The sequence below is a fragment of the Melozone crissalis genome, unplaced genomic scaffold, assembly GCF_028551555.1.
Source record: "Melozone crissalis strain CALT ecotype California unplaced genomic scaffold, PUWL_Pcris_2 ptg000023l_1, whole genome shotgun sequence".
Classification (NCBI taxonomy): domain Eukaryota; kingdom Metazoa; phylum Chordata; class Aves; order Passeriformes; family Passerellidae; genus Melozone; species Melozone crissalis.
Window position 1 is genome coordinate 27,399,274 of NW_026535801.1, and position 142,995 is coordinate 27,542,268.

Consider the following 142,995-nt stretch of genomic DNA (forward strand, 5'->3'; position numbering starts at 1 on the left):
GCCTTTCTTGCTCACCTCCTGCATATGTGACCTGGCTGAAATGGCTTACATGGTCACTCAGGTGCATGGCCACTCACAATATGTGGGTCATGCCAGGGGAGTACCTTTTGCAACACACCTGGAGCCCAGCAAATGCTTTGCAGCTTTGGTGCTGATCCAATCAAGTACAGAAATAACTGGGAAATGACTCATGCTGAGAGGTGGATACTTGCTGTTAATCCCAGCTTTTAAAGTGTACACAGTTTGTCATCATTTTTCATTGTGGTGAGTGTGTGTGTCTGGCTGCTTTTGTTTCACGGTTGTCTGATGTTTGTTGTGGACTCTCTTCTCAGCTAATTTGCTTTTCACTTGAAAGGATGTAATCAGACAAAAATCCCCTCAAAACCAGTTCCACTGAAGAAAAGCCTAAGCAGGAGAAGCAAATATATGAGGTAGGGTGGAGAGGAATGTGTTCTGACCCTGAAACATCTGCTCTTTTAAATGTGATGTTACAAATGTTTAACCACATGTGCATCTTTCAACCTTAAAAACTCAGCTAAGGCAGGGGAGGTGAGGGTGAGAGAAAAATTATGGATGATACCCAAGAAGAAAGGTAATATGAAAATAACTAGTAAGGCTGAAATTATGAAAGAAATCAGATGCATTTGGGACAAGAACTATAGAAAATGAGTACTAAATTAATACTAAATGCTAATCATGCAGATAGATGAATACTAGATATAAAACCAGAAAGGAATTGAATAAATTTGCAGTTTGCAATACAGATTGGCATCATGGGTAGTCACACACTATGTCCAGTGTCATTGCACTTTTCTTATGCACAACTGGAACACACGCCCTAGTATTTTATTAAATAGGAATAGTCTATCTACTAACATATTTGAAGTATATCATGGATTTAAACTAGATTCTGAATGAAGGTTTTGTCATTAAAAAAGCCATTAAAAAAGCCACAGGCAAGAAATGCAGAGGCACTGTCTCATGAAGCATTACAAAGAGGTGTTGACAGCTTCTCTGCTCAGAGTTTCTAAGGGCTCTGACAAGACAATTGTTTTTATTTTAATTGGTTTTATTTTTATTTTCTGTTCTGAATGAACAGAAATAGTACTGTAGCAGAGATGGGAAACAATAAATGACATATATGTTGTAAGACCTGGTTTAGCTGTCTTAAGTTATCACCTTCAACATTTATCTGTTGCTTTACATTGCAGTAGCGTGTGCTACACTATTCCCTGTGTGTGAAACTGGAGATAACAGTCTTCATCTGGAAAAATAATGACTGTGTGAAATGCTCTGGGGGCATACAGAGGTTTTGGTCCCATTGTTGAATTAAAATAGATGTTCCCATCTTAAAGGTAAATGCAAGTTTGTTACATATCTCAGTTTTCTGCAGAGCACTGGATTGGTTGGTACTGTGCTGGGTACTGAGTGCACATTGTCCCAAGCTCCACAAAGAGCTGGGATCAGTGTGCAGAAGCAGGAGAGGAAGGAAGGGACCTTCCCCACCACTCACCCAGGCCCTGGTGTGAGGTACTGAGGGAAGCCAGGGGGCCGAGGATTAGGATGTGAATAACAGCACTGAGGTGGCTTCCTGTGTTCCAGGAAGCAGAACTCTGTCCTGACGTGTAAAGGGATAAAGTTTCACAAAAGGTATTTGCCCAGCAGACCTAGCAAAGCAAAACCAAAGCCAGGTGGCCAGAAAGGCTAATGGCACTAGAAATGGCATCAGAAATGGCATCAATGTGGGCACCAGGCCCAGGGCAGTGATCACCTCCCTGTACCTGGCACTGCTGAGGCCACACCCCAAATCCTGTGTTCATTTTCCTGGCCATGCAATTCAGGAAAGACACTGAGGTGCTGGAGGGTGCCCACAGAAGGGGAACAAGGCTGGTGAAAGGTCTGGAGCACAAGTGCCATGAGGAACAGCTGAGGGAGCTGGGAGGACTCAGCCTGGAGGAAAGGAGTCTCAGGGGAGACCTCATGATGTAGGCACACAGTTTGTGGTGATTGGGCACAGCTGTGAGCAGCAGGTGAGCAGCGCTGACAGCAACGAGCTATGGAGTGCCCAGGGACACTGACCAACCACCAAAGGGAACAGAGGGCACTCAGGTGTAAAGCATGTAGGATGAAGAATTTAAAAGGTTGGGCTAAACAACAAGAAGGGTGGATGCTTGGAGCCTCCTGATGAGGTATGGTGTTACTCTGAATGGGTTGAAGCTTTCTGAAATTGGATGGTGATACTCTGTGTATTGTGGCTGTGTCAACTGCAACACCATCACTCTCTGTGCTCACCTGAAAAGAGACTGTGGTAAGGTGGAGGTTGTTCTCTTTCCCCAGGTAACAAGTGACAGAGCTAGCAGAAATAGCCTTATGACGTGCTGTTGGTGGTTTAGATTGGATATTGGGAAACATTTCTTCACTGAAAGGGTGGTCAGGCATTGAAATGTGCTGCCCAGGTAAATGGTGAAATCACCATCCCTGGAAGTGTTCAAAGAGTGGGGGAATGTTACACTTGGGGTATGGTTTAGTGGTGAACACAGCGATGCTGGGGTAATAGTTGGACTCAATTACATGAGAGGTCCTTTCCAACTTTAATAATTCCATAATTAAAGGATGGAATCTTCTGAAATTTCATGTCACCTTTTAAAATCGGGGGTTTGAATTATTTCCAGGTGCCCTTCCTTAAAGAATTAAATTTCTCTTTGTGCTTGTGAATATCCAGGAGTAATTTAGAAAGTACCTTCGTCATGTGAATTTGGACAATCAGTGATAACAATTAGTGGCACAGATCTCTTAAAACAAGAGTGGCGTTTTGCTGCGGGATGAAAGATGCCAGCAAACTCATTTTAGTATCTAATGTGAATCCCTTGCGATGCTTCCCGGACTTTCCCACCCTGCCGCCTTCCCCTGGGCCGGGCAGCGGTGAGGACCCGGAGCAGTCAGTGTGGGGGCGATCCGTGCCGAACCGGCCCCGTGCGTGTCCCTGTAAGGCAGCGCTGTCCCTTTAAAAGGCGGCGGGCGGGCGGCGCGGCGGTGACGGCCGGGGCCATCGCCTGCCCGCCGGGTTTTCCCCCCCTTCCTGCCGGTCCGCCGCTCGCAGCCCGTTAAAAAGAGCAGGCAAGATGGCCGAGCTGGGCAGCAAGGGGGTCACGGCCGGGAAAATCGCCAGCAACGTGCAGAAGAAGCTGACCCGGGCGCAGGAGAAGGTAGCGGGGAAGGGGGGCATCCCCGGGATGCGGGGCTGGGCGCGGGGGCCGCGGGCACCGGGGATGGTGACAGCCCTGCCCGGAGCAGGGATGGGTCTGGCAGTGGGTGCTTGGGAGGGGATGGCAGCTGCGTTCCCTGCCTGCGGAGCCGGGTTCCCGGTGCATCCCGGGGATGCCGGGTGTCCCCGCTGGAGCGCTGCGGGCTCGCCGGCGGAAACATGGCATCGGCTCCGGCCGGCAGCGGGAGCGCCGCTCGCCCGGGCGGGATCCGCGGATGCTTTTTGTTCACCAGGAGGAGACGTTTCCTTGTGGCATTTAGGGTGTGCTTTATGCAGCGTTTTCGGAGCGGTGCTGTGCTTTGCCATAGCGCTAAATGCGTAACACCAAAGATGGTGAGGAAAGGGAGACAGACGGACACTCGCCCCTTATCTCCAGCAGCATCGCTGCTCGCTGTGCTGACCTTGAGCTGCTCGTTTTGGAATGGTGGTTCAGCCACACGGCCTCCAAAGATTGTGCCGATCTGCTGGGGGGGGAGGATTTTTGAATCCCGGGAGCCCTTTCGCTGCTCTCCGCCCACCCCTGTGCCGGCAGAAGGTGCCAGGAATATGCAATGGATACTTTTCCTGTTCATCTCTCTGGCATGCCGCATCTGATGCCAGCTGCCTACTCTGGGCAGGGATTATCGGGCGTTTTACGCAGGGACATTGATCAGCTGCTTTTATTGCGGGCACGCTCGTCTTGGTTTTCAGTGGTTTGCTGTGAGATGACATTGACTGAATAAGGACTGGTGCATCTTGGAGGGAGGGCGGGCGAGCGAGCAGATCTGCCCACTGCTGCTCGTGTTCCCTGCGAGTTATCTTTAGCAGCTAGATTTAATCTAGGAGGGCTGGGATTAAACGCGGTGCTGGCCTGAGCCTTGTACCAATCTCTGACCCTGCTCAACAACGCTGCTGGGTCAGAATGGCAGCCCAAACCACTTTTATTTAATGTTGCCCATGCTGCATCCACTACTTTTAGCTCGCTTGCTGAGACGAGGAGCATCTCTTGAACTTGTCTGACTGCTTGTAAAATTCCCCAATGACTGCCAGATCCAGTATGGAACTGCAGCAACAAGGTCCTGGCCTCGCTCTGTACACAAGAGTGAGCACGGCCACATCTGTGGTTTTCTTTATCCTACTGTTGTTCCAGGGAATCTGGTCCACCTTGAACTCATCACAGATGCTAAACTTCATTCAGTGTTAGCCACCAGATGGCAACCATATTTGTAGTTAACATTAGGGTAGGTGTAGAGCTCCTGGGCCTGCTGATGGAGTTGTTGTATTTAGTGGTGCAGCTTGGAACCAGGCTTGTCCTGCCAAGCCCTGCCCCGTCTCTTATCGAACACACACAGGTTCTTTTCCTAGGGACGATTTTCCACAAATTTCTGTCCGCTGTTGATCTAGCTCACTTCCTTGCTCACTCCCTGGTGGTGTTTGGGGACTGGGAATGACAATAATAATCGAGAGTTAGCTGGGTATTGCAGGTGATTTGCACGATCTGAAAGCAGTTGTTTGTTTCTTTGGGAAGAGAAAAGCACGGCTTGTTTTGCTTTAAGAGAAAAGGAAAACAAGCCCAAAGCACTTGCTAACACAAATTTTAGACCCTTCAGTTGTTGTTACCCTGATGCAAACAGTACAACTTAAATCTCTGGGCTCTCAAAAAAAGAAAAAAAATGGCATTGCTAGCTTCATCATCTGACTTGCCTCTTCATACTGCTGCAGGATTCTCTGCAACAATTCTTCTTTTGTGAAGCATTCAGTATTTTACCCATGAAGGACAGACTTTCAGTGAGGAATATATGTCAGTGTTCACTTTCAGGTTCTGAGGAGAGATACAGCTGAAATTGAAGTGATGTGGAAGCACCAGTGGTTATGACACTCTACACTTGTGGTATTTAGTTATAAACTGAGATACTGTGTTTAGCAGGAAGGGTGAACTGTGGGTCAGGAGATAAGGACCAGGTTTTAAATAATTTAAAAAACGGTAAGCAGAGATGTGCAGAGGTGGATCTGCTAACAACTTAAATATGTGTTAGATTTTTTGTGAATATATTTTGGCTAGGGTCGAACTCTTCCTTTTTGAGGCTTAAACAAGCTGACTGTTCCTTTTCCATATCGTATTTTCATTTGAATTGAGGATAAAAAAGTTCTTCCCTTGAGAATATTTCCCTCTCAACGTGAGCCCTGAGGCTTTGACCTCAGCAGTTTTCTTCCTGGTGAATTTCAGCCTTGTGCTAAGCAAAGAATGATGCCTTTTTGTTCAGTGCAGAATTCACATTGAAACACTGTACACATCCTTTTTTCCCTTCTGAGATGCCTATTATGTAAACTATGTAAGATATTCCCTCAAAAGTGCTGTTTGTTTTGAGCCTTTCAGCAAAACTGTTGGCTATTTTTGGAAGGCACTCGAGCAATCCCACAGGAAATATACGATGGAATGGTCGACTGTGGTTTTTACAAAGGGGATGGACACCCATTTAACCTCCATCTCTACTCAGAGGTAGCCTCAAGCACAATACTGGGCAATAATTTCCCAATTGTCCAGTGAAATGTATCAAATTGATGGTGTTATCCAGAGGAACAGACCTTGCAGAAGGAACCCATGCAACTGTTTCTAACTCATATCACCTTTTTCAACTAATTAGGATATCTAGACTGGAAATCATGATCAATTAATCCGAAATTTAGCTGAATAATTTTCAGACTGAGATGTTGAGCTCTGGACTTTTCATAATTCTAAACTTCTTAAATATGAGTAAAAAATGTAATGCCCCCACTGTCATGGTGTCTTAGAGGGAGCATGGTGTTTCCAGCTCTTTTAAACTCTTCCAGTGAGGCTATGAAGCTTTTTATTCTTTATGCTTGTAATCCATTATCTTGGTTAAAGTTTGTGTTTTATCTTAACACTTTTGAAAATTTTAAAAATCTCCCCAGTTTCCACAATTCCCATTTTCTTCTAATAATGTCCTGTTTCTGAATGTGTCTACCTGCACATGCATGTTTCTGTTTTGAATAAATTCGAACAGCATCTTGATGACTTGATGCCATCCTGGGGTGAGGGTAACTCTGTGGGGTTCCAGCAGGGAGCTGAGCTCAAGGAGCAAAGAGTTGGGTTTAATATCTTGACTGGCAGTGTCCTTGTCACAGGATCAGGCTCTTTGCTTTCCTTCTGCATGTCAGGTGGAGGTTCAGGGTGGAAAGATGTATTGGCTGTATGGGTACCAACTGTTGATTTAAGTTGCATACAGGTTAATAGCTTTGTCTGAGGAGATGAACTGTAAAGTTGACATCACAAAGAAAAAAAAAATTCTCTTGGGAGCTTTTTTTTTTGTGTGGAGAGGAGTAGAAAGGAATGAACTTATTTTTACTTAGACTGAGTGTGGGAAGTTCTTATCCTATAGTAGTGGTGGTCTCTCACTCTCTTTTTGTTACAAAGCTGGGCAAAATGAGGAGTCTGTGTTCCATGACATGAACAGACTGTTGTATTTTGTCACGGATATCTTCTGATGTACCGACAAATCAAGGCATCCCCTTTTCTCTCTCTCCATCCCTAACCAAAGGGGAAGGCTTTGCTTTCCACATGGGACCTGGCAAAGCTTTGTTTGGAAATCCCAACTCCCTTGTGTTTGGGGGTCACATTTATGTCATAGACTGCCGTCTATAGTCACAGACTCTGGCTTGCCTGTTGCCGTGAAATGTCACTTTGTTTTCCTGTTCTCGGCTTTGTTAATTCCACCGATGTTTGCCCATGTGTATTTGAAGTTTTCCTGGTTAAACCATCTGTCAGAGCACAGTTCTGCTCTCCTCTGGCTGCGCAGTCCAAGGAGCCTGGGCTGCAGTCTTGGTCTCACAGGTTGTGGTTTGGGTGGGACTGGGTTTGCAGGAGGCATGGTTTGCATTTTGAGTTTGCCCTGATAAGACATTTTTTGTCCTTCTAAGTCAAGCTCCAATAGGTGGAGCATTGCAGAAGGAAACACCTGGGATAAAATTTCAGCCCTGCTGAAGCAGGTGAGAGTCCATACTAATGAGCAGTGCCCAAGAACTTTAAAGCAAATTTAAATTCAGCTGTTACCAGGATTCACCTGTCAGAGGCTCCCTGCTCTGTAGAAACTCTGCAGGTGGGCAGGGAGCCTTTCTATAAAAAGGGTAGATGTAGAAAGCTCTCTTTTTGGGAAGTAGTAATCCATGTACCTACTTGAGAGAAGTTCCTTATTGATTTTCCTTTGGGATCCTTGGGTCTCTGCAAAGCTTCTATGGTTTTTTCTTGCCTTTGCATAGGGTAGGATGGGTTGGTGGCAGTCTGCCTTGTTGTGCCAGCGAAGAACAAATAGCCTGAAGAGCTACAAGTATTGTTTGCCCACTGATCTTGCAGGAAAATTGATGTTTTGTTTTTTTCTGAGGGACTCCCCAGATGACAAAGATGTGCCTTTTTACTTTGTTAGCTTGCTTTCTTAAGAATGCAGGGCTTAGGGGATGGGTCGAGTCTCAAAGGTACTTTATGCCTAAAGGTTGCTGGAAAACAGGCACTGGATACTGCAGGAAGATCTGAATTAATGCCCCTAACGTTCAGATGATTCCCGTGTGAGCTCAGACTGTATTACTGGTATCAGATAATCTGCATGGCACAGGGAGGAGGTGAAATAGGAAACCAGGTTCCACATGTCTCCTTGCCCATGGAATGGGTTGATTGGCAGAGCACTTACAGTCCTGGGCTGAAGGTGCCCTTCTGTCTGGCTGTTGGCAACAGATTTCTTATGTGAAACAGAATCTCATGGATGGATGAATTTTCTGATTGGAAAAGGCTCAACCCTATTTCTTGTCATTTTATCTTCCCTGTAAGTTCTAGTCTTGCAAACAGTCCTCTTCAGTGCAGTTCTTGTGAGATGAGGTTTATGAAGCAGAGTCTAGAAGATCTCTTTTCTCTGTGGACTTTTAAAGAGGCTCTAGGCCATGCAGAGTGTTACAGACCTCATCTCTCTGGGGGTGACATCAAAGCTTGTCTGGCTATCCCTCCATCCTGCATGCTGTTAGGCAAGGTTTGTATTTCCGACATCATGATTGTTCTTTGCACGTGGCTGTAGCCAAGCCATTGGGGAAAGCTGGGTTCAGCATCTAACTGGACTTAGGGCCTTTAGAAATAACACAAGTTTTCCTTTGTTCATGACTCTAGACAGAGACACAAGACCCTGTTGCTTGGGATCAAATGTATGATAAAGCTCTGGTTTAGAAACATTTGGGATGACAAGAGGGTCCCTTAGGTTAACAGGTATTAGAGTGGTTATTTTTTTCTGTTGTTGCAAGGGTGCCCAGACACCTGAGCTGCCTGTGGTGTGAGTTCTGCAGCTTTGCAAGGATCATCTTACAGCCCTGGCTGCCTACCTGTGCACAGAGGGGTCAGCCTGTCTTCCCAAAGTTTTGTGCTGGCACCCTGTTGTGATCAGACTCAGTTTGCCAAGCAGAGCACGCAGGGCTGTCACCCTGGGCTGGCCCATTCAGGGTGTGCAGACCAGCAGCTTCTAATGGGGTGAGACTGAGTTAATGCTGACCAGGAGACTGTGCATTCTCTACCCCAGAGCAATGAGATGGGAACAAACATTAAATATGAATAAAGCCTCCTTGGAGCACTGCTGGCAAGTAGAATTGTGCAAAAAGGCCCATTGTGTCTTCAGGCTGTTTTAGCCTTCTCTTGAGGGACTGTTTATTTGGGTTTTTCCAGCAACTACAATATTCAATACATGAGTGCCATCTAAACCTGTGCCATTCTGGCATCCCTTCTACTGAGCTAAAAGGGGACATCTTTCACATGAAGAGATTGGGAGAGAGAATAAAGCAATTTCCATTTTCTTGCTAGTCAAAATCAATTTTAAATATGGTATTAGTTGAGTACCCAATACTGTCAGAACAGGAGAGGGGAACCCCTGTAAATTTGCCTCAGCTATTGGCAGTGGCACAGGGGATGAATAAATCTTGTCAGGTGTCTTCTCAGCAGGTGCATCCAAGTGGCTGGAGAACCTCAGACTGTTCAGGTTTCCCTGGGCACTTTCCTAGCCCCTGAAGCCATTTGATCTTCATGAAGCTGGCAAGTGCTGCAGGGTAGGTCCTGTGCCACATTCCTGGAGAGAAACTTGAAATGTATTTCTTGATTGATGAGTATTTTTTTTTGTTTGAATTATATTTTCATCATGCCAACTTGCTTGCATAGTTGTGTTTCTTAGCTGCTGCTCAGAAAGTACCTCTCTGTGAATTTGTAGTTCTCTTTAAATTTGTGATGTGAAGGAACAGAAGGGAATAGAAATTCTTCAACCTGCTGAAGTCGGACAGTTGTTTAATTTATTTTTTCTCCTTTTTTCTCTCCTTTTTTTCCCCCTGGGTTTCTCCTTTGTTATGTTGGGAGCCTGCATTCAGGAAGGGTTTGCCAGAGCAAGGAGTTGCATTTTGTGATGAACTTGGGGCATTCACAGATGTAGACAGAGGTCTTACAGAGTCACTATGAAGTGAGAAATAGGTTCTGTGTTTGTTCAGATCTCTGCTAGTACACATGTGCAGCATTGAATTTTCTACTGTTTGGGCTGGGTTGGAGTGAGCTTTACTCAGACCTGTGGCTGGGAGGTTGAAGTTTCTGAAAGTCAGTGTTTCCACAGAAGTGCTGCTGGGAGAGTCCTGAAAGCCAGACAGTGTTGCCTTTCTTTCTGTCCCATTCTTTACAAGAAAGAAGAAGTCTGGGTGGCAGTGTGTTCTTAATATAGGCTGCCAGGCAGGATGGAGAGTGCAAACTTCACCAATAAGGAGAAAGCAGTGCTTACAGCAACTAATCCCTCTGTGAAAACCATGGACTGTATTTAATCTCTTGATATGCAGGAGTGCTGCCCTCTCTGCAAGGATTTGACAGGCAGTTTCAGAAAGCTGGTAACCTGTTCTCTGAAATTCTTTTTTTTTTTTTTGTAATTCTGTATTGATCGTATTTGGTTTGTTTATTTTAAATAGGTTTAGAAGTTTAAGAAAAACTTTAGGAGATGCATTAGTTTCTCAGTTGTTTCAAAGTTAGCCCTTCAAGAGGGAGATTAGAGGTTGATACAGCTGAAGTGCAAACATTTTTCACTGGGCAATTGCTAATACTCTGCTTTGGAACTGTATTAGACAGAGCTGAATGCTTGTTTGCCAGCAGGGATGGAAAGGGAACTTCAATGGTACAGAAACTACAGTATTTGAAAACACAGCTAAAAGTGTTTACACTTTTGGGGTTTTTTTTCCTTTGTACTACTTGGCTTGATTGCACATTTTATCAGGCCAGGAACAATAATGTGTGACTTAACTGACTCAGAACTGAGTTGGATGGTATTTGCAGAGTGAAACAACAATTCTTCCCATTGGATTTACTTGGAATGGTGCCAGCAACAGATGCAAACTTATACCAAGGAGGTATAAAGACCTGACATTTGAAGAAAATGTAGATATCTGCATCTTTTAATTGAACAGATATGCTACTCTTGTAGCTCTTCAGTACACTTGTAGGTGAAGTTAAGCATTCCTGTAAGTTGTTATAACTATTTAAGTCTTGATCCTGCCAGCTCTGTGAGTCTCGAGTGTGGAAAGACCAACCTTCTTTCCTTATCCCCACTTCTACAGTCATTGAGGGAGAAAAAAAAAAGAGTATGCTTTAAAAAATGCAGGAAATTCCTTTCCTGGCATTTGAATGTTCAGCTCATTAATTTTCAATTTTCAAGCAGTAAAGTGTTGTCCTGGAGAGCTGCTGTCTTTCCCCACTGTGGGTGCAATGTGACCCCTTGGTCCAGGTGTAGAGTTTGACACATGAGGCACAAAAGGGGTTTGAGTTGTTGTACTGAGGGACAGCATATTTCAAAGGTTGCTTGATAATATGTTTTTGGAAAAATTCTTTTGAGAGAGAGGCAGCTTCCATAAGAGGAACAGTGCTCAAGGAGAGTGTCAAATCATTCAGATGGAGAAATACACTTGGGTTCTGACTGAAACACTCCTTAGGTGCAGTTTCCTCAGCAGAGGAGTGAAATGGCCATTCTTCAGTGTATTGAACTGACTTCTGCAGCAGAAGAATACTAAGGATATTTTTTTCTGTTTAGACTGGGCAGCCATTGTGAAAGGCCAAGCTTAATTGTGTGTTAATAAACATGAGCTATTAAAAGGATGTACTTGCTCTGATAATGTTTCCTACATCATGCAAGCAGTCAGTGTGATTATTTGTTAGTATCTGCAGTGTGATTGCATTCTGTATTGCCAAAAAAGGCCATTCCCTATTCTGAAACAATTCCAATGTAAATATTGGACAGTCTCAGTTAAAACAGATGATTCTGGTTTGTTTCAGTAAAAGTTTATTCCAAAAGACGTAAAAGGGTTTTCAGATATTTTTGCAGAAGTTGGATATGGATGGTTTTGTAAGCAAAGGTTCAGGACTGTTTTTGACCAGTAAAATTTTTATGGAAATAGCATAAGAAAGTGGAAAAAGAGATTGTCTTTCTTTGGAGAGGAAGAACAGTTGTTGTGCAGGGCTGGGACACCAGTAGGGCTTGTTCACCTGGCTGTGGTGGAGTCTGAAGGTCAGAGGGGTGATGTGCTCCATCAGTCACAGAGCTCTGGAATGGTGTGCTGCACCCAATTGCTCATGGTCTGGGACTTCTCTTGAATGGATGTCAGAGGCAGTTGCCAGACTAGAGCTTTTTGCCAAGCTCTCCTTATTCCATGACCCTTGGTGGCCATAAATAATTCAGGGAGGAAGTGTGTGTTATCAGGGCTGGATGCCCTTACCATGAGGCTGTGGATGTTGTAGGTTAAAAGAGCTGCTTTGTCATGCTGGGTGAAGGTGACTTGGAGCTGGGGTGTTTTAGCTGGAATGTCTCCTGAGCTGGCAGTCCCGATTCTCCAGCTAAGGCCTTCATTTTTGAGGAGGCTCTTTGGGGAGCACTTTGTGGTGATTTTCCTCTCCAAAACCAGCGTGGCCCAGATTCTTAACAAATGCTTTGGCAAAGAAGCTGATGGACTTAACACTCATTCACAGCCAGAGGACTTGCCCTATCAAGCCTGGCTCTCTAATTTACTGTTCCTTGCCCTTCAGCTGTGCTGAAAGAAAAGCAATCCTCTTGGGAGAAGAGCTGTTCAAGAGCTGCTAGGGAAGGACCAAGAGCTGATCATCTGTTGATCCATACATTCTCACTTTGATGGGACAAACCACATTCTGTAGCTCAGCCTGGCCCTGGAGAGCACTGTTCCTGAATCCCCCATGGCTGATCCCTTGCTGCTATCACCTTCCAGCTCAGGGAATTGCAATGGCTGATCCAGATGCCCATGTCTTTCCTGTGCCCCACTGCGTGTGCCACATGTTCCCAATCTGTCCTGCTCTTGAGAAACTCTCACTGTTGTTCAGCAAGGTGGTTGTGAACCCCTGAAGGAGCTGTACTGGCCTCTAAGGGCTGTGCATCCAGCCTGTCCCTTCTGGAGTCCCCCTCTAGCATTGTTTTGCCTTGTGAGAGCTCTTTGGCCCCTTCCCTCCTAGCATGCACCTGCTCCTCTATCTGTTTCTCCAGCTCAGTCATGGCCTCAAATGCCTTTTATGTTCTCCTGATTTGGTTGCTTCATTCTGCATCAGGGCCTGTGTAAAAATAAAAATACTTCATGCAGAAGTATCAGCATTTAAAATGAGTGTTGCAGAGGAGGAGGCAGAGGAATTGAGACGGGGAATTTGTGCAAACAACACTATTTATACTATCTATTCCTCTTGCTAGTGTTACTGTTGGCTATAGATAGGGTTTAATTAAGCTATGTTAAATGCCTACCCAAGTAATAGATGTTGATGTTGCTGAAGTTGTGTTGCCTGGAATGTCACATTGATGCCAGCTGAATTAAATGATGCCATTTGGTTTTATTAACTACAGAGCTGGGATGTAGCTCCACAGTTGTGCCACTTTTTTTGGTCTCTCTCTGGTGTCTGCTTAGGGCTGGGGCAAACAGAAGGGAGGGTGGAAATTTATCTGCTTTCTTGAGACTGAAATTTCCTCCTTTATTTTCAGGGTATTGATAAATACATATTCTCTCCAGTTTCTGCTTTGTTGAATAGCATGAACTCGGGGGTGCAGTGTTTTTAGCTGCCTGCTTTGAATAAGAGCACACCAAGTAGAAAAAAATTGCCCCCAAAGTTATGAATGAGGAATGCAGCTGTGTGTGGTGAGGATGGCCAGGTGTCACCAGCACACCCAGGGGCTGAGGGGGCAGTGGTCTGTCTCTGGGGCAGTGACAGTGATGGTAGAGTGGTACCTGTGTGCAGTTTGGGCACCCCAGACATGACAGAGCTGTGTCTCCTGGTGGAGCTGCGTTTTCTCAGCACCTCAGGAACTGGGCCATCTGCTTAAGGTGCCAAGATTAAAGCATTCAAAGTCTGAAAACTCTGGCTTAAGCTCTTAATATTCTTAATCTCCCACATCTCTTGAGGCAGGTGCCTGCTTCTGGCATTGGGTTTGTTCTGGTGGGAGAAGTGACCACTTCTATTCAGAAGTTATCATGCTGCCCTGTCTTCTGCTGCTGGAGCACTTTCTTTGTGTCTCCATCTGCCTGCCTTAAATACAGTCTTGTCTTTAAAGACTGAAGTTTAACCTGACCCAGCTACTCTTGCCGGGGCAGCTGTTTCACATCACTCTCAAACCACCTCTACCACTGAGATGTGTCATCTCTGGCTGCACCTTTTCCTCCTCTGTTCTGAATTCTGCTGCTCCATTATCAACCCTCTGGTTGTGCTGCTTTACCTGGTTTTATTTCAAATGTCTCCTCTCATAGGTAGATTTGATGGGAAGTTCTGGATGAGGGACTAGAGGGCAGCAAAAAGTGTGGGAACATGGAAAACACAAACAGTCCACAGGACCACAGGGCAGTGGGATGGTGCCTGAGTTTTGCCTCTGTCCCAGCTCAGCTCAACTAGACCTGTAGCTAGCAACTAACCTCTTAATTTTATGTTCTCTTTAGCTTATGTTTTGACTCTCTGAAACCCCTGACTGAGGGCTATAAAATTGATGAGGAAAAATTGGAAGTGAAGTTTAAATCACATTTGCCACATTTTCATGTCCTTAAATATAAATGGGGGATGTGTGTGAAGAGTAAAGGATAGAAGAGGGAAATATCTATGTTTTCTTTTTAACCGTTAAAATCTCTAAGGAACAAGAAAAGATAAATAAACCCCACTATTTTTTCCTAATAACTTTTATTTAGCAAGGCAAGCTCGTTCATTTATAGAAGGGAGAAAAAGAGTCCACTAAATAATACAGTGAGTTAGACCTGGAGGGAACATGACATATCAGTCAAATATTTGGAGGTGGATGGGGGGAAGAACGTGGATATATTTAAGAAAAAAAAAAAAAAAGAGGTAATAATTCTTTTTTTCAGTTTGTTATATAATGTTGGTTATAACTGAGAACCAACCCCTGAATTCATGCTAGAGTACAAACACAGTGCCTGGGCTGTACCTGCAGGGCAGGCATAATGCAAAATGACCTAAACAGAGAGAGAGAGAGGAGTAACAAGATACATCAACTAATGTAGGAGGAGCCTTGAAAAGGAACCTGCTTTTGAGGGTGCTTGGGTGGCCTGGGGCTAGGCAGACACTGAACTGCATTGCAAGTGTGTGAGTGCAGACACCAAGCATCCTGCCAGGGAGGGAGACAGGGAACTGCTTTTCCATGCTGTCTGTCACAGCCCCTCTCCTGCTGGAGCATCACTTAATTTAGGCTTGACTGACAAATGGAGCTAAACTGCAAAAACTGTGGGTGAAGAGGGGAGGAGAAACAACCTAAAATGTTGAACATAGTGAAGAGACTAAAATCTTCATATAAAAAAATCCTGATATGTCAGGGTTTGTGTCAGTACTAGATGCACATCAGGAGCCCCAGCCAGTTCACCCTCTCGAGGCTTGTCTTGTTTCTAAATGCCCTCTGTGGGAGAGGAGATGCTTGGTTTGAGCCTGTGGTTATGTAGGTAAAAGAACCTTTCATCCTGACTGATTGGCCATTGCACAGAGTGCTTGCAAAACATCCGGAGAGCTGGGGGTTTATTTGTATCTTTCTGTAAACATGCTGTAGATTGCTTTGAGGAAAATAACTCTTGCATCCTGGAGATCTGTTCTTGTGTTTTCCTAAACTGTCAATATGGCTGTTTTCTAGAGAAAAGTGACCCTTACAAAGGCTGATATTAGACATATAGAAGGTACATTAATTTTCTCTTATAACAGTGAGTACAGACTTTTAAGATAGATTTTTACTTCTACTCGGATTTCAGTTTAGGTCAAACAGCTGCTGTTCACCTATTTCCAAGGCTGGCTTTTTGCTGCAGTGCTGTTGGGCCTGTCTTCCACTTGTACTGACCTTTTTGTTGTTGTTGGAGCAGTTTCCGAGGTTAGTGCTGCATCTCAGTCACTTCTGAAAGTCACTTGAGAGTTTTTTATGTAAGAAGCCACATCCTTAATGTTAATGTCATACCCTAATTTGCTTTGTATTTGTTTGTAATATTAAGTGGCAGCAAAAAATCAGGTTTTACTGTTGAATGAAAACTTCGTCTTTATCCTTGTTTGTTGAATTCACTGAGTCTGAGCTCCTCAGCTGGCAGGGATGGGTGAGAATCCTGCCCTCCTTCCAGCCTTTTCATGCATGGGGTGAGCTGACTGTTACTGCACAGAAGGGGGAATGAGGGATGAGGATACAGCTCACTGACTAATGAAATCTAACTGGCTCCTTTCCTGGGACAGAAGAGAGAATTAAATGATGTTACAGTTCCCTGCCACCTTAATTCCAAGGTATTTGATAGGTGCTAACAGCAGCTTTCCATTTCTGCTGGTTCATGGTGCACCAGTTTGGTTTCTCCTGCAATGGGTGCCAAAGCCTTTTTCAGTTCCTGCTTCAAGGTCAGGGAGTCAGAAAAGCAGATTGTTGTGATGGTGAAGAGTCCCAGTGTCTTCTCCTTTGGTGTTCCCATGCACTGGCTTTTTGACAATTCTGTATAGTGTGGATGCTGATGACCTGGACAATTTATGAGAAAAGGAGGGGAAAATCATGCTGCCAGCTCTTCTCAAGATGATTTTCTTTCACACAGACAGAAATGATTCATCCAATGTCACTCTTAAATTAGATGAGATGTTGTCCAGGGTGGTTGGAGGAGGGGAGGGAACACTTTGTTTTAGGACTGCAGTAAGTTGCTGTTTAGCCAGGTGTATTTGAGTATGCCAGGAGACTCAGCAAAAGTGCCTTTTCTGCAGTAGTCATGTCCTCTTCTGGGGACCCTTCTCCATAAATGGATTATTTGGAGGCTCTGGAGCATAATATTCCCAGTCACGTTACCTGCAGGGTCACTGTGCCCTCTAACACAACCTGCAGACAGATAGTGGTTTTGCCCTGTGTTAGGTGTTTAAAGAGCATTACTCTGATTATCCAGGAGGATGGATTAATGGGAGTTAATGGATACTTGAGGAAGGAAGGAAGGGAGAGGTGCTCAGGAGGTGAATATGAGCTGGCAGACTTGTTAGTTGGCAAAACAGCGCAGTCTGCTTGGGAAAAAGTCACCCAAAAAGCAGCTCTGGGGAACTGCTCTGCCCTGAAGAACTTGAGGAGACAGATAGTAAAGTGTTTGTGTGGGAAGCTGTGTCATTAAAACTGTCACCAGTGAGTTGTGGTGGTGTTTGAGGCACCCAGTAAAATCTTCTGGAATAAAACAGGAGAAAAATAAATAGTCCCTTCTGCCCTGCCAAATCTTGGAAACTAAGCTGGAATTGCTCTAAAATGTGTATGTTTCTTAGCTCCAGCCCTCTGCCATGGTGTCAGGAGCAGAGTCCTGCCTGGTGGGACAGCAGGGTGTCAGATGGGAGTTTTGGAGGCTCTGCCATCCCTGGGTGGGCAGGCTCAGTGAGGAGCTGCTGTGTCTTGGTGGGCAGCAGGGGCTGAAGGAGGGACCTGGCCTCAGAAACCTTTTGGTGCTCAGTGTCTGAGAGCAGCACACTGATGGGAGTGGCACAGGCTGCTTGGGGAAGGGAATGGAAATGTTCTCCTTGTCACAGGAGGTCTGATCCTGTAAAAGGAACAAATGTGTTTTAGGGGCTGAATAGAAAAACAGGGTCCAGCTGCAACAGGGATAATGAACAGGAGGAGTGAGGGCTGGAGTGGGGCTTCCAGGGGAGGAAATGGGGCCTTTTGCTTTATGGGAAATGGGACTAGTGCCAGCTCATATGTAGGAAAGTGCTACTTCAGAAGGACAGGAAAGAAAGGGACTGCCAAAGAAATCCCTGGAGTGTGATGGTGTGCCTTGTTTTTCTGCAGGAGGTGTTGTTGGGGGCTGAGTCCTGCTCTGGAACAGGTTCCTAAATCCCCTGCTGCCCTTGGCACAGGCTGCCCGTGCCGTGTGCCCCCGGGCCTGTGCAGCGTGCCCGGGGCCTGTCCTCAGAGCCAGATCTGGGCCCCACAGGCAGCAAGGAGCAGCAGCACAGCTTGGCTGCCTGGATGTGAGTTAGGGTTTCACCATCATGAATGGAGCTGTTAATGAAAGCCAGGATGGGACAGTGGAGTGGCAGGCCTTGGGAGTAAAGCCCTATTTGAGAGCCTGCAGTGATGGCAGTGGGAAGGAAAGGGACAGCTGACTGACCTCTTTGTTGAGGGAGAAGCCATGCAGCACATTCTTGGAGCCCAGGGCCCAAAGCTAGTCATGCTGTAGGTATGGAAGGGTATCAAAAGCCTTGATGGATATTTTTAGCCAGAACGAGTAGGGGCAAGGGTTGAAGGGGCCAGAAAAAAAAAATTATTCCTGTGGTTTTTTCTCTCCTGGTGCTGAGGAGTCAGGTGTCCTTTTTAAGCGATGACTAACTCCTTGTTTCATGGAATGGAGAACAGACAAAAAAGCTTTTTTTTTTTCCTCATCACATGAAACAGGTACTTGTTTTTGGAGGTGAAATTGTCATGTTTGGAACCTGCTTCCTTTGGAGCTCCCTCCTCTGTTCTTCCTTGAGCTGTTGGTGGCTCTGTGGCACTAAGACATGACTGTAACGTAAAAATCAGCTCCCTCCCATGTGGAAAATCAAAAGACTTGAGTAATGTCCCTTTCTTTTTTAGAAAAAGTAGGGGTGGAGTTGGAGGCAAGGCTGTTCAAACATAGAGCATTGTTCATTTGCTCTGGTCTGTTACTGTAGGGGTGGTTATCAGTGATGGGCTGTTCATAATTCCTAAGTCTTTCCTGTTCCCTCCCTGACCTGTTCCCTCTGTTCTTTCCTCCCATCCCTAACATTTTTTCTCTGGTGAAGCTATTGGGGAAGATGCAAAAAGGGGAAACTGGGGTCTGAAAGATTTGCAGATTCCTGCGCCATGCTTCAAGCACTCATCTGTAAGGAGAATCTGGATGATGGGAGATTACAATGTGGAGAAGAGACTGTGTGTTGAGACAACAAACTCTTCTTTAATTTCTTCCTCCTGCTGCTGCCTCCCTTAGTTTTCTGACCATAGTAGCCTTCTGATGATGCTTTTACTCACAGGATATTTTCTCAAGTAGTGATGGTAGCGCTGCTACCATAACCCCATGTACTCATACCAACCCAGACAGATTTTTAGTGTTATCCTGAAACTGGCCAGGATAAGCAGGGATGTTAACAAGTGGTTGGAAACATGACGAAAACATATGAAAACAGAATCTGTTTTTGTGGTGACAGGCTGAGAGATGAAAATTCGCGTGTAGTGCTTTCTGCTGCCTTTGGTGTCTGGCTCTACAGCTTCCTTACTAAAACCCATTGATCTGCTTTATGTTTGTTGCTGTCATTCTCTCTAGTGTTCCTTCTGGTCATCAGTCATGCTTGGATTGATTTTGCCATTTTTGTAAAGAAAAGAAAGGTACAAGTCAGGATATCCTTTGTTCAATCAACTGTGAGTGCTCTGGGAGGCTTTGTAGGGGAGAAGAGGAGGAGGAGATGATGTGAGGTCAGTCAGTTCCCCTGTCCTTGTGCTTTGTCCTTGGGGCATGTTGCACCAGTGCAGCTCATTTCTTTGGGCTTCAGAAATAGTTCTTGCTAGGAACATGTGGGCGCAGGAAAAAAAGAGAAGTTTTGGAGTAGCTGTGTTTATTTACCTGTGTTAGTATATCTTGGGACCAATATCTGTGCAGCCTGGATGCTTCACTCCTGTCTTGCCTAAGGAGGAAATCTCAATTTGAGAATGACCACTTGGGAATGTTCTTTTGGACACTTTAAACTGGTTTTCACTTTTTTCTTTTTTTTTTTTACTTGATGTCATTGCTTTTTAGAAGGAAATCCCCTGTGTGGCTGAGATGTAGCCCATGCAAAGCTGACTCAAGGTTGCAGAAGTAAACAGTTTTTTTGTTCCTCCCTCACTATTACCCAGTGTTTAAAACCCAGAAGGCTGAAGGAGAGCCAGGAGCATAATCAGCATCTTTATCTCCTTCAGCAGTAGCTGAAGAAGCCAGCTGGACTTGTCTACCTGACAGAAATCTTATCTTGCAAGAACTAGTGCTGCCATACACAATGGCCCCAGCAGTGGTAAGGGAAAATGCTTGGAATTCTTAAATTAAGCACCTGATTTTTTAATATCAATTATTTTGTTCTTCCTCAGAGGCTGTGTGAGAATACTCACCCCACTGTGACAGAAAGGAAAGGTAATGATGCAGAAGGGCATCATGGTTTGTACAAAACTGAACAGTGCCTCTGTGACTGAGGCAGTTTTCCAGTGCAGATTTTCCTGGGTTTGAAGGGAACTGTGACAGTTTCTCCATTCCTTCTATAATAAACATTATTGTTTATTATTGACTTACATGTACTTTAGGGTTATTTTGTAGCAGTGTTGAGTACTCCTTGTACAGCTATGGATGAGTTACTTGTTCTCTAGAGGTCTCATTCTGAAATCTTCAAATAATGAAGAGGAAGTGGTTCAGTGTTGGGGTGAAAAAGTCTTTGAGCACATGTGTGTGATGACCAAGCCTTTGCACGTAGCCTGCTCTCCTCCTGGCAGTGCTCTGGGTGAGACTGCCCTGCTCTCTGCTGCAGAAGTGTTCTGGGTTTGTGTTGTGTGTGCTGGTAAAGATTGGCAGAGACAGACAGCTTGCTTTCAGCCAGCATCTTTGGTTTATTTGTGTCCCTGCTCTGAAGTCAGAGATGAGAAAGAAAGTATTTTGTGCTTGCACTGGGGCAGTACCAGTGCTGCTGTGTGATGTGCTTGTTTCTTTTGATACAGAAGAAGGTTCTGTGTTTGTTTCAGAGGAAGATGTCCAAGCATTTTGCACTTGCCTGCAGGTGCATGTGGAAAAAATAGCTGCAGCTGGATGCTCCCCTTCACAAGAAACTGGTGATCAGCTCTGATTGTGCATTTATTTCTTCCTTTCATCTGCTTAGCAAAGCACCTAAGGCCTAGATAGCATCAGCTGTGCATCGTTGGAGTTCCTGCTTCCAATCCCACCTTCCTTCCAATCCCCCCTGGTAATCCCCAGCCATCTCCAGGGGTGGCAGGCAGCCAAGTGCTTAAGGAGGGGATACCCTCCTCAGCTACTGAGAAGGGCTTTCCCCAGAGAGCTCCAAGGGAAGCTCTGGGAGCCTGTCTGTGCTCCCAGCTCCCTTTTGGTGTCAGAAAGTGTGCCCCTGCTTTGACTGTGTTTTCCTGCTCTTGGAAAACCTGAAGCTGTCACCTCAAACAACTCCTCAAAGCTTTCTGTCCTCTAATCCTAGACCAGCCAAAACACAGGTGACCCTTCCTCTTCCCGGTTAAGACTTCTGTCTCAGGATCTGCGGTGTTCCACAGTAACATCTATTTAGTTGTTGATCTATATTCTCATTGTTCTATTTTTTCTTTCTCTTCCCATCATCTTTAACCTTTGTCTGTGGCAGCTCTGCAATCAGACCAGAATCCAGATGGGGCTGCCTCTTTGATCCTAGCCTGCATTTAATATTGGGCTCTGGTTCTTACAGAGGAAATGACATTACAAGGTGCATTGGGTCTTCTTTCATTCAAAATTTTAATTAGTGATTTGGGCAGTATACAGTCATTTTATTTTAATTGCTTTCCAAAGTTCATCCTGAGACTAGCTGCACACATCCTGAGAGTAGCCACAATTGCAGAGTGGCCTCATCAGCCTGAGAAACTGTCTCAAAAGGCTACATAATTTTAAAACCAGTTTAGATATGAAAATAGTTTTGTAGTAGTTGAAATGGTATTGCTTTAAAAATCTGACAGTAATGAAGTCTCAGAAACCCAGCACTCAGTTTCTTGGGAGATTTGTCTTGAGTGGACAGCAAAACCTACCCCAGAAGTTACATGAACTGTGAAGATATGTGGTAAAGTTGGTTTGGAGCTTTGCCATTGCAGTTTTATCTCCATAATATTGGTTCATACTCTGTGTTGCTTAGAACAGTAGATTCACACTTTTTTTTTTTTTTTGAAACAATTGAATCTCAGTGAGAACTTCAAGTGTTATAGAAGGTATGTAAATATTCAAGTTTGGAAATTACTCTTGGTGAGCAAAGCCAGAGTTTTCAGTCAATAAACTGGTTCCTAAACCACTGAATTTGAATGGGTTTGTCTCAAATTGTGTCTGACTTATCTGCATCTCCCTTGTATAATTAAGAGTTTAAAACAATTTGAAATGCTGAGACTGGAATTCAACATCTTATCTTGAAAAACAAAAAAGGCTTGGCAGTGATTCTCCTCTTTAGGAATGGGTGGGAATTTTTTAGTGTTGAAATACAAGTTTATACAAGTTTAGCAAGTCTCAAGCTTGGTGTTTTCCAGAGGGCTAGAAACAGGGGACATTCTGCTGAAACAGCCCAGCCTTTCTAGTCCTTTAGCCCAGAATCCACCCTCACTGGTGTGACTTAGTGAAAACAATGGCCCAGCAATTTACAGGAGGGCATAAGTGCAGCAGTGCTGCTTGGAAATTCAATTCCACCCCTTGTGAGCCAGGCTGGGACATTGAAACCGGTGGTTACTTTCAGCCCAACCCGTGTTGCTATTTGGAGTTGAGGTTTGCTTGTCAGTCCTGTTTCAGCATTTAGCCCTTGCATTCTTGGGGAAGCACAAGGAGGGACAGTGATCCAGAGGCAGGAGAGAGAGTGGGAAATGAGGCTTTTTCAGTGGCCTTCTTGGGAAAACTTTTAAGTATTCATGAAACTGTGGCCTCTGCAAAGACTCCCCTGTGCTTTGGGAATGTCTCCAGTCCAAAACAGATTTTTCTCTCTATCCCCTGAGTAGGATAGATCCATTCTGGAAATGAGGGTGGAGGGGATGCTGTATCCATCTGTGCTGGAAAGTGTACTTCAAAGGAAGGTCCTATTGTTTCTTGCAGGAGATGAATTAAAGCAGAACTTTGACTCTGGAAACTGCTACCTGGAAGTGATTAGGTGGCTGTACTTTTGAATGATTTGTGTATTTGAGCTGTCTACAGAAGATGGATCCTGTGTTTTGTATCAAGCACCTGAAGGTTTTTAGGATGGTACAGTTCTTAAGAGCCAGGTTCCTTTGATATGCAGCCCCCCCCCAGTGCAAGTCAGAGGTGAGCAGAAGGTAGGAGCAGCCCAGCCTATTTTTTCCTGCCCCATCCTGTTTCCTAGTGCTGCTGGAATCGATCCCTGTTGATTCTGGCACAGTCCTGCAAAAGCCACCGGGGGACAAAGGCTCCTTTTGTTGGGAGCTGCAGCCCGGGGCATGGACGTGCTTCCCAGCACTTGCCTCTCGCTGGGGCATCCCGCAGGGATTCCAGAGCCTCCTGGGGAGGGTGTGTGTGTGTCAGCTTGGAGTCACCACACTGACCAGAGGGTGCTTCCTATTGTCATTCTGGGAGAGGAGAAAAGGCATGAGTGAGGTCGAGATTTGCACAGGAGGAAGCTCAATATTGGGTGAATGTGACCCTTTGTGGCCAGGTGCAGGTAACAAACAGGGAATGGACAGTGACAAACACATTGTTCCCTGTTCTCTGCTACCTTCACTCTTAAAGATACTTTATGCAGCTAATCTCAGTCGTGTGTTTGGTTTTGTTTTTCCTAAACCCTGCCTGTGTTCAGTAGTAGCGTTAAACACCATTGAAACTCTGCAGGCTGCACATCATTGAAACTAAAGTGTTGTGGTTGGTGGGGAGAGGTGTTGGAGGAGCAGGTTGGGACTTGGGGAATGAGCTGGGGAACATCCACCTGCTGAGAGAAGTTCTCCTCCCTTCTCAGGTTTCTGTTCCCCTCCATGGGAGCACTCCAGTTCCTGTGCTTGCCTGGCTGTTGTCACGCAGAGCTGTTTAAGGACTGGGAAGTGAAACTGTGGCAGGATAGGATCCAGCAGGGAGGTTTTGTAACAGTGTCCCGTGCCCATCAGGTATCTGCAGCATTGTCTAGTGTGGTGGGGAATGGATGGAGCAGCTGCTGACAGCAGCCTCAATGCCCACCCTCATTCTTGCAGGTGCCAGAAGAAGTATTCAGGTGATGGCACCTGCCTTGTGGGAAGGCAGGCAGAGAGATGTGTGCACATGCCGTTTTTGTTTTCCTGAGCTACCCGTGTGGGTAGCCGCAGCCATGGAACGCTTGCTGGTTGCTGTCATGACTCATTAAAACCATGCTGAGCCAAAATTAGTGTGTAGGAGCTGCCCAGGAGGCTGTGTGAGTGTGCTGGAAGGACACCCATGTGAGCCAGCACGCCTGCAGCACCCGGGGCTGAGGGGCAGTGACCATGGCCATGACACTGGTGTGGCTGCATGTCCTGGGCAGCAACCTTGCTTGGATCCATGACTTGGGCAGCTGTACTGGCAGGTCTGGCATGGCTCTATGTTTAAAGACCAAGAAAGAGATATTACTTAGTTCCCCTTACTTCTGCTTGAGAATTACAGAAAACAGAGAAGCCTTTATAAGGTTTGTATAGAGAAATCTTATCACTATGGTTATTTTGTTTCATACCCCACTCATTCCAGGTTTAAATCTTTATTCATAATGGGTGCAGATTGTGTTGTGTTAGTCTTAATGAGGTGCTTGTTCTTTTTCCAGACACGCCAGGTACTGGCTCCCCATAGCTGAGTTGTATGTGAATGTGTCAGTGGTATTGAAGGAGGTTCCCTTAAAACCAGGAGAGGAATGTACCTCATGAAAAAAAGTCTCATCCATGTTCTAGATGAACTAGAGGAGGGCTTCAAACCTTTTCTTGGGTCATGGGGCCTTAATTTTCTTTTCCAGGGATTTGGCCTTCTCTGTAAATGCCAGATATACAACTCACTTTCCATAGTTGGTCTTCATTGCCCTTGGAGTCTGCAGACCACATGCTGAAAATCACGCGACATTCTTTTGTGTTTATTGCCAGATCTGTAATTTCAACCCAGTATCTTCTGGCCTTGCTGTCTGTGTAACTCCTTGTGCTGTTTACAGTTGGGGGAAAAAAAATTGAACACCCATCCCACAATCTAGCATGACTGTGGCAGAGTGAGCTCAGGCATTTATTTTTTTCCTAACATGGTCTCCTGTATCTGGAATCCTGGGCTGATGTAACTGATCTGTTTGTGGCAGTGGTCTGAAAACTCAGTGGGGTTATCTCCCTGTTCTGAAGAAGTTGGATGAATGATAGTGTACCTTTCATGTGTCCTTTGTATTCCTGGGGTACTTATAAAGTAAACCCTGGCAACCCCTACCCATGCTGTGTTGAACCACTATGTAGGTGCACAGTATCTTGGTGAGAGCTGGACACTCCCATCCAAACATGAGCAAAGCAAAGGTGCCTGCTCAGATCTGGCTCCCAGAGTGGTGAGATGGTTTTGCACTGAGTGCCTCCCTCCCTTGTCTCTTCTGAGAAGGATGATTTTTGGTAATATATGGTGGAGGTTGTTTGGGTGATGCCTGTGTTTGCCTGGCACTTCATCTCATCTCCTGACTGACAATTGCTTTCATGGATAATCAGAGGAGGAGTAATTTTGTGACAATTCCCATGTGGCTGCTTTCTGATGCTTCCTACAGTGCCAGATCATTGTTGTGGTTTCTGCCTTATTTCGTGTATTGAACCCTTGCCCTTCCTGTTCCCCTTGAGCATAGACTCTCCTCTGCAGGGTTTGTTCTCTGGGAATTTCATTTTCTGGGTAGGTGAACAAAACCTTCAATCACTCTAGTCACTGACATCTTAGTTCCCTGTTTTAGCTGGGACTTGCTCTTCCCTGACTTCAGCAGCAGCAAGAATAGAAGCAGCCTTGGGAACCACCTGGATAAAGGGGGTCTGTGTCAAAAGAAAAGTTTATCTTGCCTTACCTATGGAAAAAATCTACCGCAAGGAACTGGGAAAATGGAAAAGGCCTCTGTTGTATTTCATGTGTGGGATTAAGAAGGGCAAAATTGCTTGCATGTAATTATCTGGAATAAAAATGCTTTAGATGTTGACTTTATAGTAAAGATTCAAACATGGCTCTGTTCCAGAGACAAGCTTTTCAAAAAGCTGTTTAAGAGACTGATCATTACACAAAGTTGTACATGACTGTCTGGAGACAGTTAATGTTTAAATGAGGGAGGTTTTAGAACAGATAACTTGTCCTGCTTGTTGTAACAAAGCATTTAAATGTATCCTGTGAGACAGAAGCACAAAAACTTGTTTGGTCCCTTCTTTTTATTTGGCTTTCATGGTAAATTTTGTGCAGCAGAGTGAGTTGAATGGAATGCTGGCATCTAAGTGTGCCTACAGTGATGAATCTACCTGAAGGTCACACCTTGGTGCTTTTGTCACTGTGGTGGTGACCTGTAGTGACAGTAACTCAAAACACAATCTGACTGGTTACTGAGCAGGGTTCTAATGCGTCAAAGTGTGAGTTAGAAAGTATACTGTGCTGAGTTTGCTCTTGTTCCAGTGTGTGCAGGCAGCTCTTTGTGTCTTTTTTACAGTGCCATTGGGTCTTGCAGCAGCATTGCACAGCCAGCACTGAACAGAAAAGGAGCCTGGCCACTTTGCTCTGAGGGCAGAGTTGCTGCAAGGCTGGGATGTACATGTCTGTACTGCTGCCGAGTGAGTCCAGGACTGGAGATGTGTTAGGAGTTCTTTGGTCCCACTTCTTCAGCAGATTGTGCACTTGAATCCTTCCTGGTCATCCAGGGTAGTGCAAGGGTGTCTATTGCATGTCAATTCAACAAGTTGAGTATTAAATGTAATGTAAGAGGATGTGAATGCTCTTAGATACTGGCAGGGGCTTCTCTGGTCTCTGTGTGTGACTTAAAGTGTGTGAGGTGGGGTTTCAAGGGACTGGCTCTTGGTACTTCAAAGGCAATCCAGAAAAAGTTTGTGCAATACAGAAATCTTGGCATAGAAGATTAAGACTTAAAGATGGCATAAAGTGACTTTAGACATAAAGATGTCCTGATGGTGTTCTTGCAGACCATGTTGAATGTTAGAGGGGACTTTACAAAGCTGTGCAGTTGGTGGTGGCATAACCAAAGGTGGGAAGCAGTGAATATGCATGAGATCAGAACAGGGGTGATGTGGTTAAATAGGTTTGCTGTGATACAGAGACAGCTTGGGTTGTATCTGGGCTTGCTGGCTCCTGGTAACCCTTTACAAATAAACTCTTGGGCAAGAGGAGATAAAAGCAACTGGAGGCATTTCCAGCCTTTCTTTTGTGCTGCTAGCAGTGGAATAAGTGTGCTTTAACCACAGAAGGTCAGCGAGGCCTTCGGGCTCCAGACAGACATTATGATTTTATTGTTAGCCTGTATAACAAGATTAGCACCAAATGACTCACAGAACAAGCCAGGTGGTCTTTAATCTCTGTATCTGGGTTGGTATGAAGACATTTTCATTACCATGACAAATGTTGTGGTTGAAAACTTTGACAAAATCAGGTCTTCAGTGACAAGTGTTTTCTGTGGGAGCTCTCAACTTTATTAAACACAAACATTGAAAGAGTGGTGGGTTTATTTTTTTTTCCCCTGTTTGACTGTTTTTCTTTGAAATGGTTCTGGAGTTTTCCTTATGTTGAAATGAAGCTAATCTCGTATTTTTAAAATGAGAAGCACCAATGTAAATACTGGGTGTCTCTTGCTAATCAGATACTGTGATGAGAGTTGTATTTTAAAAGCTGAGATCTTAGGCTGATAATGAAAACAAAATTGGAGTTAATTTGTGGCAAGGTAACTTCTCCTCCTTGTAACTTGTATCTTTCCCCTTTTGCTTATTATCTGGGCACAGTAACCCAGCAACTCAAGAGGTTTGCAGAGGACTTTGATTTACACATTTTTGGTGGGAGGGAACAGAGAACCCCAGACTGACCCCTCTATTTACAAGAGGCCCCTTAAACGCCTTTTGAAAGTGTGCTGAGGGTGAAGTCAGCTGTGCAGGAAGGTTGAGAACTGTGTGCTTGACTCCTCTTGCAGGAGTTGGTGCCATTTAGAGCTGTGGTCCCAGATGTATACAAAAAGCATGGGAAGATGGTGAACAGGAGAACACAAACAAGAGGGAGGCCAGGACAGAGTAGCAGCGGGGTGTCATTGGGCACATGGGTGTCATAGCAGCCATTATGATTCTGACTGATATTTGTATATTTTTAATTATGACAAAGGATTGAAAGAATGGTGATAATGTTTGTAGACATACAGGTGCTTTTTAATGGATAAACAAATATAAGTAATGTGGTGGGCAGGGAGTGCTCAGGCACTGGTGGCTGTAGTTCCAGGGATATCCATGCCTAGGGCCCAAGATGAGGGATGGATGTAACTCCCCTCCTTTAGGTATTACCCAGCTTTGTTCCATGCAGAATGCCACAAGTCATACTTCCTTCTGGTTACTCTATTTTTTCTATAGGTACTGTCTCTGCTCTGCTTTAAAAGGTCTGTATTGGAAATTTAAAGTCTGTAGTGTATAACAAGACATCCCCTTCTTTATACTTTCTCATATCCTAGGTGTAAAACAAAATGAGTGGGCCTGGTTTTGTCCACAAGCTCTGCCACAAAGCTGGAATCAAATAAAAGCAAGGGGGTTTGCTCTCTGGTTACTGAGTATCCACCAGTTTCCTAGAGAATCTTAGATTCTCAGTGAGCCCTTCTGGAGGGATGACAGCTTGTGAGTGCCAGGCTGCCTCTGTGTCACTCTGTAGTAGGATGTGACTGGGATGGCACAGAGCAAGTGCTGGTTCTTTGTGACACCCCCTGAGTGATGATGCAGGTGAACTGAGCCTGTGCCTGGCTCATCCTACTCATGTGTGCTGCTCTGCAAACCTGCAGCTGCATTGATTAATATATTAAACCTTCTTGTTTTCTGTGAATCCGTTTGAGATTTCAGGCCTTTCCAAGTGTGGAGGCATGTGGAGCTGGGCTTTGGGAGAGCTGCAGGTTGTTGACAGTTCCCTGGTTATTAATGGCCACAGCAAGGTCTCTCAGATTCTGAGAATAGACCCTGTGTTTGCTTTGGGGGAGACAGCTGACAATGGTGTTTGGTACAGCAATGTGTCTCGCCTGGCTTTTGATTGACAGTAACACAAACTCGTCCTCCTCCCAGCCAAGGCTTAAACCCAGTGACATTTACAGCAGAGTTAACTTCTCTGGTCTAAGTTTAGGTGGTGATTTTGTGTTTGTCTGCATGTGTGTGCTTTATAAGATAAAAAACCAGGGGAAGCCTTCTGCAAATGAAAATGTAACAGGAATTCCAAACTATGGCTGAATGTGAAAGAGGGAGGTGTTAAACCTTCATGGATTTTCATGGACTAGTTGTCATAAATTCTCATTTGAGATACCAGAGTGTTGAAAGGTTGTTACCTATTTTGGCAGTTTGGGTTGGCTCTCCTGAAGTGTGTGGTAAATATTCATAACTCTGGGACTGTCAGTGTGACTGTGCGGTTTTGGGTTTTCTGGGCAAGCTGAACTTAGAGTTGGCTGGTAGCCTTGGCCCCACCTGTGCACAGCTAATGACATGCTTTGTGGGTGTATATCCATAAGCCATCTGGAAATAGCATGTGATCTTAGCTGACTGCTGAGATTTCATTTCTTGCCTTGCATCCCTGTTACTCTTTTAGAAGAGTTTCCTGTTAATGAACATTGTTGCAAGACAGAAATTCTCCTGCTTCCCACAGCAGGCTAGACCAAAAGAGCAGAGGTGGCCTTGAAGGAGGAGGCCTAGGAGGGGAAGCCTGTTCTATTTGAATGTTCAAGCAACTGGTAGCACAGGGAGAGAGGAGCAGATCCTTGTCCAGTGATGGCTGAGCCAGAAATGTCCTGAGCTAATGCGTAACTCGACCCTCTGTTTCCACTTCTTTTAGTCCTTGCTCTTCAAGTTTGCAAAACCGCACCTATGTGAGCAGCGCTAGCAGTGTTATCCATTGTCACTTGGTATTTGTGGAGTGAGCTGCATCTTTTGTGTGTAGGAGACTTGAGGATTTTCAGTTATGTGTGCTTTGCAACCCTTCTGTCCTTTGGTAGGCTGGACACATGGTCCAGTTTCATCCTTGTTAGTGTGATTGTGCATTAGCACTGCGGCACTTCTGAGGAGTAAAGCTCCAGGGTTGGGATCCCACTGTAAACAAATCTGGAACAAGAAAAGCCTTCTGCCTTGAGGTTGCATACAATGAATGATGATACTGAGCAGACCAAGCTTTGCAGCTGTGCTGATGCTGTAATCAGCAATCCTGCTTGCCTGGATTTGGGATTTTCTGGGGCGTGGAGTACCAGGGTGAGAGAGAAGAGTTGGTCCATCAACACACCTGTGAATGAAAGGTACTGAGTTCTGGTTGATGAATCTTGTTATTTCAGTAGCTATGTATGGGATAGTACTAAAATCCCTGGACAATTCATGTGACATCTATGAACATATGAGTGAAAAGATATCTATGTCTATAGATACAGATATCTATGATATCTACCTATACAGATACCTACGATTGGTACTGCCTTGGACAAAAAAGAGGAAATATTTTTTCTTTCCACCACACTTCATCAAATAAAGAGATGTTTTGAGCCGTTTCTAGCTGTATAATGCTCTCCTTGAAGTACTTTGCAGCAGCTTTAAGTTGTTGTTCCTGTGTTGTTTCATGGACCTGTTTTAATGTTGATTAATGTATGGTGCACGGCAGGAATAAAAACAATCTGAGGATCTTTTAACAGACCCCCCTCCAACTGATTTATAGTGACCAAATTTCCTCAGTGTGGCATTTTCTTCTCCTTAGGGAGTGACAGTTCATGTCCACTTGTTCATAATATATTCAGCATCTGTCGACACCCTTCCAGCATGAAGCTGAGCAGAGCCATCTTGTCCAAGGCTGGTAACTGAGCTCTGAGACTGCTGTCAAAAATAAAAGCTGCTGAGCTTGAACCAGATCTGGATATCTGAGAACTACAAACTGTGAAGGACAGAAGTGACTGAGTTGATAACGCAGAGCACAGCATGCTTTCCCATGTACCCTGTTTAAGGATTTAGCAAACAATTGCTGCTGTTTTATCATATGAAGGAGCCCTCTCTCTTTAAAAAACAGCGAAACAAAAAAGGCAAAAGCATCCTGATGTGCCTCTCCCACTCTGGCTTACTTTGCCAAACTCAAGATGCAGACACTGAGCAGTCCCTGCTGTCTGGTGCTGGTGACAGAACCTCAGCACCCTTGCTGCCCTGTGCTAATGTCAGCTGAGCTGGGCTCTCTCAGCAGCTCTTGATATCTTCCATGAAAGAAAAAGACACTTGAGAAGTCTGCACAGCTCTGTGTTGAGGACATAGTTGTGATCCTTTGGGAAGAGGGGGCAGCTGAACTCATGTCATTGCCTGCTGTGGGGACATACGTGACTGGTAGCATGGGAACAGCATCTCCTTTCACACTGCTGGGAAATCCATACCTGATGTAGGCAGTGAAATGTGGAAGGGCCCTCTTCTCCCCAAATGGTGCAATCAAGAAATGCCATTTGTATTGTACCTGCACAGGTGTGGTGAATGTCCTTCACCTTGATGTGTGCTCTTGGGAGAAAACAGTGAAGCATTCTGGATCTGCCCTTTGCAGAGATGAAAGCATTTGCTGCCAGGCCAACCAGGAGGACTTGACTTAATCTCTTCATGGTATCTTCCTTCTGAATATCTCTAAGTTCAGGGTCCATCTAACAGAGCAAATCTGCTTGGTGCAGATGTGTTCACAGGAGCTGTTGCTGGTAGGAGAGAGCTTGTGCTTGGCAACCTGTTCTTAGATGGAAGAACATCTGAGGACTGGTCATATAACTTAAACCTGCTAATTTGTTCAGAAATGTCTTTTCACAGTTGACCACTGAGATGGTGTTACTTTAGGGTCTTGAATAAAAGAAGGCTTCTACACTGTCAGTTTTAAAAATCCTTGCAAGCAAATTTTAAACTTTTCTTAGGACAGCTAATAAAAAATGCAGGGCATACTACTGTTAAGGGAGCAATACTATTTGTGGCTTTTTTTCGTTTCTTAAAAAAAATACTTCAATTAACACTTTAGATGGAATAATGAGCTTGGGGTGGAGCTTTTGAATATATCTCAGTGATTTTGGGGAGCTCTTGAGTTTGTGGTTTTGGTTTTAAGTTTGTACTTTTTTGTTTGTGGTGTTGTTTTTTGCTTTAAAACTCAACTGGAGCCATTCAAGAGAAATATGAACAATTTTTTTCCCACTGAAAGTGCTTATCTGAAGTAAAAGCAAGGGAGTGCATATACAGCTTGCCCATTTCTTCAGAACTGGTTATTTGCAGGCTTTTTGCCAAAGCTGATGCCACAAAAAAATGACTGAGCCCCTGGGCTTTGTGTACACTTGAATGTCATCTTTATCTTTTTCCTTAATGAGTTTGTATGAGACTAGAGTCAGCACAGATTAGGGGTACAGAACTTACTGTGCCTTTTGGTTTAGAGTTCTGCACAAGTCCCACTGCTGTGTTCTGGGAAGTCAAGGCTCAACCCATCCCACTGAGATATTTAGCCCAGTTCTGTGGGAAGCAGCACTGAGCCTTGCAGTAATGTAAAGGACTATGAATGTTTTTTTAAACCATTGCATGGTAAGAGACAGTGTTAGCAGATAGCCGAGGCTTCCCAGAGTGGGAGTGGCATTAAGGCAGGGAAATGTCAAAGCCCATTTTAGATAAGTGATTTGATCACAGCGCAGAGGTTGGAGGCAAAGTGTTTGGTACCTGCTTCAGGAAAAACTGAGTATTGTCAGTAGAGTGGGAATGGCCTTGGGAGAAACTGTCATAGTTTCTAATCCAGAAACAAAGATGCTTTTAGTGTGGGTCCTCAGTGGCATTGGTCTTGCTGAGACAGAGAGTGGGGTCAGCAGGTTCTGAGAGTGGTAGAAAGAGGAGAGGTAAGCAGGGAAATGAAAATCATCCTGGCCTTTTTCCTAGGGCAGAAGATTAACTGGAATTCTGGCCCCGTGTCCAAGAGGGCTTTTTATCTTGGGCACAGGGTTCTACTTATGGGTGTAGCAATTTTGACCAGCCAGGCAGGTCAGGAGTTCTCCAACAACAGCCTGGAGGACAGCATCTTAAGCAGGAACAGCCTGAGATCCACTAAACCCATGGAGGTAGCATTAGGAAGAATGTCTGAAAACTGGGGTTAGACCTGATTCTTCTCATTTTGGTCACCTATGGTCTTAGGACACTTGATGTCCTGTGTATTTTAAGATGCTGACTTCAGCCTGGTGAAAATTGTTGCCATGAACTTTCTCTTAAGGCCGTTATGGGGAAGGAGGTTTTCCAGGAAATAATTCTGAGTGAGAAAACTGGAACTTGTTTTTTATTTTTTTTTTTTCTACATTGACTACAGAGTGAGAGAGAAGGATGAAGCATGAAAGGCATTGCAATATGAGCACACTGAGTCATGTTAAACTTGAGAGGTGTGTCCTGAAGGTGCAGGTCATGGTGAGGCTGCTGTTTAACAGCTGTCAGAGGCAAATACTTGAGATGAGCTTTCAAGGCAATGCAGCATGACTGGCTCCTACAGAAATTTTTTAATATAGTGCTGTTTAGGGAAGATGATGGTTCCTTTACACATACAGGCTGTTTCTTTGGCTATGCATGTTGTTAGTATCCAGTCACACTTGTTAGTATCTAGTCACGCACTCGGTATTATATGGAGAAAGGAATGAGATATTTTTGATCTATTTCTTTGGAGATGAAGGGATTGACCTTTGTTGAAGCTGTCATCTTCTGAGTTTGGGAAAGAATAGCTTTGGAAAGACCTTACAAGGTCTGACTATTTTGTAGAGTGGGATCAATCTGGCTTAAATCACACTTGAGATGCTTGTCTTAAAGTCTTTCATTAGCAAAGGACTTTCATGCAATCTATCTTAATGATTTAAATTCCTCACTGGTAACATTTTTGGGGAGTGTGTACAGAGAATTATCTGTTTAGTCATTTGTGTTTTACAATATGGCTCTAAGCATGAAAATTCTCACATAGTTTAACTATAGGGACACCTGTGAAAATCAAACTCAGCGTGTCTTGAGCTGAACACTGAAAACTGGTCATCTCATCTCTCTGTTCCTCTTTCCCACTTGCCAACTGGAAATGCCAGAGATAAATTTGGCGACTCTGTGACATGCTGACCAAACACTTCCTTACAGCTGAATGTGTGACATTAAACATGGCTTTTCCAGGTCACTCAGGAAGTTACCAACAAAATGTAGTATTGGACCCTCATTTCCCAACACTTAGCTCTGTAGCAGAGGCAGTGTCCTGTCTTTGTGGGATCTATTGAACCTTGTTTGCAAGTAAGAAGCAAACAAGAACTGCTCTGTGTGTGCCAAGTTTGACATTGCCCTTTCCCATCTTCCGGTGATCCAAGGGCCTTGGTGATTGCCCAGCTATGGGAATAATTTCCTCAATTTAAAATTAAGCATTAATATGTTTGGAGTTTCTTCCTTTCCACCCCCATCTTCTTTTGTCCAGTTGTTTGAAAGAAAGACTTGATTGTGTCAGGCTTGCATGAGGAAAGCCAGGCTGTCCCCAAAACCAGCCTGGAGTCAGGCATGGAGGGCAGGAGGACATGCCCTTCTCCTGGGGAGGGCTGGAGGGGGAGCAGATTCCCACTGCTGCTCGTGCTTTTCTCCCCAAATCTGAATGCAATAACCAAAGTATTCCATGAGCACAAGTCTACTTCAGTGAACAAGTCACATTGTATCTGGGCACAGAAGAAACGAGGCTTAAAAAAGTTTATGAAGCTTCCTTTGTACCTTATTAAGTTACATGGCTTTGTGCTTTCCATCTGACTTGGACACTATTTTCTTCTCCTCCTGTTCTGAGTAGAATGTCTTCCATGGGATAACAGGCAGCAGCCTGAGATCAAAGGTCTGTTTGTTCTGTTGCTGGTTGACCCATTGACGCATGCCAATTTATTGCAATTCAAAATTAGTCACAGTATTTACTGGCTCAGTGCCCATTTGGTGCTTCGAGATTATGCACTGGGGTTGGCAGACACAGCAACAGTTAGAGGTGTTGTTGATAAGGGGTGGGGAGGTCAGGAGATGAAGTGATTTAGGGGCAGTGGGCCCATGTCAGAAAGTGCAGCCCCTCTCTGATACTGTGGGGGGACTAAGATGTGGACTTGTAGGGCTGAAGTTGCCTGGGTGTGTGCTTGATGACTTCCCTTTCATCAGGGCTGAACCACTCTAAATTCAGGTGTTTCAGAGGCGGATTTAGCTTTGTTTGAGAGCCACAAAATAAATGTGTTTATTTTATTGCCTTCCTGATCATTGCTTGCATTCCCTAAACTGGTATTTAGCCTGGGTGACCCATATGCCATGGAAAGTAGGCTTTTGCTAGGTTATTGGTTCACATAATGAGTCTACAAGGGGTGTGTTGAGAATATTTGGGGTTTCAGGGCTTTTGTTGTGTTGTGGCATTGATAATTCAAAAGGGAGTAAGGGAAAGTGCTGACTGAGGACTGTGGCTGCATTAAGCAGCTGGCATATATTTCTTTATTAGAAAGCATAAATGTGGTTGCAGTTGCTTTTTGAAGCAAAGCAGAATTGCATTTATTTGGTTTGATACTGCTGCTTGGTGCTGACAGCTGCTGCACTGCCAGCAAGTGTTTGTCCTTACTGGGGATTGCTGCTCTATATCAGAATTTGGTGGTGACAGGGCTGATCCAGATCTCCATTCCCTTACCACCCAGTGCTTGAATCAGAGCGCTGGAGACCCTGTGCTAATCACTGTGGGGCTTGCCCTTCAGGAGTGTTTGCACCTGTACAAACCTGGGGAAAAACTGCAACCAGATGAGATGCTTCATTTTGAGTTGTACAAGTTGTGGTATTTAGGTAATGATCAGTCACTGTGTGAATCTAATGGTCTTTGGGGAGAACCTGCAACTTGGATAGCCCAAAGCAAATGTTCAAATTTGGTAGGAACAGCTGCTGTTTTTAAAGGCTATTTAATGCCTTGACTTCTCTGACCATTGCTAGCAAAGGCCACATCTCTGGTATGAGGATTTTCATATTTCCCTTTCACTTCTTCTGTTCTCAAAGTGTAGCAATTCTTAATTTACTGCAGGTGATTCTGTCCACAACAGCAGATTACAAACACATGTGTGATATGAGAGGAATGTGATTATTTACTGATTTTTTTAAATAGCATCTTGCCTTTGAGGTTCTTAAACTGCTTTTAAAACTTCAATTGAACTCTGAGTTTCCTTGTTTTGTTTGTCGCTTTTATTCAAATGCGGGAAAAACTGAGGCTCTGTGGGTGGAATTTGGCTCTCTTGGGAGATTCTACAGTAGCTGGTCTGTGCCTGTTGATCTTAGTTTATGCAGAGCATTTGCAGGTCTAGCTATAATTATTAGAAGAGACCTGGTTTCTGAGAAACACTGGAAAAGTATTTTGCCTCAGTGAAAAACACTGAGGCAAAAAACACTGGCTGGGATGACAGCCCCATCCTGTCATAGTAAATCAATAAATCATAGTAAATCAATTTACTGTTGCCATTGTAAATCAAGATTGAAACCTACAGCAACACTAGAGCCTCCTCTGAAATCCATTTCGCAAGGTGTTCTGTGGGATTCAGACAAAGTATTCCCTCCTTCACCCTATCTTGCACCATTTTGCAATGGTCCCTGTCCTTAGCAGGGCCAGGACTCCTGAGGTCAAGGGCAGACCAAGGAGCCAGGCCATGGTTGCTGCCCAATCTCTGAAATGCCAGATCCATGCCCGCTTCTGGTGTGGTTTGCGCCAGACAGCAGCTGACACATCACTCCATCTCTGATCCGCCTGAGATCTGGGAGCTGCAGTGGACTCCTGTCTCCTGCCCTGGTAAAGCTGCTCCATTAATAGCTATCAAAGAGCCTGAAGTTTCCATCCCAACTTTATCTGGCTTTGCAGTGAGCTGGAGGATTAAAGCTGTGGCAGGGGAAGGGAGGGAGCGGCTGCGGCTCACCCGGAATAGCCTGACCTATGACGGCAGTGCCAGCCTGGGGAGGGGAGCTGTCCTGTGAGCTCAGGGGTTATTAGCAGTGAGCACAGACATGTCTGCAATCAGCAGCACACCCTGGGCCAGCTGCTCCATCCCTGCCTGCTTCAGGGAGTCCAGGGGGATTTGTTAGTGGGACTTGCCAGCACAGCTCTTGGATGGGGGAACTGGGAGTAGGCTGGAGGGCCAGCATTGAGGCGCCGTCCTCTGTGCTGCTCTGATGGCTTGGGGTTTGACCTCTGGGCTGTTCATGTGGGGCAGATCTGTCTATGAGGGAGAGCATTATGAGGAGATAACCACTGTCCTGCTGCAGCCCAGGGGCTGTTGTCTCTCTGCTGCACCATAGCAGGTGAAAAAGGGATCATTGTATGGCTGGGGCTTGCCCACAGGGCCAGCTGGCAGACATGGGGCACGAGCCTTCATCTACTTGGGGAGTAGTGTAGGAAGCAAGAAAAGGGTTTTTTTTTTTTATGTAGCCAGGGATTCACTTCTCACAGGCTCTCTCCTGTACCTGATTTTGTTTTCCTTGCTTTATTTCTCTGCAGGCATCCCCAAGTCATCTGTTTCACCCATCCCTTGTCACCACTGGAATCACACAGGGTTTCTTCTCCCTTCCTCTCTCCCCATTCAGAGCTGCTCCTCACCTGAGCTTTCCTGTTACAGCAGGAGCTTTTTTCCTTAGAGATAGGCTGGGAGTCAGAGCTCTTTACAGTGCCCAGTGTTTTACAGAAATTGTGCGGAGCACCTCAGCACAGTGGAACAAGATTTTCCCAGCTGGCCAGATGATCCCAGACTAAGTGTGCCTGTTCCCCAAGGGGCTGTAGAACTGGAAATTAACTCCTTGGATATGATGGATGCAGGCATGTAGCTCCATAATGAATAGTCTGTGAGTGCTGCTCAGTGTTTTACAGCAGGAAGCACTGAGGCTGTTCTGAGTCTTTGACCCTGGTGACATACTCCAGATTCCTCCCAGTTAAATGCTCTCCTTCCCTCCCCTCCAGGCCTGAAAGCATCACATCTTTTGAACAGCCAGACAGATGCATTGCCCTGTAAAAATGTCCTTTGTATCTCCAGTAATTCTATTGATCTGCACATTGAGGGAGAATGTAATTCATCTTTGGAATTTACAGCTTGCATACTTCATTGTTATCAGTGATGGGTGCTATTGGTGTGCCTGCTCTTTGGACACCTAGAAAGTCACCCAGCAGGTGGGAAACCCCTGCTTCATACATCTGACAGCCTAGGGGAGTGCAGCTGAACAACATCTGGAGGAGATACCACTTGATGAGAGAGATGAGGCCATACTGAACTTGTGTCCTGCTGGCATGGCAGAGTAAGGTGTAACCTCAGCAGCAGTGCTGTTATGGGATGTGCTCCCCTTTGCTGGAGTGGATGGGCACAGGAGACACCGGCGTCTGGTGCACAGGACTCTGCCAGTACAAACAACATTGCTTCTTCTCTCTCCAGCAAGCTCTTACATGCCAAGGGTTTGTGAGGAAGAAGGGAATATTCATGCTGTCTGTGTCCTGCTGTGTAGATGGATTTACCAGGCATTTGCGGTTGCAGTGTTTGTTGAGTTGTACTCAAAATTCTGGTGGTCCTTGATTCAGCTCTTGGTGACAAAGAGGGCACTCTTTGTCTGTGTGTCCTTTTCCCTCCTTTTGCTGACACTGGAATACCTCAGCAATTTCTGGAGATGAAGAGAAGCTGTTGAACAGAGGGAGGATGCAAAATAGTGATTCCCTCCTAGACATTTAATTCCAGCTGAAATAAGGGGATTTAGGAGCTGAATGCTGAATGACTGCACTATTTATCAGATCTTCCACTAGAGTCTGTTACTGTGGTCAGGGGTGAGATGGGAATATCCATTCGTGTGTTGGGGAGAGAGAAACTGAGATTAGCCAAATAGGCATAACAGGTGTTCTCCACCTCAACAGTATAAAAAAACATGAGAATGGGCCAGTAGGTGCATGGCCAGTTGGGCTAAATTACTATTGTAGGTCACTTCAAATTGAAAATATTCTATTCTACATTCCGTTGCCTGATCCTTTTCAATTTCATTTTGGGGACTAATCATGAAAGACTGATCCCTGCCTTGCAGGGGAAAAATTCTCTCTCTGTTCTCTGAGAAGATCCTTGGGTAGCAAAGGCAGCTGGAGGAAACTGGTTTGGGTGACTGTCATGGCTCTCTAGCAGTCCCTCAGTCTGGGAACAGTTAGTAATGGTCTCCATGAAGACCTGGTGTCAATATCAGGGACCTGCTTTTTTTTTTGTCTTTATCTCCTTTTCCCGAAAAGGGGCTGAGCTTACAGCTGAGGTCTGTGGGTAAAGGGCTGTTCTGCTGTGCTCAGCAGAGCAAGGGGGACTCCAGCTCTCCAGAGCCTTCTGCCTCTTGGGCACTGGTGCCCTTTCCAGGCAGGGCTGCCTCTCTTGTGGAGGTGCTCCCTCAGCTCCCTTTCTAGCTCACCTCTGGTTCACCAAAACCTCCTGTGGCTGAGGGCTGGGAGGGCTTTTCTCTGGTTTCACTGTTCCTGTGAGACAAGGCTTTTTTTGCCCTTTTTTTTTTTTGCATGGTTAGGTTTTAGTTTTGATTTACAGAGATTATATAATCAGCCATAACCAATTACAGGGTATATCCCAGTCCCCCTGCAGCTGGAGTTGCTTGGGGCATGGCAAATAGCTGCTGCCCTCCTCCACAGGTTTGCCCAGACCTCTTGTGATGGATGTACCTGCCAGGCCAGAACATGAAATGCCGTTTTGTTCTAAGCCTGGGAGCAATCCACTTAGCTGCACGGAGAGGGAACTAAGAGAGAAGGGTGATAAGAGAAGTAGCCTGATAAGGATTTTTGTACAGGCTGTGGGGAGCTGTGCTGTGCAGGGAGGTGGCTGCTGACAGTCTCAGGAGTGACACTTGGCCTGAGTGTCACACCGATTAATGGTGTAAGGTCCCCAATGGCTCTCAGCACCAGCTCTTGTGAGGCATGGGCAGAGTGAGAAAAGGTGGAAGGAAGGTGGGACTTTCAGTGCTCCAGCTACTCTCCCTCCCTCCCTGAGATCACTGCACAACTCTCTCTGAGGCCAATCCTGCTGTTCTGGGAGCAGAACCCCACCCTGTCTGGACTAGGCACTAGTGTTAAATCAGGAAAAATGTAACTGCACAACACAAGACATATTAGGGATGTGGTTTGTGTCTTGCTGGTTCAGGAGATAACTGGATTGCTGTTGCCTTGTCTGCAAAAAAAAACATTAGATCAGTGAAAGAGAAGCCTCAGTCATGCTCTTCAGTACAGCAGAATGTAAGGAGTTTGAGTTCTTCCTGACTCATTTGTAAATCTGTTTTCAAACTATGATTGTGTGGAAAAATATTCTGAAAATCTTGAGCACAAGAATAAGGGTGACTTTTTACCTTTGGCCTCTGGACCAAAAACGTGCAGCTGTTTCTATGCTTTTCTGTATCTGTGTTTAAAGTCTCCTTTCTCCTCTCTCTCTGCAGGTCCTTCAGAAGCTTGGTAAAGCAGATGAAACAAAAGATGAGCAGTTTGAACAGTGTGTGCAAAACTTCAATAAACAGCTGGTAAGATAATTGTCAATATGTAATTGCACCCTGGGTTTCAGTATTAGCCTCCAGTCATCTGCTGCAATGCAATTAAAGGCCATTAAAATAAACAATGACACAGGCCTGTTGAAGTGACCCATAACTCGTAACTTCTCACTTACAAGAAATGACATTGTGACTTCCAGGGTCTCTTTCATGGAATCAGTGGGAGAATCATAGAACATGCTGAAGTCCATCAGGATTGTAAGTCCAGGTCCCTTTGCAGGACACCCCAAGAGTCACACCATGTGCCTGAGAGCATTGTCCAAATGCTTCCTGAGCTCTGTCAGGCTTGGTGCTGTGAAAATGTCCCTGAGGAGCCTGTCCCAGTGCCCAGCCACCCTCAGGGTGAAAAACCTTTTCTTGATACCCAGCCTAAATCTCCCCTCCTCAGCTTTATCCTGTTTCCTCAGTCCTGTCACTGGTCACGAGAGTGAAGAGATCAGTAAAAATAATGAAGAGATCAGTAAAAATAATGCTTGTTCTAGACTCAATTTTACAAGAAGAAATAGCTCGAGCAGAACACTTTCTTCAGTTAGCAGCTGCTTTGTAATCTAATTTTTGCTGCTCTGCTGGAAGCAGAGATATAAGAGCAACATTGTGTCACTGAATGAGGGATAAGTTGGGAAACAGATTAGACATAAAGTAAAATGGAACAAGGCAGTTTCAGTTTCCCAAGCACAGTGTAGGGCAGAAGAGACAGAGAAAGCAAATGGTGAAAAGGGAACATCCTTCCATGGCTAAGACCTAAATCTGACTTCTTCCCCATACTTGCACAATCACTGTGTCAGGCCTGAGTCATTATTCTTCTGCGTGTCTGCCTCATCCCCAGTATTTTAGGGCACAGAAATATTTTAACAGTGTAGCAATTTTTCCCTGCCCTCCTACTTCCACAGCAGTAGGTTTCAATCTTCAACTGGGTGTGTTTTGTTTTATTTTTTATCTAGAGCCTTCAGCCTCCTAGCAGGGAAAACACCAGTTACCTTGTGGATTTTGCTGGTGCTTGTTGGTAGGGGAAGCATTGCTTCTGTTTTGTGGCAGGAAATGTGTGCCATAGCGTAGTAACATTTATTCAGGTGGTGCTGAATAAATGTTACTCTTTTGTGGCTTGACACATTTAGGACCTTTTTCTAGAGCTGTTAGTGGCAGCTGCATCGTGTCTGTTGAGACTCAGCAGATGTGGTGGTGTTGCAAAACCAGCTGAGCAGGGATTTGCCACAGCTGAATGTAATGAAAATCCTTCAGTCTGGCTTTGACTTATGTGTAACCAGAGCTGATTGCAGATTCCTGGACACTAATGCTCCTTCTCTTGGCAGCAATAGCAGCTATTGCTCCAGAAATTCATGCAGCATGTCCAGCAATGATACTCTTTTGTAGACAGCAGAATATATTTTAACTGCTTTCTGACAATGTGACATTACCAGACGTGACTTTTTTGGTATAATTTTTAAGCAATTAAGAAATAACCTTTATAAATGAGAAATACAAAACCCCTCAGATTCACATTTCTAGCTGTGACTCTCTGGGATGCCTTTTTCAATTTCCAAAGCCCTAAGTTCCAGTGAGGAGCCTGTTAAGAAGCACTGCCTCTTGTATCCCTTGCATCTGAATTCTTTCTCCTTTTTTGTGGAGCAGACCATGAACTAAATTCTCCAAATAATTAATCAAAGAAGCTGGAGGCTGCTCTGCATTTGCTGCTTGGGGTCTGCTGGTTTTTCTTAAGCTTTCAGTTTCCCTATTACTAAAATAAATGCAGACAATGCCTGTTTTACAGGGCAGACCATGGGTGTGAGTTAGCTGGATTCTTAGGAAATCCAGAGCTGAGGGCTAGGGGAATAAAAAATTAGCTTTATATACATATATACAAACTTCTTTATATTTTTATATGTATTAGGTGTGTGTAGTATAGTTATCTTTGAGATTTCTGTGACCTTTCATTACAGTCTGCTCCAGTGGGGGGTGGAGGTCTGGAGGAAAGCTGACCTGTTGCTGCAGGCTGGTGACAGAACAGCGCTGCTCTCTTGTGGAACTGGCCAGGGTGTGAGCAGGCATTGACTTTGTTCACTGGCTAATTAGAGGCTCCTCTGACTCTAATGACTGTGCTGAATCACTTTGACACATGTTGCTGTGTGTGGTCTGCTGAGGAATGGAGTGCAGGTCTAAAAATCAAGTAATCATTTTCAACCAACGTGTTTGTGGTTCTCTCAAATAGTGGTTGAGTGGACATAAGGGAAGGCATTGGACTTCCTAACTCCGTCCATCAGGTTCATATAAGAGCACGACTCTGAGGTCCCTGAATGGTATGAACTTTTTGGCTCAGATGGATTTGCTTTGTGGCAAAAGAGCTGGACACAGCCATGCAGGTGCAGGGCTTGCCTGTGTCTCCTGAAGGCTTGGCAAGCAGCAGAACTGCCCCTCACTACTCCCTCATGGAGATTCTTTGGCTATTTACCTTTCCAAATGGCCATTTGAATGTCCCTCCTCCTTCCCTTTCCCAGTGTCACTTGTGTTCAGTCACTGGCACAAGGATCTGTCCTAGATGCTGACCTGGGAGCAAGAATCTGGCTATAAAGGTGCAGCTCAGCCCCTTCCTGAAGTGTGCCCGGCTTTGGCTTCTCTTGCCCTGAGCTGAAGTACTCACTGGAGGGACAGTGTGAGGCTGGTGGCAGCTCTTACACCTGGCACCAGGTGTGTTTCTACCTGGCAGAGCTGCTGGGTTTTGATACCCTTCATGAGCTGCCACTTGTGTGGAAGTTCTGGGCTGGTTTACACCTTTCACACCGAGCACACGAGAGGGAAGCTGCTGCTGGCACAGGCTGCACCCACCTCTGCCTGCACCACAGTGTGTTGGGCACAGCCCCTGCTGCAGGGCAGGCACTGGGACCTTTGCTGTCACAGGGTAGGTTCCCATTGCAGTTAGTAGCTCAGAGAGGGTTTCTTCCCTGACAAGAGCCCTTCACACCCAGCAGTTTCCATTTCAGCCCTATGTGGCAAAACAAGCTTAACAGCCTCTCTGTGGTACCCCAGGGTGGAGCTTCCCTCCCAGAGTTCATGCTCTGTGTTAACAGCTCTGAAGTTTTGCTGAGGGGGGGCTTACCTGGAGTTGTTGTTTCAGTGCTTCTCCTCCCTGTAATTATACAGTCTGCTCTTCCAGCCCTGCATTAATCTAATCTGGAACAGGACATATCTCCTGCCCCCTCTGATGTCAAATGTGCACAGCTGAGTTTAAACATCAGCAAGAGGTGACTGAGAGCACTCCAGCTGCAGGATGCAGCACCACTGGTGAGGATGCCTGGAGAGCACAGAAGGCTGGTTCTGCATTACTGAAATTGCATACTCCACTTTTCAGCCCTACCTTTTCCAGGAGATCTATCTAAAAATTAAGACAATTGTGGTGCTGGTTTTCTGCTCAGAGGATACTTTTGTCTCCCTGGCTTTGGAACTGGGTATTGAGACTTGAAGAGTTCTGAGTTTGGCTTGTGTCATTTGCTGCTGTGGCAGGATTAAAGCAAGCATGGACACAATTTTAGAAGTGGCTTCTGATTTTAGATGCTACAGTTTTGAATGTTACTGCTCCAGACATTGCAGTGCCCAAGTGTGTAGTGGGCAAGTTCTGCAGAGGACCTTCCCTGCTGACAGTTTTTGATAACCTCCAAATTGTGAGTTGAAATTTAGTTATTCTTAAAAATGATACAGCAGAATGATAATGTATCCATTGGTGGGACTTTGCATATCTTTTGCCAAACAAGAATGCAGAAAATAGAACCACTGCACCTCATAGCCTGCTGTCATTTTTCTCCTTCCCAGTTTGTGCCCCATTGAGGGGGCACCCCAGCATAATGACTTTTGACAGCTGAAGCCAACTCCAGAGACTGGGAGCTCACAGGACATCTTCAACAGCTGCCTCAGAGCTACTGACTTCAAAAGCAGATGTTTCCCATCACCTCTCCCACCACTCAGGCACCTCTGGTCTCTGAGCTCGTGCTGAGATCCTTTGTGTTCCCAGTGCAGCTGTGCTCTCTAAGCAGAGGCTAAATCTGCCCAGCTGTTGAAGTGGCAGTGATAGCATAGCTTTGTGAGAAATCCATCTGCTTCCAGCAGCATGGCCCAAATTGTTTTCCATGCCTCGAAAGTTCTGGATGAGGTCACATTTGTTCTTTTCCTACTGCCATCAGCAAAGGAAATGAGGGATTGGAAAAAGCTGGCCAGTTTTACAAACAAAGTCTTCTGGTCTGGGGAAGCATTGGGAACTGACCCAAAGAGAGTACAAGAGGAGAGGAGTTATGATTACATTTGCTGCAAAAGTCCTACAAGTTCCTAGAACACAGAGCAAAACAATACAAAAAAATGTGATGGCTTGAAGTTTCATGTGATCATAGGACTGGTGTGTAGCTTGTCTGCCAGACCAGTTTTCTTTGGTTAGAAATGCTTGAGTGCTTCTTACAGACTCTCCTTAGCTGCGAGAATAACTGGTGATCTCCTTACGTTGGCAGTCCGAAGGCACGAGGCTGCAGAAGGACCTCCGCACTTACTTGGCTTCTGTCAAAGGTAAGGTCTGCGCCTGCTGAGGTTTGTTCCCCTCCAGTGCTACCTCCCAGGGAGGTTTCTGCAGCCTTCCCCTCCCTGCTGTTTCCCCAGGCATGAGTTGCAGCTTTGTTAGGGGAGGAATCTTTCAGAGTCCTTTGGGACCAGTGGGGATGGGGCTGTGCTTTGATGCCAAACATCTGGTGGTGTCTTAGCAGATGGACCTCCACATGTTCTAGGGGAGGATGGAAACAAAGGGCTTGATGCAGCTGCACCCTTGTTCCTTTCTCCCTCTGGTTATCTTCCATCTCTGTGTCATCAAGGGTCACACATTTAGTAAGGAAGAGCTCAGCATCTGTTGTAATGCTCCTGTGCCTCTGGGTAAGGGTTAAACTGTGAGGAACACATTATTTTCTTCTTTGTCTGAACAGTTCCCTCTTCTTTCCTAGCTATGCATGAGGCCTCCAAGAAGCTGACAGAATGTTTGCAGGAAGTTTATGAGCCAGATTGGCCTGGGAGAGATGACACAAATAAAATAGCAGAGGTAAGACTTTGTCCAGGATGTGGGGATGTCCAGACTTGCTCTGTCAGCAGAGATGAGCTTTGGAAGCTGTGTCTGTGCACCACATTTCTTCAGGCATAACACTTTGCAGAAGAATTGGAGACAAACACAGCACTGTGAGGAAAGGAAGGCTGGAAGGATGTGCCCTGTATTTTTGTAGGAGATTGTTGCCAAATGCTTGTACATTACACAGAACTGAACACTTATGCCCAGAGGCTGTTTGTTTCCCCTGAGTGGCTAAACGGGGACAGAGGATTCCAACAGAAACTCAGGAGGGCCAGCTGGGTGTACTGCTTATGTTCTGTGTAAGAGAAAGGAGCAGATAAAACCATGGCTAAAGCTCTCAGAGCAGCCAGTTGTGTAGCTGCCACAGCCCCTCATGGCAGCACCACCAGCTGCCTTGTTCCAGTTGCTCCCTTGTTTGGCTGAGCCATGTGTCACCCCCACTGCTGGTGTTGTCATCCCTTGGCAAGGTGATGCCTGTGCAGCTCGCCCAGGTGTTTCCTGTGGAGCTCAGGGCCCAGCCTGGCATTTGGCAGCTTGGATCCCTTGGCCTGTGCCTGGGGTGGGTCCAGCTGGAGGCAGCAGCCTCTGCTGTCTTGCTCAGCTGTTTTGCTGAGCAACAGCTGTTCCTGTTCAGCTCTCTGGATTCATTTGCCATGAGGCTGCAGGACTGGGCTTATCTGCAGCTGTCTGTGCCATTGGAGAAGTGGTGAAGGAATAAATAGGAGAAGGATTCTTTCCTTCTCCTTCTTTCCCCAGCAGAAAATCTCACCTAAAATAACGTCTGTATCTTGCCCAAGAAATAATGACTTCAAAGCAGATAATTCAAACAAAATCTAAACATTTCCAGGTCAAATTTTTCATTAACATGGGAACTTTGCATTAGGAAGTACTGTTGCAGTAAATAATGGAGTTGTATTTCAGCTGATTTGACTTCACAGTCTCTCTTGGCCTTGTTTTTTTCCTGAGCAACTGTGCTGCCTCCTGAGACATTGACCCTTCAGAAAACTTGAGCCAGAGACATCAAAGGGGACATGAATCCTAGAACTAACTGTAGCTACCCTTTGGGTCTGCAAGAATATTTCCAGCTGCACCTTCCCCTTTATATCCTGGTTTATATTTTTCTTATGAAAAGGTGAGAGAGAAGAATTATTCCTGCCAAATAAAAAGCACAAAGGGGGAAGTTTTTCTGAATGTTTTAGCCAAAACCCTTTGTTCATGTGGAAAAACAGGAGAGAGGGTAATTTTCACCTAACCCCAGGTGTTGATAGGAAATTGCTCTGTCTGGGCTAAGGTCAAGGATAAAGTGGGCACAGCTCAAGGTGCAAGCCTTGTCCTCCATTGGGCTGTGGAGGCAGGAGATGTGAGGGCTGAAGATTGATAGTGTAGCTTTCTTTTGTTCATGGTTCTCCGGGAAGCTGTATTGTAATGAATAACAGAAAATGGTGCCCTGTGGTGTCTGGTATCCCTTTTTTGTAGCTGCTGGGAGAAGAAGGCAAAACCAGCTTGGCAATCACCTTCCATTGTAGAGATTTGAGTTTAACATTGCAGGGGAAAGATAGGGCTTCAAATGCATTTTGTCCTTGGAGAGGTCACCAGAATTAGCAGCATCAGACTCTGCCATTTCTGCCAAGATCTCTGTTATCATTAGTTTTCTAAAGAACTTACTGTTTCTTAAGAGCTCTGAATGCCCAAGATTGTTGGCTGTAGCACTCACAGAGAAAAACAGAAATGTGGAGCCCTGTGTTCTTAATAGTTAACTCATTACTTTTGTTTTTCAGAACAATGATCTCCTGTGGACAGATTTCCATCAGAAGCTGGTGGATCAAGCACTTTTGACCATGGATACATACCTTGGCCAATTTCCAGATATTAAAGTAAGATTCTCTTGGAGCTATTTGATCTTGAGACTCGCAGCAGATAAAAGCTCTGAGGATCAATTTCTTGTATCTGCTTTAGGAGAGTGTGTACTGGGCTTCTCCAAGGTCTTCTTTAAAAGCAGCCAAGATCTCTGCAGCTCTGGGTTAATTGAAAATGTCTTGTTCTAGTTTTGGGCTTAAAACAAGAGTGAAGAATCCAGGGGAAAGATGCTGAAGAGAAAATAGGAGTGTGAAACAGGAGGATCCATTAAATTGCCTATTGCATCAGAGTGCAGGGAGGGCAGTGTCAACAACAGCTCAGAAGATCTCAATCTCTTTTTGCCCTTTTGTCTTATAACTTTCTTGTAAGCAGAAAAAATTGAGGAAGCAGTTAGTGCCAAATGTACTTTATGAATAGAGGCTAGTGTGGAAGGCAAATTTCTGTGGGTCCTTGAAGTCTGCTGTGTTTGTACCAAGCTTTTTTCAGGGAAGGGAGAGTGCTGGATAGGTGTCTTTTTGGGAGAGAGTGTATCCAGGGATCAGGGTTTGAATGCTGGCCTGTGACCTTTCCTTCCCCCACAGCTATCTCCTCTCTATTCATTTTGGGGTTTTGCAGGAAATGTCTTCACCATATGGAAGCACAAGTAATGATATCACCTTATGGGAAGTATCAGCTTGGCTCCTTTCCAGTGAGAGCAGCCCTTTCCCCAGCACATGTCTCTTAGAACCTTTGTCAATATTTATTGCTTCAGGAGGACTGTGCTGTATCAGATGGGGGCAGGTCACAGGCTTGTAAAATGAGCCCTGAACAGCAGTGGCCTTGTCTCCTGGGACTCCCTGGGTTTGCTTCATTTTTCCAGCCTGTTCTGCCCCTGGAATTCTGGGGTGGGGAAGGGCTGTGGCTTTCCAGCCCCTGGAGGCTGTAGGGCTGATCTCTCTGGGGTGTGAAGCCTCAGTCAAAGTGCACCCTGTGCTGCTTCCTCAGCTGGATGCCTTACTTTGGGCTTGCTGTAGACTCAGGCTTTGGCACTCCTTTGGTCCAAATCACATTTTATCAGTTGTTGAACATTGCTAGCTACACAGAAGTATAGCTAGGCATAAAGAATTATCGTTCTTGAGATTTGCAGGCAAAAAAAAAAAAAAATTCCCTGTCTCATGTCATTTACAGAATATTTGAGTTGTTTTTTGTTGTTGTGGTATTAGTTTTCTGGTTTTTGTTTTCCACAAAATGAAATTTTCTGCTTTTCCTGGAATTCTGGCATGACTCTGGTAAAATGAGTTGATTAATGGAGAGAATATGATTTTAATTTTATTGTGAAAAGGCCTGTTTTTGTTAATAGCCTAGTAATTAAAATGTGTGATGAGTTAGATCATGCATGTGTTATTTTTTGTTACGTTCTAGCATGTTCTCAATCAATCTTTACTTGAGGGGGTGTAAAAATTCCCTTGGACTTTGTGGACTTGAAAAGGGATCCACAGCAGGAATGTGAAAACAGAGCATGCCTTTAGTAAGGAATTTTTGTGTGTTAAAGAAAATAATTTATCCAATGTTGGGTGTTAACCCCTGAACAAGGCCTCTATATCTTCTCTAACTTGAAAAAGTGCTTTAAACTTTCTTTGCAGATCAGTGTCTTTACTTCTTGGAGTAGGACTCTCTTGCATAACATTTAATATTTGAGTGAGTTTTTTGTTGGTTCTGCACAACATGCAGTAATAGTACAGGTCTCTGCAGTGACCCCAGAGAAGATAAATTACAGCCCAAGTTCTGAATAGCTGTGGAATTGGGGACGTTCTGTCTAGCACTAAAACTGGTGCTCTATTAGCTGTAAAACCAAACATCAGTAGAGAAGGACGTGGAAGGCAGAAGTTTTTTGTGGTGGCTTGGGTTTGTTAATTTGAGCCTCCTTAAAAAAAAAAAAAGGATTTGTTGCAAAGTAATGAAGTCTGCTGGAGTTCAGCTGTTACATTTGGATGATGGGGGTCCCTGCAGCTGTCCTGGAGTCATACAAGGGAGCCCTGAGCCTTCCTAACAATCCTGTTAGTGCCACTTCTAACAGGCAGTGGTATGCTCAGTGGTTACTCCAGGAGGGCTCACACCCTGTGTGTCTGTACCTTGCAGCATTTCCCTGTACTCCAGCAGAAACAGGGGGGTGGGTGTTAGAACTTTGGGAGCTGCATAAACATGGAGGGGTGACTTTGTTTGAAAGATGGGTGACATTGAATCAAACTTCCTGGTGGGTAGCCTGAAAACTGAAGTGTCTATGTGGCCATATCAGAGGTGGTGAGAACTCCAGCTGACCCGGGGGCAAAGTGGTATCTTAAATCCCAGATGGGGTCATGTTTCCTCTGGTCTGTTTGTAAGGTGCATTAACTTGCATCTCAGGTTGCTCTGCAGCTGGAAGCCCCCTCCAATACCTTGTCTCCTGGCTGGCACTGTGGTGTTTGGGAGGTGTCTCCTAGTGACCTCAGCTCTGGGGTGGCTCAGCTTCTTCGTGACTCCTCTCTTGGAGTGAGCTGAGCATTTAGAGGAGAGTTTGGGAGTGCATGTGGCTGAGATCCTGCAGCTCTGCTGTGACTCACCCAGAGCTGCAGCAGTGTTTGCTGGAGGAGCAGAGCAGTATGTGTGGGAGGTGTGTGAGCTGCTCTGGCACAGATCAGCCCTGAGCATGGCTCTGCAGCGTATCTGCGGGAGCCTGGGGAGAGGAAACCACAGCTCCCTGCCAAGGCAGGACAGAAGGAGATTCTGCTTTTGCAAGTAAATCCCAGTGCTGATTCCTCGTTCTGCACTGTGTCCCTGGGTTTTGTGGTTAATTAGAAATGCTCCTGGCTCTTTGCCATGCCTTTTCTCTCTGTTATCCAGCCTGTCTCTGGGCTGCTGATTACTGACGCTGGTCCAGGCTCTCTGATCCAGGGGGAAGTGTTATGGTAAGGTTGGGATGGTGTGTGCTCCAACCCAGATAGTCTGGGGTGCTTGCAGACAGTGTGGGAGGCAAGGGGCTGAGGGATGGAGAGTTCCTAAAATAGGGAAACCCGGTGGGCCAGAGCCTCAATAAAGTGCAACTCTGCTGAGAGAGAGAGCCTTGGGCTCCTCACTTCCACACAGGATCAGGCCACAGGCCTGACTGTCTGTCCTGGATTCTCAACCATGGATTTGTCAGGACTCCATTCCTAAATTTAAGTCTGGTACACAGTCAGCACTCTTGTTGTATTTATTTTGGCTTTAGTGTTGTGTGTTGGTGACCCAGGGCTGCAGGTTTTCCCTTGCACTTCCCTTGTTTGAATGCTGGTGACAGCAACCTCTGCCTTTGGCAGTCACCACCGTCTGCAGCTTCTGTCACAGGGTCCAAAAGGTTGTCCATGGCATAGCCTGAGCATGTGGATGAGTGCTTTAGCTGTGCTGGCAGCAGAAATGCCTTCTTTTGTTGAACTTAATCTCTCAGGCTTCCACACAAACTAGTGAGCTGGTTAGTTAGAGATTGGCTGCAGGCCTCAGGAAGCCCTGAAAATAATGAAGGATGTAGGATGCAGGCCCATGGTGGGGCTTAGGAGGCAGTGGAGCTAAAGCTCTGAAAACACCCATGTGAGCCAGAGGTGGGGCCTGTTGGTGGATCCCTTCATCTCCCCTTGATGGCTCCTCTCTCCTCCTGAGGTGCTCCCTCTGAAATGGTGCTTGCCACAGTGGCTCCCGGGGCCTCCTCCTGTGTGGAGGATCCAGGGAGAGTCCTTGTGTGGGCAGAGTGTGGGGTGTTCTGGAGGTTGGGAGGGTGTTTTCCCTGGGAGGCTTTGCAGTTTAGGCTGCTGGGGAGGATTGATGTGACTCTTTTCTCCATGTTTCTAGTCTCGTATCGCCAAGCGAGGAAGGAAGCTTGTGGATTACGACAGTGCCAGGCACCACTTTGAAGCCCTGCAAACTGCAAAGAAGAAGGATGAAACCAAAATTGCAAAGGTAAAGGAATCAGGAGGATATGCAGCCTTCCTTTCTTTTTGGGAGCTCTCCATTTGCCAGCTGTACCTGTTCATTGTGTTTTCATAGAATTCATTCGTTTTGGCAAGGACCTTTAAGATCATTAGGGTGTTGTGAACTGGTGACATTTTGCTAGGTATTTCCTTCTCATTTGTTTAGCTTTCCTGGAATCAGGATGACCTCTGGGTTGGTTCAGTCCCACTATCATCAGTCTGCATGTCTTGGTGGCCAAATGCTTGGGCATGGTTTTGTCATATGCACAGGACCAGTAACCTCTGGCAGAAAAGCCTGTGTGCCCCTTGGGGAAGTAAAATCTTGCAGTGCTCCAGAAAAATGTTACAATTTGTCTGCTTCTTGGGACTTTCTCCCCATCCTAGAGCAGTGATAAGAATGTTTCAGTGTTATTTGAAGTTTGGTTGTGTTTGCGAAGCCCTCTGATATCCTAGCAGAGAGACCCTTAGGAGTGTGAATTACAAGTACATTGATGGGAAAAGCACTCTGTGCACACTTGATGAATGCATTCTATTGTCTGTTGGTTGCAATTACTGCATAATAAATATGGCTGACAGCAGAAAAATAAGAGTTTTTTCTTGTCAGGTTTCTTTCCTGCCTGTGAATAGCTTGATCCAGGGCTTGCCCAATAGTCAAGTGAAGGATTTTATTTTTAATGAGATTTATTTTAATTAAAAGTAAAGTTTACTTTTTTTTAATGTAGCTGAAAAAAGGTAATAGTGCTAATTTTGTTCTAGAGAAGGTGCATGGATTGAATACTGTCCCTAAAATGAGCTATGGATTCCTCTTATACCCGAAGTGTATTTGAACCCATGTGCTTCCTTCCACAGGACACTTCTTGACACAACAGAATAGTCCAGGGCTGGGGAGACATCTTTTATTCTCTTCAGTGTGGGCCATGGTAAATTGTGACTCCTCAGGGTAGAAGCAGTAGAGGAAAGAAAGACCCTGGATCTGTATCTTTTAACCAGGCTGACAAGAGTTGTCATCTTTTGCTTAGGGTTTTCTGGTAGGGGGGAATATGAGCTAGGTAAGAGATGCTGGTGTTTTTCCTGCATAGGAGAAATTAAGATGCATCCCTGCTCTGAGTGAAAGATGTGCATTTAGAGGCCACAGTACTTTTATTGTTAAGCTGCAAGTCATCAGTCATCTACAGTGCACTGCATGCACTGTGATTAACCCTGACAGACAAAAGGGGAGAGAGATTGATGGCCCAAGTGTCATTGCATCACTTGTGTGGCAAAGCAAGTCTTGATTCTGTATGCAAGGCATGAGGCCCAACTGGTTATGCCTTCAGTTCAAAGCAGTAATTCATTGTGTCTGGGGCAGGAGCAGAATTTCCCTGGGGCATGTTATTTTATTGGTGCATGCCAGTGGGATCTTTGCTGCAGTATAAGATAAAGCCAAATGGTTTTGTAGGAATTGATCTACTCAGGTTGGTTGCTACCTGGTGCTCTGCAGCAGAGTTTAGCTGCCTTTATCACTGCTGCAGTCACTGTTGCCCCAAATGTTCAGCTACGGTGATAAAACAGGTATGGAAAAAAGTTTGAAGAGTGAAGTATTGAGAGTTAGGGGTTGGTGCTTTATTCATGATTTAGCCTGTGAAAGGGTCTCTCAGTATCTGTTCAAACTCTTCTCATCAGCCAAAGTGTGCACTGGATCAGATCTTTCCACCCTCTGGATCAGATCTTTCCACCCTCTGGAATTCAGGCCATAAGCTTATGCCCAGGATAATAGGTGACACATTGCACTGTGCTGATCCTGCAAAGATGGGAGCAGCAAGTCCCAAAGATGAGAGTTATGTGTGTGTGGCCTTCCCAAGGGGGCAGCTCTCACTGCCCAGCCTGGGATCTGGCATTTGCAGTCACACAGCTCTGCAGGGCTGTGGGCAGCAGCCAGGGCTCAGTGTGCACTCAGCTGCTGGAGGTAGTTCACCTCTGTTTCTGTGCCTGGAGTTGTGCTCCGGTGACCTTTGAAGTAGGGTTGTTCCAGTGAAAGTTACTTTGGAATGTGATGACAGACCCCTAGGAGAGGGAACTCATGTTTCTGACACAGGATGCAAGTGGGAACTGACTTAATTAAGGTTTCATGGTATAGTAACAGAAACAGCAGTGCAGATATTTTTGGCATTACGTGGTCTCTTTTATTCTTCTCTAATATATGGATGTTCTTTTCCCACCCAGGACCCCTGCCACTTATTGCTAAACTTACATCCTGCTATTAAAATAAATCACTGTGGACTTTCAGCTGTTGCATGCAAATAATTATGATGATTAATTAATCCTGACCTCTCTTTAAGGAGCTCCAACTTCACAGCCATGCCTTGGAGTAGGGTTGTCTGTGTGCTAGGTCACTAACAACTGTATCTGTTGCTCTTACAGCTGCCTGGCTGGTCTGCAGTATCCAGCCCACATGGGGACATTAATTACTGCTAAACTTGGCATGCTTCAAAGGATTCATAACTGATCAGTCCCGGGATGTTTTTTTTTTCCTCTCACCTTGGTGATACTGGTTTGGCCCAGCCTCTAAATACACACTCTGTTGTGATTTTAATTTTTTGATCCTAAAAGATATATGTTTGTGTCTCTCTTGTTCTCTGTTTATTTGTTTTTCTTTTTTTTCCCACTCAAACATGCTCCCTCCCCCAGCCTGTTTCGCTGCTTGAGAAAGCTGCGCCTCAGTGGTGTCAAGGGAAGCTACAAGCTCACCTCGTTGCACAAACTAATCTGCTCCGAAATCAGGTGACTGCTGATCTACCTGGCTCTAACCCTGCATGTGCTATTTTGGGCTCTAGATTGTACCCTGCAAGTAATCTCTAGGCAACGTTCACTCTAGTCCTCTCTGATCAGTGTGTCCTTGACACTCCTTAGCCACCGTGGGCACGGGGAAGTTGCTGACCAATGAATGAATCTGTGGCTGCCTGACTGATTTCTAGTCAGATGTGTTAATACTGGGCTGTTTTCTCCCCCTGAGATGAAATGCAGATGAAGAAAGGCTATGGAATAACTGAGGCAGAGGGTGATGTATTACACAGCTCCTCCAATTACTGCTTCCATTTTGTGCTAAGAGAAGCAGTCAGTTTTTATTGTTGCCGTTTCAAAAAAAATAGATAAAAGGAAATGCTAAAAAATTGGCCTATGGATTCGTGTCATTGAGTAAAGCCACAAAAAAATAACATTGTGATTTCTGTGGCTGCTGAGTTAGCTTGCAACATTCTCCTGTGATATTCCCACATGAGCACTGTCCTGGCTGTTGTGGTTTAAAAAAGCCATTTTTAGATACAATTTCAATCTGCACAGGAGAGGAGATGGGCCCAGATCAGGCAATTTGTACCCTGTGTGACATATTTGAACAGGCTGAGATCAAGGTGGTGTCATCTAGCAGAATGTAGGTTATAGCACCTTGAGAGACATGAGCAGCTCAGAGGAACTGCAGGGAAGAAAAATTTCAATTTTTCAATCAAAATTTCAGAAATTTTTCAAAATTTCTCCTACTTGCATACAAGTGTGACTTTCTGATGAAATCTTGATCAGTCTTTCAGTTGGAACACCTTAAGGGACAAGAGGGAGTTGTCAGAAGACAGTCAGTGAGAAGAAAATGCTTTCAATGAGCAAGGGATAATAAATCCTTACCAGACTGGGAGAGAGCACCAGTTACCTGCTCACAAGTTCCTGGTGACCTCTTGTTTTCTCATTCAAATGCTTCTGTGTTTTCACATTCCTTGTCCATGGAATGAATTGCAGTTTAGAAATGCCTCTCACCTTATGAAGCCCCTGGGTTTTCACAGTCACTTTATGACTTTGGATCAGGGAAAAGACTCCATTACCACATCAGTAAAGCTTGGGAAAAGAACAGCTGTTAGCAGCCCTGCTTAAGATGCAGAGCAAAGGGAGGAAATATGTATTCACTCTTGATTGAAGGGAGAAGGACACATGGCAGCCTCCTAGGGGCTTTTCCTGTGCCTCTGCTGGCCCAGCTGGGAGCTACCTGCACAGTTGGGGTTCTTGACTGGTCTGTTTGACTGATGGTTTTTCTGGAGGACCAGAAAACAGGTATGGGAAGTTCCTCAAGTCACAAATAAATATATGAATCTATCAGCTCTTGGGCATTTTTCCTCTTCTCAGGCTTGGCTGTGGTGACTGCTACAATAGCAGCAAGCACAGACTGCCCAGAGAGGAAGTTCCTATGAGTGCCCCCTCACCCATTGCCCATGGATCTTAGGATACCAAGAGTCACTCCATAATTTCACTCTTCTGGGTCACTTTGCCCTACAGCACATGCAAGGGACTGTGTAATCTTTCCAGGCACTGTGCTGCGGGGGCGTTAATCTCCCAGTACATGGCATTAATATATTCAGTGACCACAGATATTTTCAAAACACTCCCTTTTATTCCTCTGCTGAGTAATGCTATTGCCAACCCTAATTTTTTTTTCTATTTGTGTAAGCATTTGGGTTTTTTTTCTTTGCTTTTTTCTTTATTTTAGTTTTACTTTTGGTTGGAGACTAACCAAAAAAAAACCCTTAACAAAGAACATTAGTTGTATTCTTAACCTGTAGGTTTTCCAGCTTGCCTTCACAAAAATGAGTCAGTAGGAAGAAAAGGCTTCAGTTTTCACATTTGTGTGATTTCAAGACTGAAGGTGTTAATGACAGGCCTAAATCTCATCAACCTCTTGTTAAAACCAGGAAGGCTGATGACGCTGGATTTATTGAGAAGCTTCAGAATGTTAAGCCTAAAAAAAGTCTCCTTTTACCAGCAGCTGTGTTGCTGTCTCTTCTTGCCTGATACTTTTACAGCTTCCATGCAAAAATGGGGTCAGTGATATCTGGTGTTTCTACTGTAAAGCAGAGTCCTTCCCTCCCGTGTGCAAACTTCTGGCTCTTTAGGCCTTTAGCAGATAAAAACAAAAACAACACAGTGGGGATTTTTTGTGAAGTCTGCTGTGGGAGTTGCTATTGCACACTCCCAGTTAGAAATGTCAGTGACTGTGCTTTTTGAAACAGAGGAAAATGGCTTAGAACAGCACATTCTTGCCTTTTGACTAAGCTCTGCTGACATGTTTAATGCAGACTAAAAAGCAACATCCCAGTGATAACAGAACAATATCTCTGTCTGCAGGAAAAGGTGAGCAAGTTGAGTCTTTCTGAGAGGCAGGTCTGGTTGGGACTGGTAGGGCCTGGGCCTGGAGGGAATCCTCCTGCTCCCCTCCTTATCCCTGCCTCTTGGATGATATCTAAACTATACTGAGCAGTGCCTAATTACCACCGTTCACAACATAGTCTTTGAAGTGAAATGGTCACCAGACTGCCTGGAAGCACCAGGCTGGACATAACCAGACACTCAGGAGGGCTGGGATGTAGCAAAATCAGTGGTAGTAGCATAAAGAGTGTGGAAAAATTGTCCCCTGCCACAACTGAACTGGTTGTGCTTGGCACTCTGAGCTTTGGCTAGGTGGAAGGTCAGGAAAGTATTTGTTGTCTATCTCCTGCTCAAACCTTCCCCCTTTCAGGCAGGGAGAGGAGAGAAAGATTTTGTGAGATCCTGTTTCCTGTTTTTTCTCTAGAAGGGCTTGTGACCAGGCTGATGTCTGGCTTTGGCTCTGGCTGGAAGCAGTCAGGGCTATCAAGTGCCAGGATTCCAGCTTCCAAGCAAAATAAATCCCACTGGTGAGAAGATCCCTGGGTAGACTAAGGACTGAAGAATTGTTTCAATGCTCTAGCTGGGGATGAGAGCACTAGCTGAGCCACAGCCCTGCTGGATGGATCCCTGATTCCTACAACTGCTTTAGAGTGAACGTTGCCTGTTCCTGGCTTTGCCTTTGCCTTGGGATGTCACAATATTCACACCTTGCTTTCTAGGTTCTTTGACCTTATACACAAGTAAATGGGAGAGGGAAAGAATGTTAATGATAATCACCACATCTGAAAAACTAACAGCATTCAATGGTATCACATCATCTCCTGGGTTGATTCTGGTTCAAGCATAGTTTGGAAGTTAGAAAAATATAAAGCCAAAGGGTGGACTTGTTGTTTTTTTTATTTTTTTACTCCCTTTAAAATGGTTGCATTAGTAGCATTCATTCATAAAGGTGTTCTAAGGTAGAATGAGTCTTTGTGATCATTGTCTCTCATTCAGCATAAACTGTGTCTATGTTTAAAAGACTTTTTGTTTGTTTTGTGCAAACCCTCTTGAAATGTTGAGTTTTTCAGTGAGTGTAGCAGCGAAACAGGGGTTTCTGGGTGGAAGCACCATGACCCCTTCTCCCCTTGCCTGTTCCTCACCAGGTCTCAATTTCTGAATACTCCCCAGATGTGTCTTTTTACAGGGGAATATTTTCCCCCTGGTCTTGAGTACCGAGCCTTAGCCTTGCCTCTGGCAGCAATGAGCTACCCTGTGACAGGTGAAGCTAGCTGGAAAGTAGGAGCTCCTGTGGTTTGCTCTTGAGTCAGGAGAGAAATGGAGAGTGAAGGGATCCTGCTCTATATAATGGAGAGTGATTCCTGTGAGGAACAGGATTCAGAACTGCAAAATATTTTTAAGCCCTTTCTCCCATCATTCCTGTTGTTGTATATAACTGTCACTAAGGAGCAGTAAGCTGGATTTCTTTAATTAAGCTGACACAAAGAAGATAAAATTTGATTTCGTAGAAGGTGTAGGAATCTGACTGCAGGCTGGTAGGGAGATCCAGCTTCCATAGCTTGTGGGCTCTTTGCAGAGTCCTGTGGTGTTGTGAAATTCCTGCTGTTGTCACAAATAAAGGCACTTGTGCTGACCTTCCAAATTTGGTCATGCAGGGTTTTTTTCCATTCTACATCTCACTGCATGGCAGAATGCTGTGCTGCTATAGATTACAGGATAGAAATATTTTAATTAGAAAACTTCAGATCAAGGCACTGAAAAGAGAAAGAGGTGACCTAGGGCAGATGTAGGAAAGGGCATATGGTTGTTGCTGGTGTCTGCTGTCAGCAAAAGAAACCAGGAGTATCCTTTTTGTTGCTGAAACCTGACAGAATTGTCCATCAGTGTTGGGATCTGTCAGTGTCTGGGTCCAATGAACAGATCAAATTTAAACTCTCATCTGGGAGAAGGAGATCCCTTCTGGAGCTGGGGCCGACAGCCAGCCGGGGATTGCGCTTGTGTGAGACCATGGAAACCAGGATGTGCTGCTGAAGCCCTGCAGCCTGGCCTCCCTCTGGCACAACTCATGCTTTGCATACCCTTCCTTGCTTCTCCAGTCAGCTTTGTGGGAGAGCTGTATCAGCCAAGGATGCAGATCTCCTCTCTTCCTCAAGGAGATGGGACTTTGGCATGACCTGACCTTAGCAGAGAGTCCCCAAGAGGGAGGATTCTTTTCTAAAGCCATTTGGGATGAATTTCAACTCTTTCTGAGATCTGGCAAGGGACAGAGGCCCTATTACCTTCATCTGTATCCAAGCTGGAGGCTGAACTCCCATACCAACTCCTTTCAGTTTTTGAAGTCAGGGAAATTTAAAGAACTTGAAACACATTAGTGGTTGTTTGAATTACTTGCTGTGTGTATAAATGGGGAAATGCATTGAGAGAACCTGAGAGGAGCACATTTAACCTAAAGGGTCACCTGTGGTGAAGCCCTGGTTCCTGGGAGACTCATTTGGGATGCTGGTTACCTCATGCCAGAATTTTGCCTGGTCTCCCAAAGAAGTGAAAAGAGTCTCAGCTGTTCCAGCCCTGCAGGCTGCTTGGCTGTGCTGGAGCTGACAATTTCCTTTCTCTGTTGCTAAGGCTGAAGAAGAGTTGGTAAAGGCTCAGAAGGTGTTTGAAGAGATGAATGTTGATCTGCAGGAGGAACTGCCTTCACTATGGAATAGGTGAGTGCTGGAAGTTTTCCCAAGGGCTGGTTGGAAGGAAATGAATATCCAAGTTCTTGGATTGCAGTTCTTCTTAGCCTAGACTGGGTGTCTGCTCTTTTTTTTTTTTTCTGGATTGTCCCTGTCTGTCCTAGGATTCCCCCCAGCCACAGGTTCACTCTTGTGTTTTACTTCATGATTTTCCTGAAAAACATGATTTTACCACAAAGAGAAACTGTATTTCTCTGCTTTGTCTGCTTAATCCCTTTGCCCTACTGCTGTATTGCCCTAAACAGTTTATTTAGTTGTTGTTTTGCACAGAGTTATTAGAGATTTGCACAGAATAGTCTTTATATTGCACCTTACCAACTCTGCTCCGCTTTCTTGAAAGACCTGAAAGAGCATGGGTTTGCCATACAGAGATTGTGGTGAGGAAAAGGGAGGTGAAGCAAAGACCAACATTTAGCTTGTGGGATGAACTGCAGGGCAGCAGAAGCTGATTTATGGAGATGACACAGTGGAAAACTGGCAAAATCTTCCTAGCAGTGTCCCAGCTTCTTATTTTTAAATGCAGTGGTCATGTCCAGGCTGACAGTGCTGCTCTGTGAGGATTGAGAAAGTGGGCAGCAGCAGGGTGGGAAAGCAGAGTGCTGATGTGTGCCTTCACTCCCCTTTCCACCAGCCTGGGCCAGGACTTGTGCTCACAGCAGCCTGCAGGGCTGGCTGGGGAAGGAGCTGGGAGGGACAGAGGCATCTGGGGGTTCCCTGGTGCTGCTGGCCTGGGACAGCCTCTCCTGTCCCTCCTGCTGTTGCTCCTTTGCCTGGGTGCTGGTGGAGCACTCTCTGTTGGCAGCTGGCAGGCTGGTGACAGGCAGCTGCTGGCATTTTAAGGCCCCACAGGTTTTTCACAGACTCCTGCTTCCCAGCTGATCCTTCTGCTTCCCTGTTGCTCTCTGTGCTATCCTTTGCTTTCTTACACTTTCTGTCCCTGAAGCAAATAGTTCATGCTGTTTTTGATTTCCTGGTGCTAAGGGACTTCTGGATGAATTAAAATCTGTCCCCTGCTAATTCTCCCAGCACTTTCTGCATCACAGCCTCTATCCTTTTTTTTTTTTCCATCTTCCTACTGCTGGTGCTTTTTTTTATTAACCTTCTTTTGTATTTTTTATTTTTTTCCTGCCCACCCTATACCTCCCTCTCCCTTCAGTCAGCATAAATTCAGACCCTGTCCTACTCAGTCTCTTCTTCCCTCTGGACATGTTTGTCCTGTGCCTGGCTTTTGCTCCATGGTTCCATTTCCTTGCCACTCTATCTTCTCACATGTACCGTATCTGAATTGAGTTTGCATGGGAATGGTGGGTGGGAGGTAGCAGAAATGGCAGGATTGAAAGATTTTAAGAGAGCACTGTGTCCATTAAGTTCTTCTGTCTTGTTTTTCATTTGGCAGTCGTGTTGGTTTCTATGTCAACACATTCCAGAGTATAGCTGGCCTAGAAGAGAACTTCCATAAAGAAATGAGCAAGGTAAGGCAACCAACAGCTTATACTACTTACAGTCTCTTCACTGTTAATGAAAGAAAAACGAAACCCAAGAGCCAGTAAACAAATTCAAACAAAACCAAAGAAAAAACAAACAAACAAACAAAAAAACCCCAAAACCTCAAGCTAAAACACAGTTGTAGAAAATGGCCCTATGTTGGAGCATAATAAAAACCCTTAGTATTTTTCTGAGCAACCTGGGACAAAGGCAGTCTGACACAGTAATGTAAAGGGATGGAGCACAGGGAAGAGACTGCTGGGCTGTGGGCAGCAGTGGGGAGTTATGTTCTTGTTCTTTCAGTGAAGAGCAGAGAAATCCTGAATTCCTTAGGTCTGCATGCTGCTTGGAAATGTAAATGTTGCACTAATCTTGAGGCAGGAGTGAGAGCCCAGATGGAAAACCCTTATATTCCCTGTGCTCCCTAATGTCATCCTGACAACAAAACAGCCACTAAGCAACAGGAAACATTATAGTCCTTCAATTCCCAGCAGTCAGGGGGCCTCTGCCTTGGTGTAACACATCAATTTTGAGCCCTGGTGACATTTTATGGGGTCTTTTCCAGTTAATAGCCTGCTCTTCTCCACTGAGGGATGAACTAAGTGTTAAGAATAGGGAGGATTGTTAGAATTACTGGTTTGTTGCTGCTAGCTCACATTCAACAAAACATGGGAAAGATGCTTGTTAGACAGGAATTCTCTTCTTCTATGATTTTTCTAGTCAGGATATTTTCTTTCTTGAGGAATTTTGTATGAGGGCAGGGCTTTTGCTTTGGTTCCATAAGAACCATCTGTTTATTATTACTGCTACAGCTTCCAATTAATTGCTGGTGTTGCCTGCACACTGCCTCTAACCTTGATTTCATGGGATCCCTCCTCCTGCCAGTGATAAATCCAACATCTTGTCTCGTTCATGGATTGGCTGTTCCAGGATAGGAGTGTCTGGAGTGATTGCTGCAGCCTTCAGTTCCAGGGAGAGTTTAACCCCTAATAGTGCATTTCTGCAAAGACATCCAGGTTCTGCCCAGGCTTAGATGGCCCAGGCAGCTGGTGAAGTTGAAGGTTGTTCATGGAAATGGCCATGTCCCAAGCTTTGGTGAGCAGGCCTGAGAAACAGCTTTTGGCTACTTTTGGCTACAAATCCTGAGTGAAGCTCCAGCTGTTGCACACAGATCTTAGGTAAACAATCCACCCGCTTCTGCAGTGGTGCCTGGCAGCACTCTGGTGGGCCCAGGTGATAGGGAAGCAAGGAGGATGATCTCTAAGGAAGACAGAGCATTCCCAGAAATGCCAGCAGCTCTTTGACAGCTCAAGTGCTGTAGCACTGCACAGCCCACAGAGAAGTGGAAACAGATTTAGCGTTGTCCTCTCTTGGGATAGCTGAGGAGCTGTGCATGTCCTGCCACAAGCTTGTGTTTGGTCAGTCTGTGCAGGCCAGCCCAGGCTCTCCTCTGGCATCTGAGGTCCTTTCTCATTCTTTTTCTGTCTTTTGTTTTTGTATTTTGCAGTTGAACCAAAATCTTCATGATGTCCTGCTGGGTCTAGACAAGCAGTACTCAGGCAATGCCTTCCCTGTTAAAGCACAGCCCAGGTCAGTAACTGTGGGTAGTGGCTTTCCCTCAGCAGGGGAGGTGGGACAGGGACCTCTCTACCTACCCAGGGGTGTTGAAATCTCCAAGCTGTCAGTTGCAAGTGATTTGCCCACCTGCCAGTGCCCTCCTGAGACTTCCTAGAGCCATGCCCAAGATTGCACTTGGCACTGCATGGTGCAATCCAATACCTCTTACCTTTCTAGGATAGCATCTGGAGGCCTGAACGTTCACTAGGTCCTGATATTTAGGCAACTGACTCTCAGCTCTGCTTTTAAAATCTAATTCCAGTTACTGAGCTGCCCTTCCTTCTGGGCTCAGTTGCCCAGCACCTGTCCTGTTCTTTCCCTCAAAAGCTCCTGCCATGTACCTGCAGCTTCAGCACCAAGAGCCCATTTCCCCAACCCCTTCTTTGGCCCTCCAAACCTGGAATCACCATTTTGCCAGAGCCTTATGCCCATCCTGTGTACCCAGCTGCAGTGTGTTTCTCCTTCCTGTGCTGTGGAAGTAGTTGCAGCATCACTCATGGGAGGCCTCCTGAACTCAGAGCACTTCCAATCCGTGTGTGTGCAAGGAGTGAGCGTCCTCTGGGCCTTCAGTTTGCTTTCCTCAGCTGGGTCCTGTTCTGTGTCTTTAAGTGCAACTCTGCACATTCCCTAGCACTGAGGAGGGAGGGAGGGGTTGGGCTCTGGATTGGGCTGACTGGCTCCCATCCAAGTGCACCAGTGATGAAATAGTGTTGGGCTCTGGCTTCCAGCTGCTGCTAATCCCACGTGCTGGGTGAGCAGCAGCACAGCCCAGGTCCTCAACTGCTGTGTTGATGGAGGGAGGTGGTGAAGTCAGCATGAAGTAAGGTCAAGCTGTGGTCTGAGTGCATTGGTTTAGAAGGGATAGATCAGCTGTTGAGACCTCAGTGCTCCCTTGTGTCTCCTCCCAGTTTAACCTGTTTCAGTCATGAATTGATGACATGCATGTCTTTTCCCAGCAATTCTTCCAGTGTGGTGGTTGCCAACTCTAAAGAAAGAGGAGGTTTGGGTTGAATTTTGGCCCCTGAATTCTGGATTGCTGACAGCAGATTTCAGTGATGCCAGTTGGAATGCTACTTGGGAAAATGTCTTCTTCCCAAATTACCATGTGGTGTCTGTTGATTGTCATGACCCAACCAGACCGAAACCTTGTGAGGAGGTTGTGGTGCCCATCCTCTTGCTGCCATGGGCTGTGATGTCTCTGTTAGCAGCATCCTCCAGGGTCCCTGGAGGAGGATGAGATAACAGGACAGGTGAAGGCTGTACTATTGCTTTGCCCAGCTTCTTTTTCCTCCTTTTTGTATTCCTTGAGGAACTGATTGTAGGCAGTAGTAGCAACTGGCTCAGAGATGTTCCTTGCTGTTCTGGCAAAGTTTCTGGCCTTAAAGAGCTTTCAATGAACAAATTACCTGTTTTTACAATTCCTGGCCCATCTCTGTACAATTTCTGCCCCCCTCTCCCCTCAGCCTGCTAGCTTGCTCTGGGGCTGTAGTGGGTATCTCAGCTGCAGTTCTGTGCCCTTTGGCTGGCTAGGAGACCACGTGGCCCTAAAACCCAAAGCTTAGTGCACGCACAAGGGTCCTTGTGTGGGCAGCAGTCTGAGAGCTGCTGCTTCATCACCCACTCTCTGCATCTCAGCTGAGGAGCCAGACCTGCCCCAGAGTGAATCTCTTCCTCCTGAGCACACTGGAGCAGGGTGTTGTAGGAGGATGTAGCAAAGATTTGCCGTCTCTTCAGTGACCAGGAACTGCTGTGAGGCACTTCTGTCTGCTGCACATCTGACCTCTCCTTGTGGGGCAGGGCTGGGGTGAGAGTGTGCAGGAGGAAATAGCCCTCACTCATCTGACAGCTTATTCTGGTCTGCAGTAGGAGCAGATGCTTCCCTAACCCTTTTCTACTGGGAAGGGGACTGGAGATGGATACAATGGCAGGAAATGAATGAGGAGGTGTGAGAAGAGAGGCAGTTATCTGTGCACATCATTGTGGCATTCATGTGAGGTCCTACACAAATACTGCTGTGGCTGATGTGTCTGGAGCTGGCAGTGTAGCACAGTAGCACAGAACAGCTGGTGTATTTCTGGGAACCTCAGACCTATGTTTGGGATTTGCTTCTGAAAGAGGTAGGAATGTTCAGGGCTCAGATGCCTAGAAGACCGAGGAGATCTGTGGGATTATCCTCATGTGATTGGGCAAACTGGAAAAAGACATGGCAGGAAAGCTGCTGAGTAGGTTCCATGTATCAGACTGCACAGACTACATAAGAAAAGAAGAATGGGGAGCTTATTTCTTTTGCAGCAATATTCACAGGGGACAGTGAGGAGCTGTGAAAGGATATTTACAGTACTCTGGTGGTCTGTACAGTTTCCTTTTTCTTCTTCTCCATTTGCACCCTGGCCCCATATTCCAAAGTGCAGGGAAAGTTTTAGTTTACTTATATAGATAGATATATATGCATATCTTTGACAGGCATAAAGAACCTTCTTCTGCTTTCTCTAGACCAGGCCATAGCTTTCTAGTAATGAAGGGAAGTGTGTCTGTGTGTACTCGTGTGTGTGTGTGTGAGAGAGAGAGGAGATCCTGTCATCTTAATTACAGTGAGTTTGGTGGCACCAACTAAATGGGTACTTGGAAGCTAAACTTTTCCTCCCTGGTTTGACTGTGCCATCCTGTAACTGAAATGATTTGCGTGCCATCCTCAACAGAAAGAAAACTAAACTGTTCGCCAGGCTGAGGAAAAAGATGAGCAGGTACCGGTATGGAGAGCAGCATTTCGATACGTGTTTCATTGAGCTCCTAAAACTGGAGAGGCTGTTGCTGGACTCTAACAGCCTGGCACGTGTTAACCCTGTGGTGGGAGAGGGGTCCTGTGCATGATAAGATGTGTTTGTGGCCTGCTGGGTCCTGCTGAGATCTTTCTGTGTCTGGATAATCCCATTAACTGCTTGTGTGCCTGGTTTGAATCCTTGCTTCTTTTCCTATCTAAGAAGGCCGTGTGAAAACTCAGGCATTGTCTGTCCAGTTGTTTTTGTGTGATGGAAAATGCAGTGCTGGGTTTTCCATGGGAAGTATAATTGATTTTGGTGTTTTAACAGCTTCTAGTTTTACCTAGTGGGCTTGTCCTTTTGACCAGGTCTGAAATGCTGCATTCTCATCCCCTGCCTAGCCAGGGAGGACCAGTAGGCAGGTCTTTCACACTGAGAAGTCCTATCCTATCTACCTGTTGCAATTGGGAGAAGGATACTTCCAGCTTTGCTCTTTGCTTGCTCTGTTCTTGAGGATCCTCACTATCTTGCTCCATCCATGTAAGATTTTGTGCAGGACTGGAGAAATAGGAAGAACCTTGTCTTGTATAAAGACTAGTATCTGCATCTTGCCTTTAAAACAGTGATGGCATTGATTTTCTGGATTGCTACAATGCCTGGAGTTACCATAGGTCAAGGACTCTGACAAGAACATGCTCTGGAGCAAAGTGGGAGCTGCTGTATAATGACATGGAAAATTCCTCTGATTTTGGTTTTTCTCACTTTTTGTGTTGGTACTTCCTCCATGGGATCCTTACTGGGAGAAAAAAAATTATAATTGTCAAGATGGTGTCCTGCCAGCAATAAAAGAAGGTGCTGCTGGATTGAGATCCTTGTTTTTCCTGATCTGGTTTCCCACTGACTAGGGCAAGTAATGCAGCCTTTCTCTTTGTGTCTGCTGTGCATATTTTGTAAAGTGGGAAGTTGGAGAGTGAAGAGTGGTAATTTCACAAGGAAGCTGATGGGCAAGCTTAGATATTTATATCTTCAAATGCAAGTAATAAGGCAATAGATTGTGTTGTTACTATTCTGGGGTTTTCTACTGTAGGAAAAGGAGGATTCACTGGAGTACTTCTCTGGATGTCTGTCTCTGGTTTTGGTTGGACTGGTGTTGTATCTGTACCAGGCAGGAAGTCTGATATTTCCAGTCCCTAAGAGTGGATGGATTATGCAACAGAAGGAGAGCTAGTAAATCTCCCCCTGATGAGTTCTGCTCACCATGGGCTCCTGCTCTCCCCTGGTAAAGTCCAACTGACCTGGCCTGGCCATAAAGGTGCCTGACCTGGGCTCTGCTGGGAGTTTGTGCTGTCAGAGCAGCTGCTGGGGTCGCAGAGAAATGTGCAATCCCTAGTGCAGAGAAGGAGGATCTGGAACTCAGTATTTGATCTGCAGCAAGAATGTACATTTGTGCCATCATATGTTTAGGTATGTAGGTTCTTTTTTCCTTCTTTCTCCCACCCACTCCTTTAATTTTTTTATTTCCAAATAATTCTCCAGTATGCTTTAGAGGTAAAAATTTAATTACCTTTGGCTGAAAGGCCCAGTGTGAGCCTTAACTGAGATGTCAGTCTTTTTTTCTTTTTTAACTTGAGAACTTGGCAGGATGTGACTGATCTGTTTTTACCATATTGGAAAATAGGTTTTATCCTCTAATGTAGGATTGTTACAAGTGCAAGGGAAACTCATCTGCAGATGTTACTCTGCCCTTCCAGAACAAATGAGACAGCACCTTGGAGTGTCTGGGAGCTCAGCAGCACTAAAAAGAGGCTGGGGGATTTTGACTTTCTCTTCAGCTGTATTAGACCCAGCTCTCTGTTTGCAGAAGAAAGTTGACACCCCTTTCCTTTCGTTGTCTGATATTCCTGGAATTGGCACCACTTCCCATTTGCTCATGGGAAGGAAAAAGAGCAGTGACCTTGTGGTTTTGGCTTGCTTTTACTGTGGTGCTCATGTTTGGTCAGTAGGTAGAGTCCCTGCACTCTGGCTCTTTGCTGTGTTTCCTGCAGCAAACAGTTAGCTGGAGACAAGATTTTGCTCTGTGTGGGCAGTGTGTGCTCCCTGGGGACGTGTGAAGGACAGAGGATCCTGGTGACCATCTCACTTGATGCTGGTTGCCCTGGCTAAATTCAGCAAAGTTACAAAGCAACAAGTGCAGGAATGAAGGTGCCGCTCAGGGGGCTGGAAAAGGCTCAGCCAAAATTAGCACTGGCATTTTCCTGGGGGGCTGGCCAACACATCAAACAAGCTGTAAATAGTAGTGACTTAATGAAGGCTTTAGTGTTGGGCCCTCACAGCCCAATTCTTCCCCTCATCCTACAGGGGCTGACTCACATGGGAGCCTTTTACCAATATATCTCCAAATTAAGTCACTGCCAGGCACTGGAAATAAGTCACTCCCAAACTGTTCCACGGCCTTTAGAAAATAAGCTTGAACTCCTTTCTCACTGGGAGAACTGGCCTTTTCAAGTCCCTAGAAGGAAAAGTCTACCCTTATCTTGGTAGGCCAGCTGATAGCCCGTAGTCCCAGTGTTCCCAGTGTAGTTGGGGCATTTGGGAAGTCCTGGCACTCTAGATGCAGATCACTGTGTCCCCCATTTTCTCCAAAGTGCTTTCAACTCCAAGGGAGGTAACATGTACTTTCCCCCCCCCCCCAAATCTAGCATTAGAGGATGTTCTTTGATGTTTCCTGGTGACTCCTGTTTACATCAGGACTTTACCTTCACCCTCCAACCATTACTACTTTTAATCTGTAGCACAACTTCGTAGATTTTTTCAGAATTCTTTACAGACCCCAGGTATTGAAGTGATTTCTGGGAACTTCTGAGGAAGGACGCTGTTCAATCAGACTGAAGAGCTGCAGGGGTTGGCATCCATGTTCTTCAGTCTCTCCTCCTCCCTTTTCCTTCTTCATGTCCGTCTTTCTCCCTTGGTGTGTGTGCCCCTGGTTGAGAGCTGCTGGCAGGGAATGTCCTTGGGTTTGTTGCATCATGTTGGTGTGCTCTTGGCATCAGTGTCATCAGAAGTGTCCAGCCTGCATGTGAACCTGAGAAAAAGTGCTTTGTGGGGAAATGTGTGTGTGGGGTGTGGATATGGGGGGAGAAAGTTGGGGGAATGGGTGAGGGCAAAGTGAATGAAGAGGGAATGGGATGGGGAGCTTGAAAGCTGGAATGCTGAGCAGGGTGAGATGCTTGCTTGTGAGAGAAGGTTTGTTGAAATGCCTTGCTATCCCTTCTTCCTCTTGCTATCCCCCACTTGCAAACCAATGTTTAGGAATGAGGCCATCATGCATGTTGGCCAGTGACCACAACTCAGGCATCCAAGTGTGAGTGGATGTACATGTCTGAGGCTCTGGGCTCTCTAGGGACAGAGAAAGGTAATAAATTACATCTCCCTGCAGAATCAGATCTGCCTTGCTTTAGTGCTGGCTCTATGCCAGGATTTAATGTCTCAAGTTGTTGGAAAGGGTCTCTTTATTTCAGCTTCTCTCAAGGCCTTGAATTTCACAGGAACTGTGACTTTTACTGGAGTCAAATATCACTCCCTGTAGATGAGCTTGCACAGCCCTTTTGCAATATGCTGTGATATTATATTTTCATCTGCGTATGGTTTTGCCAAACTGTAATCACTTCTGCTAAAATATCCTCCAGCAGTGAATTTTCCCAGTTGAAATTCTCTGGTAACCAACTTTTTGCTAAATGTCTCATGACTCTGTGTTTTGAAGCAGAGACTTGACACCCAGCCAGGGCATGCCTGTAGGGAAAGGCATGTGCCTCTTGCCATGCCTTTGAAAAATCTGCCCAAATCTGTCCAAGCTGTGAACCAACAAATGCCACTGGCATATGCTTCTTGCATCTTAATTTCCTGAAGAATTCCTCTTGACTGTGTGTCAGAAACAGTCTTGGAACAGAGACCAACTAGGGAGACCTTTCATAATAGAGAAATCTCTATTAGTAGCCAGAACCTCACTGTTCCTTTGCTGTCTGGAATGATCTGTGAAACCTCTGGCTACTTTGCCTGTCCACTAGCTTAGTCAGTTCCTACCACATCAAGGAATAAGATATTCTGTGATTCCAGCCTTAGTTCAGGTGCTGTGAATCTATTAGTCATAACCCATGCAGAGGTCCATAGACAGCCACACAGAAAAATTCCAGTCTGTGGCATTTAAAACTAAATGAGCAGCACTGAACTCTTTTCCCCATCTACTTCCCCAGTATTAAATACTATAATTTAATGTCAGGCACTTAGATTAAAATCTGGCAAAATGAAGGATGCCTGGTTGTTTTGTTTTTGTTTTTCTGTGTTTGAGGCAAGTATGAAGTTCTGTAGGCATTTAGTGAGTAGCCTGCTGCAAAGTGATGCTGCTGCAGTGTGTTGGACTGCGAGTGACTCAGCAGAGATGCTTCTCAGGAGCTCCAAATGTCTTCATTGCGTATCTGGGCAGTGAAGCAAAGAGATAATGGAGGCCACTGATCTGTGCTGGTTAGCACAGCTCCTCCTAGGCCTGGCTCAGACTTCTCTCTCTTTTTCTTCCCCTCTCTCTCCCCCTGTCTCGTCCTTTCTCTCTCCACTTCCTTCAGTGACAGCACCCCAGCGAAAGCAAATAAAAGCCCCTCGCCTCCACCAGATGGATCTCCCATCACCAGCCCTGAGACCAAGACTGCAAACCATGAGCTGGAGCCGTCCACTTTGGAAGCACCTGGGGCAAGCATCCCAAAGTCACCGTCTCAGGTAGTGTCCCCATGGCATTGACCATGTCTCTGCTGATGCCACAAGCTCTGTGAGTCAAAGACCTCCATCAGTTGTTTTTTTAGACCTCATCCTGCTACTGAGCACACAGAATATCACATGATGGTTGTTCTCTTCCACTGGTTCCTGAGAAAGTTCCTGAGAATGCCAGTTGCTTATTTGCCATCTTTCTGTTATAAGAACTGTCTTTGAATGGTTTCACAGGGGGAAGGCCAGTAACACTTTTTGGTGTCTGATAGGATGGCCAAGAAGATCCAGGGAAGATGGAGTTGTAGCTGGATGAGGAGGTTTGTTCTTTACATTTGAGCTAACCTGAGTAGTTGAGTAGTCCAGTTTCTTCTCAAGAACTTCTGCAGTTGAGAAAGGTTAAAATAGAAAAGCTTAATACTATAAGAAGAACATCTGTACATTGGATGATGTTTCACTTTACTATCAAGATACAATATTATGCTAAAAAAAAAGGATTATATTTTTATGCTAGGAAGAAATTAGGTGGGTTCCAGGAAGAAGATAGTCCATTGTATGAGTGTGATACCTTCCATATGGCCTTCATTAGGCCTTTCCTTACACAGGAAATATCCAGCAGCATGTTCAAAACAGTAGATACAGCTGCTCAGCATATCATCTATGTGTTTTACTTTGGGAAGATAAAACATTTACTCCATCCTCTTGTCCCTCTGTTGCTGAGTGGGGGAAAAGCCTAGTAGGGAAAAGTAGTAACTAGGCCAAATTTACATTGGGTTCCAGTCCTTGTGTCTCAGTAAGTGGGACATTGGGAGAAATCTTCCAGGAAGAATTAAAGCTCAGAGGGGTTCTGGCCAAACTGGTAAGAAAACCCACTGCCTCTGAGAAGAGATGGGGGCAACCCAGAACTTCCTTGGTGTTCCCATGCATAGCAGTGTGATTCCAAATCCAAGCCTGTGGGGTAATTTTTCTCCTGTTTCTAGATAGCCTCTTGCTATATTGTTCTCTCCACTGCATATTTGATTTTTAGGATTATTGAGGGACAGGAAGAGGACATGTGGCAAAATTTCTTTTCCAGCCCTGTGAGATGTGTGGATGCCTGGCAGTGTCTTTTCAGGACTTCTCTAGGGTCTCTGAAAAGCTCAGCAGTGCAGAGCCTGACCACCAACCTGGTTAGGACCTCTGGAGTACGCTGTGTGTATGGGGGAGAGAAGATAGAATATCCAAAATTGCCCTTCTGTTGCAGGTTTCTTTTTTTCTTTTTCTTTTTCCCCCGGAGATTTCCAGTACTTGACTAAAATTTGGAACAAGAAGTCATATAGAGATTTATTAAGCTATTTACAACAGACTTCACTCACCCTGACTGTGGACTCATTTTGCTGAGTTTGGTTTCTTCCCTTTCCTTTAAATAGCACACACAACCCTTGTTTTTGCCAGCCTGCAAGTGCTTTCTCCTTCACTTGCTGCCTGCCTGCCCGCAGGAATGGGGCCGGAGGCACCCCTTGAGGAACAGGCAGGATATTCCAGCACAGCCCTGGCTGGGATTGGCCACAGGCAGGATTGAAATGACATTTGCAGCCAATGCTGCCACCGCCTGGCAGCTCTTCCCAGCCTGTGTTTAATTCATTCCCTCAGGCATCAGGAAGAGAAGAAGCTCTGTATTCACAGCAGCTGCTGAGAGATGGAGCTCCAGAGGCAGGGAAGGCAAAGGCAGGAGTTTCACACTCAGAGCTGAGCCTGGTGTCTGTGTGGATAAAATCTAGGAACCAAGTGTGTGGAGCTTGCCAGGCAGCTGAGAGCACAAGTGTCTGCTCTCTCAACAGTAAAGTGCCCGACTTGTAACGCTGAAATCTTCACAGGTGTCATTACTTTTGACCTCTGGGTAAGTGATTTGTTCTCTATTGGTCCTCCAAGGGAGGCTGAGGGGCCTCACCCTCTTTGGAAGGATGGAGCACAAAGCAACGAGCAAGAACAATTCCCTGGCTTCTTTGCGTCTGAAATACCAATGCAGAGTGTGAGCAAAGGCTGTGGAGAGAAAGACAAGATCAGGAGTGATCAAATAAATGCTAACTAAATTTTGCAGTGTTCCCTGTACAACCCAAAGCAACCTCAAACTCTTTTACTTTTTTAATTTTTAAAAACAGTTTATTTCTGTCTTTTGGAAGAAGTGAATGCTCTCAGCTCTCGGCAGAATAATTTGATGTTGAAACAAGACTTGAGGGGATCTGTGAAACTTAAAGGTCAGACTTCTGCTCTCAGTTACACCACTGAAACTCTGTAATGAGACTTTTGAAATTAGTGCAACTGTGCAGAATTTGGGCAGATAAATCTCTGTGAGGTCGAAGTCAGCAGAAGGATTTTAGAGGATTTGTTCTATTCTAGGCAACAAAGTTGTTAGTGCATGATGAATTTATGGGTATAACCCAACATCAGTATGCAATCATCTTGTCTTTGAAATGTGGTTTTAGACTGCTTTTGGAAGTAATGCTGGAATAGTGTGGGACTGGTGATTTCCAAAACACTATTGCATTGGCATGAAGGAGACTGACTATCCATATCAGAGGAATAAATAGAAGAGTTGTGATGTTTTTGACTTGAGAGTCAGTAATTGGAGCCTTCCATTTCTGCAGAGGGTGGATCTTTTCTGAGAAGAGCATTTCCCTGAAACTTCTGGTCGCATCTTACAACTGGAAGGCAGGGGGTTTTCAGGAAGGAATTGTTCTCAGGGAATATGGACACAACACCTTCTGCAAACAAAAAGCTGGAAGTGAAATCACTTGCTTCCATTATTTCCTCTAGCTAGCTATTCAGGGGGGAAAAGATGTGTTTTCATATGCAATCACTCTCTCTCAAGTAGGTTAATCCAGTAGAAAACTGGGCATGTCCTTAGAAATCTGAATAAAGGCTGTGTAGAACTCAGTTATGTGCTGGAGGAGTGTGAACACAGGCCTAGGAGTAATGGATTTCAGATCTGGGCTTCACACTGATACACTGGGTGCACATTGTCAGGTCTCTGGGTCTTGCTGTCTTGGATGCAGTAGGAAGATCAAGTAGCTGGAAAACTTCATTGTAAATGGGAGGCATTGTCATTGCTGAGCATTGCTGGAAACTTGTATGGCTGATTTATTCCAACAAAGCAGCAGCTCCTCAAAGTCTGATTTGATCTAGAAATGATCATTAAGCCTTGTGCACAGCAAAATATGAAAAGTATGTGGATGGGCTGATCTAGACAGGATATACCACAACTTCCATGCGGTTGTGGATGCAGTGCCAGGGTGAATATTTAGCATGATAAGGGGTAATAGAATGGGTTAGAATTACAGAGTGAGGTGGTTTTATGTATTCACTGGGATTTCCATTTGGGAGACATGACTTCATTGCTGTCAATGCTCACTGGTGAAACTGAGAGCAGAGTTGGGCTCACAGCAGTCATGGCTTCTCAGGAGTTTGAGTTGTTCTGGCCTAAAGCTGAGATGCCATCAAGAGCTCCTGCAGACCTTTCTTACAGCACACTTAAAATCAGTGCACCAGGGAGCCAGAACTGGGCAGATCAGTCTGTCCTGAACTGGGCAGATCGGTCTGTCCTGTCAATGCCACCTACCCACTGTAGGACAAACGGAGTCTCTTCTCTCATTCCCTTAGGTATGGTAAGTATGGCAAAGGGAGGCAGTGCTGGCCTATTTTGTTGGATCATGTTCTCAGTAATTGATCTGCTCCCTTCCCATTGGTTCTTTTGAAGGTTGCACATGTTTAATTATGTATGCATGTCCTGTCAATGCATATTAATTGTGTTACGCTTCTCCTCTGCAGAGGGAAACTTGCCCGCGGCTGAAGTGTAACTAATGATGCCAAACCTTCTCTGGAGGCGTGTGGTTATTGATTTCTGTTTTGTTTCAGTTCAGCCCTTCACCCCTCCCCCTCTCTCTTCAGATGGAGTTGATTGGACCCTGCTCTGTGCCAGTGGTTGTGATTTCCCTCACCTTGAATTTTTGTGACTAACCTGGTTCCTGTCTTTGGTTTTTTTGGGTGTCGCCGTCTGTGCTGTGGCCGTGTGCTCTCTTGCATGCAGTTGAGGAAAGGGCCTCCGGTGCCTCCGCCTCCAAAAGTCACCCCCTCCAAGGAGATCAAGCAGGAGAACATCATCAGTCTGTTTGATGACAATTTTGTCCCCGAGATAAGTGTGACAACCCCTTCGCAGGTTAGCTGCTATGCCCTGCCTGATTTTTCTCTGCCTCTCAACTCTTCCTTCAGACCATTCTTCTCTTTGGAGGTGTCAAGCCATGAAACCTGGTCAGGTGAAAGAGGAAAGCAAGCTCAACATTGAACCTCAGAAGGCAAAGGATTACCTAGGAGCTGACTTAAAGGGGAGAGTACTTGAAAGGCAGTAACAGGTTGTCCTTTGAGAGCTTTCATTCATAGAAGAAACAGGAGAAATGCACCTGGTCAAGATATCAGAAAGTAATTGCTGCATTTATTCAGCAGCAGTGCACATGAATTATGACTCCCTTCATATCCTGTGGTGTGCTATGCTTTCTCCAAAGCCATTGATCCTGAGTGTGGATGGTACTTTTTTTTTCCTGCTCATGTATGTCCCTAACTGCTGACCTTGGCATCTCTGCCAGTTCTTGGAGAAGACAGTTTTGTGCTCTCTGTGTCTTCACCCATGTGCTTTGTGGTTTAAAGCCCAGGAAAGGCCACAAGGAATTGCCGAAGTTCTCTTTGCAAAGAGTAGCTGATGAAGTTAGATGGGCAGGACTGTGCCTGTAGTTAAGTCTGCTGACACAGTCTGTCAGTATTGTCAAGTGGCACCTTCTGAAGCCCTGAAAAAGGAAAAAGTTTACAGATTATATGTTTTCATGTTTTCATATGCCCTTTGATTTATGTCACTACCAGAGAGGCTATCCAGGTAGAAAGTTCTCTGTTGGATCTAGGAGAATGGCAATCCTTATGTATATAGGAGCCTGACCAGATTTCTGGCTGTGTCATGAGATACCTGCATCTACTTTATTTAAATATATATACACACATATGTAGGTACAAATGTGTATATATATATATTCGCTAAATGCTTGTTAAAGCACAAATCCTATCTCTATCAGTGCTCATGTGTGACTCATTCCCTCATTTCTCCTTGCATCACACTGCTCCATTGCCTCTGGTTTGCCACCTTCCACCCAGCTGCTGAGGGGCAGAGATGAAGTGGGGAGGGAAGGAAATCCATGTTAGATTTGGCATTACAGTAGAGAAAACTTGCAGAGTGGAGAGATGATTTGACATCACTGCTGGAAGGTGGGGACGGCAGGCAGCTGAGCAGCTCTTTATCATCGTCTATGCTTCCTTCTCCTTTATTGCAATAGACAGCTCTGTCTGCCCCATGCTCTCTATCATGTATTTCCAAGTGAATGCCAGCCCTTAGTCATGTTCTTCTGCACCTGATCAGTGCTCTGAGCCAGGATGGGATCTGCTGTGACTTTTGACCAGATGGGAGTTCAGAGGGAGGACTCTGGTTTCCAGAACAATCTTCACTTCAAGGGCCCAGCAGCCCCTGGCACTCTGTGTGTTGCCCAGGGCTGTTCCTGTCAGATGTCTTAGTTCCAATGAGCTGTCTTGTGGGAGATTTGGGTAAAGGCAAGGAGTGTTAGCCCTTGCATTCAAGTCGTGAATGACAGGTAAGACTATTCCATGGCTGCAGCCCTTTGAGGTTTCACTACTCAACAAAGCTAAAGATTTGGGTTGTAAACTCTCTGATGGGTGGCTTGGATGTGCTGGAAGAACAAACTAGAATTACTAGAATGATAGTTGGTTTTTGCATGCTGGTCAGATGAGATGAGAGAGCTTGGTTCCTTATCCTTGTGGATCTCAAAAAAGGCATATTCATAAGGCAGAGAAAAATCTGTAAGAAAATTGGGGCAAGAGAAAATTAGAAGAGGCAAAAATGTTGGTGGAATTCAGAGGACTTACCTTAAAGGGTCTCACTTGCTACTTTCCAGAAGCTTTTCCATTGTGGGATTTTCATATAACTGTGGAGACCAACCTGCCAAATTTTGTGTTATTGAAAAGGTAGCTGAAGCAGTTGGGCCAGTGAGCTGGAAGATTGTAGGAAACAGGGGCAAATCTTCCTGACTTCCCAGAGATAGCAGCTTCCTCTGAAGCTGAGTGGAAAGCAGTCTCTTGTGGTTAGATTAAATCTAAACCACCAAAGTGATAGTCCAGTCTTAAATGCTAATAATTTGTGTCCTTTGTAGTTGTCCTTTGTAGATTTCTTATTAATAGTAATCAGCAAATGTGGAATCATTGTCTCTAGGTAGAGAATTATTCACTCAAAGGGAGTTACTCTGATGACTTTGAATAAAGTAGCAAAGTTTCTCAAATGTATGCTTTTTAGAAGACTTACATGTGAACGTTTATGGGATGCCTAGAAATGAAAACTATTGAAAACAACATTTTTGAGTTGGGAGGGGATTAAAATCTCTTAGCTGGGATGAGCTGCCATATTTAGAGTTTCTGACTCAGAAGGCAGGAGGAAATTAGCAGCTTTGGGACATAGCTCTGAGGTCTCTCAGACTTCCCTTCCAGTAGTTTCGGTGGTATTCTGCCTGGATTTTTGTTCCTGAGATGGATTGTATGGATGGTAGCTCTTTTATATGTAGCTGGAGAAGTTGGTCTGTCAGTGTAAAGGCAGCTGGATGAGCTGTGAGGAGTAGATACAGATAGAGTAGCAGCCCTTCTCACTCGGCAGTGGCCGTGATCCCTTTGACCACAGCAGATCAGATGCTCACACCATGTCAGCTCATTCGGCCAGGTGGGAAGATGAATGAGTGCTGTGGAAAAGGCTCAGGTTTGGTTTGCAGGGCCCCATGTGAGCTGCCTGTGATGTGGTGGGCACCAGGCAGTCAGGACTCGCATCCAGTGTTTGCACTGCCACCATTTCTTCTGCGCTTGCAGCCTCAGCTCCGGGATATCATGCGCCCTCCCTCCACCGTGCACACGTGCGTGTCTAACGCTCATACTACTTCTCTCCCTCACTGCTGCCAAGTTTGATGCCCCTGGGCCCTTCCAGGAGGGAGCCAGCCTGTTGGATCTGGATTTTGATCCCATTAAACCAGATGCCACTGTGGGCAAGACCCCCACACCCGCCTCCCAGGTTGGTTCATCTCGCCGTTCCTTCTCCCTTCATGACTGACTTGCACCCACCTGAACGATAGCATGGACCTGAGCTGTGGGTGGCTGGGCTTGGGTATGGGGACCTTGGCCTTCTCTGCTCAGTGTGAAAGTCCAGGAAGAATCAGGTGGCTGCTGGCCTGTCCACAGTCAGGCACTAGGTGTTTGTGGGGTGCTTGGGCTTTGCTTTGCTCTGATGATCCACTTAATGTATGTCCCTCCCTAGAGCAGCATTCGCTGTATGCTGTATGTATTAAAGTTGTTATTCTGTGGATGGGAATTCAGCCTGAGCTCTGTGCTCCTGCTATAAATTGCTCTCAAATGGATTTTTAATTAACAGACACTTTGATAATCTGCAGTTACTTAAGGTGAATAAGGCTGTAAATGGATATTCAAGTGACGTGAAGCCCTTCTTTTTCTATGTATGACACAGCCTGCACTCATAGTTGAGAAGCAGCTTCCTGCCTGTCACAGTGTGGTATCAAAAAGGAAGATGCCTAATTCTGTTCTGGGCTGTACCTGGTCCTGTCCTCTGTCACAGGCAGGTGGACTGTGCCTCATGTTATGTCTATGTGACTGGAGGCTTTAGAGTGCATCCTGAATATGGTTCTTGTCCTCACTGAGATTTTCCATTTTATATATATGAAGTTGTTATTTTTTGCCTGCGGATGCCAGTAAAATTTGTAATTAACATAATTGGGTTGTTTATAGCACATCTCCAGTATCATCATGTTAAGTAGGTCTGTATGGCACAGATTTTTGTAGGAATAAGACTTCTTTTGTCAGAACAATCAAACATTAGGCATTTGATTTCCCTAAATTAAAATACTGTATCTGCAAGATACTAGTTGTTATCATAATTGGATACACACCAAAATGGCAAAGCTACCCTTTTTTTGGAACTTCATGTGGGTACATGAGCATTTTGTGTCTACTTGCCTTCAAGTAAACAAGCTGCATATCCGGATAAGCCTTTTTTTAAAAAAAATTACTTTTTCTTTTTTCTGAATCACCAGTTAGAATTCAGATGATTGGTTATACTGACATAGGATACAAGTATAAATGTGACTTAAATTGAAATTGTTATGCTTCCAGTAAGCAACAAATATTAGACTAAGTGCGTTTTTCAAAAGTGCTCAGCAATAGCATATTTAGTGTTCTAACCTAATTATTAGTAGCTTCATAAGTCATTAAAAGAGAGTCAAAAATCAATAATTTCTACTGGTAAGCAAAAAGTAGTGAAAACCACCTAGGTATCAAAACAGCCAGATTTATTTCTTATAGGTGTGGCAGAGTAGTTAAGGTATTTTATTACTGATCCAAAGACACCACAGAATAAGGGGTTGGAAGGGACCTTAAAGGTCTTCTATTCCCAGGGATGTATAAATTCATGTACTAACAGATATTTTCAAAACATGCAGAGATAAGTGCTGTTGAATGTGTATGTCTGCTTCAGTCTGATCAGTGTCTGTAATGTTTGTACTCGCTGAAATAATCATGTATAAACATGTTTTATTTTTGTTGCTCTTTGACATGCTTAGTCTTTACCTTGGGATTTATGGGAGGTAAGAAATTCGTACAGCTTTTGTCTCTCATCATGTCTGTTCACATGCCAGTGCCAGCTCTGTTCACATGCCTGTCTCCTTTCCTTCACTGCTTCTCCTTCCTGCACACCCCAGGCCAAAGTTGCTCTTAGTGCTGCTGGACCCATTTATGCACCTTGTATGAAGCCCCAGGGCCAAGCACATGTTTGCAAGTCAGTCTGGCACTCTGAGGCATTCTACCAGTGCACATGCCCCTTGCCTTTCCCTGCTAACCCACTCATCCTTCCCTTGGCATAATGCTGTGACCTTCACCTCATACTTAACACCTGTGGCATCATCCTCACTCTCCACAACACATTTCCTGAGCTCTCTGTGTGCCGTTGTTCTTGTGTGCAATGCATTAATATCTCAGCTATCATAAATATATCATCACTACTGCCTGTACCATTAGATATGTACTCATCTTGAATTGTCTGTGGTGTTTGCTGTTCATCGACCATCGCTGTCAGAAAGGCTGATGTGAGTTTGCTCACCCTGTGTCTCCACTGGAAGTTAACTGCAGGCCCAAGACCTGCCTGGCATCTGCCTCAGCTTTGGAGCTTGCTGACATGGAGACCCTGCACATGCCCTGCATCTGAACAAAAACCTGGCCCTCGTTTATGCCCTCTCTACATATGTGGCCTGGGCAGGTCTCAGGTTGCTGCAGATGAGCCCCTTGGGAGGTATTTCAAGCACAACTACTTCTGAGTCTGCCTGGACTGGCGGCCAGCAGTATGGACAGAAAATGCTTGATCTGGATTCTCAGGCCTGCTGCTGGAACTGGCTGTATTCACTGAGTAAGCTCATGGCCTTGGCTCGTGCAGAGGAATTGAGTCCTGCCAACCTTCCATTCCCAAGGGCCAGATCACCCTCTAGAATAAGTATACTTGGAAGGACACGCCTTAGCCCTGGCCTAAGGGCCCACTGTGGCCTCTACTCTCCTTCCCATGAGCTTGGGTGATATCAAGGAAGAAGGGTTTCCCCTGTGTGTTGTACCAGCCATCAGTGTTTAACATCTGTCCTTCCCCTGTATGTGCATTGTCAATCTGTCATAGGGAAGAAGAGACTGGTTTAGCTAGGAAAAATCTCATTCCTTTCAGGTGAATGGGCAGGGGCAAGGTATGACTGCATCTGATTGAGCTGTGCTTACAGTTGTGGCTGTAAAAGGTTTTTTATTTGACCACTTCTCTCATCCTGCAAACTGGTTTTACCCAAAAGAGAATCTGCTCAACCAGGAAATGCTACTAGTCAAGGTGTTCTCACTGTACCAATTCTCACCTTGGCACACCATACACCAGAGAGCAGAATTTCCTAAAGCTGGGGAATCTCCCTCTTCAAGTCTTCTGAAGTGTTTTTGTAATAAATATTCTTAGCTGTTGATGAGAGGAGACTTTTTTTGGGGCTCTTTAATCCCATGGGCCGTGAGGTTAACAACTGCATAGAACCTTGACTGCAGCAGAGCTGGCTTAGTTCTGCAGACGGGGAAATGTGCATTTGGTGTGCATGATGGTGCTGTTGGAATAAGCACAGTTTTAAACCTGGTAACAGCAGTGAGCAGTTCCTCCTCTTCCTGTACTATCTTTCCATGACTGTAAATGCTTTTATAGGCCTCTATTTTATAGGTATATAAAATAGAAAAATTAATAGTTGACATGAAAATACCCTTTGTTGAAATTCAGGGGATTAATTTAGATCCAGTTTCTCTGATTATTCCATACTATTTTTGCAAATTAGCTGCTTTAAGAAAAAAACTCTGAACCCTCACCTTGAGGTCCTTTTCACTTGTTCATATAAAACTCATGCATGGTCAGATAGAGCTGGCCTGGCATTTGTCCCAGTTCCAGTTTCACTGAACCCAAATGAAAACCTGGGAGTGAATCCAATTAAACAGGAGGATCCTTTGTAGCATTTTCCAGGCATATATTTACCTTAGCTCTACCAAAGCTGCTGAGGCAATCCTCTGTAGGATGGGAACAGCTCTGCTCTCTAGAACATCTTCTGGCAGTATTGGCCTGTGGATATGGTGATTGGGAGACATGAGGAAGGATGTGGTAGGGGAGGAAAGCATGTCTTAGATAACACCACTGGACCAGCTGAAGGTAAAGTAATGGATTTTTATTAAATCAAGGATTTATTTCTTTGTTATGGCTGCTGTTATTAGAATGCTGCTTGGAGCATTGTGCTAGTGCATGGCTAGTAGTCAGCTGGTACATTTAAGGTTTACCATGGTGATTGCTTTACTCTGGGGTTTTGTAAGGTTGGAACTGTGAGAACTACAAAGTTAAAGAATCTGGACAATGCCTTGTTTTGAATATGATTGTATGCAGGGGTGTATGTGTCTTGATTTAACTCCAACTGGCAGTGAAGCACCACACAACCACTCACTCATTTCCCTCCCATTGGTGGGATGGAGGAGAAAGTTGGAAGGATAAAAGTAATAAAACTTGTGGATTGAGATGAGACCATCTTAGTTCAAACAAATAATCATAATTGTAATGAAGAGAAAAATAACAGAGATAAATGAAACCCAAAAAACCCCCAAGTGAGGCAAATGAAAAACAGTTGCTCAACACCAGCTGACTGATGCCCAGCTCATTCCTGAGCAGTGGTGCCTGACCAGCTTTTCCCGTAGTTTATAGACTGAGCATGATGGCATTTGGGATATCCCTGTGGTCAGTTGGGTCAGCTGTCCTGGCTGTGTCCCCTCCCATATCCTTGTGCCCCCAGCCTCCTTGCTGGCAGGGCAGCATGAGAACCTGAAAAGTCTTTGAATTGGTGTGAGTACTGCTCAACAACAACTACATCATCAGTGTTGGCAACATTATTGTCATCCTAAATCTAAAACACAGCCCTGTATACCAGCTATTAGGAAGAAAATCAACTATCCCAGCTGAAGCAGGACAACATGTGTTTATCAAATGTATGAGGCATGTAGGCATGCTAAAACTGGGCATTCCCATGTATTAAAAATGGCAAATCTTGGGAGTCTTCCCTGATGCTGCCTGGCTAGTCTCCCAGGGGGCTGATTTGCAGCCTTGGTGCTACCAGATCCAATGTACTTCCTGCATTGTTGCAATTTTTGGGAGGGGCAAATGAATATCTTTTAATTTTGTGTTAAAAAAGAAGTTGATCTGACTCCAGATAAAGGAGAATAAAAACTTGAACTGCTAGAAACCTGTCATAGGCGTGTGGTTGGTCTTTTGTTGTGCACAGAAACCCCTGTCCCCAGGCTTGTTTTGTCAGGCAGTGATTTGTGGGTGACACTGGATTTCCTTGGTGGTGGCAGCTTTTGTGCAGTAGAAGCTTTCCATCAACACAAATGTGCTATGCACCCCATCTGGAATATTCATAGAAAATTCTTAGTAATAGAATATTCACAAAAGAATCCAAATTCAGAACTGTTTGGGCCTGTCCAAAATTGATGGGAGTGTAAGTTAGCTCAGTGTCTGTTTGATTCAGTGCTAATGTCATGTTGGTGCTGGGTCCAGACTAAATTTCATATCTGGGCACATTCTTTCCATGCTCTTTTGTTTCTGGGAGCAGGTGAGTACTTAAATATTCTGTGGTGGTTATCCTTGGAAGTAGACTGTGGAGAGATCTTTGTTCTTTGGCATGCAAGAGAGCTTGTATTCTCTTACAAGTGGGCAATCTAGATCTAATAATAAGTACTGTGTGTGTGTAAAGTAGGTCTGCAGTTTGGATTGTGAAGAGAAAAAGGCACAGAGAATTTTTGGCATTTCATTGATTTCCTCTGAATTATTGCATGGCTGGAGTTGAGGGTTTCTGACTTTGTTGTGATTTCCATGAGTTGCAGAGAAAGGAGAAGACAAGTACAGCCAGACCCTGCAGTGTCTCACCCGTTAGTCAGCAGATGGCTCAGGCAGTGGCACAGAGCACTTGGGCAGGCTGGGCCGCACTTTTTGGCACACTTGTGTAGCTGGAATGAGAGTAACTTCCCATTGGGATGACTTTTGTATTGCAGCCTGCAGAAGCAGCCCGTGCAGGAGCTGAAGCAGCTGGATCAGAAGCAGCAGCTGGAGCTGAAGCATCTAAAACTGAAGCTGACTCAGGATCGGTAAACACCTCAAGGACAGCAATCCCTTTCCTCCATCCCTTTGTTACACAGCACACGTGGGAGGCTGGACTGGGACTGGAGCTGTGTGGCTGCTTGGAAAAACACATCCCTGCCACCAGAGGAGTTACAATGCTCTTACCCAGGGACCAGACTTAGTTGTTGCATTTTATCTGTGTAATGCTTAGGGAGAAGTTCTGCTGGAAAATTCAGTAAAAGAATTGTCCCTTCACCCATGTTGTGAAGTCAGCCCACAGCCCATGCTGTCCTAAGCTGTGTTGTCAGCTGGATTCCCTCTTGTTTGCCATTTACTTTACCAACCCTGTCCTCTGGCTCTGGCTGTCTCTCCTGAATATCCAGGCTTCCTCTCTTTTTGGTGACACTACTGCCCTTTATAGGGGACAGGGGTAGGTCCTGTCTCATGGCAGCTTTGTTCCTACAGGCAGTCACATTTGAGTTGTCTGTTCCAGGAGGTCTCTGTGAGATTGTATTGTGACCACAGCAACTGGGAAATGCTGGGCATTGTGGTCTCAGGAAGCCTATAACTCATCCCTGCCTTTCTGCAGCCTTAGGCAGAGAAAGACAGCAGTCACCAATCCTGCCTTCTCCCTGCTGCCTCTGCTGTCCCTTGGGGTGTTCTTGGAAAACCCACTGAAGCCATGGGATGGTTGGGGTCTGGATCCTCCAGGGTGGACTTGGAACTTCAGTTTTGGATTCTCTTTTCTCAATGTCTTTTTTTCCCTTCCTTGGCTGCCACTGCCTATCAGAGCTCTTTGCCTGCTGTTGTTGTGGAAACTTTCCCTGCGACTGTCAATGGCACTGTGGAAGGAGGTGCTTCATCTGAGAGAGCTGACATGCCCCCAGGATTTCTGTTCAAGGTGAGTGTGTGTGCTGTGCAGCATTGAGTTCCTGGTGAGGGTTTTCTTCTCCTCTGTAAGGCACTAACTGCTTTCACTCAGCATGGCCATGGGCTAGGGCAGAACAGAAGTTGAAGAAGAGATAAACCTTCCTCTCCAGCAGTGCAGCTTCATGCAGTTCCAGATGTTTCAAAGGATTATGTAAGAATATCAGCATTTAAAGGTCTTTCTATACTGTGCAGCAAAATCCATTCTCTCTGCTGGAGTGGTCTCTGTCTTGGTGGTGTGGTGGTGTCAGTCACAGACTCTGGATAGTGGATAAAATGTGCAGCTGACAGGACAAGTTAAACTTTGGTGCAAGTTGGCAAATTGAGAAGAGTTGGGAACACCAGCAGGGACAGAGGACTTTGTGTTCAGGGAAGTTAGAAAGTCAGAATTAACAGAGAAAAGTATAGGACTAGGCAGGTTAGTTGGGTGGGCATTCTCAATATGCCAAAGATCACTCGCAGCAAAGGAGTGGAGGAAGGAGTGATTTTGGGTGAAGATAAGCCACAAATTTATTGTGCATAAGGGAGTGTGGTAGCCAGAAAGTACAGCTATATCATGTCCTGAAAGTGAGAATTTACAGCATCTTACTATAGGAACACTTCCCTGCTTTAGTCATTCCCATTTTTTTTTCTGTGAGTTCTGCTGAAAGCAGAAGAATGACAAAGCCTTGAAGAATGGCAAGAGGCTCATAATGTTTAATGTGGTTTCTGGTGACATTTTAGGCTGCAGTGCTCAAAGTGCTGCTCTCCTGTCCCTGCAGGTCCAGGCCATGCACGATTACACGGCCACCGACACTGACGAGCTGCAGCTGAAGGCTGGGGACGTGGTGCTTGTGATTCCATTTGAGAACCCTGAGGAGCAGGTGAGTGGAGGAGGCTGGGTGTGAGCATGGGCCAGGTGGAGCCAAGGGGGCTTCCTGAGCTGCTTCTTTCTTCACTAACAGTTGGCTGGCTGAGCCCTGAGCCGTTAGTTTGTGGCTGGGAGCTGGCAAGAGAGCTGGTTGTCCTTGAGCTTGAGATTGGCTTCTTGCAACAGAGGGGAGACTCTGCTTGTTCCTGGAAAGTGGAGACATTATTCTGCATAAAGCATGTGGAGTAGCCATGGGTTCTTGTCCCTATCAAAACAATTGAGCCAATACAGTGGCTCTCTTGATCAGGGAGCACAACAGAGCCCATACTTTGCCTCCTCACTGCCACTAAACTTGATCCATATTCTCTATGACCACTACAGCACAGACTGTGGCATTGAGACAAGTGACTCATACCTTATGATGTTTTCTTCTCTTTTGAGAAATGTTGGAGCTCTGAGAAAGCAGCTGGTGGTGGATGATGTCTTGCACTTCAGTACAGCAGTGGCTGTTTCCAAATGACTGTGTTTGGTCAGGAGATGGCAGCAGAATCAAAGGCTAGAGAAGGTCTCAGCTCCAGAGAGCAAGTCATGCTACTCATCTTCAACCTGAATTTACTTGGTCATGTTTTTCTTTAATTTGACCTAGAAACCTTGAGTAAGTCCTCCTCACTCTCTGTGTTTGAGGGCACCCAGCTGTCAATCTGCAGCAGTTTTACTACTTTGACTGAGAGAGATAGTGAGTTTACAAATTTAATGCTCACATCTCTAGGTTTCTGTTTGGAAAAGAAAGAGAATTCTCCAAATCGATTGAGCAGTGATCAGCTCTTTGGGTTTGGCCAAGTTCAGATAAGATCTGGATTCCACAAGGGGTAAAGGGAAGGTGGTGTAGTTCACTAACTCAGAAAATGTGGATCCTCTTTGTGGCCCAGCTGTTGGCTTTGTGAATGATGGAGGCGGATCATGCTGATGCTTGTGAAATGGTGCCATAATATGCCAACAGTTCCCACACAGCTAGAGGAGGAGAGGTTTTTGGGGAACAGGCACTGATTCCTTCTGGAGACGAGACTCTCCACTGGGTGGGACTGCCCTGCACAAGCATTTGTAAACATTTCTTTCTCAGAAAGCTTTCTGGATGGGAAATGAGTGTCAGCTCCCCCAGTTTTGTGGTAGGAGATGGTGTTTGTGGAGCAGATGGCGTTTTTGGATCAGAGTTTTTCAACGCCCTGTGTTTGCACTTTAGCTGGATGTGGGTGCAACAGCCATGAACTCGAGACTCTCCAAGCTGCAGAGGGTGAGCTCTGAGTGTTGCTAACATGACTCTGTAGCTGCACTGAAGCCCTCTAACCCTTCTACAGTGTATCCTCTGCTACAACTCATTTCCCTAACCTCAACCATACCCAGCCAGGAATTGCTGGCTGTTAACATGTGCATGAACTGTGCAGGTGAGTGGAGGGAGCTTAGGATACTGGACTGATTCCCATCCCTACCTTGCAGCTTAGGTCTCAGTTTGTGGGTGTGCCCAGGCCTGGATTCATCTCTCTTGGTAGAAGAAAGGGTTGAGGGCAGCAACACTTCTAAGCTGGCACTTCAATGATGTGGTTTAAAATTGTTAAGGCCCCATCTGGATCCTTGTGTCTAATCCCTACAGCTGAGGAGACCCTTGATAGCAGGATGTGGTGGGAGTGATGCATGCATGCTCTATGGCACAGCACTGTGTGCAAATGGATGAGCTTTTGTGCCTGATGTGCTGTGAGCTGGGAGCTGCCTTCTACACACTTGGGCCCAGTGTCTTCTGCCTCGTTGTTTGTCTCCCTGATTTATGGCATGTCAGTCCTTCCACAGATTCTGCAGCTGGCTGCTGCAGATGGGCTCCCATCTCGTGTAGTTCCCATGACATCTCCTGTTCCAGTCTAAGGCAGCAGTCAGGGCTGAGTGAGCCTGCAGGCTCTGGGGGCTGTGCAGCTCCTGCGCCTCATGCTGCACTCTAAACTCATCGGCTGCCCCCTGCAAATGAGTGGGGCATGTGCATGGAAGAGGAGCTCCCACTGGGGCAGCTCCAAGGCAAGCAGAGGATAGAGAGGTTGTACACCTGAGCTGCAAGCTCAGTGCAGCCCTCCCACCCTGAATATCTTGAATATCTCCCTCATGTGCCTAGGATGGTGCAGAAACCTCAGTGCCAGGCAGCCTCCAGGCAGAGGGTGGGAAGTCTGCTTCTGCTCATGACCAGGTTCTACCAAGCAGGTTTCCTTTTGCCTGAGTGAAAATTCATCTGTGTTTATAGATGTATAGGTTGGAGGCTAGGGAAGACCTTATTGAGACATCTAAATCACATGTAGCCAGAATTTGGGAGTTTTGCTAACCTCACCTTGCATCAAACCAAACAGACTGCTGAGTTTTGGGAAGGTGGGTTGGGTTCCTCAGCTCCCAGTTCCCATAGATCAGGATTTCAGCATAGCAAATAAGACTCCTTTTGCCTGTACCACCTCTAAAATGCCAGTCATCTGGGTGCCCTGACTGGAGCAGGGATGAGCACCTCCTGGAGCTGATTCATCCTTTCCAAAGCCTTGTGCCTGAGATGAATGGGGTGAATTACACACTGGAGGTGCCTGTCTCTTTTATGGCTATGGACAATGCTAGACCCCTCATATTTGCATTGTGAAGGGTGAGACAGGTGATTCCCATCCTGTAGCTCTGGAGCCTCTTTTGGCAGAATTTCTCCTGTTTCAGTGGGTGTAAATTATGACATGTTTTTATTACACTTGTTTATTTTATACTGTGTCTGCACAGTCTGGGTCAGATGGGAGCTTTGGTATGAACTCTGGTGGGATGTAGCCTTTTCTCTGTTTAAAAGGAAACAACAGCATTTTTTCCTTCTCCCCCATACTCCTCCTGGATTGTCTCCAAGCCAAATAAGAGCATGGCTTTGGTAATGTCTTGACACCTCCTTGGCCTGCACTGTGTAAGAAAAATCCCTGCTCACGTGTCCCTTAGCATCTGATCTCTGTCTTCCCCTGCAGGATGAAGGCTGGCTGATGGGTGTGAAGGAGTCTGACTGGATCCAGCATAAGGAACTTGACCAATGCCGAGGGGTTTTCCCTGAGAATTTCACAGAACGGGTGCAGTGAAAGTCCAAGTCCCACCAGCTGCGTTTCTGCTGGAAGAAAGCAAGTTTTCTGGTAGATAACTGAAAAAGAACAACAAGAGGAAATGAAGAGAGAATTATGAAGGAATAGAAGCCTGAAAAAAAAGTCAACTTAAAGGGTGTGTTCTTCTCAAAGGGCAAGGTTTCAGAAGTTTATTGAAATTCAAAGTGTTATTGAAATATATACATATTAATAATAATAAGGCAATTCAGATACCCTCTTCCCCTTTGGTTTAAACAGCATTTGGATTCAAAGGACTGATGCAGAAGCAACTCAGTGAGGTTCTCCAAGTACTGCATTGACTGAATTGTCAGATGTCAGTCTGATTCCTGGAAAGGCAGTATTTGTTGAATGGTTTGAAAGTAGGAGCTGCGTTTGCTCTTGGGTGGGTTAATCTGTTTTGTCTTGAAGGTGGCTTGCATGGCAACCATAAAAATTCAGCCTTCCCTACATCTTCAACTTACAGTAGGCCAAACTTTCTGTTATGCTGTTGAAAAAAAATTTAGTGTATAGTGTTCACCACTACAATGTATGTGTGTGTGTGTATTTTATTTTCTTCCTTTAAAACAATGTTACATAGACTGTGATTTTATACATATAAAGAGAGAAGAAACTACATGGAAAGGGCATGAAGAAGGTGAAATGTGTGAAGCTGTGCTCAGTCCAAAGTTCTTTCAAATGCAGACACCTAAATTCTCACAGTAGTGTTGGCCTTTGAAAACCCAAGGGGAATGGACAAATTCAAGAGGACAAACAAGACAAAACAAATAGATGCCATTTGGATGTCTGAAATTTAGGAGAGGGAATCCTCTAGTACACACATCCCCATCCCTTACCCCCCCCTGTCCCCCCCCAAAAAAACCCCAAACCTATTGGTGGTTTCAGAAAAGTTAGATTCATGTAGATGGAAAATAGCTCTAAAATCTACTGGTTAGAAAATTTGCTTTTAAAGACAGAGATAAGGGAATTTTTTTTTCTGTAAGAATATCAAAGAGAAAACACTGATAAAAAACAAATTACTTTCTGTGCTTTTCATTGGCGTTGTTTTTTGTGGAATTGTATTTCTTATTTTCCTTTGAAGAGTTCTGTAAGTGAAATATCGTTAGATCAGCTTTCTCCAGTGCTGTGCTGATGATCAAGTTAACCTCTATGAAAACTGGACTCTTGAAATGCTTGTTTAAAATGGCTGTGTGACTTCATGCTATTGTAATGCATTAGAAAGGAAGGCAAGAATATCAAAGTGTCAGTGTCAAGAAGACACTCTGCAGTCTAATACTGATGCTGAGTCCTTTCTTTTACCTTTCCTTTGCTTCTGTTTGTTTTTGAATTTTGTTTTTTTTTTTAGTTTAGACAAGCAGATGACAAGGCATATTCTAAGTGCATATTACACTTGTTAATATAAGCCGATCTGGCTCTCTCCAAGACTCTAAAGTCCCACAAAGGTACTTTATAAACTTTACTTGAATACTGATGCAGCTGGCAAGCAAGTCAGACTATTTTAATTTTTTACAGCTTCCCCTCCTCCCCCATGATTGTTTTGTCCTGAAGGGATTTTTAACAGTGAGGTTAGGCCACGCTCAGGATCACTCTGAAATAATCTTCCAAACTGGTAGGAGTTGGCTTTTGTCAAAGCTGCACCAAATGCTGACAGAGTACTGAAAATCTCACCTTTTCCAGTCTGTTTGGATTATTTGTAGAACAGCAGAAAAACATTGTAGGGCAAAAATTGTGGTTAAAAAAAAAAAACAACAAAAACTTAATTTGGAAGAACAGATCTGATTTTGATTAGAAAATATATTCTTATAGATGCAAGCATTGTTGGAGTTCCTCCTGCTTTCAGCTTGGGAGATGATCCATGCTAGTTATTTAAAGCAATGTAACAGGCATTAAATCTGTCCTATACACCCAAATCCCTTCTCCTTTTTAAAAGAAAAAATGTGCAGGAATTTATTTTGCATCACTGTTAAAAAACCCCAATAGTATTTAGGAGTAACTGCTCACAATACAGAAGGACTGGACTCCACAAATTATGGTATGGTGAGCTGTTGCTTTAGAATACTGCCCTGTTTGACTTTTTTTTCCTTTTTCATCAGGGTTGTCTTTATTATTACTCTTTTTTTGTTTTTCAAAATATCTATTTTTATGCATTTGTGACTCCCATTACTCCTTTAAAGATTATTCATATAAAAATATACATTTAAATATATATAGAAATATATATATATAAAAAAGCGGGTTGATCCAATTAACATAATGCTGTCAGCTTAAAATGTTTATTTTTATGCAAAACCTGTGGATAATAGCTTTGTTTTTTTTAAAAAAAGGACAAGATTCTAAGTTACCAGAGCTGTGATTTTTGTCTTGTAGTAACTGTTCTAGACCATTTAGAAAGCTGTGCTGATACCTAATTTATTGTGGGGTTATTTTTTTGCTGTTGTTGTCCTCTGCTGTGCTTGAACCAGATGACTGTCCCAACAAAGATCCTTGTAAGGCCTTTTCATTTTATTGAGCTTGCAGAGCAACTATCCAGTACTGTATTGTCCCTGCAGAAGTGGTAGCACTTTGCAAAAAAGGGATGTTGTTTTCAGGTCACGTGAGTGATGCTCCAGTGTTGCTGGTGGGGAGAGTGTTGTGCCTCTCTCCATTTGCTTCCCCTGGCCCCAAAACCCCCAAGCCCCCTGGCTTAGAGCAGGTTAGGGTGGGTTACCTGGATCTTGCATTGCTCACAGATAAGTGGTGTCAGCACATCTCAAGTCAGGTTCTGGAAATGCAGGATCGGACCCACAGTTTATAAATTGCCTTATGTGAAAGTAGGATGGCAGAGCAGGAAACTTGTAGATGGCAGTGTTCTTTAGAGCCAGGAGAGCTGTCTCCTGGGTCGTTCAGCCCCTTGTAAACAGCCATGGCTCCTCCCATTTTCAGTGTTTTTACATCTCCTAAATACCTTGATTCTGGTTGGTATTACCTGGTGAAATGACCTTCCCCTTTTCTTTGGTTTACATCTGATTCAAATAGAAAGAGGGACAGTAAACTCTCAAGTAGGCTGTACCCTTCTGGTTTTTCAGTTTGCAGGCTGAACTGAAAAATCTGAGAAAAAATGTAAGGGTGACCTGAGACAATTTTTTTTCCATTTTCTCAGTGGAATGGAAAAGGGGAAAATTGAAACAAACAAATCCTTTCATACCAAAATGAAACATTAATTTCTAGGCTTGCATTTTAACAAATGTTATGTCTTGGGCTGTAACAAGTTGCTTTGAAGCAAAAATGTGAAACCTTCTGTTTTGAAAATGCTGAAAGAAAATGTTTTAATGTTAATAGTCTTTTTGCCTTTGCCTTTTTTCTTAATCTGATGACTGGTTTTAGTTAACTCTAAACTGTGTTTTTTTGCAAATATCCACTGAAGAGAACCCAAAGAAGCCCAGTTCTGCTCCACTGACAGATACACTGGACACATTTCAGGGATTACTTGGTATCTGGCCCATCAAAGCTGCTGTTTCCCCCATTTAATAATCTTCCACTTGATTGTTCTACTGGGTGAAAAATAAAAGCATCTCTCATCCCGTGCCATTGACTGGTTTTGTAGCTGGACTTAAATAGACATTCTTGCTCTGTTGGCTTCAGTTTGGTTACAGATTTATGATACTTCAGTTTGAGCCTAATCCTAGGGTGAAGTGGTAATTAATATTTACCCAACTGATGAGAAAGAAGTTAAGACATTGTTTCTTACCCCTTTTTCTATCTTAGCAGTGTCAGTAATATATCTATTTGATAGAATTAAGGAAGAGTCCCAGGGTGAAGAAGAGTATGGTGTTCCAGGTGAGACTCCCACATACTCTGTGCTATTTTCCATGGTGATTCCTCAGCTGTCTGCTTTTATCACCTTTGTTTTGCTTGGCTGTTGAGGTGAGGCAGTAAATGGGGTTGTGCAGGTTCATTTCCAGCTGCTCAAAGCTGGTAGTGCTTTGTGTGAACTGTGCCACTATCCCTGAAGCTTTGTTCACTTCTGCAGAACCCTTTCCTGTCCCACTACCCTAAGACTGTGGCCAATGCAGACAGCCCCAAGGGAACTTGGAGCAGGATTGAGGACTCCAAATTCTACCTGGAACTGGGATGCCAGTTCAATTAGGTTTTGCAGCCTAATTGGAGGGAAAAGGCCCAAGGCTGAGGAGATGGAGGAGGATGGAGGGGTGACTCACTATCTTTTTCATTTTGGGTTGATGTACTGACTCCCTCACCTCTTAATTCCAGGGAGAAACTCTATAGGGCTGAGAACAAAATAGGAATGGCCAAGATGTGTATGTTCAATCTGATGGCAGGTGCTTCTTGCCTGGCAGTGACACTGAGTTCTGAGCTTCCTGCTGTCTGCCAGACAGATGCAATGCTCTGCCACAGGTATTCTGGATGCTCTGCAGTCAGTGCCCCAAAACAGTGAATGTCCTTATCTGAAGGAGGCAGAGGTGCCTCTCAGCCCTTTCTAGGAAGACCTGTGGATCTCCCACAGACAAGGGAGGACTGTGTGCATCTAACACAGGCACCTCTGATTTCAGCACTGGCCCCATTCTCCAGCTCCTCTCACCTCCCAGCCTCTCCCATGCCCTTTGAGGATGATGGCAGCATTGGGCACATCCCACCAGCCAAAATGTGCAAAGCCAGAAGATGCACAAACATGTCCATCAGCAAATCCTACACAATGCAGCTTGATAGTGCTGATACCAGGAAAACAAGCAACAGCTTTTCGTCTCTGGGCCACCAAAGGGAAGCCACTCCTTGCCACACAGGTACTGTCACACCTGGCACTGGTGCAGACACCACTCTGCTTGCATGCTCTGGTTCACAACTTTTTGCACAACTCCTGATAGAAAGGAGTCCTGGGTGGTGCCCAGAGCTGGATTGTGGCACCAGCCCTCACAATCCATCGGGTCTTGTTGACACATGGGGGCTAAGAGTCAAAGGCTCTTTTGGAAATTTTGCTTATGAAACTAAATGGAGAAACTACAGCTGTGAAGACTGGTCTGTATAAGCTTGTACTTTGATGTGTCCTATGGCTATAATTCCTTCACCTCCTTCTGCAGCTTATTCTGCTCTTGTGACCCTAGTCTGCATTTCATGTAGAAGGTCCCTACTTGAAACTTGCCAGATGCAGCCCTGGGCTTATTGCTTCTCTTTAGCTGAATTAAGTGGGAACGACTTTGGCAGTGTATTAGCAATCTCTTTTCCTTCTGTTAATTCATTCTCTGAGTTTAATCACAATGACCTGAAATATGTTTGGGGGTTGAGTGGTTTTTTAATTAATTTTTGTTTTGTTTAATCAAAGCTGAACAATTCCCATTGTATTTAGAGCTGTGATACCCAGTTCCACAAGTACTAGATGAATTTGTCCCATCTTGTTTCTTGGTGATGTTCAGAAATATAATTTGTGTCATCCTAAATCCTGCGTCAGTTTCTCTCTCTATTTTTTTTCCTACCTTTATATTAAGAAGCTGAAACAGTTCAGGACATTTTTCTCCCCAGAGAGGTGAGTAGCTTCATAGGTGTTTGGTGTCCAGGCACCTTTAACATTGGGAGTTCTTGCAGTCACATGGGATGGAGAGGGTGCTGGCCCTTACAAGAGCAGGGTAAGCTCTTGTAGCAGCCATCTCTGTTCCAGTTGATTGTGACACTAAATGAAAGTAGTGTAAGGAAGGATTTGAGATCTTTCCTTTTTATTAGCTACTGACCCCAAAGTGATGTGACCTTCATTGTCCAAGGCAGGTCTGTGGTGGGACTATGGCACTGCAAGGGCACTCTGTGCCACCTGGCCAAACTCTGCTCAGCTCCCTCTGGCCTGCTGCCACACCTGTGTGAGCTCAGTTCCCAGGCTGGATTTGGGTTCTTCTCTTTAAATTGGACATTTCCTTTGCAGGTAGAAAGAGGGTGTTTGCGCCGTCAGCTGTAAGGAGTGAGTTACAGGATTAGGAGGATTCATAGTTCATAGCTGACTGGTTTTGGTGCCGCTCCCTCAGGTGCCTGATTCCAGACAGGCTTGGCACAGCTGTAAACTGGTGCCAGTGAACACTTTGATGGATGGACTGCCAGAGTCCACTGCTTTAGGGTGCACAAGATCCACAAGCCTGGTGCCAGCTCAGGGAGCTGTCTAAGCTGTACTTGCACCATCCCTTTGCTTCCAGACAGCCTGGAGGGTTTAATGCCCTTTAGCCTCTCACCTCTATGGCCTTGGGATGGACCTGAGTCACATCTCGTGGCAGAGGGAGAGCAAGAGGCACAAGCAAGGCTGTGCCCCTGGAACTATCACTGCAGCTGGTGACTCGGGCTCTGCCTTGGTGTGGTGGCTCCTGGGTGTAGGGGGATGCAGTGTGGGTAAATGAAGGGGGCATAGAATGTAATCTTTTCCCCCAACGAGTTGCAGCTGGCTCAATTACTAAAGATTAGGAGCAGGCCTGATATTAACAGGCCACACCTGTAGCCAATAAGAACAAGTGGTATAAAAGAGTTGATTGGTGGGAACTGGAGTCAGATGGCTGCTGCAAGGACCAGGAAGAGTCAGTGCCTAGAGGAGCTGCCTACAAGAAACATCGAGGAGGTATGGAACTCTGGCAGTACGGAATCCTTGCACTATAATGATAATAGAGCTCTTGATATATAAGATAACATCTGGGAGGCTGAGCTGGGCCAGCTCTGCTGCAGGTGGAAGCCTACAGGGCAGGAGCAAGACCCAGAGGCTCTGTTCATGCCTTCTGCTTGTCTTGCCTCGCACAGTTTCATTCCTATCACCTAGAAATATGAAGGAAATGAGAGGGGAGAAGACAGATGAGTGGGAACAGTGAAGAATTCATTGTCAGTCTCTGCTCACCTGCATAATTAATTCCCAGTGATGTTTTGTTGCTCCAGACAAGCAGCAGTTGATGTCATTGGCCATGTGCAGGCTGTGGCCACATAAGCTCTGGCAGCACATCTGGAGCAGGATCAAGCTCAAGGGGCCCTGGTCCAACCTCAGTGATCTCATCACACTGAGGGAAGACTGGGCTTCCCTCTGGCAACACAGCTGGAGAAGGAAGCCTCTAAGATGGAGGAGACACATGTGGTACCAGGTGAGGCTGGAGTGTCTGGGTGGAAGCCAGGGCATTCTGTGGTGCAGTGACTGGTGTCAGTCACTTCATGACATGCCCACATGAAGGGACAAGCTGGTACCAGGGCTGTCCTTCAGCAGGGAAGGCCCCATGACAGGAAGCTTGAGCCCCAGTGGGCAGCTGGGAGTCAGTCCACAAGGGTGAGGAGGAGAAGATGGGAGTTTGGGGCAGCACTCAGCAATTTCTCCTGTTTGCTGGCTGGCTGAAGCTGGTGCCCTTTGCAGAGCAGAATTGCTGCTTCAGCACGTGGAGGAGCCTCTGCTGTGCAGCCCAATCCACAGAGCCATTAATAATGGTGTGGGAACAGGAATTCAGCAAGTGCCCATGATTAATTATCTCATCACAGGCAGTTAATGGTCAGGCTGCTCTCCTTGGCCCTGTGGTGCAGGTAATGGAACAGGCATTGCTTCCCACTGGACAAGGCACAGCCCCCTGCCAGGGGCAATGGGCAGACTCTGTGAGCTGTTCTGATGTGCTGCTGAGAGGTTTTGGGTGAGATTGTTTCTTTGGATGCTGGGGGAATAGATCTGTAAGGAACTTGTTAGTTATCAAAGTCAGGTAGGCAACTCTGGCACAGCCCCAAGCTAATATCAGCTTTCCTTTCCCTAGCACTGCTCTTACCTCACGTCCTGCTTCTGCTCCCTCTCACTGAGGCTGACTCCTTCATGTGTACCCTGCTTGTCTCAGCACTTCCTCAGGAATTAATATTTAGAAATTCAGGTGCCACCTTTGCTGCATCAGGCACTGGGGATGACAGAGCCGTGCTGTAACGAGGAGATGAAAGCAAGGCTGCTTTTTGAAATCCAAGTGATGAGGAAGCAATCCACTCTAGTAGTGACCCTGCCAGGGAGAGGGCTGAGCTCCACCAAGTGCAAATGATTGCCTCTCTCCCAGCTGCTTAGCAATGAGATAGGAGAAAGAAAAGCTCTAGCAGGAGTGCAAGGTATAGAAATTAAATTGCACACATTTTCATCATTTGAGCAACATGATACAGCCCAGGGTGTGAAATGAGTGTGATGGGACTGAGACTGCTGCTGTGCTGCCAGTAAGGAATGCAAGCCTTGTCCTGTGTCTCAAAGGGACATGATCATGTGCCCCTTTAGGGCATGCTCTGTGACAGTCACAACGATGCCTATTACAGCAGAAGTGAAGCAGGTACAGAAACCCCTGTGCCACAGACTGTAATTTCTCCTATCTCCAATTCAGAGACCTGTGAGAGCCTCCTGGAGTGACTTCCCCTCTCTAATGTTCAGGATTGCCTCTGTACGTCTCTATTAGAGGCCTCCAGGAGAGACCTGACTGTTGATTTTGCAGAAAGTGCTGTATTTGCTGCTTTAGCAGGGAGCTGGCCACATGGAGGCACTCGTGACATCCACGAGCTCCCTGTCTCAGTATGAAACATCCCAAAGGTCTGGAAAACACCTTCTCTATGCCAGACTTCTGGCTGGCTCCCCTGGGGAAATCTGGGAAAAGCTCATCTGTGCTGTGAGCAGTCACAGGGTTTTAGTGGCTGGGCCATGGCATTGTGTAGGGGGATAGAATATAAGTAAATGAAGGTAGTATAGAAAGTAATCTTATCACTAAAGAGTTGCAGCTGGGTTAGTTATTAAAGATTAGGAGCAGGCCTGATGTTAACAGGCCACAGCTGTAGCCAACAAGAAGAGTGTTATAAAAGAGTGGATTGGTTGGTTAGGGAAACTGGAGTCAGTTGGCTGCTGTGAGGAAGAGTCAGTGCCTAGAGGAGCTGCCTACAAGAGACATCAAGGAGGTACAAAACTCTAGTGACATGGAAACCTTGTAATGTAATGGCAATAGAACTCATGCAATATAACTACAACAGCATTGCACTTGATTGATGGTCACATGAACCAGAGATGCTTCCAGCCCTCTAAGAACTTCCCCCATAGCACACAGCAGAAGCTGGTTTTGCTCCTCTGTGACAAGTGGACACTCCTAAATCCTCAGTGAATTTCACCTGGAGCCATCTTGTGAAGTGTCACATCCATCCATCTTTGCTTCCTAAGTCCTCCTTCCTGTGGGAGGCACATCAGGGCAGGCTGTGCCTCCTGCCCCACAGAGGCAGTGCTGTACCATACCAGGAGGACAGGTATTTAGTTTGCCTTGCTCTGCCCTATCTGGCAGCTCCATCACTGCTTACTGTGTCTCAGGCTTTCTGCTGTGGCTCTGACAAATTGTTGCTCTTTCCCTTACAATACAGATGTTTTTGCAGGACTGTAAATTACTCCCATCCAATAACTCTTTTATGAAGCACTTTTTCTCCACACAGTAAAGAAAAATGCAACTGAAGAGGTAATTAAATGTTTACTGTTAAGTACTTTATATATTATATACTGTAGATCATTCCATCCATTAAGCAATCCATTTAACTCCCTCTAACAGCATTATTGTCTATTATTAGGTTAATCAGCATTCACATCCTCTAACTCCGCATTTCTATCTAATTAGCCCTGCTTTCTTACTTCATATTTCTATTTAATTAAGCTCAGCATCAGAGCTGAATTCCCTGTGCTTAGCACTAGCAGAGGATTTGATCCTTTCAAAGCATGAGGGGCCAAGGGGCACCGAGTTTTAAGCATCCTCCTTGGATCTCTGCTGAAGTTTTCAGCTCAAGTTTTCCCATAGTCAGTCCCTGCTTAACTCCTGGGAAATTTGTGTCAGTGTAAGAAGCTGTGGGTTTGTGACATTCTCATTTATCTCAGATTATCAAAGAGGTCCCATAGGGGTGGTGGCTGCAGCATCCAGGCACTGCATGTGCCATGGTCATGGATAGGGATTTCCTTCTCTTCCTAAATGGAAAGGCAGGGAGGATGTGTTGTAAGGAGCTCACACTTCACTCTGGATATCGGGGTATATGTAAGGATCAGCAGCTGGGATCAGCTAATTTCTTACCTGACCAGGGCAAAAACGTTCCTGCTGGTGCAGTTCCATGTGCACCAGGCTCTGGGGTGGTGGGGCAGGACACAGCCCTGCCTGTGATGGGGCTTGTCAGGGTGTGCCAGCTTCAGGAGTGACTCCACAGGCTCCATTTGACAGAGCCCTGCAGGGCTGCTCAGACTGTGACCTGCAGAGGGGTGCACTGGAGAGTTCACAGGCTGGTGGCCCTGAGCCATGGAGGGTGGGGTGTGAGGAGCCTGCTGTGCCTTGAGCACTGCTGGGACCCGGGCTCACATCATGCCTGCTGATATCCCACTCTTTGGCACAAACACCTGCTCTGTTCCCTCAGTCCCAGCCCTGGAGTGTGCTGCAGGAGGCTGTCAGTTACAATCTCTCCCCCTTAAATGTTTTTGGGGACACCCAAGGCACGCACTGTGACAGCATCACCGCAAAGCAGATTAACTAGCAGACAGCGAACACCTTGCTTGTCACCACTTAGCATCCAAGCTGCAATGGCTTTGAGGAATTGTCTGGGCCCTTCCAGAGTCCCTGAGCAGCTCTTTTTGCTAGTACCAGTCCAGAACAATCAGCAAATTGAGTTCTTTTTATTAACTTTAAAAGAAGACATTAGCCTCAGCCAGGAGAATAAAACCAATTTATGAGGCAATTAGCTCTGCAAAAACATTTCAGTCTCCCCAGAGCAGCCATCTGAGGAGCATCTTATTCCAGCTGCACAGCTTCTTCCGGCCTTGGGTTTACAGCACACTTCATTAATCATAAATAATAATAATAATGAATAAACAAATGGCTTCCTGATGAGTGTGTGAGACAGCCAGGAAAGCCTTCTCTGCCTGGAATTAGACTATGTTTTTGACTTCCTCCTTCCAGGTGTCATTCTTGTGGCCTGTTGCTTGATTGTGATTAATTTTGATACTCAAGCCCTTTATAAGCAGAATTATCTTATGTGGGCTTCCTGTGGGATCTGCAGCAGGGTTAGGTACAACTCAAAGGACCTGAGCTGCACAAAGGTGCCACAGCAGCAGACTCAGAGAGCTCTGTGTGTATTTTCCAAGTCCCTTTGCAGAAATTGCAGCTTTCTCAAGAACTGCCTGTTAATGCTGGAAATTTGGGCAAAAGCCAGGAATTGGGTCTCCCTCTGCCATTATTGTTCTGATATAATAAGCTCTGGGTGATGAAGGTGATCTAGGAGTGAATGTGGATTGGATTTAAAACAAAAGTTTGATTTTCTATTTCTGAGAAAGAAATTTTTCTGAGCATGAGACTTTCAAATTTGCCTTAAAAGAAAATTGAGATTAAAAGTTAAAACTCAGTTTCAGTGAGCTGATGCCTAATACCAGTCTGCCAAGCACAGAACTGTTTTCTGTATTTTACTGTTCCAACTTTTCCATTTTTATTATAAACTTCTATTTCCTGATTTTAATAACACAGTGCTATTGTGGAAGTGAAAAGTAGAAAATCAAAACATTAGAACATAATATTTCTACTACAAGCATTCTACAAATTCTACAATTTTGTGAATTAAGCTTCTTCTTTTTTTGATGTAAGGTGTTGCAGCTGCTGACCAGCTTTGCTTAGCTTAGATATGGAGCACTCCCAAGCAGAGCCCTGGGCTTGCACCATTTTTATCTCCAGCAGCAGGGGGGAATCCTGTGGCTTTTAGTGTGTGTTGAGAAACTCAAGGGGAAAGAAAGTGAAACTGCTGTGATCTTCTTAACATACCCAGAAATAGAAAGAGCTAAATCCCAAGCTTTTCAATAGAAATCAAGATGCCCAAAAGAAAATTTCCTATGGAGATTTCTCAGGTGTTTAAGTTGGGTTGTCCGTACCTCTGTTTCCGAATCTCAAGAAATATCTATCCAGGCCAAAAATGGAACACTCCTTACAGTTATTAGGCTAAAGACCATGAAAGGACAGGGGCAATTGCTGAGAGCCAATATTCAGAGTCACAACCAGCAGCACTCCTGGTGCTGTGACTGCTGGATGCAGCTGTGGATACAGCACAGGATACAGCATGAGCTCCTCTGGATTAAAGACCTTCTGGGACCTCTACTTCAGGCATTGTGGCTGTGAGCCCTGGAGAGGTGAGCTGCTTGGAAGAGGGCAGAGTGATCTGATCTGGGACCTCTGAGCCAGGATGAGGTTGCTCTTGGAGATGCTGAATGAAGGAAAGGTTTTCCTTAAAAAAAGAGGAGTTTTGGGTGGGATAAGGGAATATTGGGAATTTGGGAAGGAGGTGTCCTGGCTGGATCACGATTCCTTGGAGCCCCCTGGGGCTGGAATCCCATCTGGAATTTGGGTCCAGTCCTCTTCCTCTGCCTTGGAAGAGGGCAGTGTGAGGGATCCAGTGTGCTCAAGCCTTTTGCAGCACCTTCCCTTCCCAGCAGTTCCCAGCTGTGCATTTGATGCTCCACACTGAATTTGGGATTTGCAGCCACTCAGCAGTGCTGCTGTCAGCAGCTTGACCAGCTCAAGTCTATCGGGGCTTCAAAGGAATTTTTTTTCTTTATTTTAAAAAATCCTTTCCTGCTCCACTTCTTTCTCCATCATTGAGTTAAAAGTCTGTTAGCATCTCCTTTGGAATAATTCTGCCTTTAAATTTTGATGAGTCAGTCCATGCAAAGCTTTTTAAAAGCTTTTAATTCTAAGCTTTGGGGGCTTTACGCAGCCGGTTTAATCTGTAATGACTTTTTTTCATTTCCACTTGAACTTTCTGCTGTTCTGGTGCTCTTTAACTCCTGCAAGGCCTCATTTATGCTCTCTTGAAACACTTGCACTGGGAGATGAAAGGTTCTTCCAATACCCCCTTTTAATTAATGTGTAGGTTTATAAGTGAAGGAATCAAATGTAGCTTGAAGAAGACCTAACCTCCCCAGGTGCTTGCTGTTGTGGCTGCACCATTCTTTGGGGAGTCTGTAGCAACTGAGCTGCAGCCTCTGTGTGTGTAGGTAACAGAGGATGTGTGCACAGCACTGAAGCCATCCCTGCATCTCCCCTCCCTGTGCACAGTAATGTTCATCCAAGTAGTTTTCACATCTTAGGGATGTGGATGCTTTAACAAACCATGGCAGCCTTCCAGGAAGGACCAGACACAGCTTAGTTTTTAAAACTAAGGGGTTGGTTTTGTGCTAAGGGATGGTGCCAGCCATCACACTTGCTGAGCAGAAAGATCTTGAGCTGCAGAAAACAAAATTGGGCATTCCATGGCTGAAGGAGAAGGGGCACATTGGCACAGCAGCATCAGAGAGCAATGTTCCAGGGGCCCTGCTCTGCAGGACAGGCAGCCAGGCCAAGCCTTTGTGGCACATGGAATGTCTCACAGCAGCAGCACTCCTAAGGGGCCTCTGCTTCACCTGCCTTCAGGTGTGAGGTAGTCACTAGGCAGTTGCTTGAGTGGGGAAAAAAAAAGGAAGAATAAGAAAAGAAAATGAGGGGAAAAAGGGTGATTTCTGTTGTAATTTGAAACCACCTTCTGTTATCTGTGTTGTTACATGTCTCAGCTTTGATAGCTGCTTAGTTATCTTCTGGCCAAATGTGATGATGTACAAGGGCTGTCCCCCTTTGATACTTGCACAAACGTAGGCACTGCTGGAGTGGAAGCAGCTGTCAGCTGGGAAATTGCACATTTTCATGTCAATGATGCAACTATTCAGACATCATAGTGGGAGGCTGCAGTGTGATGTTTGGGCTGGATTTTCTATGGTGTTTAGGTGGATAAATACTTGTGGGGACTGACTGAGAGGCCTCCATGCCTACATCCTACTGAAATCAGGGGTGTTTTGCTTTGTGAGGTGCCAAGACACTTCTGAGAAGTCCCATTTTCAAGAATGTTGGTCATGTGTCACAGAGAGATGGCAGCCACAGAAATACCCAATGCCAGGGTAGAGTAAACAAGGTAAATGTACAATTTGGTGTCCTTGCCATTGATAAAGGATTGCCTCTGGAGCACTGAAGATCATCTCTAAATAAGGGTAGGTGGGTCAGGAAAGGCAGCTCAGCTGCAATGGGCTTCAGGAGGGCTGGCTTTGGTCCTTGCTCTGCCCCAGACTTCTGCATAACCAGAGCAGGTCATGGAGTTCCAGGCTCTTAGAGCACAGCAGCTGAGGTTTATAGGTCTCTCACCCCATGCCCTGTTTAGTCTCTGAATGGGTTTTGATGGCCACTGTGTCCAGTTTCTGTCAGAAATCACTAACATATTTGGCTTCCTATGGAATGAGATGGACTTCTCATCTCCAGAAGTAATATTATTCAAGTTTTCTCAGCAGGAAACCTGTCACAGATGCAGTATCATGGTGGGCTAGCATGATATGTCTCCCAGGGGTTGATTTTCCTTTTGGGACAGCCTGGAAGGAAGATGTCTCTCTAATAATAGCCATTGCAGAAGGGACAAAGTGTCTTTCAGTGTTACTAGGGACAGCACTGTATGACTTTGCTTCTTCAAATTCAAGATTACATGGCAAAGGGCTACCAGCTGTTGGGTGTGAGAGCAAGTAATGCCCTTCTCTAATGGCTTCTTCCAGACTCCATTCTTCCTTATGACATTCAGATCTTGCTTTCCCACTATAGCCAGGGTCCTGGCTGCCTCAGGAGCTGGCTTTGACAGAGTCCATGCTTGCAAACCATTTCTTTACAGCTCTTGTAGGACTTGCTGCTGTGGTGGCATTTGGGGCTTTTGCTATGATCCTGCCACCATGGAGCTGTTTCTGCAGAGGAAAAGCATTGCTGTTTCAGCAGAAATGGCTCACAAAGACCTCAGCCCTGCAGTGTTTCAGCCTGGCTCTGAGTTTAGGGGGAAAAAACCTGAAGTGGGATTGGAGCTGTGGAGCCCCAGCAAGAAGCATGCTTCTTGCATCCTGTCTCCTGCTGTGCCTGGAAATTGTCTTGCAGGTGTCACTGTTCCATGGGATGGGATGGAAGAAAGATAACAGGCCCCATCTCAGCTGGGGAAAAGAGTTTTGTAATTAGGATAAAGCTCTACAGCTGCCAGAGTTGTTATTTCTCTTCTGCTTTCTTACCATCAGGAGCAAGTTGTATCACCCACTCTTCAGAGGATAAAAGTCTGAGGATGGATCACACCCAGCAGTGTGGTGCAAATAGAAGACAAGGCCAACTTCTCTGATGAGGATCTGGGGTGTGTGTGTGTTATAGTTATTAACATGGACTTTAAAAGAACCAGCAACTCCCTGTGTTTTTTGAAAGTCCGGTCAATAGCACTTAATAGCGCTGGCTCTCTGCAGAACTCCCTCAGCCTGTTTGCAGTCACTCCCAGCAGTGAGACTGGTAGATTGATATGATTTTACAGGGGTACAGAAGACTTGCTTTGCAGCACAGCACCATTTCCCCTTAATGGACTCTGTGACAAAGCAAATTTTCGTGATGTAAAAGTGCCTGGGCAGCTGGACCAAAGTACTTCATTTGCAACACCCTGTGGTGAGTGAAAGCCACAGGACTGGTTATAGCCACACTGAAAGGTTGTGAAAGCACTGATCACACCAGGCACTTATAAAAGCCAGATTTATAGCACTGACCTGTGCATTATAAAGAAGAGCATACCTTTTTCTCCTAAATTCAGCCTGATGTTAGAGAGTCAGCCTGCTGAGCGCTGCACAGAGCGTTGCAGACAGGGGATCTCCACCAACACTTCAGGGGGCTGCTGTGTTACTGACGTGTTTGTGTAAAGGGCACAATTCTTCCTTCAAGGTGGCTCAGCTCCTGTGAGAAAGCAGCAGAGTCCCTGTGGAGAGGTGGCCAGGTGCCCTGGGAGCAGCACAGCCCCTCAGCCAGTGGAAGGCTGCAGAGGCAGGTTGTGAGCAAGGGTGGATGCTTGAAGGGTGGCCCTGGCAGAAGAGAGATTTCACTGTGGGGAGATACAGGGGATCCTACAGTCAGGGTTGAAACACTACCACAGTTTGCAGACAAACAGGGTGTGGGACTTCATATCATGATGCCAAGCAAAGTCTCTGTTCTTCAAACGCTCCATGCTGTGTTTTTTTTTTTTTTAAACTGCAGCATTTCTCCCAGTGAGAAAGGCTGGGAGGCCCAGCAATGGCTCTGTCACAGGGAATCTGGACTGATGGATTGGTGTCACAGTGACACCTGACAGGCTTTTATCAGGACAGCACAGCCATGGTTAACACATTACTTGGGTTTAGGAATGAGATACATCCACTCCACTTTGGTGGCTTGTCTGGCTGAAGCCAAAAGCAGTTTGAGAGCTTTCTTTATGGCTTTCACAAAGATCCTGTTGCCTTGGGCAGCTGAACTCCTTGCAGCCTTGCTGTCGTGCAGCTCCGCAGGAGCAGCGCAGGGTGGCAGTGTTGCCCTGCGGTTTGCAGGTTCCCTGTGCTTATTCCATTTTCTTGCTGACACACGGGGAGTTGTATCCCCAGAAGGAGCATCGGAGATTTCATACAAAATAGTCCACAGATGAAAACTGCACAAGTCTGTGTCCTGCCATGCTGGGTTTAATTAAGGGCACTCTGGAAAAGTCCCTGTTTGATAACATCTCTCTTTCTCCAGTCACACTGTGCTGGAATTCAAGTGCCTTTATGGCAAGCCTGAGTTTGGGCTCACATCTGACCATATTAAATCACTGCCATGTAGAAAGAGAAGGTTATTTCTATTTTCTCTATTTTTTTGCATTTCAAGTGATCACATGTGCAAACACACTTTTCTGCTGTACGTGGTAGAAAGGAAAAGCGTGTAACCTCTGTAGGAAATATTGGAAAGGAACACTATAAAATGCCACCCCATTGATTGTCAGCACTGTCTAGTTCCAAAGGAAAGTGTCACCTTTGAGTGACAGCTCTTCATCCCGACATCATCTGCCTGAGAGGGAGCAGTGGCACATGGATCTGGAACAGACACAGCCTCGTGTGTGCTGGTTGCTGTTTCATTTGTGCTCTCAGCACTGACCTGTCTCCTGGGGGGGATGGACACAATTTCATGGGTTTGAGGAGCTCCGAGCAGCTGATCTATGATGTAAAATCTGCCTGCTCATTATGTTTCATTTATATTCCTGTGCAATTTGTTATCTGTCAAATCTATTTATCCCATATAACCTACGCACCTACCTAATTAGACACAGCAGTATAAATAAATATAAAGGCAATGGGACATTACATTTTCTCCTAGGCATTTCATTCAGTTTGATGCCAAGAATTTTCCCCTTTTCTCCTGGATTTCCAGTGTAGTCTGACATAAGGTACCTAAGCTGTACTGTTACCTTTTCCCTGACAACATATCTGCTGTGTGGATGCTCCGTGCTTTTAATGTGAAACCTGTGGCCCATGTGCTCAAGAACATGTATATGTGTCCAGGGGCTCCCAGACAGAAACAAGGCAGCCCTCATGGTGTATAGAGAGATTTAGAAATACATTTATGTGTCTACGTATGCATGATAAATCCACCCACTGCTATTCACAGTGTCTCTCCATCAGCTTTGCAGGGGAGAATTCCAGGAGCCCTGGCAGGGAGGTGTCCTGTCACAGCATACAGGTGAGTACATGTGTCTATCTCCATGCTTCTTCTCTGTTATTCATTAATACCTCCCAGCCTCAGGGGTAACATCCCAACCTGGTGAAGGGGCAGGTTTAAGGCCTGAAATACCCTTGAAGCTTTGGTGATTTGGGAAGCAAAGCATCTCCACTTGTTCTAGACAGCATCAGGGCTTCCCCTGAGCTTTAGTGCTGCCCAGGGCAGCTACCTAGAGTTTGAATCATTATTTCTTCTCCTCATCCAGCTGGAGGCTTCCCTCACCAGCTCCTTTCCCTGTGTTGTGCTTTGGATCTGTTCCTTGTACAGGGAAGAAGTAACTCTGAGCCATTTGTGAGCTGGTTGTGCTGATACAGCAGTGTCAGCAGTGCTTGAGCAGGGCAGGTCACAGGGGTGGACACAGCTCCACTCATCCCCAGATCTGGTTTCTGTGTCTCCATGGCTGTGTGGAATCAAATCCTGAGTTGCCTAAAGGGAAACAGCTCCATCAGAAAGAAGACTTGCTGTCTGCTCCTGCATTCTCTTCCCCTAGGCATAAACAGCAGGGGTGTTTTACTGAGGCTATAGAGACTCCTTGGCTGGAACTAGGGAAAGGCAAAGCACAAAAAATCAAGAGAAGTAGCAATATGTAAAATGGAGCCAAATACAGTTTTCCAGTATTTGCAAACCCCACAAAATCCAGGCAGAGCATTTCATCCCTCAGAACAAGGACAGCAGTTGCTTTTTTGGAGGATGACATATTCTGTTGACTGTCTGCAGCACGGGTCTCTGCTGCTGTGTCTCTCCTGCAGCTGCCAGAAAGGGAGCACAAAGGCTCCTGCTTAGGAGATATGGCCAAGAATTTCTCCAAAGCATCAGATGTCAAATCAACCAACATTTTCAATCTCTTCTCTCAGCCTGAGTTACTTTTCCTTCATGTTCTTTTCACTGGTTTTCTCCTTCTAAATCCTCCCCCTCCTTCTCCCTGATCAAACCCTCTCTCTCATGGCAAACATCATTACTTTAGCAGGTGAGATGAAAGACACCTCAGTCTACCTCAATCTCAGTGCAGACAGAAACCCATGAGAGAAGGGCAAAGAACAGCAAATAAGGAGGTTTGCAGAATGCCAACACAGCAATGACAGTGAGAAATACAAGACAAAGCAGTTAACCACACAAGGAAATAAATGCTCCTGTGGGAAAAATCATACACTAATGCCTATTAGCTTAATAGCCCTGTGGTTTAGGCAGAGGGCTCAGAGACAGGGGCTCTGGGCTCTGTGTGCTGCTGCCTGGCTGCCACCTGGGAGGCTGGATCCCCCCTCTGCCCTTGGTCATCTTTGCTCTCAGCTTTGCCCCTTCCCAGTGTGAAATGGAATCCAGTTTCTCATGGGGCTGTCAGACACTGCCAGGAACACCTGGGGGAAGCTGAGCTGCTGGAGGAAGGATTTCAGTATGACCGTGTTCACAGGGGCCTGAGGATGAGGGAAGAGATGGGGATCTGACTCCATGTTTCAGAAGGCTTGATTTATTATTTTATGATATATATTACATTAAAACTATACTAAAAGAATAGAAGAAGGGATTTCATCAGAAGGTTAGCTAAGAATAGAAAAAGAAAGAACGATAACAAATGCTTGTGTCTTGGCTCTCTGTCCCAGCCAGCTGGGCTGTGATTGGCCATTAATTAGAAATGACTAACATGGGCCAATCACAGATGCACCTGTTGCATTTCACAGCAGCAGATAATCATTGTTTACATTTTGTTCCTGAGGCCTCTCCACTTCTCAGGAGGAAAAATCCCAAGGAAAGGATTTTTCATAAAAGATGTCTGTGACAATTTCACCAGGTGTATGCACACACTGTGCAAGGGACAGGTCTGTCCCCATGAGTGGTTCCTCATCTCATTCTCTGTCCAGAAGCTGGAGGTGAGTGAAGGTCTCCAGCACGTCAGAGACTTCACACAGCATGCCCAGGCCAAACCCCAGGTGCTCTGGTGTTTTTTTATTGGCTATTGGGACTTTGGGGGGGTTGAACCTCAGAGCAAAAAGGTCAAAGCAAAATCTCCCCCATTAAATAGAAACAAATGGCAGAGCCAGTCCAACAGAGAGCAGGAGATGATCAGCAGTACCCGTTTACTAGGAAGGTTTATGAGGGAAGGAGAGCAAAGATTCCCTTGGAGAAAAGATAAAGAAGCAGATTATGATATACTTTACTTCATAGTGCTTCCTGAAATGGAGCTGAGGGCATTGTTTTCTGCTTTAATATATTGTGTTAAACATTAAAGGAATGAAGGCAGGGAGCCTGAGTAGCAATGAGTTAATCTGAAAAGCAGACATATTTTAGGCTGGGGAGTAGAGGAAAGAAGAGGAACTTTATTGGTTATTATTAGACTTTTCAGCTCACAATGGACAAGTCAATATTTTTTTCTTTTGGCTGCTGCTGTTTCCTCCTTTGATTGTTAAATCCCCCCTCTGCCTAGAAATGCCCTGCTTTGAACAGAGTCTGGTTGTACTTAGCAAATGGCCTGAGAATGCTGAGCATTGAGGCTGTGGGACACATGACAGCCTGAGCACTGCCGAAGTTAGATTTGGGGAGGTATTGGGTTAACAAGAGATGATATCCCTGCTCTAGCTCTTAGCTTGAGGATTTGGGGCAGGAATGTATCAGCTCCCAGCATCTTCTTGTTGTGGGAAGAATAAGACCTTAGAGAGAATAAATAATGGGTTAAAATTCTGTGTTATGGGTTATGAATGTTTTGGACAAGAAATTTTAAAGAAAAGTGGTTGAATGGAGGTCCTAGTACTAGTAATTCAATTTCTCACTCTTTAGCCTTCTGACTGCCAGGAGTTGACACAATAATAATTGCTGGACAGTGAGTAGATGGTGATGCTTAAACACCCCAGGGGAAAGAGAGGTCTCTAATGATGATGATGTTTCCAAATACTGCAAAAGGTTTCAAGACAAATATTACAATTAACTGTTGTTAACTACTGCTCCTTACATTGCCTAAGAAGGAAGGACAAGGTTCCCTATACCTGGAAACTTCTGCAGTCATGGGGATGAATTTTGAGTAGATATTTAAAAGGAGGGTGAAGGTTTATATGTTTCCTCTTATGACCATGCCATGTCAGATTTATTGCTTTGCCATGGCTGGCAAGGAACTTATTAGGAAATAATACTGCTATCTCAGAGCTGGGATATTAATTTTTAATCGATTACTTCTTTGTGATGATGATAGAAGTGGAATATCAAAGATGGGTGAATAGTGTAGCACATGTTCTTGCTGTTCTGGAAGCACATGTTGAGCCCCAAGCTGTTTTTAGGGCATTCCTTTTCCAGCTGGCCAAAAGGAGATGTGCCAGCCTTCTCCTGCATCCTGCTAGCTTGTGAGCATCTCCCAGGCTCTAATGCATTCTTCATCACTGTGCCACCACAGGTGACAGATGGGGAAGCAAGGGCAGGAGGAAGGCTTAAACCTTTTGGTTCCAGCAGGAATGAATCGCTGAAAGATGGTTTATTATATTGATTAAAATGATTAGAAATCCCCTCGCAGAGGAAGGAAGCAGAATTTGCATTACTCCATGATCTGAAGGGGACAACCAAAGCATGGCACAGGACACCCAGGCTTGTCTTGGACTGGAACTGCTGTGTGCAAGCACCAACAAAAAGCAGGAGACCCTGGCTCCTGCCCAGGGCCACTCACTTGTGGGTGTCACCAAGATCCAGCTCTCCAGTTTGGATGTCTTTGGGCTTTCCTGTGATGGAGGTACCCAAGGTTTTAACCAGCTCCAGACAAATGCTCCCCAAAGACTCTGGTTGGAAAAAGCAGCTGCTCTTTCCCCCAGGCTGTCTTCTCTACCTGCAAAACATGTTATTCACTGTAAAGCAAAGCATCAGTTGCCTGTACATGGTAAGACTGAAAAAACAGAGTCTGAGGATAAAATAGGAAGGGAAAAAATGCTCCAGTTGCAGTTGCCAGTGGGGAGCAGCATGTAGTCAGGGAGGCTGAGCAGCAGCCAGAGGAACAGCAGTGTGATGGTGTTCACAGGGGTCTCAGGTTGAGGGAAGAGATGAGGATCTGACTCCATGTTTCAGAAGGCTTGATTTATTATTTTGTGATGTATCTTAAATTAAAACTATACTAAAAGAATAGAAGAAAGGATTTCATCAGAAGGCTAGCTAAGAATAGAATAAGAAGGAATGATAACAAAGGCTTGTGGCTCGGACTCTGTCTGAGCCAGCTGACTGTGATTGGCCATTAATTAGAAACAACCACATGAGACCAATCACAGATCCACCTGTTGCATTCCACAGCAGCAGATAACCATTGTTTACATGTTGTTCCTGAAGCCTCTCAGCTTCTCAGGAGGAAAAATCCTAAGGAAAGGATTTGTTGTAAAAGATGTCTGTGACACACCAGCCCTCAGGCCCTCTCTGGGTGAGGCTTCTGGTAAACCATGATTGCCACAAAAGGTCAACTGCCTTGCTTTCAATATTCCACCCAAGGAAATGCCCCCCCCATGCCCCCAGCCCCTAAAGCTGCAATAATTTGGCCACTAATGTGAATCATGAATGCCATATTCCCAAAGCAACCTGTGATTCTCCTTAGAAACTTCATGGAGCTGTTATGAAGCAACAAATTTTGGCTTTCAAAGAGCAGGTACAATCAGAGCTTCTGGTGGTGGGAGGATGTCCATGTGCATGCATACATGCACAGATGTTTTTTACAAACAAAGTAGGACTTGTTTTCTAAAAGGTAGTAGCTCCTGATTTTGGTGTGTTTGGCTTTGTAAACTTCACAAATCTTTCTAAGGTAGCAAATTCTCCCCAAAAGCTTTCAATCTCTCTTAATCTGACTCTGTTGTCTCAGCTGCATAACAGTTCACTGCAGCATGGGCTGAGGGACATGGTTTTCAGCCTTCTCTGAAAAACACAGGCTGAAAGAGCTCATTGGAGCTGACAGATAGAGACTGATATTTTGTGAGAGCGTGTGTGCGCCCATGTACATTTCAGCCTCAGAAAACACAGATCTGCCACCTGCTTGGAAGCCTGCTTTGAAGCCTCAATAGCAAAGCAAGCAACAATGGGAAATGTGGAACAATTTCCTTCCTTTTTATTTTTCTTTTGGCCTTTCTGATTAATGAAGAAATTCTCCAGTGAAAGATCTTGAACTTGTAGAAGCTTAGTTGGCAAGGAAAGGACAAGTTAGAAGTAATGCAGTGAGTTGGTGTTGGAAGCTTGTTTCTCTTCCTGATGGTTCTTTGCAATACCCTGGATTGTATGAACACAGTGTGCTTCACTGCAGCACATGCTGCAATCTTTCTCCCTCAAAGGCAATTCTTGGAACTCAAAGAAATCACAAATCCAGCTCTGTTCCTGTATTTCAGATGTTCCTTTAAGGGTCACAGATGGAGGGTCACAGAAAGTCAGAGGTATGTATGATTTCAGCCCCTGCTTCCACTGGGCTCATAGTGAGCACTAACCCAGGCTGTGGCTCCTTGCCTGTTATGCAAAGCAAATATTTGTGCATCTTAAATTCTGTATGGTTACAGACTCCAGCTTTAAAATGCTCCCAGTGGAGCTTGTGGCATAGGCAAAAGGTCCCAAGTGGGGGAACCAGGGGACAGTCCTCTGGGAAGGGTCCACCAGATTTGGTTCCACCTGAAAAGGGACTCTCTGGGAAGAGGAAGCAACTTGTCACTTTCTGCTTTCAAGAAACAGAGATAGAAAAGCTTCCCACTTCTCACCAGTCTTACCTCTTCACCTGACTGCTAGGTGCTTGCTGAGGGACTTAAACCACAGTGTGGACCACCTGACCGCAGTGAGAGCTGGATTGGACTGCTCTTAGCTGAGTTAGAATTTGTCTCCTAGAAGCTGTCAGAGGGCATCATCCATTACTGTCACGTTTGGGCTTGGATCGATGAGCATCATCCCCGCCCACAGGGACAGAGCTGTCACTGGTCAGCCTGGACCAGAGGAGAAAAGAATTCTTCTGTGATTTCAGAGAAAGGAATATCTACTATCTGGGAACTAAGTGTGCTAGACCCTTCAAAAAGTAGCTTTTTTTACTGATCCATCTTTTTCTAAAGGATAAAAACCAATTCAAGAACAAGAAAGAGGGAAAATAGAACTGGGACTTATAAGCAAAAGGAGTCTATTGTGTAGCAGGACTGAACCCATCCTCAGGTTTACATTTCCCTGCTCATCTTGGGGCAAAATTCAATCCTGAGGTTTGCCTTCTCCTCTGCACTGAACGCAGCGATTATGTTCATGCTATTCAGATTTCAGACTCAATTTTCCTTTTTCAAAGGCCTGTGCTGTTATTTTCCATCCATCCATTCTACAAGTTAGAAAACATACATTTTAGAGGCTGACTTGATTTGCTCTTTCCCTTGGGGAATAATAGATGTCATGCTGTTCAGAAAAATGAAAAGGCAAAAATCCCCTTTCCATGCACCAAAGGGTGTGGGGAGAAAACCCTATTAAAAACCTGCATTCTAAATACTGTTATCTAAAGCTGATAAAGAGGGTCAGAGACTTATTTTCCTCTTCAGGCTCAACCCTCCTTTAACCAATACAAAAATTTCTTGTAGCTCCTGTCTCTCCAGGGATTTTGACCAGCATTGTCTCAAGCAGTTCTTTTTTTCTCACTATTAATAGGTAACAATTGTGTAAGCTCTGACTCTTTTTGTTAATATTCTAACAAAACAGATTTTCCAAACAACCACATCTCTTTTGTTCCTTTCAGTTCTTTCTGATACCTCATTGTAGGTGTCAGTGAAAGGCAAATAGACATCTGTGGACTCTAAAGAGGATATTTGGCAATTTTACCCAGTCCCCTACTGCCTGCCTCCATAATCTGACAATAAAATTGGATTTTTGGTATCTCTTTAACACTCCAAAAAGTAAACCCCTTTCATAACATGTATCATTTTCCAAGGTAATTTGAAGAGAATACCTTTCACTTTCAAATTGCCCTTTGGCAGCTCTGAAACCACTGTTGTTTTGTGAAAGCTCTTGGCATTTAAAACTGCTTTGTAAGGAGGAGGAGGAATAATAACAAAAAAAACCCCTCCTAGCCCTGGCTACTTCTCGTTGGTTCTGATCCGTCCAGAGCTTTTCAAGTGAATGGGAACACGCCGACAAACGCATTCTGAAGAAAATCTCATTTCGGCCCTAAATGGTTCTTCACAATTTCCAATTCATGCTGTTGCCATTTTTGCAGGAATTGATGGCTGCCATTGTTATCAGAGCTGACAGGCCCCGGGTAGGTTGCACAATCAGAGCAACCTGCCCGGGCCTTTCATTATTCCCAAGAGTTCTCATGGTATCTCTCTTTCATGGGCATTGCTCATTGCTGGTTTGCATTTGACAGGGCTGCCCCACTGGCTGGCGGTGCCCAGATGAAATGGCTCCTCTGAAGTTAGAGGAACAAAGCTCCCCCCTGTGCCCACAGCGGCTGGCAGCTCCAGTCCTTCCAGCACATTCCAGATCAGAGGCTGCTCTGGCTGTGGGAATTAGCAGCTGGGTAATTGCCCAGCATGTGGGTCCGTTCTGCTCAGCTCTGGTGTTCCAGCAGCGCCTTGCAGACATGCAAGCATCCTCTAAAAGCAAATCCAAATCAAAGGTTTGGGGAGCTTTTGTGTTTACAGAAATAAAGAGGAGAGGGATTTTGTTGAGCTGTTTTTTTCCCTTGAAGTCTCTCTCTATTTATCCCAGCTGGAAGAGCCTGAAAGGGTGCTGAAGCATTCCCAAAATAACCAAACTGGCCATCAGACTGTGAAATAGGACAAGTGGGAGAAGGGTGACCAGCTCCCCAGGAGCATGAAGGAGCTGCATGGAAGATAAAGCTCCCAGCAGCCAGGAGCTGCTTCCCTGCATGAGCACAGTTCAGGCACCCTTAAAGGCTGATATCCCCTCCCTTACACATTTTCTAATCTGTAAAACTCCAGCTAGAGGCTCTGCTCAAGCCTGTATAGGGTCTATGATCTCATGAGTTTCTTGTGTGACAGACAACAGTAAAAGGAAAAAAAAAAAAGGCCTTTTGACTACACCTTGATAAACCTAATATTTCAGGATTTTACTCTATAAGATTTGCATAATGTCAAATAGGTGATTTCCTGGTAGATCTGATAGGAGATCCTCCATTATTATCCCAAGGGCTTTGTGTTTGTCCCTACTAGATTCTCATAGAATTCTTATCTTGCCTTAGCCTTTAACTCCAGCTGTGTTTCCAGCCTGATTTATTTTTTTTAATTGTTTAGCTCAGAATTAAACTTTGAAGTGTCCTTAATGAAGATAACTCTCTGTGCGGAGACCACCATGGCTGCCAGCTGTGTCTGTCCTGCTCAGAAGTGCAGGATCTGATCTGGGGTGGGTTTTTCTCAATTTCTGGACTTCAGGTCAGCTCTCTGAAGGTAGGAGCCACCAAGTGGTGTGTGGGATGTGGGACCAGCTGTATAAATGTAGCTCTGCAGCTGTTCTGTGTTTGCATTTTAGAGGGAAAGTGAGGAGGAGGAATCTCTGCTTCTGCACCAAACCTGGCTTGGAAACATTGTCATAAAAGAAGATCTATTGCTAAATGGATCTTAAAAGAAAAAGGAAAAATCAGCCTTGCAGGTAAATGAAAAAAAAAATTATGAACATATAAATTAGTGAGCATATATTGACAGATAAGTAACTCTACAGCCCCATGTAACATAATCACCATAAATACTTGAGATAAAAATTGGCAGACAGAGATAATAGATTTTCTTATTAGATCAAGAGCCGTATCTAGAAAAAAATTAAATACTGAAGGAACCGGTGGGCACAACAACCTTTCTTTGGGCCTGAAGCACAAGCAGACAGCTTCCAGGCAAATAAGTGTTGGGGACAATTGTCATACTTTGATTTAATTACAGTCATCAGTGAAACAATTAGAGCGAAAAGGGTTGCTAAAATCTCAGAAACAGGTGGGAACATTCAGGTTTGATTTCCCAAGTCAAGCATTTATGATGATACTGAGTCAGGCATTCAAACCTTTCCTTCCTCTTGCTGTTCCTGGTCTTACCTTTGCTGCACAGACAGTACTGTCTGTGCAAAGGCACTGGAACAGGATCAGAGAATCCAGCGAATTAAAAAACAATTAATGAAAAAAGAATTAAGCTTTTTTTTTTGTCCTTTAGGTCACAGGACAGCTGTAGAGGTAGAAGAAAAGGACAGTCTTTGCTAAAAATTTCAACCCCCACTGTTTCCAGAAGTACTGCTCTGAACAGCTGATGTCCATTTGGCTCAGCTGGACCCGGCATCACTCGAAATTAGCAGGTAGTGGGAAAGGGTTGTCTGGCCACTGTCAATGCACAGAGGACACACAGTCTTGTGGCAGGCTGTCCAAAGGCTGTTTGTCATGTGAGCTGGAACTGAAGCGTGCCCTAGAAAGGGCCTGAGGACAGGAGGACTTTTAATGATGCATGGTAGAGAAACAGATACATTTGGTATCTATGGGTAGGATTTAGGACAGACTTACTATTTGCTTTCTCAGAGCTGAATAATGGCCCACCATGTAATTGTGAGAGACTCAATTTTAATAAATGGTTTTGTTATCACTGGAGGCCAGATCTGCTATGAGGGTAAAGGGCTCTCACCATCTTGCAGCACCTTTGATAAACTCGGAAGAGAACACATTCCTGATGAAGCAAGACATTGGGTAAGTTTCCTTTTTAGACACTGATGAAAGATCCAGCATGGGAGGGGTTCAGACTGTTTCTCACCTGTCAGGAAGGCATGTGGGTAGCAGCAGCAAACACAGAGCCTATAAACAAGCCAGGTGAGCAGACAGCTCCACACCTGTATCCTCTGCCTGGTTCTCATCTATGGAAATTCTTGCTTGGAAATTTCCAAGGGACATGCTGGAGTCTCACAGCCTGACAGAAAACTGCTAGAGGATGCAAGTTGCAGACTCCAGCTACCCAGGGCACTCTACTCACATCCATGTTCCTTACAGCTTCTGCTGGGAGGCAGCATCAGTGATGAATTTCACACTGTTCACCATCACAGAACAAAGTGACAGCTCCTTATTTGATGCATAAATTATCCCCTTTCCTGAGCTTGGATGCTTAAACATACTATTCAAAGCTGAATTCTTCTTTGTTTTAAGAGGTCTCACTATTTTTAATGTGACAGAGAAGCTTATTCAGAGGATAAATTTCTTGTTTAGAGGATAAATCCTTGCAGTGCACAGTTATCTGGAAATGAGAGAAAATATTTTTTCATGGTCATTCATCCAAAAGTCCCCAAAGGCCATGGACACACATCCAGTGTGGTTCCAGTCCATGCACCATGAGTAAAACACAGTGGCCAGAAATCTATTGCTTTCATGGACTTCTCAGAGCAGACACATCTGTTGTTCACCCTCTAAGTTTTGGGGAAAGGAAAACCTTTGTGCTTTTGACCTGCCCCAAAGTAAAGCCCTGGCCCAATTTTTATCTTTAATTCATTTGTTGTGCTGCTGAGATGAAGAAAGTCTTCCATGTCAGAAATTAGTTCTTGTTTCACTGAAGTTCTGCTCTGTGGGAAGCATTATTTAGATGAGTGACTAAAAGGTGATTCAAAGGCAGGCATTTATCAGCTATGAGGGATAAGGACTTGAACAAGCTGGTGCCATGCATCCTTCCTCCTGCTCTGCTGTCCTTGCCTCATTCCTGGGGATTTGCTGTCATTGCCACTTGTCTCTGCTGCTTCCCCTCACTGTTAATGGGACTGATGGGCCATGTATGGAGCCTGTTATCTCTTCCTGTGGTTCAAGCAGCATCAGATCTAGGCTGAAATCACCATTGAGTGATTTTTGAAGGAGTGTAATGTGTATTGGGTTAGAGGCAAAGAGTACCATGCCCTGCTGTCTGCTCTCTCCCTGATCCTTATACAAAATAATTCCGGGTTTGCCATCAAATGTTTGCCACCAGAGTTTTAATGGCACTTGTTGAAAAGAAAAATTTTATTGGATGAAGTAGTTAGAGCTGCGAAGTATCATTCTCAACACTCAGGTTGTCCCTATGAGCCTGTTTGGGTTTTTTCCCAAAGCAGACCTGAATACATTTAGATAATTTCCAACATTATTATTCTGTGATATCCCTTATAGCTCTCTGGGATACCTTTTTTAATCTACCAATACTGAAAGCTGCTAATACTGGTTATGGCTACACAAGAATTCCTGCCTTTCATGTGCAGATCCAAGTTTAGACAAGGTACTTTTGAAATATTTTGGCCTTGAACAGAGCTCTTAAAACCATATACCCTTGAGCTTGCAGCCAGTCATGCTGGCAAAGGGGCTGTACTTGACTTTGTGTGAAATCCAAGAGCTGGAATGTTAACTCACATGAGTCTATCCCATATCCTGCTTGATTTGATATTTTGGGGAATGTCTGAATGAGAAGTGACTTCTGGGTTTCCTTCAGATACTTTTAGACCAACCCAGGAGGTGTTTCTGGTAGATGCTAAATAGCACACTTTAGCAGTACTACTGTGTCAGTAGATTACAAATATTAGCCCTTTGTAGTTACTATCTTCAAAGTGACAACAAATGACCCAGACTGGCACATCTATAAGTCATTTGCATTTTCTGTTATTTTTGTACAATTATGTGTTTGAAGAGAGAATGATTTTTTTTTTCTTTTTTTTTTTACCCTCCCCTTCCAAAACTCTCTTAATTACTTTCAGTTCAGGTTGACTTACCATCTTATTCTAGGTAATGAAAGTCAGATGAGAAATAGTGAAACTTAGTCTAAAGTCAATCAGTCTGCTAAGTTGAATACAAAATGCACTTGTGGTTCATTCACTCTTGGTAGGGAAAAAGAGATGCTGACAATTCCCAATGAACACCTAGAGAAGAAATGAAAAAAAAAAAATCATTAAAGCGCATATCAACACTACAGATAGGAGAGGGAACAAACACAAGGCACACTCTGCTCTGAAGTGCTGCTGCATTACAGAAACATGGGGAATAGTTCACATGGATTTCAGGAGTTTTTATCTTTTATTTTTGTTTTCTGGTCTCCTCCCCCAGAAGCTCCATCAGCCCAGATTTTGTGTGGCACAAAGAAACGGTGCTGTCATTGCAATTTGCATGTTCCTGTGCATGAGGCTAAAGTGAGGTCCCCATGACTGAACCTTTCTAGAGCTGTGGAGCATCCTCAGAAGGAAAATGGTATTGTGGAAGGGACTCAGCTCTATCTGCTCTAGCACAGAGGCAGAGCTGGGACAGGTTGTGATGTTTTGGGCTGTTGAGAATAACCTGTGTGTTCTGGTGCTTCCAAACTCTCTTCCCTACCCGAGGGCTGTAATTTATGGATAGAGCTCTGGGGCAGAGGCTGCAGCTGCACCTCAGCAGCTTGTCAGGCTGCTCTCACCACCAGCACGTTCCTGCTTTTGGCAGACAATTTTCTAGGATGCTCCTGTCTCCCAGCTCCCTGATGAAGCCGTGTGGGCTAGTGGAACTGCAGACTCTGCCTCTTCAACCCTGATCAAGTCGACACCTGTGTGCATGTTCCTCCTCGAGGTGGGACTCACAGGAGAACAATTCCAGTGCCATTGTGCCTTTCCCTCTGTGCTTCACTTTCCTTGGCTGTAAGATGAGGGAAAGATTTCCAAACTTGTGCTGGACCAGCTGCATGCAGAGTGCCACATGAGGTTAATTGTGCACTGGCTTCCCTAACCTTCTCAACTCCTTAGCTGTAAACACCTGTCTAAGCAGAGAAATTTTCATTTTCAATTCACAGCCTGCACATTAAAGCTCCAGCAGAACTTCCAAGGTAGGGTGACATATGTAAAGTATTGTAACTGCTGATTTCTCTCTGGCTTGCAGGTGTAGGGTTTGTTTTCGGCTCATTGGCATTAATTGGAATGAATTTTAATGAGTTCATGTGGCTTAGAATTGAAGTAGTTATAACTAATTCCATGTGTACATGCCAGATATATGTGTATGAGAAATCTCATGATCAAATAATTATTTCCTTGCAGGAACAAGAGCTGACAGTGCCAGCAGCTACCTAGTACCAGCCTGGATTATGCAGCCTGAATTAATCTGAGGCTTCAAAACCCAAAACCATCTCCAATTACCCCGAATCCCTGCGATCACAGGCAAGGTCCCTCACCACAATACATTTCATTTTGCCCTCTCTGCAAGGATGTCAGTGCCAGGAGCCACCTTTCAAAAAGGTTTTTGAGATCTCTTAATGAACAGTGCAATGTGACCAAATACAGCTATAGAACAGTTTAGGTTGGAAGTCCAGTCATTACCCTAACACTGCCAACCACGTCCCTAAGTGCCACACGTAGGCATAGTAAGTGGAAATCACTCCAGGAAAGGGATGACAGCTAATCTTTCCATGACTATCATTTAGTAGCAGCTGTGAGAGGCAGAGCATGAAGGAAAATTGCACATCTCAGCATCTCTCACAACTGGGGGCTCCATTTACAGTCCTGATAGAACATCCTTTCCTCATATGAAAAGACAGGGGTGGGAAGGTGGCCCTGTGTTAATTTTTCAGGCTTCTTCTGCCCTTTCCTTTTGCTTGATTTTTTTTTTCCAAATGCAGGGCTTTGTGTTGATGAAGATTAAAATGTCTGTGCAACCTTCCTTGGTGCAGGCACAGAACAAGTCAGTCGGTGTCAGTATGGCTCTGGCTTTCCTCTGCCCATTGTGCCAACAGCTCATGGTCTCACAGGGAAGAAGATGGGTGGCTGCTCGAAATGCCCCATTTGTCTCAGCAGGCAGAAGGTGTGAGAGGCTCCTGGATGGCCACAGCACACACATATTCTTATAGGAGCTCAAAGTTAAACGTCCCCTTTAATAAGGATGAGACACTTACATTTGCATAAGTGTCAGCCTTAATGGGTTTCAAAATGTATAAAACAGCACAGGGATCAGTCCTGTACAATTGGAGAGGCTGGGGAGATGGGCTGAGAGGAGTGGTGCATGTGTCCCTGTCATGGTGGGTAATGCTTGTGATCTTCCATAGCATCTGCGCAGGAACCTTAACAAACTGTGCTCTATAACAGACCCCAAAACAGCCCTGAGCTACACAGCCTAACATGACAAACACCCTCCAGCACATTAAAAGAAATACCATGAAATATGGGGCTTAGACAGTTTTCCAAATTAAAGGGGCTCAGTATGTCACTGGGAGGCAGGTGGGCACTGCTGACTGCCCCTCTGCTCACATGCTTTTAATCTGAGACTGGAGCAGCTTGATGAAACCTTTCTTTTTCCTGGGGGTAAGCCATGCTGTACTACCTGGGCTGTTCCAAGGCTAAGGAGGAGTACAATTATTGTAGCCCAGCTGCTGTGTAATTATGCACTGATCACCAACATGATGTTCTGCTCCAGCCTGATTTTGAGCCTGAGCTTTGAGTGTGATCAGTCTGAGTGTCCCCTGGGTGGGTTGACAGCTCACTGTGTTTTACTTAAGCTTCAGGAGGACTTTCTAAGACATATCTGTTTTCTTGCTGCCCTGACTCTGTGCTGTCTTTTTCCAGACTGGAGGATGTGAGAGCCTGCAGGAAGGCCATGCTGGCTGTGACATGATGAACCAAGACAGGTCTCAGCAGGAATGGCACAGCTGAACTTGATGTTGGTCCTGTGGCAATCCAGTATGGGAATTTCTCTGAGAAGATGAGAAAGTGACTATCCACTGATGGCCAACAGGAAAGGCTCTTAATGAGATGTTTACCTATGAAACCTGCCTTTTCTCCCCATGGCTACAGCTGCTCTGACCTATTACAACCCTTCTTTGGGGATCTCAGCAGGACTTGCTAATTCTGGCTCACCACTGAGCCAGAAATGCAGTGACTAAAAGGCTCCAGTAAATCAGAGGGTGGCCAAGGGGCTTGGTTACAATCCAGCTGTCAGTGTAGACACAGCAAATAATATATTGACTGAACTTGTCTACGTCCCTTTGCAGAGATCAGATCCTGGTTCCTGCTTCACGACTACTAACACTGCTCTGACAGAAGTGACTGATGCCTTTAGATCCCAGAGTCACAGTTCAGCTCATGAGCATGACCTAGCCAATGGACTGCAGCATGGTTTTGCAGAAAACTATTTCATTGCAGTATAGATTTGGTTTCAGACTCCTACATGGGAATGCTAGTGCCTCAGAAAGGTTATTTTGTAGCTGCCTTTATTATTGTCAAAGGACTAGTTTTTTTTTTTTTTTCATTGGATCTGCTCTGTAACACCTATGATTATAAATCATATTTGATATAATTTTCCAATGCCTTAAAATTCTGCTAATCTGGCCCTTGGTTTAGCAAGCTTTGATCCCACAACAACCCTTGTCCCTTTCCTTGATGTCAGCAGTAGCCCTATTAGAGCTGGAGTCCAAAAGGTTAATTGTCTAAACCATAATTATTGAGTTTCTTCTCCCTGCTGTGAGCTGGGGATGTCCCGTGTTAGTGAAAAGTGAGTCCTCAGAAAAGAAAGCTGCATAGCAGGGAGACAGCTTGCTCATCAACCTGGTAGCCCTGTGTGAGGTGACAGATTCCTGGTTCTGGAAATGTTTTCAGGTTTAGCAGCCTGAATACTGCCGTAGTCTAATCCAGCTGGCCTGCACTCAACTCCATCTTGCAGACAACCTGATTCCTTCTGCAAAGGAAGGAATTCCTGTGAGAAACTGTGAGAAACCTTGTGTTGTTACCTGGTAGGACTGTCCAGCTTGGTCACTGTGCTCCCCTAACCGTGGGTGCTCCTCTGGGGCAGCTCTGGAGGAGCACATGAAGTCATGGTGTGGCTCGGGATGCATGGATCAGGATACAGGCACCATGACTTCTCAGAGAGGTTTCCAAAGAGTCAACAAGAACTGGTCCTGGTGCATGGGGCACTGGGCTTTGTGATCCTGAAATGGAAGTGTCTTTGTAACCTCTCTTCTGTGATGCTGCCCTGGGGTTTGTCCCAGCTGCTGCAGAGGGAAACAGAGGTAACACCTGAAGCTCTGCAGCCTTTCCATGTGCAAGGGAAAGGCTGCAGAGTGAGGCTGGGAGGCTGCTGGTGGTAGCAGAGGTGCTGTCTTCCTGCTGTGAAACCTTGGTCAGAAGTGGAAACACACGTGCCTTTTAAAAGAGAGTCTGTAGAGTGGGAAAAAAAAAGGAGCAAAAGAACTCTCTCTGTCTTTCTCCCTCTCTCTTTTTTTCCCTTTTTTTCCCTAAGAAGATAAAAACAGCTGTCTCAGCCCAGTAAGGTACATTTGAAATGATTTTGAAAGGCACTGTGGGGAGCTGGACTTCTTCTCTTTAACAATTTTCTGCAGCTAAATAAGAAAAAGTAACAAAACCTGAAACAATGGTGAGGAAGTCCAGAGGCTTCTCACAAAGTTTGCTGGTGAAAGACAAGCTTTCCCTGTGACTGAGAGGGTAACTGCTGGCCAGAACAATCATTCAAGCATCTGAGCAAAGACAGAAGCATATGTGTATGTGTGCATGTGTGAATCCCTTGGACAGCTCTGAGTGAGGAAAAAAGCCTCACTGAAAGAGGCAGGAGGCAGTGTAGGAGTCAGCATCATCAACTGCTCCCTTTTCTTCCTTTGAAAAATCACACCATGCCATCTACTTCCCTCACAGATTATAATGAAAACAATGGGTTTTCTAGAGAAGCCCACATGTGATGAGAGAGGCATTTTCTGTACATACATGCATATTTTTATACATAAGTACACAGCAACTACATATATAAATATAGTCATATATGTATGCATGTATGTATAAGAAATTTTAGCCCATCTATTTAGCATTTTCTTTTTGATCACATATAAAATTTTTGATAGTATATCACATTTTCCTGTACTTCTTTATTCTGTTTTTTATGTTTTTGGTGCCCACTACCACATTTTCTATCTTTTCCCCAAAACAGAGCCTGCAAGGCCAGGTCCTTTCAGCAACCAGCCCACTCAGAGGCAGAGGTAAAGAAACCCAGGCTTTGCGTATTGTGAAAGATTTTCTCATTTTCCTGGGTAACTGAAAACAAATAGTGATTAGATTAAAACAAACAACTATGCACTCCCATAGCAAACTACTGAAACTGGACCTAAGAAATGGAGGAGATTGCTGGTGTGGGGCTGTAGTAATCATAGCTTGGCATGATGGAGCACCCTTCAGGCAGAGGAAATAGACCCCCAGCTTGCTCCATGTTTTATTGCTCCGATCCTGCGGTGCTGTGTTGATTTACCACAGCAGCAGAAGCTGTGTTTTCAGACGTGTGTTAGCAAAATCAATTCCCCTGCTCTGGAGCACAGGCTGGTGGAGCTGAGCTCAGCAGGGGCTCCATGCCCCTGGCAGCAGGAGGATGCTCAGGACAGCGAGAGAGAGATGGAGGAGGCAAACACACGAGGGTGGTGGAACTCAGGATGTAACCAGGCAAGCAGGAAACCTCTGCAGTGATTCTGGTGATTCCCCTGGCTGCTTGCCCACCTGATGAAGATCAAATCTGACTTCTGCATGGCCATTTCTGTCCCTCAAAACAGCCTGCCCTGACAGGCTTTTTGTGGGGAGCACATTGTGACCTTGTGGACATGACCTTTGGAGCTCAGTGCTGTAACAGGGGTTTCTTGCTGATGAATGAGTTCAAAGAGATTCAAGATGAAGGGTCCCCAGCTCCTGTCTCGTGAGGTAATGGCAGGAAAGGCATCAGAAACCAAGGAGATTGGAGGAAGCTGGCAGTGGGTAATCTGAATAAATAAGAAATTCTGTGAGCAATGAAGTGACTGAAATGTTCTCAATCATCTCTTTCCCCCTTTTCTTGTAACACTGCAATCTGAGCAGACTTTCAAATATCTCCTTCCCCACAATAGTGCTATGGGGCAAGGAAAAATTCAGCATATTGCTTGAAACATTAACAAGTGTGGAGAGAGCTTTCCTGAGATGGGACCAGTGGAGTTTGCAAGTTAGCTGAAAGCACAATGAAAAATGCACCACTTAGGGAATGTATAAATAATTCCATACATTATTCTATAGCACATCAAAACACAGAGCCAGCCTCGCACGCTTCAGCAGTTTTTGCTTCTGAGTGTTTTAAATGAGCTTGAAACCCTCTCAGATGCTCTTCTTCATAGGTGAATGGCTATCCAATGTACCAAAAGCAAAAACGTAATTAAACTTTAAACTCCTAAAATGCCAAGTACCACTGGGATAACACAGGGGTAAAACACAGTAATTGTTTATATTTACGTCTAGTTACCATTTCTTTTCAGGTGTCTGCCAGAACTGCTACTTGGGAAAGGCAAAAAAATGTAAGAATCAGTTTGTCTTTGTAAAGTCAGAACTTCAAAGTCTTAATTGACTTTCAATGTGTGTGTGATCTCATTACCTGCCTGCTGAGAACAGTGCTCTGCTTGATGCTGGTAATGCAGGGGGGGCTTCTTTCCCAGGTATTTCAAAGCCCTCCCCTTCCTCTAAAGCCCTGGTAGCACTGCATCCCCTCTCAGAGCACCTGAGCATGCTGTGTGCCACGCCTTGAGACTGCACTTTTGAAAAAGGATGAGTCTCTGTCCTCTTTCTCTCAAGTCCTTTCCCAATTTCCCATGGCCACTTCAGAGGCATTGGAAACTCCCGTGTCCTGGTGTAAGGATAACATCTCTGGGCTGTGTTGTCTGTTCAGTAGGAAATAAGGAATTAAGTTATTACAGGAATAAGAATAAAGGACAGGTTGTTTAAATTACCACAAGGAGAATTTTTTTCCTGCCAAGTCACATGACAAATCATTAAAAGTGTTACAATCGAGTGTGAGGCCCTGTGTCTCAAGTGTGATGATATAGATGCACACACAAGACCCAAGTAAACCAAGTAAAATTTAAGGGACTTGTTTGAATTTATGAACTGACTTTGATAATATTCTCAAATCTCTGCTCTGTTTGAGAAGAGATGTTTGTTACATTTCCAGTTCTGATTTTAATATGTTAACTGTAAAAAAGATGCAGGAGAGAAAAGCAAATATGAACTAAAGCCTACATTTCTTGAGCATTGGCTTAGGAGAAGGTATGAACATTTTGTTCTTTGAAGGGATTACTCTGTGTGTTACTGGCAGAGGCCATGTAGGGACTTTGAGGAGGGAATTTTTCTCTTTTTATTTCTTTCCTATTGCAAAATTAACTTTACCAATAGGCCTTGGTTTCTAAGCAGAAGTGTAATGCACAAGATGCCTTTTCAACTTGGCCCCAGCCTGCTTTTGAGCAGATGTGAGTGAGTCCAATTTTCATACTAATGGGTGTGTTGAGCTTATAAGACTTTCAATAGAAAACTCTGATAAACCATCTTAGTAGCAATTGTGCTTCTCCAGGTTACTGACAGTTCAGGTGGTCCCACGAGCTCCCAAAAGATCTGCCTTTGCAGAGCAAGTTCTGCTAATGCTCAGATATTTCACATTGAGTACACTGCAGACTGCCACAGGACTGCATCTTGCTTTGTTTAGAGGCAGTGAAAAGCTTGTGTAACAATCCAATTTAAAGATCTGACTTGCAGTGTATTTCTGCAAACAAGATTTCTGGAGTGATCAAAAAACTGGAAAAGGCTTTTGGAAAGTTTCTGAACTTCTACAGAGGTTTGATTAGTCCTGAAGGTGGAAGATTCCCTTCTGTGTATATACATTCCCTCCCCTCAACATTTACTCTAGATCACCTCAAAGATCCCTTTCCTGGGCAAGGAAATGAAAGCAAAAATAATCTTCTTACTCCCACCTCCCCTTTATAAATGGCTTGTGATAAAAATCTTGCAGTAAAGACCAATGGAATCAGCACTATAATGACCATAAGAGTTAATTCCAAAGAGTTGTGTGGGTTTTTGTTTGTTTGTTTTTGTTGCTGGTTTTTTGTTTGGTTTCATTGCTGGTGTTTTGTTTTGTTTGTTTGTTTCCTTTGTTCATTTTGCAGTTACTGAAGCTAATTTAGCCCAGACTGCAGACATCTACATCAGCCTGTCTATTTTTCCTCCCTTAGCAGGGAGATGGTGAGAGGTTCTTCCAAGGGGGTCACTCATGCTTTAGGGAGTGCTGCTGGTGGGGGGGATTAAACCAGCTCTGTTCCCTCAGGAATTCTGTATGAAATATAAATTATAAAACCACAAGGCTTTTAGCTGTGTGGTCTGGGGACCTTGGTTTAAATTTGGTAGCAGTTTCCCTCTAGACAGTCTGCACATACTGCCGGGGCTGGAGAATATGTATCAGCAGTCCCTTGGCTTGATCACAGCAAACTTCTGGCAATTACTGTTTCTAGGTGTAATCTCAGTCTATCCATGGGGAATGGGAAGCCAAATGCTTTGGAAACCTTAGTTGAATGCTGTGGCCCAGTCTTTCATTTCCAGCTTGCCTAGACAGAGATGAAAGACCTGTGTGCAGAACAGGTTTATTCATTCTGTGAGCACAGCACAGCAGGGCAGGCAGAAAGTCACCTGAAAGCCAACCTGCAGAAAGGTGGCCAGACAGGCCAGAGAGAATTCCTTCCTTTGAACACCAGGGAGTCTGCAGGCTTCCCATCCAGGGCTGTTTGCTGTTAACAGGCAGACAGAGCATCTCTGCCCTCTCTCCAGGCTGGGGGATGTTGATGGATGGGTGTGAGGAGCTTGGTCTGAGGTGAGGTGAAAGGTGAGAAATATGAACATTTCCACCAGGCTTGTTTCTGCCAGCTGCTCTGAGCCAGGCAAAGTGATAAAATCACAGACAAGGCAAACCAGGCAGATCTGAGGACTTGTGGGTTTACCCAGCTCTATGCATCCCAACACAGGGAGCTGCCAGGGCTGTGGGGCTGGACTTCTTGAAGGGAGGAGTTATCTCTGAGTCCGAGGATTTGGATAGTCAGAAGCTCCTCCCTAGGAGGAGCAATGTTCCTGTCCTAGAGAAATGTTCCTGTCCTAGTTCTGTCCCAGGGAAAATGAACTGGAAAAATGTCTAACATCTTAATGCCTGTTTCAACTTTTTTCTCTAGGGTTATGGATGAAGCAAAGGCAGAACCTCTTGTCGAAAGCCAGAACCAAAAAAGGAACTAACATGTGAATGCCCCAGCGTGTTCCCTTGGCTTTTCCAAAGGATCACATCTCCTGGGATGCAATGAAGTTCTTTTGTTTGCACCCATTTCTTTGTTTCTTTCAGCTCTTCTCTGTCTTTCTACTGGAATTCACTTCCCCTGTCTCTTTTCAAATTTTTCAATCCTTCTTCTCTTGCTCTTCTATTGCTTTCTCAGGCTTTCTCTACTGACTCTACACTTCAACCATTCTTGTCTCTTTCTTTGAATACCTGCCTTCTCCTTTTATCCCCACAATTCCTTTTTTCTAGCTTCAGTTCAGTCTGTTGGAAATCCTTTTTCACTTTGCCCATGTCCTGGTCAGCTTGCCTATATAGTTTTCTTCACCTCACAGATGATGACTCCTCCTTATTTCTCTTTAATTTTAGGATTTCTCTCCTGCACTTTTGGATTCTGTCAAATCCTGAGCTCATCTTTCTTATATTGCATCATTGTAGGGAGGTTTTGTAGACTCTTTATTGATCAGCTTAGTCTTCTCAACTTCTCTGTAACAGGGGCTAAATATATTCTGTGTGTAATGTGGGTTAGGTTTTGTATTACAATGCTGCTAAAATGCTGCAGCCACCTCAGGCTCCATGAAGGTGTACAGCATTACACAGTATTATGGCTTTACAATATAATCATGTTACCCAACAGAAAGGCTGCAGAAACCTAAGATTACAATTCTTCCTACTGGGTGGTGAATTGTGATTAGAGAACCCCACGGAAAAACTGGGTTGCTCCATTTAGTCCTGCTCTCAATTCATCAGCCTGAGAGTTAATCGCTTGCCTGCAGCCACGGCAGACTGAAATAGCACCATTTGTTCTGGCAAGTGGGCAGAGAGGACAAGGCTAACCTGCTGAGCTTCTCCCTGCCAACTGGCTGCTGCTTGGAGATGTGGCCTGAAGTGAAGATTTGCTTGTCTGTGCTTTGAATCTAATTGTGTTTGTTGACCTTCTGACTTTTTCTGTTGTGAATCAGTTCTAAACCTGGAAGCAAAGTGCTATTTTAGTAGTCAGGCAGAAAGGGCTGCTGAGGTCCTACCTCTGTCTTTGTGTGTCTGGGAGTAATGATGGATGCTTTATTTTCATGAGATCACAGAATTAGCTCAAGAGAAGCATGAAATGCTTTTAGAAACATATCTTGAAGTAGATGGCATGGTATTTGGCTCTTAATTAGTTTTTGATGGGGTTTCTATAATGCAAGGCAGCGCAGATCGATGTTTCAGGATTGTTAACATTACAGTTTATTTCATGAGGTGAAAAGGGGAGTATCCCACTTTCTCTGTTTCTGCAGTACCTTACATTCATTGTCTTTTATTGAAAAGGGCTAGGATGGTAACTCACCTGGCTTCTCAGTATCATCCTGGGTACATCAGAATCCCGCCAAGCTACAAACGCTAAAACATGGTATCTGGATACCCAACTTCCCAGCAGCTTTTGTGCTCTCTGTCACGCTCAAAAATCTTTTAATCAGGGATGAAACCCTGAGTTGTGCCTCTCTGTTTCTCTGTGGTCTGCTTACTATTAGGTTTGAGTGAAGTAACAATAGAACAGGGCTATACCATGCTGTTAAAATTCAGTGTAACCATTTCAATTTAATACTGAACTTTTATGGGGGTAAATGGAAAAAGGTTCAGACACTTGATCTGCATCACATTTATACTTTCTCTTTCTATACCCTGGAAATACTGTCTTTGTTCTGCTTTTCATCACAGATGAATTGGGTACACTTCAAGCTGTCTGTTGTTCTATATTTTGAAACCACTGCTAGTAAGAAATTATCTTATAGTACATTCTGTTTCAGTGAACTATGTTTCAGAGATAGATAAAGAACTCCTGACTGTCAGTTGAAGAGATCCTAATGGACAAATGGGAATAAATACGTGAATACATATAGGTAAGTACATAAAGGCACATATATACAAAATAAGAATTCCCATTTTCAATTCCTAATGGTACTGCTCTAATGAACACTGCTTCTGCCACACAGTTAAATGCACAGTGGTTAATTCTGTAATTTTTCCCCTTCTCCCCAATTTTTTTTAATTTTTTTTCTAATTGGTCTTAGTAGTTCCAGTTTGTTTCTTGTCAACAGTCAGTTTAAATTTTTCTTATCACAGCCCCTCTAATTTTTCCAATACTGCAGCAGGAGATAATAAAAGACTTGTAATTCTCAGTTGGGATTTGATTTCTTGCAATGTTGTGGGCAGAACAGTAATTTAACAACACTTGTTGGTTCAGAAAACTAAACACAAAGTACCAGGACAATGGGTCCATGAGGGCCTGAGCACAGCATTAAGGTGCTTGTCTTCAGGACAATGATTTCCAGGAGGTGAGAGTGCAATACCTGTTTTTGCTGATGATGAATGTATGCCCCAAATGATTAATTGACTTCCTAAGGACACAGGAGGAAGAGTCACAAACTAAACTTAGGTCCCTTAGCTGTTGAACTTTATCAATAAGATCAAATTCCTTTCAATACCTCATGTATTCTATATTCAGATTTAACAGGTCCTCTTATTTCTGTTTGTGTGTCCATCTGATACTACTGGCTATGATTTTGGTGTAACATCTTTTGATCATAAGAAGGTGTAACCCTTCTATCAAACCCTAAAAACTCTCTACAAATCCATTTCCCACAGAGGGGCTGTAACACATAATCCACTCACCAGGCAAGGCTCCTTTTGCAGAGCCAGTGTGAGTTTCTACCATTCCAAAATCAAACAGGACAAGCTGGTGTGACCACATGGGTATGGTCTTGCCCAGCATATCCCTGTATTATTCCCAAAATATTAACTATTGCTCATCAGCAGCAATTTCTAAAAATGTCATAGCTCTGCAGCAATCTGGTGTCATGCTACAATGAGACCTGTGTCTAAATAGACCTTAATTTCATACTGAAGGGGCACTGTGACTACCTGCTCTTCTGTCCTGTTGTGTCTCTAGTAAGGACACTGTACTTTTTTGGTAGCCCAGTGCAGTCATTAATTCACACAGCAGTTACTGTGAGTGAGAGCTGGTGACAGTAAAAAGAGGCAGCTTCAGTGACTAGAGCATCAGGAGAACAACAGATGGGTGAGCTGTGGTGCTGGTTGTGTGTGTAGTGCTTTTGTATTCATGACAACCTACTCATTTGCTAAGAGCACAGAAAAATCAATCAAAATCTATACCAAACAAAGAAATGATAAATTAATCAATAAAGCCATAGGCTAATCAAATGGTACCCTCCTCAATGACTCTAATAGAAAATGAACAATTGCTGGTTCTGGCTCCTGATTTAGAATGACAGTATTTGCAAACAAGCAGCGATTCAGGCTTTAGTTAATTAAGTCAAGTTAGCTGTATGGAACAGGATTCCACTTCAGGTTTTTTTTTCAGTTAATGAGATAAATGGATTCAATTTCCCAGTTTCATACACCTTTTCCAAAGACTGAATAAGAGTACATGAATTTATACACAGCAGTACATTGTGAAGACAGGACTACAGGTCACAGAAGAGCTCTGGTCCACTGCAGAAACTTAAAGTTTTTGCACTTTAAAATCTCTGTCATACATCAGCATTCAGCTTCAAATCCAGTAATCTCTATTTGTCTTGTTCATCTATCTAGAACTTGTCTCCTTCCTCTGCTAGAAATAATTCCTAGTTTCCAGATTGTGTCTATACTACCTTGCATTTAGTTTATTCCAAATGACTCAGTTCTTTCCAAGAGCTGAGTGTCTGTGCTTGGGTTATTGCCACTTGTGTCTGATGCATAGTTGGGGATGCACTGGTGGGCATTTGTGCCACAGGGAGAATCCACCTTCTCTGTCAAAGAGCAGGCTTTGGTCACTTTCTGGTCCAAATCTTTCTCAATTGACATGTGATACTCAGAAGCAATACTACTCTGTTCATCTGCCATAGTATATTCCCTTGTTCACTGTACAACGTTTAGTACACAAGCAATGAGAAAATTCTTATTCCAGCTGATTGGTGTTGGGGAAGAAAGAGTTGTAAAAGGAAAAAATATAGGTTTAGTCTCGAGCCATTACAATAATTTAAGGAAGGATTTTTGGGTTTAGGTACATAGGCAATCATACAAATTTCTTTGGTCTTGAATCAGGGAGGCAGAGCAATGGAATTGATTCCTCCAGACAAAGACCCTGAGGTCTGGAATACTGCCTGCCAGGCCTGGGCTTGTGTATTCCATGGGGACAGGTCACTGCAGAGGTGCTATTTGGGTTCTGCAACAGACTGTGCTTTTATATCCTTTGAGCTCTGGGGATCCTTTCAAACAGGCAAAGAGTACATTTACAAACAGAGCCATCATCAGTGGTGCTGCACCAGACTCATTGAAAGTGTTTCCTATTCTCTCCTCTTGTTCTGGAGGAATCTTAGACTGGAAACCAGAAGCAATATTTGCCTTTAGTCTTGTCCAGAAACGTTGCTTCCACAAAGTTTTCTATGAGTTTTTTAGTTTTATTTTTTTTTTATTTTTTATGAGAGTGAACCTCAAGTGAAGATAATGAGCTTCATGCATTCAAATCAGTGCTTGAGTGTTAATTAGGTCACTCTTACTAGGATGATTTATTGACCTATATTCAGTATTAGCAGCCCTAAGTTTTCCTACACAGAGGATCAGTGAAAATTGCATTCATCATTCTTTGAGACATTGATAATCTTATTTTTTTCCTCTATTTTAGGTTTGCAGACCAGGTTAATAAATAATGTAATCTGAGGGCCCTGATTGAGTAGTTTTTCAAGATGTTGAGAGGCCTCAAAAGAGAAAATAAGCCTTGATTTTTAGGTTTTCAAAGCAGATTAACAAAGATCAGCTTTTGGAGCCTGATGAACTATTTTGAGCTGAACTGGAGGGCTTCCATTGATTGCAGTAGTCACTGGATGATATTAATATATTGTACATAGAGAAAATGGCCTAGCTACTTATACAGGAAAAGAGCTTACAAAAACCTCCAAAGCCAGAATCAAATATCTTTGATGTTTCACAGTGTGATGGATAGCTTGTAAAAAGAGAGTTTGGACTGAGAACTTTTATTCCTATACTTTTTCTTTTCTGGATTTCAGATTTTTTTTTCAGAAGTCTTGACACAAGGGATGGGTAAACCAAGTATTAGTAGCCTTCAGATTTGTGTGTGTTTGAACATCTAACGTGACTAGAGAGATTCTGATGCTGGTCTCTGGAGTAGCCTGCAGGCCAAGTACTTTCTTGTAGAGATCAGGGTTGTTTGTTTGATTTTTTGTTTCTAAATCTAATGAAATACAACACCATGCCTTTTTCAATATGAGGGCATGAAACTGTGATGGTGCAGTCTCAGAGAAAACAAAAGGAAGTCATCTTCACAAAATGTATCCTTAGGCTGTGGAGTTCCTTGCTGCAGTTCCTGTAAACGCTAGAAGTTTCCATGCGTGTAAAACATAAGTGAACAAATTTACTGGGAGAAAAATCCTTTAATGGGTATCCCCTCTGGTTTGGGAAAACCTTTAACAGGATTTCCTGGAGGCTGAAAAAATACTTGAAGTATCATTGAACGCTTGTCATGTTCTAATATGTTTCCTCAAATAGCTGGCATTGATCAGCATTGAAGGAAAATCTTGGATCAGCCAATGCTCTGTTGCACTGTGCTTGACTTGTGTGACCATACATCCTGTGTCTGTGTAGGCATGTGCACTCATCTTCTACCTGCATGAATGTATTTAGAGGGTTGAATTGTCCCCAGATTTGGCAGAGGGTAGAGATCTCAAATATAGCCAGCTTCTATGTATTTTGTAAAAAGAAGAGACCTGAAAGAGGTTAAGGAGTATTTTTCTGTGTTAGTGCATGACCACAGCTTTTGCTAAACAGTGGAGTCCACATAGGATTACACTGCTATTATTGTCCAGACTTGGGAAAAGGCTTCAGAACCCACAATCTATCAGACATCAGAAAATTCAGCCAAAGACAAAGCCAACCAAACAATTCATTTAACTACTTTTCATCTCAGTATTTTCTCTGCATAATCAAGCCTGCAGAAATTTCCCTGAAAGAAAATTGCCATATTTTTCTTTGGACCAGATCCAAATGGCAAAAATGGGCTCTTGGGAGAAGTGAGGTCCTCTCTCTTCCTCATGAATTTAAGGATCATTAAGCACTCTTAGCAATGATCCAGGATTGGTCTCTGCAGAATCTCCACACCTTAATTGTTGTATAGTTTAATTCTTTATTTAGGTCTGTAGGAAAGGCTTGCAGAGAACAATCAAGCCTGAAGTCATTGCGTTGGAATATCTGAATTGATAGGAAAATTTGAAGGCTAGTTCCAGCCTATAGGTAGGAATGACAAACACATACAAAGCCAGGCTCTACATCCTTTGCAGCTTCCTATTTAGCAGGTTCTCTCTCTGGAGTCCAGCTGAGTGCAGTGGGATTGGTCACTGTGCGGGCAGGAGGGGCAGAAGCAGCTCTGTAATGCACTGGCTAAAAGGAGGCAAGCTGGCTGCAGTCCTGGGACCCAAAGCCAGGCTTGGTGGTACTCCAGGCCCTCCACAAACCAAGCTGGGAGGATATTCCTGTGCTAACAGCCCCTCCTGGAACTGGTGCTGCCACACTCTGGGAGCAGGGCTTGAAGGCCACACAGGATTTCCAAGTGAAAACAGGAACTTGACAATGTGTATATATAATTTTTTTTTCAATGAAATCCGCTATTGCCAGCACTTCTTTATCTCCACATTCCAGCCCCACAGTTTCCATTCTAATAAGACCAAAAGGGCATCTAAAAGTAATAAAAGCTTTTTCCCTCCCCTAGTGAGCTTTCTTCTCCAGCATGTTGATGCTCCTGATAACTGATCATGCCTTCTTATTTATTCATGAGAGTGATTCTGGCCTACAGATGCACAGAGCTGATAGTGAGCAGCTCACTCTGGAGACACGACTGGACAAGAACAACTCAGTGTTATACGAGGCTGGGAACATTTGCAGTGAAAACACTTCTCTGGGGAGGTTGGAAATGGTGAGTAATGTTATCTGCTCAGGATCTCTGTGTAAGTGCACATGGATTGGCATTTCAATAAATGGGAACAGGGCACTTGGCTCTTTCAACACCAGAATAGATTAGCACCAGCTACTCATCATAAAGTAACACTGAATTTGAGCTTCATGAACTATATGTAATTAGTTATTACATGCAAGCGTTAATCAACACAAAGAAAATGCTAATGACTGCTAATGACTCATGGAGGAAAGGAGTTCCTGGGGGAAAGTTTTGTATAAGCTCACTTAACTTCCTGTGCTGTGGAAGCATACTGGGCTGGACATTTTTTAAAATCCAGACTGACTTTTCTTAAGTTCTTATATAACATAACAGATAATAATTTTGACTAGAAAAAAAAATAATCTATTTTCCTTTTATACATTTATGTAATAAAGAAGGGAGAGAGCGAGATGGATTGGAAAATGTGCATCAAAAAAGTGGCTGAAATGTGGAAGGGTTTTGGCTCTCTTCTTGAGTTGGAGATTTGATTTTGTTGATGCATTTCTTGCTTTTTGGCCTTTAAAAAAGTTTCTAATAAAAATCAAATCCCCAAAAGAGAGCAGCAATTTCTCAGAGGTGGAAAATAACATCAAAGTAGAAATGATTTTTAGAGCTGGCATTTCTGGGATGTTTAATGATAAGTCAAACTTGCCAGAACAGAGGAAAGCCAAGCTAATGCACAGCAGTCAGAGATTTTTCCCTTGACTACCACAGCTAATATTATCAACAAGCCTGCATATTCCCTGCAAAGAGCAGATGGGAAAGCATCAGTTAATGACCATATATACAAGATTTGGAATCTCTCTTTTGCAAAAATGCAGGCAATTCAGGTGAAAATTTTTGTTCATATATATACACTTATGAATAGCTATTAAGTGAAGGTCAAATTCATTGGAGAAAATCCTTCCCTTCTTCCCAATTTGGAGCTACTCAAACGGCTGAGTCATGATGGATGCAAAAATCTAGTAGTGCAATGAGTCATCAGGAGGAAGAAATCTGAATCAAGAGATGTGGGGTTATGTGGGACAGGTCTGGCTCACTGATGAGGATGACTTGCAGTTGGACCTGGTACTGCTTGTATTCTGTGGAACAACTGGGAGTCCTGTTGGGCACTTAGGTTCATTGCCAGATTTTGGAGAATGATGGCTAAAATTCTGCTGATTCCTCTGTGCTGCACCAGGACAAGTGAGCAGCCAGTAGAGTTCAGTGCCCCAAAGACTTTAAATGAGAAGCAGAATGAGAATAAGCACAGAAAGAAAGGAAAATACGAGCATGAAATGGAGGAGTTGCAGAAAGACTTCTCTGACCACATTATTTTAATGTAGGGTCTGAATAGGTCTTCATATCTAGCAGAGGGGTCTGTGCAGGCTCACAGCAACTCTATGCAGGAAAAGACCAGAGCAAAAAGAATATTATGTAGATATTTGGTTTTAGTCCAATGATTAGTAGAAACCTACCTCCTGGGCCACTCTCAGTAAGCCTGTTCCCAATCCTCACATGGACATTCTGCTTCCTAAAAAAAGTAACATCTTTTAAAAGAGAAGCCTACACAGTAAAATGAGAATATGGAAAGGCCAGTTGTAAATGCTGACTTGAAACACAGATTTGAGGGAAGCAGAGATTATTTTTGGTCTTGCCATTAAGAGTGGTTTTCCTGTCAGTATTGGGATATGGCATTTATTAAATTAGCAACTGCTTCTGGTTTGCGTGGAGGACATACTGCTGGGTTGAGAAGCTCATTAGCAATATTTGTTGAATTCATATTTATTCCCACAATCAATACTTGTAACATACTAATTAAATCATCTGTTTAGGACAGCCCCATGCTGTACCAGAAGGAGTCTGTTCCCATCACGACACATGCAATACAGCATTTAGTTTCCATTATTATTAATGAGCACTGCAGGCTTAATTCCTGACATGAGTCTCTGAGCAGGCTTGCACAGCCTCATCCTTCTGCTGAATGTTTTAAGCAGTGCTTTTTCCAGCACTCAGGATGCATTAACCCTCCTGGTGCCTTTGCTCTGGGGTTGGAATGGACTTCAACAGCCACTCCAAAACCACTGAGGCGCCCTTCAGTATCTTGGTGAACTTTGAAGGGGGGCACAGGAGCCTCTGCAAGGAATCCAAAGGGACAAGCTGGATATGGTGAAACTATGGAATTGTATGGAAGAGTAGAGCATTCAGATTTTCTCTCACTCTTGGAGGCCAAGTCATTGTAAGAGGAAGATAGTGCTTCTCACTATTGGTTATCTTGGCCTTATTTTAAAATAATAATGTTTTTAATGATTCCCTGTTGTTAGTTTTCTTTATTGTATCATGAAACATTTTATGACTTTAATTTCTTCAGTTGTGCTAGGATACAATTTTCTGCCCTGGAATTTGGCTGCTGAGCTCAGTCTTTCCTCGAGGGAAGATGATGTGCACTGGTGTCTCTAAGTCCCAGCTTGGAGCTGCAGCTCCCTTTCAAGCCAGAGATTTCTGCAGCAAACCCTGACCAGTGATCGCAAGGAATGGGTTTGACTTTCAGAGGTTATGAATTCATCAGCTCCAAGGGCCCCCTTGCTGAAAACCAGGAAGCAGAGCCAAGTCTCTGCTGCAATTGGCAGAGGTTGGGTGTGTGTGGGAATCGCTGTTGACCTGGAGCTTTCTTCTCCCACTGCAATTCTTTCCTCCCTTTTTGCCTTTGCTAGAGTGGTAGGGGGGAGTATCTCTTCTTTATGAAGTTTTGGATTTCATAGCTGAAAATTACTGCAGCAGGGATGAGTGGCCTCCTGCTCCAGGATTTGTGGCAGCTTCAAGCTTTTACTCATTATTGCAGGAATATAAATTCCTCTGCCATGACTAGACCATAATTCACAGTGGGACAATTTATGTTATAAAAGAAAATGCACGTGGTTGTCATTTTGCTCATTAATCCCTCTTCTCCATCACTCTTTCTCTCAAATGTTCAAACAGGCTCTTTGGGGCTTCCCTCACTCTGGGACTGTCTGGAAATGGCTGAGCTCTGTGTGTCTGGCAGATACTTCCTTTGAGCCAGGAGAAACCACATACTGCTGGAGATGCTTGGCCCAGGCAGCAAGCCTGAGCTGCGCAGATGTAGAGGTGGGTTCCCAGAGAGCCAAGGGATGGCACTTTGATGGTCACAACAGGTCTGAGAACACTGACTGGGATGATGGTGGTGCTGCATCCTACTGTGTGGGAGATGGGGACATGGTGGGACTGGCTGGAGGAGGAGATGTGTGACTCACAGGGCCTGTGAAATGGTGAATTTCCACTCAGACTAAGCACAGTGCAGGCAAGACTTCGCCAGTGTTATCACAGACATGCAGTTTTGCCCCACTTTAATTCAAAACTTTAGGGAACATGGGATGGGCTGTGCTGATGTACCAACTGCAAAATCCATCACTTCTAAGTGATGGGGTAACAAGGAAAATTCAGAGTTAAGATTTTTCATCCTGTCTTTGGGAAGATTGCTAGAAAATTGGGAAAAACAGAAACTCAGCCAGAAGTGGTACAAATACTGTGGGTTTTGTTTGTTTTGGCTGGTGTAGTGCCTTTGTTCAGGGGTGTTTCTGTGTGTGCCCCCAAACCCAAGATTCTGGGTGTGTTAAACCCAAACTGTTCTCTAGGGAATTAGACCACTGCCTTTGATTAACCAGTGTGACTGTCTGTCATGGCCAGCAAAGGAGCTATGGGCACCTGGCCAAATTCTCTCCTGGGATTGCTGGGGTTTCTATGAAGTTCATCCTGAAGATCTCATTTCACTGTGATGAGGGAATTAGTGTATTTTCGGCCTCTTTTACCTTGCTTTCACTGGTTGCTTTTTCAAATTCCATCCTATTCTTCCTCTTTCTTTCTGTTCACATAATTCTTAATATTAAAAAAACTCCAAGCCAGCCCTGCCTGATGCAATTTGAGGCAAGACCAGCACATTTTATTAAGCACTGCAAAACACTTAGCGGCACGAGTATTTTCATGTGTAATCAGATGCAGCAATTGCCTTGATTGCAATTGCTTCTGGGTCTGTTGCACAGAAGCACCTGATTAGATTTTAGCAGTGCTGCCAATTCCAGAGGAGCTTTCAGCCTGGCCACGTGAAGGGGCCTGGGGGAAATCATGTACCTCGTCCTTGGTGCAGCCACTTGGAGAAGGGAGAGAAGCTGTTGGGTGGGAAGCCAGGTGAATTTCCAGCTCCTCTGCCTGCCCAGTTTAACACTGGGAATTGCTTCCTTGCTCTTCCTTCAGTTTCCCCGTGGTTTTGGAGAACTTTGTGCCAGGCCTTTATGCCTCCTTGACTGCTGTGGACTGTTGTGCAGTGTCTGCTCTGCTGTCACACACCTTGGAGAGGTGTCCCCTTCCAGGCACTCTGGGGACTTCTGAGACACAGGGCCAGCCAGTGGTGGATGCAGTCATTTCATCTAGAGGTTGGGAGAAGTTTTTGAAAACGTGTTTTTTGGGATGTGATAAAAATCAAATTTTTGTTGAATGCTTTTGCTCTGGAAAATCCCAGTTCTGAACTATCAGACTGATGAATAGTGACACCTATGATCTGAACAAATGTTGACATTCTTGGCATTTTTGAAATGTCAGCGCAAAGCTAAAATCCTCTTATTTGACTCTTCTTGACTAAAAAAAAATAGATCATCGAGTGGAAACAAAGTTTTCCTGTGAAAAATATCACCTGTAATTAAAAGAAAAAAAGCAGACTCTTTTCTTTCATGAAGGAAGTGCTTTATGAAAATAATTCAACCCACTGTAGGGTGCTAAATTCAGTATTCTTCACATCACACCACTCTAGATGTTATTTGAGGGAGCACAACTTCAACATCAAACTTTTTATTGCCCTGGTGGAGATGTTCTAAAAACCCCAAATTTATATAGGTGAAATGCTCTGAAAATCACCCACCTTCTGGCTGCTTCCAGTTTGATGTTCAAAAATGCCCTGTGGCTCTGGGAGCTTTTGATGATTTCCAGTCACTGAGTCCCACTCTGGGAACTCATAGCTGCCCCTGCCAGTGAAACTGATGAAAATTTTGCCTGAAGAAAGTTTGCAGCATTGAACTTGCTCCAATTTGTTTTCCATCATGTATAACAAAGTGCTTATTTACTTTTTTTCACTTTGCCCAGCCTGGACAATTAAACCCCTGAGTCATTTTGCTTTTATTTCAAATCAGTTTCAGTCCCTGGTTCACTGACTTGCCCAGAGTTTTATAACACTTAGATACCAGAAGGGAAAAATGCCATTAAAACCCCTGAAGATGTTGAAATTCATATGCTTGAATTTACAGTGCTTCAGGGGCTGTCCATTATTATGATGAATTCCTTGAGTTCTCTGTATGTGTGTGTTCCTTCTTTTATTAATGTTTTTAACAGCAATGGGATATATTAATAGTGGTTCATCTCTGGAGAACAGAGCTGTGTGAAGCTCTGTTCTCTCAGATGCAGCTGAGCAATGTGGACAGCAGATGAGCCCTGGCTGAGATGTGATGGCAGAAATGTTTGTGGGGAAATAGCTGCCCACATTCAGCACTGAGGGTCTGCCCAAGGCAGGTGAGACATACATCTCATTCACACCAACAGAAAGAAGTGAGAATTAAAAGTCTTTTTGGGCTGGGAGCACTTTTCTTATACTGCATTTAGCACCTGGTGGTCACAAGGCAAAGATTCATCCTTTCCCCACCAGCTGGGGTGCATCCAAGGATTCTGCCTCTTTCTCTCCATGGCTGGGACCACTTTCAGCACAAAGTTCTGTTACATTCAACCAGTTAGATTTTAAAACTCTGTTACATTCAACCAGTTAGATTTTAAAACTTCCAACCTGAGAAGGATTTGCCAGAAACTTTCACATAGATGGATGTAAGAACACAAGGATAGATTAGGTGCTCACAGCTTTAGAAAGAAAAAGCATTTCCAAACAGTTGCAATTTGTTGATTTCTAAGCATTTCCCATGGAGACTGAAGAGGTGCTTTGAAATTCTGCATGTGTGGTTACTGTGCAGCACACATGACCTTTTGCTTTGCCTCCTTTCACAGGTGCTTAGGAAGTAGCTAAACTGTGAACCTTGGGATGACTGAATAACTTTCAGCTTTCATAGCTGGAGATAAGACTTAGAAATGAACCCTTCACAACAGAAAGCAAATGGCAAGTATTAAGTATTCCTCTATTTTTATTAATTTTTTTTTCAAAATCTCATATGTTTGTTGGTTTTGCTTTGTTTGCAAGCCTGGATCTAGAAATCCTATTTGAGGTTTGGCCCTTTCAGTCCTCCCTGCAGAAAGCAGAGGCAGCTGTGACAGGGATGAGAGCCAGTTTTCCATCTCAGGAGAAATCAGGTGCTAACATAAATATAGCCATGTATTAATTCCAGAGCACCTGGTGCCTCAGAATTTGGTTTATTTTTGTTTCATCAGTTATATATTTAAATGAATACTCTGATTGAGGGGATGCAGTGCCTTGGGCCCAAATATTGTACAAACTCTGGACTTGTGTAGAAGGTGCAGGGGCAGACAGGATCAGCAGAGACAGACAAGGATCCTGGGAGCCAGTACAGAGCATAAAAATAGGGAGCTTTCATGGCATATCCAAAATTTATTCATCCCTGGGAATTATCCCTCTTCTTCCTCTCCTAGGTGACTCCCTGTGTGAGACTGAGTGGGCAAAAGAGTCTGGAAGCAATTCTGGTTCCTTGTAGCCAAAACTAATGCTGCTGTGAGACATCCATCCTCCATCACCGCTGGATTTTCAAGACAGGCTAAGAGCAGTTGTTCCCCTTACATGTTGATGACCTCTTTTGGGGGGAATTTTAGAGAGTGCCCCAAGTCAGTTTAATTCAAGTCACTGTTTTAAGATTAATTCGGTACAACTTCTTATTGGAAAAATAGACTTCCAAACCAACCCAACAGCCAGGAGAAAAAATAACATTTGCACCCCCAAACCACAGGAACTTGAAGTCTGGAGAAGCAAAGAGTGTCATCAGGCTGTTGTGCCATGTCAGGGAGCTCACTCAGTTTGCTGGATATCACAAGTGTAGCTTCCCCAGCCTCCAGCAACAGAGCTGAAAGGCAGGTCAGCTCCCTGTACAGCAACACTCCCATGCCAAGGGATTTTGCCCTTCCCAGGAAGCACATTTATTCTGCCTCTCAAGAAAAAGCCATGCTGTATCCACAGAGTGATCTTGACCTTTTGACAAAAAGCAAAGAGATGAATCTTGGAGCGTGGACTGGCTGTGCTGCATCAGGGGCTAAGCAAACAAACAGTCTCAGGGGAGAACAGCGATGTCCAGAGCAATCCATGCAACAGAGCCATCCCCAGACACTTTGTACTTGCAGCCCACTGCCTGCCCAGGTTATAAAACAGTGGGAAGATCTTTCTTCCTTTGAATTTTAGAGAGCTTTGGCTCTAATTCCTTGCTGTGAGCATAGCATTGTAAGTATCTTGGTGAAAGCTGGGTCTACAAACTACTCCCTCCGCAGTGTGAGACACTTCATTAACACAAGGGAAAGACAGGAATGGTACAGGGGAGATGAGGGGCAGGTCTGCATTTTATTGATGGGATTGCAATTAGCAGCTTCAGCTGTCTGTAGGAAGAGAATTTGGCAGGATGGGATGTTTTCAGGGCTTGGCATTAGGAGGAAAAAAACAAGAGAGAGAGAAAAAAAAAAGGAAGAACAGGGAGAAGTCCAGGTCACAAGTATAATAGCAGAGAACATAAAGCCGGCATTATTTTCCATCTTGTTGTTATACAAGTCTTGCCTGTGCCTGACAGAAAGTCTGTGCTGCTCCACAACAGAAGTGACCCACATGACTTCTTTATTGTTTAAACAAAGGAAGTTGCCAATTAAAATATTTTGAGTTTATTTCAGCACTTTGCTCTCTGGGAGCCTCATTGATTGGAAGGGAAGTCTGCTCTGCTGTGAAGCAACACACTCCTTTAATGTACATCCTACTTGTCCAGCTTTTGTTAGAAAACATGTCAAATCACAGATATCAGATGTATAGCAGAGACTCAATAGATCATCTAATCCTATCCCTCCACCCCAGAGGCTGTTCCAGGATGATGTTTTTCTACATGGTTCATAAAACCCTTCTGCAAGTCATCACACTTGCCTCAGCTTCCTAGCTCTTAATTCTCCTGATATCTAATTTAAATCTCCATTGCTAAAGTTACACCCACTGTTTCTGCTCTAATGAGTTCAAGGGGATGTTAGAGCACAGAGCTGGGCAGCTGTTGGGTGAACAGCCTTCTTTTCAAAGCAGAGCTAGTTCTAAAGTCAAGAGACTTTCTCTCCCTGGATGACTTATTTGAATGCAACTACCAAATCTTCTCCCCTGTCTTCTAAGCAGTTTGGCATCCACTGTTTGAATGTTCTTTGTAGGTCACATTTGTTAGTTTGTGTTTCCTGGTCTTTCCTGTGTTATTAGTCACAGCTGTGTATCTGAGGGATGTTGTCATAGATGTGGGTGCACCCACAGAGAGAGAATTTTGATGAGTACATGAAGAAAACCAGAAGTCTTTCCTTGGCAAAATGATTCAGTAGAGTGAACTTAATTCTGCAAGCTGGGAGGAGCAGACTGAGTTGTGCAATATGAAATGCAATGAAACATTAAGGGCAAAATTCTATCCAGCCATGACAAGCAGTTGTGTCTTGTAGTATGACAGATGTAGCATGGTTATTGATATGGCAACAGAGCCTGTGCTTGGCTTTAACCATTTCAGCAGGCCCTGGTGAATGTAAGAGTCTCTCAAGTCTCTTTTCAGAGCACATTGGCCTACTTGTCTGGTTGGCATTGCTGTGGCTTTGACCACCAGTGTGATTTTAACCTGCTATCCCACCCAGGTCTTCAGCACCCCTGTGCTTGCTGATGTGACTCTGAGGAAATAGACTGTGAGCAGGGAGGAGCTGGAGCTTTTTGAGGATCACTGACAGGTTGCACATTGGAACCTGGCTGTGAACAACAGGGATCACCTTACACATTAATTGTTCAGATATCTTGATGGACAGGAAGATTGGCCCATAGTAATCTGACTGAATGTAGCTCTGAAAACTCAAGAAAAAGAAGCAAGGAAGTCAAACTGCAGGGCTAGTTTATTCATCCAGGAGTCACCTTATCTGTAAGAGCTTCAGATGCCCCAGAGTGGCCCACAATGCAACTACTTCTAAAAGATAACATCATTTTAATATTTTCATGTTCGTAGTGCGAAGGAAATCCAGATATAGATCAGGCTCCATTGTGTCAAGTGCTGGAGAAACACAGAGAAGGGAATTCAGTGTTTACAGACTAAGCATACAAAAAAGATAATAGAATGATACATATAAACTTAATACAATGATGATATCAATCTTGCAAAGCAGTGAAAGCTACTTAATGTTTACATAGTTTTGGGGAGCTTCTGTGGCACAGGATTGTTGTAAGAAGGACTCAAGGAAGGAAGATAAAGCAGCTGCCATAAATTTAGCAAATTCTAGTAGCTGCTCTATAAAGATTGTATTTGTCACAGATAAAACTTAGATTTTAAACAAGCTCAGACACATGTACAGTTACAGTGCCAATAGTGTGTGTGGGCTGGTATTGTCATGTCTTATTGGACAGGCATTTTTACTTTCATTTGACTTGTTATGTTATTAGAAAGTGATCAGGGTAATGATATTCCACCTGTAGCTGGGTCTGGGTCTCCTAGAGCATATAGAACATTCCTGAAATGGGAACTAAGAAACTGAAGTTGATTAGCAGTTGATTGGCTTGAATCCCTGCAGGGGGGCTCACATGCTGCCATTAGACCCCTGCAAACCGAAAGAAGCTGAAAAATCGCTGGTGCAGAATGAATAAGCAGGGAAGAGCTGAACTTCTTGTGTTCATTTTCCCCAGCAGATGTTTGGTTGTTGAGGCACAGAGCATGGGATGCTGGAAGAGGAGTTTATGGATGACCTGCTGTCCTGTGCTGCTGCCTCTGGGGTGCCACCAAGCTGTGCTGGGGGCGCAGCAGCTGCTGTGTCACCAGGGCTGCTCGGGGTAATGGCTGTCCCTTGCTGGACTGGGGGGAGCACGATGGTCCTCTGCTCAGTCACCACCTGGTCCCTGCCACACGCCGTGGAGATTGATATAAATCAAACCCTGCCTGCGTTTGGGAAAACAAA

General features: G+C 44.7%; 1 protein-coding gene across 5 annotated transcripts; it reads left to right on the forward strand.

Moving 5' to 3' along the window:
- The first annotated feature begins 3,024 nt into the window (after positions 1–3,024).
- On the forward strand, positions 3,025–88,159 carry BIN1 (bridging integrator 1). 5 transcript variants are annotated; one of them, XM_054278518.1, is made up of 19 exons: positions 3,025–3,206; positions 40,090–40,170; positions 44,685–44,739; positions 45,165–45,259; positions 47,062–47,157; positions 50,978–51,085; positions 53,764–53,856; positions 58,879–58,964; positions 60,391–60,466; positions 61,987–62,069; positions 64,796–64,840; positions 69,472–69,622; positions 73,674–73,802; positions 76,641–76,748; positions 78,307–78,330; positions 82,331–82,423; positions 83,188–83,298; positions 84,086–84,187; positions 87,192–88,159. In XM_054278518.1, the coding sequence occupies exons 1-19, from the start codon at positions 3,123–3,125 to the stop codon at positions 87,297–87,299; spliced, it is 1,728 nt and encodes a 575-aa protein (XP_054134493.1). In that variant the 5' UTR covers positions 3,025–3,122; the 3' UTR covers positions 87,300–88,159. The 5 variants fall into 5 exon arrangements, with proteins under 5 accessions (XP_054134493.1, XP_054134494.1, XP_054134495.1 ...); XM_054278519.1 differs by lacking the exon at positions 78,307–78,330; XM_054278520.1 differs by lacking the exon at positions 64,796–64,840.
- Positions 88,160–142,995: the final 54,836 nt, after the last annotated feature.

Excerpts from the sequence above, each read along its gene's own strand:
- BIN1 (XM_054278518.1), top strand. The coding sequence starts at position 3,123 with ATGGCCGAGCTGGGCAGCAAGGGGGTCACGGCCGGGAAAATCGCCAGC. Across the intron at positions 44,740-45,164 it reads TTACTTGGCTTCTGTCAAAG|CTATGCATGAGGCCTCCAAG; the intron begins GTAAGGTCTGCG and ends CTTCTTTCCTAG. Across the intron at positions 58,965-60,390 it reads CTGCCTTCACTATGGAATAG|TCGTGTTGGTTTCTATGTCA; the intron begins GTGAGTGCTGGA and ends TTCATTTGGCAG.